Source organism: Scardinius erythrophthalmus (genome assembly GCF_964197995.2).
Source record: "Scardinius erythrophthalmus genome assembly, chromosome: 10".
In the NCBI taxonomy this organism is placed as follows: domain Eukaryota; kingdom Metazoa; phylum Chordata; class Actinopteri; order Cypriniformes; family Leuciscidae; genus Scardinius; species Scardinius erythrophthalmus.
The window spans coordinates 13,993,367-14,137,545 of record NC_138230.1 but is presented as its reverse complement, the minus strand read 5'-3'; the positions used below and the strand labels follow the sequence as shown (position 1 = coordinate 14,137,545).

Here is a 144,179-nt window from a genome sequence, read left to right as displayed (position 1 = left end):
ACTAAATGAAAATCTGAAATATTGCCTTGACAACTAACGCAAATAAGATAAGTTGAAGTACTAAAATAACAAAAAATTAAACAAAATATAAATAAATAAATAATAAAACGAATAAAAATGACATCCAATTAAAATATATTAAAAATAAAACAATACAAAAAAAAAAAATTAAACTGAGAATATATAAAGTTAAAATGTATTCATTTTGTTTTGCGTGTATATGTTTTTTTGACTCTCAAAGGGATGGTAGCCATTGACTTTATGGCATTATATGAATCACCAAGGACCAAGGGCTTCAGCTAAAAATCGTCTTTACTGTTCTACCGAAGAAAAAAGTCACATCTCGGATGGCCTGAGGGCGAGTAAATTAACAATACATTTTCATTTTTAGGTGAACTCTCCCTTTAAATGTTTTAAACAACATTTATTGCATAAAAATCATGACAAGACTTGTCATGGTATATTGTTTAGTGCATTCTGGAATTTAAATTCAAAACTCTTTCTTTGCCTGAGGCGGTGATGTTCTGCTTCACTGTGTGGTTAGATGTATAATCTGTGATTGTATGTGTACACTCAGCATGTGTAACAGTTCATTAGTGGAACTGTGCCCATAAAACATCTCTTATGCACTTCCATGGTGACTTCAGCTGTACATTTATACCATATTAAAACAAGTTTTTTTTTTTTGACCAAAATCAAGCAACCATAGAGTATATTCACCTTAATTCTCCCCTCACAAAAGGAAGTGATGCTATTAACATGAGGACAATTATGGATTACTGTGTTTGAATGTCAATTTTCATAACAGCCACTGACAATGCCATAATGTCCTCAGCCAACAGTAACATTAGATTGATCATGGACTAAAGTCATCGATTGGGACTAAAACATATGGGAACAAAAAGACAACCATAAGAATATTTAATTTATCTTTGGATAACATTAAATGTCTTCAATCTAAATCCTTAACTCTGTTTATGCCTATATGTTCAGACCATGGCATTATGATAATCCATAGAAAAGCATTTTGTTACACAATGAAATTGACTAATATCCCTTTGGTCCAGATACCTCAAATGAACTTGGTTTGTAAACATGAATACTTTCAGTCCTTAGGATTTGATGGTAAATATTTCAAGTGTGTATTATTTAAGAGACATTTTCTATATACTTACAACAAACACATTGTACAATTTGGTAAAGAGCAGTTTTTCTCTTGATTTAACCCATAAATGTATTTTTTTGTTGGTGTAAATAAATGCATTTAGTTTGATTCAGCAATACAGTTTTTTTACTTAAATAAAACCAGTTATTTTACTGTAGAAGTTATCATTTTTGGGTTACCATGGGACAGTCAACAGTTTGAAGTATCTAGTTGAACTATCTAGTCCTATCAGTCCTCTCAGTGTTTGCCAGGAATTAAGAGTCTTGTTCTTGTGTTCTTGGTACTTAGATCTCTCAAGACCACATAAATGTGGCTTTGGTCTGGATCCGGGTCTTGGCTAATGGTTTTACACAAGACCACAGTGTATTTCAGGCATTTTGGTGCAGGATCTCATCACAGGAAAAAGAGCCATTTTAAATGTAATTGTCAAAATTATATCTCATTGAAAATTAAGTTCACCAAAATTAAGCACAATTACTGTAGGTACATTAACACTGAGACAGAAATCACACTCTTATGTGTAAATGTGAATAGATTTGCATATAATTGCATATTATAGTTTTTACACAGAATACAATGTTAAGCAATGGCTGTCAAGTTCAGTTGCAATTTTGCTTTGCTTATTAAATAGCTCCTATTTAATGGTAAACAAAAACTACGATTGCACTGTCCTATATTTTTTTAAATATCGGTTAATATGTCCTATTTTAAATACCGGTCATCTTTTGATATAAAAACATACATAAGCCATGATTAATATTATTATAAACATATTGTCTCTGATGTGGCAAGTAATAATTATATAAAATATAACATCCCAATTTAAATAAATGATTAAAGATAGCAAACACTGCAGATTTGCGTTAACACATGCAAACAGACAGAAATGTGCCTAAAATCCCAGAGCACAGATTAAGTCTGGTTGAGACTAGGGATTTTAATCCAGACTAAAGATGATTACAATTATTGAACATAGTCAAAAACCGCATGACTGATCTGAACTGTGGCAAAACACAAAGGATGAACAACTTTATAAAGATCTGTAGAGCATGTAATGTTGTCTGCAACATAAAATGTAAATAAATGATGTACATAAATACTTAGACTACTTATATTTACACACATGATACCAAAACTCATCACACTTAACCTAAAAAAACAATAAAAAAAACGAAAACATATTTGTGAAATGTTGATACATGATCTGCACAGTTTGTTTGCTTTTCAATCTGAATGGAATTTACGGCAGATCATTTTCCACACTTTTGACGTAAATTACTTTAATTTGACTTGCCCTAGAGGGGCTAATTTTACAAATCACTGACATTTTCCCTTTTTTAGACCTGTACACTCTTAAAAACAAAGGTTCCAAAAGAGGGCTTTTGTAGCAATGTCATAGAAAAACCTTCCAGTGAATATTTCTTAGAAGAACCATCCATTTCTTAGCTTGAATGACTTATTTAATAATCTAAAACCCTTTTCCATGGACCTTTTGTGGAATGGAAAGGTTTCATAGATGTTAAAGGTTCTTCATGAAACCATAGATGCCAATAATAAACCTTTATTTTTAAGAGTGTGCCATACACAGTCTGTTACATAAGCGGCTTTCACACAGGAGGAATGTTTGGTAACACTTTATTTTGATGGTCCCATTTGAACATTCTGTTGATTATAAGTAACTTTGCAACTACATGTCAACTAACTCTCATTACTCTCTGCTATCTTTATTGTGATGGTCCAACAGACATTCTACTGACCAGAAGTAACTTTGCAAGTATGTCAACTTATTCTATCCCTAACCCTACTAATCTATTACTACTCTACTAACACTCTAATGAGAGTTAGTAGACATGTGGGTGTAACGTTACTTATAGTCAACAGAATGTGTTAAAGGGACCACCATATAAAGTGAACCCGAATGAATGTTTTCATAGTTCCAATAATATTGGTGGAAGTATCTGCTTTTTGGCGTGCTCGTACAGCAGGAACTGGGAACGAATTTAGTTCTTGGAACGCCTTTTGGGAGAACTAAATTATCTCCTACTTCAGAGAAGGGTGTAACCTAGCACGACGTAAGTGTTTCTTGATTGGGCGAACATATGAGAAAAACACTGGCACACGCCATTTTTTAAAAAGCCGTGTAAACATACAGTTTATAGCCTATATCAACTCTACAAATTAACTTCACGAACATGGAAAACAGTGATAGATTGACTGACATCGAAGACCAGACACTTCTCAACCTTTGCGCTAAGCAGGAAATCCAACATGACTTTCGAGGGACCAAGCTGATTATCTTTTCAGCTTGCGCCATTGGGCATCAACCACATGGCAAACGCTATAATACTTTTTCTTATACCGTTTACTTTCTTTGTTTGACAGTTCTATCTACAGTAATAGCGTATTAGATAGGACCATCAAACATATCGTAAAACTAATGAAGACGGAGAATGGGAGCACAGTGTGCAAAATAAAAGTCCCGCACAACAACAACAAAAAAGAGGCAGGATGGTTTCTTCTAACATCACTACAGAGTTCCTACAGGTGATGTGAATGGAACCAGGAAAATGGCCCTAGGGGAACATAGTTCTCAGGGGACTATTTTTACAAGCAAAATCTTTAAAATTATTTATTAATTAACTATAAAATAAACTGAAGTAACCACCAGACAAAGAGATGCAACTTCTTGTTAAAGATGTTTACATTAAGAGAATATAAACTAACTCAATCAGTCCCAAGCATTCCTCTTTAATAGTCCTGTGCTGTAATTTCCCCTTTTTCTGTCTGTCATTCTGGATTATGTGTGAAATTATCCATTTGTCCTTAAAACCATTACCCTGATGAGGAATACCGCATCGGATTGTCTTTATTGACAGAATGAATGACCTTAATGTACTGGCTTTCCTTTATATTCCATATTCAATACACATATATCTCTGTTTCATAGCCAAGGGCATATATAACTCTACTTTCCATATTTGATGGCACTTATTATAATGTGCTTCAAAACCATTACGTGTCCTGCTGGGTTGATCCGTAAACGAGAGTTCATGGATTAATATGAGGCCTTTAGCGAATATTAAACCTTTACAATATGCATATTTATAAAGTGGATTAGCTATGGAGAGATTATGACATAGAGCATGTTGTGAAGTTCATAACTGCTCTTCAGATGGGTCAATGTTAGTGGCCACAGTACAGTTCATATAAGGCCATATATGGTTTATCCCCATCTGGCCTTTTACAATAATTTGTCAAAATAATAATGATACTGACTTGTTTGTGAAACATTTAGCTTAACATTTATATCCTGACAGAATTAGTTTTTATATCTGTGTTTTTAGACTAGTGAGACACATTGAGAACAATGTTGTGGTTCAGTTTTTGAGTTTTTGAGCCTGCTCTGTGCAGACGCCAGTTTATCTGTGTTAGCTTAGTCAATAATCCTGAAAGCTTTTTACCAATACATTTTTAGTATTCCTCCTGGCATAACCTCTAGATTACCCTTAAATTTGAATTGGATGTTCACCATATTATTGAGGATTTTACAGGTCACTCAAATCAACTCAGGGTCAGTTGAGTTCTTGTCCGGAAAGACAGGGCATTTGATTGTTGTTATGATAAGTAGAAAAATACATTACACAAGATGTGCCATTTGAACAAGTTTGTTGAGTCAATGACAGATTGTTTTCACTTTTACACTTTAAACATGGTCCAAAATGTCTGAGACCACTGAAAACCTGGAAATAAAAAAGTTTTATGGATAATAATAAAAAAAATAATGCCTTAATAATGCCTTTAATGCCTTAAAGATAAAATGAAGAATACTTGATTTTTGTGAAAAGTGTTATTTAAACTATATGTGGTTTGAGTAGGGTAAACTAAAATTAAACAAATTAGTTAAATCATATTAACTTTTATGAGTATTTAGAACTTTTTTCTTTTGAGTTCACAAAAATAAGAGATTTTAAGTAATTGGAATTGTTTTGAGTGTTATGAATTTGTTTCATTTAATTTTAAACATAAAGGTACAATATGTTAGAGTTTTGTATCAAAATTTCCAAAAACCACTTGTAGTGTTATATATGTCCTTCAGTTGTGTACTGTACTTATACGTTAAATGTTTCCAAGAATTTTTTAATTCAGAAAAATTCACAATTTTTAATAGTGCCCGTCCCTTGTCACCTGTCAATAGCTGCGTTTCCATTACCCTTCAAATTGCGCAAATTGAAATTGCGAATTGAAAATACGCTTAATGGAAACACGTCAATTTCGCAAAAACTCCCATTTATCGCAAAAAAGTTTTTACGCTCTCATGAGGTGGTTTTTCAGGCAATTCGAAAAAGGAATATTTCGCAAAACTGCAATGGAAACAGTTTTTGCGCATTTACAGTCAACTGACTTAGAAGACGCGGTGTGTCTGAAGTCCATGTATAGCTACTTGTTATGTTAAAATATGTTATTTTATTATAACATTTAATAGGCTATATTTAGAAGACGCTTTTATGCAAAAAAGGAACAAAGCTGAGCGTGGAGCGCGCACTGCATGACACGGAGGCGCGGCCGCGAACACTTACATTTTCCTATCAACAGTGGAAACAACTTAAAATACTCTATCATTTCTGGTCATACAGAAAATAATAATACATTATTCTCAACTACTTTTATTTGTGTAAACTCACAATAACAAGAAAACGCTGTGCTTTTGTAAAATAAAAGAAAACAATCAGACGCACTTTCATGATCTCCGTAAACTTGAGCGCGAGAACTGAAACAAAATATAGCCTATGTAGGCTAAAGCTTGAAATGTCCACTTTAAAACGAACAAATTCGAATCGAAAGCTAATACCTTCTGATTATGTAATTCGTATGAAAGGTGCATTTCTCTCTAAAAGCGCATCTGCTTAACAGCGGAGATGGAGATGTGATTTTAGCCGACACTTAGAAAACAATAGTTTATTAATAATATTAATGGCTCTTCTCATTCAGCACTGCGGGAAAGACATCAATTCCAGTTTCTAATTTGGCCTTAGAAAACCAGTAAAATCGACATGTTTTCCATATTAATTTGTGAATATTTTAAATGTTTAATAAAGGGGAAAAAAGTCATAAACAAAAATCAGAAAATTCGTCGATATTTACTTTTTTCGCAGCAGTTTGAGTAGCCAGTTCAAATAAAAATTTTGGTGTTCAACTTTGCGTTTTAAAAAGACAACAACCGTTCATTTTTCGTTTTTCAATTAGGGGTTAAAAAAGGAAAAACGAATGGACACAAAAGTAGCAGACATGGATCGTTTGGACAGAATACAAGACAGAATTCTTTATTAAATTCATAAAAGAAACAAGAATTAGCCTATAGGAATACTGGATTCTAAATCTCAAAGAAATGCCACAATCAAATCCTCGGAGCAGAAATGAGGGTGAAACACCCAGAAACTCCTTATATGTGTCGTTCGGGGGTCTTTCCCTGCCATTAATGCTTGGATAACACACCACGTCTCCTTCCATTAATAATAATAATAATGTCTAAAGCGGTGGCTGTGATATTATAACCAACGTCCGTTGCCGGGATTTTTGGAATGACTTATCGCGAGAGAAAAAAGGACGTTTTAGTCGCATAACATCGGTTAATGGAAACGCCGTCATTTCGCAATAGTTTTTTATCGATATTTAGATAATAGCGCAAAACGTTTGCGCAAATCTGTAATGGAAACGCGGCTAATGACGCAATATTCGCATTATCCCTGGTTTCCACTCGTACTGCCATAGTAACCATGGCGACAGATCTGGACAACTGCGTAATGTTTAGCGGCAAGCTGTTGTTGTTTCGTTCAAACATTATGGATCATGGCAAGCAGACTTTGGGACAAATAAACTGACCTGTGTGAGTAGTAATTCATCACTTGCAGGTAGTTCGTTAGAATGAAATGTCCTCCTTCCTTTATATCCGCGGGACTCGCTTGTGGCGCTGGAATCGTTCTATCATTAGCAATGTTTTTCACTCATCCATAAACATTATTAGAATCATCAGCATGACAGCAAGCTCCATGATTCCGCTTATCACTGCGTCATCAATCTATGCCTTTGCTATTGTAAGAGGTTAGGGACCCCTAGCGGCGAAAAAAATTACATATTGCAGCTTTAAATTTTACTGAAACTGGGCTTTGCCATGACACTCGAAAGGGAGAGTAAACCCTAAAATAAGTGTTATGCAATGATTTTCTGCAAGATTAATGCTAGGCTAAATTCTATGCTAGGTTCCGTTATGTGGTGTTTTCGGGGGATTTATCATCATGGTGACAGGTGGAGCACGAGCTTAGTTTGAGAACAGATATATGTTAAATATTCCATATTATCAACATATTCCATGTTAGCATTTAATGAATCAGCTAGTTAAAGCTAGACAAGTTTCCACTACTAAAAACATTTAAGTTGATTCCATTATAATTTTAAGTTAAATGTATGAATAAGCTTACTCAAATATTTCAAGTTAAGAGCAATTAAAATGTCTAAGTACGAACTAAAAATCTGCCAGTTCTGCTTAGGGACTGTTCGTTTTTTATTTAAGGGGCTACCAGAGGAGTTTCGAGATCTATAATCAAAATAGACTTGACCCTTTCTTCACCAGCAATACATTTTTCTATGACCCTCCAAATGATTGTGAAAAAAGGCATGACCCTCCCCGATAATTTATTGATTACTTCTGTACTGGTTTGCGCTTGGCAAAGATATTCATATAGCCATTGTTTTTTTACAACCATGACAAACGACTTAATCTCTGCTTTCTCATCTTACACACCACACATAGTACGCGTGCGATACAGTTTTGTAAACTCCGTTACTTGTGTTTGTTTTCAGACATTATAACAGTCGTTTTATACTTATGCCATATCACGATTTTTGATCGCGGATGATTGAATGTCTCCACGATCTGCTTTTGAAGAAACATGGTAGTATCGCGCTACAGCGCACATTCTATCAGCTGCAGTTCTGGCGCCTCAGTCCAAATATTGTAAAACTTGACGTACATTCACATCACATGTTAATGCAGTGGTAGCGTTACACTCACAGGACACTGCACTTATTCGCAATCACAAAAGTTCATTATTTGCTTGTGCTTTAAAGCTTTGCCGGGGAAACATTTCATTGGCGTTCTGTTCTGACATGATGCACTTTTTCTGAGCGCGTACGCCCGAAATGCGCGCGCAATGTCAAACAGCGCCAAACTGGACAGACCCATCTGCTAGCGATGGGGGGCCGAGACTGAGAAAGCTACATAGAGCTACATGGAAAAATATGCACCAAACAATCCACTTTGAAATTTTGCTGTTTTCATGAAAAGTTGGGTGACTCTCCCCCTAAAAAAAAGTTGGATGACCCTCCCCTCAACAAAGAATAAAAAGACATGACCCTCCCCTATTTTCCTCCGGTGGTCCATTCCATAAATACCGAACGGTCCCTTACTGAAACTTTGGATTTCTTAACTTACATTTTTTTTATGTAACTACTTCATTTTTTTTGAGTTTTGCCAACTTATTTGAGTTTACAGTGTATATATATAAAACAAAAACAAAAGAGTTTAAATGACAAAACTTACACATAAAATAACAATGTACGCAAAAACCTACATCATTTTTAGTTTTTCATTTATACTTATAAATTGCAAATCAAAATTAAAGAAATTTTATATTTATGCATAATTATATAACACATATACAATAAAAAGAGTTGAGATCTTTGTAAGTTTTTTTTATTTATTTTGATTATAGCCAAACTACTTTTTCGTCAAATACACATTGTTTGAAAACAAGTTATCAGTACACATGCTACTGTCACCTGTGGCAACGCTAAACAAACATAACAAGCATGATGATTTGAATCATGTCAACCATAACGGCAGGTGAGCATAAAAGGAGCGCTAATGTTCCAGGAGGGAATGTACTGCCACACAACCAGCACGGTCTACTCAAGCACCGCTCACCCAACCCCCTGAGCACCGCCTACCCCGCATCTCAGCTTGCCCCACATGCGGACAACACTATTTGTTCCCCATATTCCCAATGGTGCTCAAGAAATGTCCCTCAGGACTAATTTCATAGGCAGATTTTTCTGTACGTGGCTCACCACCACACCTATCAAAGGTTTATCTTTGTGCAGCAAAAAGTCAACAGAAACACACACACACACACACACACACACACACACACACAAAAACTGGTTTTGTTTGCCTCTTCAAAGTTACAGCCATTTCCCCTCCCTTCATTTGGAGCAGTAATGAGAGTGCTAAATCGGGATAAATCTGTTTGAGTTTCATCCACAGAATAGGCTGTGATGTTGTTGTCCAGCGCACACACGGCAGGGCGTCTCTCCGGGATGCAAAGTAATGACTGTCTTATTGCAATCAATTAAACCACTGCTTTACCTAAAAGCTCCAGGGGTGCCAGCTTGATTGTAGTTAGCTAGAAAATCTGCTGAACAACTGCAGCTCTCAAGGATAAGGATTACGCTGCCTGTGGCCCTTTGTGCGTGAGTGTGCAAAAATGAGTGTTGGGAAATAGCTAACCAAGGTTACTATCTTAAAGGGATATTCCACCCAAAAATCGTGTCGTTCCAAACTTGTATGAGTTTATTTCTTGTGTTGAACGTAAAAGATGATATTTTAAAGAAAATTGGTAAGCAAATATTTTTGGTTCCCATTGACTGCCATTGTATTGTGACCTGAAAATTCTTCAAAAAATCTTTTGTGTTCCACAGAAGAAAGAAATGCATATAGGTTTGGAACGACGAACTTCTTTCATCAGTAGCATATGTACAGTTTAACAAAATTTCTGTAAAAACTGTCTATTGTGAATAGCATTGCTCACACTGAAATACATTTCAAACTAAGCAGCTTTCTGTTGGTTAGTGTGGCGAATCCATGCGACCATCTTGAACCCATTGAAAAAATCTGCAAGGGGAAATGTTTCGCCCTCACGCATAATTCCAGAATTTTCCCTGTGAATAATCTCCAAACAGATTTGAATATGAATGCACATTTACAGCTTAAAATAGTGCAGCTTTTCCAACAAAAAAACATTCGTTTTTTTGGAATGACCTAATTTTTATTAGCTTATATTCTAAATATAGTTTAACTATACTTTTTTTTTTACGTAGCTCCCCAACATTGGTTAGCATGTGTGCTTAGAGAGCAAAATGTGGAAACAACATGTTTGCAGGGGTATGTGTGTTTCCAGAGGCTTTTGCGTGTGTGTTTACTGGGGTGTGTTTGTGTGTTTATAGTGGTGTGTGTCAGCGTGTGGGTGTGGATCTTTTTTGTAAATTCAGCCCCAGCTGTTGAGCGCACTACAGATGCGGAAACAGAAATAGAGGATTACGCCTAAATATAGGGCAAAAGATGGAGAGAGAAGGAACACAGAGTGAAAGCGAGAGGAAAGAAGAGATGACTAAAAAAGAACAAGACATTGAAGGATGGTAGCATTAGGAAAACCAAAGGGATGAAAAGGATTAGCAGCAAACGAGAGAAAGGGAGAAGACAGATTAGAAGACGTTTGAGGGATAAAGAATGAAGAAGAATGACAGGATGAAATGAGACAGAAAGGGTAAAAGGAATTCTTAAGCACTAAACAAACAAAATGGATATTAACAGTACTTAGAAGGACCGTCAGATTAAGAGAAAGATGACAAGCATTAAAAAAAGATCAAAGTTTGCAAGAGGCGGTGCAGTGCAAAAACGTCCTTTTGATGGATTATTTTCTGTGGTTATGCAAGAAATGTTAGTCTACATTTTTTTTTTATTTTTTTTTAATGAAACAAAGCTTTTGCAAAGGCCAGATATAATGTTTTAGCATCTTATTCGTCACAAATATACGCTTTTTGTAGAGGAAATGGAGGCGTTTAGCAGACTGGCGGAGAGCTCCTCTCTAATTTCTAGCCAAATGAAAATGTATAGCGCAAAGATATATGGCTCTATAATGAACATATAGCTTAGGAACCACTGCCTTTTATTGAAAACATTTAGTTTACTTGTGTATTTTTAGCTGGGGGAAACCAAATCCAATTTAAAGCTTTTATAAATAACACGAGGCACAACTGCAAGAAGTAATTTTTTTACTTTTTCTGAAGAACATCTAAGTGCTGCTCATAAAACAGTTGCCTCCACAATGTTATGGCGTTTCTAATATTACGACACGAGTGAAACACAAAGCTTCGTTTACAAAAGAAATATTAGGTTAGCAATTAAATGTTACATCACAATCATGACCAAATGAGAGAGGCGCATAAATTGAAGCCATTTGTCAGCTGTCTGGTCACCTGACTTTCCACGAATTTAACACTCTTTCATATTTTCTCGTTTCTTTTTCCAAATCTTCCCTCATTTCTCATCCATTTTCGCAGGGGTTGGGGATTATAAACGTTTCTTCCTTTCGTTCACTGTGGTAAAGCAAAAACGCTGTAGGACAGATAACTTTTTACTTGCACGTCAAATTCTATATAACAGTTTGTACTTGTTAGACTTGATAAGGCATGTTGTTTATTTGTATAGCATGACGTAATTTATTTCCGCTTTCTCTGGCAGCGCAACATCAATTATAGGCTAAATGTCTTGCACCTGCAGAAGGTAAAATCTGCTCTTCAGACCTTCTCTCAGTTGCTTTGGAACACCCGGAGAAGACATGAAGATATGCTAACCGCGGTGGTAAAAAACATTGCCCACAAGCCCTAAAATCTATAGGGTCTTTTCCACATTTTTATAGTCCATCAGCTGCAAATCGTGTAGAAAAGTAATCCACCTCTACTCGGCAAAGCCACATGATTTGAGATAGTTTATTACTTTGTTGTAGTTATGAAAGAAAGGTAGACGTTTCCTGTCTGGACTCTTTGCCTTTTTTCTTGCAGTAAATTTAGCTCAGTCCCTCAACATAAAAGTTCATGTCTTTCGTTTCTCATGGTTGTCAGCCTGCTGGGTCATGCGATTCACAGAGGCCTGGCTGGGCCCCAAATTAACGCTTGCTGAAAAACCCTTGAGGAACCAGGAGCTTCACGCCTCTCCCGCTCATGCACGCTGACACTTTCCCCACCTCCAGCCGTGCCGCTTTTCAAAAACAAAGACTCTAATTGCGGGATGTGTTTCAACCCGTCTGCGCGCCCAACCTCAAACTGGCCAGCAGCAATTTTGGACTTTGCGACTTGAATTGATGCAGTTTGCGGTGTGGCCAAGAAACTGAGAAGTAAATTAGTCGGAACCGAGCTAGTTCCGCCTCAGATAAAGCTTGGATCACCCCTGTTTAGTTTATGAGGACGATATGTGCACCAACAGTCCAAGAAATAAATATATGCACAACATCCAAAAAGTTTGAGACCACCAGTGAAAATGCGTCTTTGCAAAACTCGATGATCAAGTTCTCCAGCATGATTTGAGCGTGATCCAAAGAGCATCTTGGCTTCAATGGAAGGAAAAACATCCGTGCATCTATACAAAGTGCACAAAATAGTGCGGAATTTTACACATTTATATTTTCACAAAAATGTAATGGCCCCCAGAATATTTTGTTAGCAGAGAGCCTCTGCTTTAAAAATCAATTAAATTTCATTCAAGCTTCATGTATTCTTTTTTATTAACACTAGAAAAAAAATCACATTTTTGTCAAAGACTACAACGTGCATAAGCAATGCTTCTATCGCTTGTTTCTGCTGCTTCTTCCCCATAGCCGGAGCCAGGACACATAAATCGGGGGGCCATTTACATGTCCAATGGGGAGTTATTTAGTTTTTCGTTTTCACTTTCGAATTTGCTCATGTATTGATATTAAGTGCACAAACATTATTCCCCAGAGAAAGTTCCAAAGAAATGATCCTCAATGTTATCAGTCCTTTTAGACGTTGTCTTTATTATCCAACACCCTGTCTGACTGATCTTGCAACACAAGCCCAAACCTGCTGGCCTGAAATGATTCTTTGTGTGTATGCGTGTGTGTTCATTTCAGTTTTGACTGCACTGTGAAACTTTCATGATAAGCTTTTGTGTTTCCAACCTGCCAGTTGGCTGTGGTTTGGCATTTCTTTTCTTTTGTTTACTTACTTTATAAGAATTTCCAAGTAGTTCATCGTACTGAATGGGAGATTTTTTACTTTCCACTATAGAAAACATCTTAATCCCTTTCTCAGTTTCACTCAATCACATAATCATGACTGAAAGAAAGCTTCCCATGAACCATTTGATATCTGACAACCCAACAAACAAAGAATAAAGTTCTTCTTTGCTTAAAATATTCATGGATCTCTCACCTCTGAGCTGTGGAGGAAAGTGAAACTGCAAAAACAGATGAATATAATCGCAGATATTTCATCTCTACAACAAATGTTCAATCCGTATCAAGAAACTGTTTGAGATATACAATGTTCACAATTTGTTTTCAAACAAAACCTATTAAAAAAGGCATATTACAAATGTTGCTTACAAAGCGACACATTTAAACATTAAATTGGGAGCAAAATATCTGAGACCAATAGCAAGTGTTTCTATTTTGCATTTTTTTATGCATGTATACATATATATATATATATATATATATATATATATACATATACATTACATATACATACATACATACAAATTATACTAATATAATACTTTGCATTAAAAGTTGAATTAATATGAATTTCAGAATTTTTTTAAGTATATTAGTAGTTGTCCAACTTTTGCTTTAATGACAGCAGCACAGAAGCAGTTACATTTTTTCAAAACCCAAAAACTTTTTATATTTTCAGGATTAAGTCAGATTTTGACTTTTTTTGGATGTCACTATATCTGACAATACAAATGTCAATACAAGTGCTTACCAAGTATGAGATATGTAATAACCAACTTACATACAGTACATGTAAAGAAGATTTTTGTGGTGGGTCATGCGGTCATCCGCTATCTACATCAAATAAATACATGGAAATTGTATCACAAGCAACCGATGTGAGTTGAGTTGGTGTGTACTCTTAAGCCTATTGCATAAAACACATTGTTGATAAGCATTTGGACAGCGGTTTATATAACAGCCGCTGCCGAGGGCCTTTGAGTGGGAGACGGTGTATGATACAGCGGCCCCTGTAGGCAAAGAACTGAACTGTAATTTAATCACTAAGCACACACAGTAAACACTGGGGCCTGGTTTCAAAGACAGGGCTTAGATTAAGCCAGGATTAGGCCTTGGTTTAATTAGGACATTAAAGTAGCTTTTATGAAAACATTACTGGTGTGCATCTTGAGACAAAACAATGGCATTGACATATTTTAAGATATGTCAGCGCAAGTTGATTTCAGTTACAATTTCAGTCTGGGACTAGCTTAACACAGCCTTAAGGCGTCTGTGAAACCGGGGGTGGATGTGTTAAAGGGTTACTGAAAAATGCCTAACGCTGTAATGTACCATCTCTGCCTCCCTCAATATTACATGTGTAAAAACATTTAACTTTTTTGTTTAATAGATTAGACTATAGTACAGAAACTCTAACCTACGATAAAGTTTCACGTCAGCTCTGCAAGCCAGAAACTTCAATATCCTGTGAGAAATAGCTTTTTTTTTTCTTCAATAAGATAAGCCTAATAAATATTCCACTGCATGAATTATTCCACAGGAAAATATGGGTGGAATTTCATGACTGACTCGCTCAAAAGCAGCTTTAAATATCAGGGTTTGTGCTGTATAATACAGATCTATTCTACCACACAAGTTACTGTAGCCTATCTGATGGGTTTAAATGGTAGATTTTCCATATTAAATAAGTTTTACCCTGAAAGAATCCTCAAAATCCAGTCATATTAGTAGCCTTATAACAGTAGTTTTTTTATGTGGATCAGGGGTACTTGAGATCACATGATGAGCTAAATACTACTCTCTTTAGCTCTTTAACATCCTTATTATTGAACACTTTCGCTCTAGGAATAAATTAATCATGAATGATTGCAAGTGGACTTTTAATTACATTTTAACAAATAGCAAGACTACTGCATAATCAATTTCTGTGTTCCAATCACTTCCCTGGCCACAGTTGTATAAAATCAAGCACCTAGGCATGCAGACGCTTCTACAAACATATGTGAAAGAATTGGTCACTCTCAGGAGCTCAGTGAATTCCAGCGTGGTACCGTGATATGTTGCCATCTGTGCAATAAGTCCATTCGTGAAATTTCCTCACTACTAAATATTCCACAGTCAACTGTTAGTGGGATTATAACAAAGTGGAAACAATTGGGAACAACAGCGGCAGGCCACGTAAAATCACAGAGAGGGGTCAGCGCATGCTGAGGCACACAGTGCGCCAACTTTCTGCAGAGTCAATAGCTACAGACCTCCAAACTTCGTGTGGCCTTCAGATCAGCTCAAGAGCAGTGCGTAGAGAGCTTCATGGAATGGGTTTCCATGGCCGAGCCGCTGCATCCAAGCCTTAAATCACCAAGTGCAATGCAAAGTGTCGGATGCAGTGCTGTAAAGCATACCGCCACTGGAGTCTAGAGCAGTGGAGACGTGTTCTCTGGAGTGACGAATCACGCTTCTCTGTCTGGCAATCCGATGGACGAGTCTGGGTTCGGCGGTTTCCAGGAGAACGTTACTTGCCTGACTGCATTGTGCCAAGTGTAAAGTTTGGTGGAGGGGGGATTATGGTGTGGGGTTGTTTTTCAGGGGTTGGGCTTAGCCTTTAGTTCCAGTGAAAGGAACTCTTAATGCTTTAGCACACCAAGAAATTTTGGACAATTTCATGCTCCCAACTTTGTCGGAACAGTTTGCGCACTAGTGCACAAAGCAAGGTCCATAAAGTCATGGATGAGCGAGTTTGGTGTGGAAGAACTTGACTGACCTGCACAGAGTCCTTACCTCAACCCGATAGAACACCTTTGGGATGAATTAGAGCGGACACTGCGAGCCAGGCCTTCTCATCCAACATCAGTGCCTGACCTCACAAATGCGCTTCTAGAAGAATGGTAAAACATTCCCATTAACACACTCCTAAACCTTGTGGAAAGCCTTCCCAGAAGAGTTGAAGCTGTTATGGCTGCAAAGGGTGGGCGAACTTCACATTAAACCCTACGGATTAAGAATGGGATGTCATTAAAGTTCATGTGCATGTAAAAGCAGACGTCCCAAAGCTTTTGGCAATATAGTGTAGTACTCTTAAAGGGGGGGGGGGGGGGAGCTGGTGAAACACTCAGTATCAGGCAATCTCATGTTGATCTTGAGTACCTATAGAGTAGTACTGCATCCTTCAAATCTCCAAAAAGTCTTTAGTTTTATTATATTTATAAAAGAAAGATAGGCAGTTCCGAGACTTTCCGGAAAAAAACGAGCGGCAGGAGGCGTGCCATGTGGGCTGTGCTTACGCGCCGATAGCTAACAACACACAGACATTTGAAGCAGTTTTACTCACCGCCTGCGGTTCCAACGCACGACCGTGAACCTTTATCGTTGGGACTGCTCCATCCTTAAGCATTAGACGATCTGCAAATCCGGCGTCGAACTGGGCCTTGTTTATAAAACGATCATCGTCAAAATGCTCTCTTGCTCTGGTCTACGGGTGCGTGCGCGCCCTTCCGGGAGAAGTGCCCTTAGGACCCATATAAGGAAATTCCGCCCCATCTGACGTCACACAGACCCATACTCGAAAAATACTTTCCGAAACTTGTGACAAACCGGAAGGAGTATTTTTGCCACATAAATACTCCATCAAACGTACAACTTTATTTTTGAAACTTTGTCCATGTTTAGCATGGGAATCCAACTCTTTAACAGTGTAAAAAACTCAGTATGCATGAAATAGCATTTCACTCCCCCTTTAAAGTTGGCATTATATGAAAATTCACTCTAATTTAAACAGTCTTATTGTGAATAATTCATCCATGTCTGTTTATTTTTTTTTAAATAATAAAAAAAACTCTGTTTCATCAAAATACCATATCTTGATTTTTTGGTGAAAATGACAGACTCTACTTCAGTTTTATCGTGACAAACTCAGTGGTACTCAAACTTTTTTGGTCACGCCCCCCTTTAAATTGAGAGTTAGTTCACCCAAACATGAAAATTTCGTCATCATTTACTTGTTCCAATACTGTATGAATTTCTTTCTTCTGCTGAACACAAAAAATATATTTCGAAGAATATGGGCAGCCAAACAGTTTGTGGAACCCATTGACTTCCATAGTATGGGGAAAAAAATGTCTATGGAATCAGTGGGGTCCATCAACTGCTTGGTTCCCCGTATTCTTCAGAATGTCTTCTTTTGTGTTCAGCAGAAGAAAGAAATTTATACAGGTTTGGAACAACTTGAGGGTGAGTAAATGAAGACAGAATTTACTTTTTTTTGGTGAACTATTCCTTTAAACCTTTAAAAAATCTGCCAAAATTCTTATCATTTATACCACATTACATACTGTATAGTCATATACAGCCATATCACCCAACCCTAACACTGCTCTGCATTAAAACATTAAAGCACTCAAAGAAATAACATGACTTTCTGTAAAGTTGCTTTGAAACGATGTGTATTGTGAACAGTGCTACAAATAAATTTGACTTGACTTAGTTGATTTCCAGATTTAGGGCCTGGCAGCTCATGAAGAGCACAATAATGATGCTTTGACTCAATTCACATTCTAATCCCCATCATAGACATTTTCTTCTAAAGCCAAAAACAGCTTACAAGATTCGTTCTACATAATTGTTTCAACTGAAGCTTATTCCACAAATCGCCCATCACCACACTTCCAGTAAAAAAAAAACAAAAAACGGATTGTTTTTACAAGGCAACATCTGAGTGTAATTTGATGACCTGAATACATTTCTGTGAAGTTCTGAGGAAACAAGAGAGAGAGAATGAAAGTAACAGCAGGAGAATGATAAAAAAGATTTAGAGTTGATGAGAAAAAGAAGACAAACAGATCAGGATGCAATAGAGGGAGGGAAAGAGATAGAGAGATCTGGCAAGCATTTGGGCTGCATCTGTATCTGTGACGAGTCCAGACGGTGTAGCTAGACAGGGGAATCACCCGACCACACACACACACACACACATGCACGCACACACGCACACACACACAGATGGTTTATCTCTGCACTAATGATGCTGAAAATGTCGAATGAACTCAAAGTGACTGCTAAACAAAATGTCCCACTTCCAATTTATGATTTCTTTCAATCAACCTAACAGTTCAGCAATGATACGAGACTCCTAAACTATCATTCAGTAGTACATAAATGTACTTTTAGCATCACACACTTAAGTAAAGGTGCTTTTCTGCACTTTAAGTTCAGCAGCCTTCTTCGTATCTAGAATGTGTAACAATTTACAGTAAGGTAACATTAGTTATTACAAAAGACATCATGAAGTAACAATGAATATTTTTTAAAGCATTTAATAATTCATAAATATACTATTGTTTATTCATGTTTGTCCATTATATATGAACTACCTTTAAATATATATATAAAAAATATTTATATCAACAAAATAAAAACACATTTTTAAGATTAAATATCTGACTGAATATCTGTTATCATCATCCCATATGATAAATGATCACATATACTGTACAATCCTGGGCAAAAAAAGAAAAAAAAAGGCCAAGCCAAAAATAACAAAACATTTAGTGGTCTTTTAATGGTCTTAACCATTTTGATCCCAAATCACTGGTTAGGAAATTAACAAGATTTGCACAAATACTGTAGATAAAGTAACTTAGCAACTTATAAGTAACGGTATAAGTACCCGTTTGTTTTCTTTAAACGTTTAAGCCATGGTTAAACTTGCAGACAGCTTTTTACAGGTAGAAGAGTCAGTGTCGTTCCACTTAAAGCCGAACTCGGCAACTCTAGCGAACTCTAGTCACTTCTTTGCTGATTTTCCCTTTTGCTGTCGCATGTTTACCCCACGAGCTCCCCCTACAGCTGTGGTGGGGCGTATATTTCACAACACAGTCGTAAAAAACTCACTTGCGGCGGCCTCCTCCCCCTCTCTACCGCTGCTCATGTGCGTTTGTTTTGATCGGAGCAAGCCAACTGTATCGCGTGGAGCTATGTCTACCGAGGTGGGTAATCTGGTAATACATCATACATGCGTGTGTGTTTATGTCGAATTGCCGTAAAGCAATTTGTGTTTCGCGTTCGTTCTCGTTCTCGCTTTCGCTTCTCACGAGACTTCCAATTTCTATCTTGCCGGGACGGTAGTGAACAAGTTGCAAGGTTGGTTTTCCGCCTGGGAACGCTGGGGGGAGCGGGGAAAGTCACCAATATCACCAGAACAGGTTGTTTAACCATCCAAATGATTTCTAGACAGTTTTATTAAGTTAAAAAAGCTACCAAGTTCTCCTTTAACATTGATGGCTTCAAACACAGTTCATGAGTCTCCCAGTTAGTTTGAGTTTAATGTGAGACCAAATATTCACTATAGGGTTCATCAAATCTCTGACCAGGCCAAAAAATCAGCCTGATTTGCTCTCAAGCCACTTCTTGGTTGTCCTTGCAATTTGGGCAGGAGCATTGTCATGTTGAAAAATAACATCTGACCTTTCCTCTTTAGATAACAACCTTTCAATTGCGGGAAGCAAGCCGTTCTGCAATATTCTCCTGTACTCCAAATCATTAAATGACTTTTCACAGTGCAGTACCTCACAAATACAGTACCACTAGCTAATAATCCCCTGACACCTCTTCCTCCATGCTTCACTGTGGTAGATGCATTTATTATTATATTTCTCAAAAAATTTTCGAAGACACCGCTCTGAAGCGTCACCATGCAACTCAATGTGTTTTTAATATCCCAATTTGCCAAAAACTTAATTCTGTCTTTGATGTTTTTCTGAGATAGCAATGGCCTTTAAAGTAGTGCATTTGCTTAAATCTGAGAAATAATTTGTGGTTAAAACAATTAAAGCTTAGTGTTAAGAAAATGTTGGGCTTGGTCCATTTTTGTTTGCCCAGGAGTGTAGTTCTTGCTATTAAAAGTCCTGTCAAGTGTAAACAAATACAAAAAACCCCACCACTAATGTAATCCATATGACTCAAACACTATATTTCAAGAGTTCTGAAGTTATTTGTATGAAGAAAAAACTGAAAAGTCACTGACAATCTTTCCCTTTGCTGAAATGTTACATTTTTTTGGGTGAACTGTTCCTTTAAGGATGACTTGATTTACAAGACTATCAAAACATCTCCCAGACCACAAATCAGACAACATACCGTAACGCTAGAAATGGTCCACATTGTGTTCCTCAAGTGGCGCTCTGAGGCATTGATCTGGGAGGAGTGTCATCTTTAAGCTTAAATGACAGAGGCAGGGAGGAGCGCAGGAGCACCTGATCCTGATCTTCAGTTTGGAGCCAAGTGTCAGCCAGAGGGAATTTAATACTGACACTCTCAGACAGAGTGATCTAGGGGAGACAGAATGGGGTTTATCTTCACCTCAGGAACATGCCAGCAGCTACATTCAAACAGATTTACACCTTACAGCTTTAATAAGTGATTTATATTCTTACAGAAAACCACTTAAGACCAAATAATCTTGTATTTTCAGAAAATGTGTTCAGTTTAAATCTGTTCTTTAGGTTGTTTGATGAAGTCAAATTCCACAGGACATCTTCATGAATAGCCTAGTCATTTAGCATTCATTATGGAGTCATTTAACACTTTTAACACGTTCCCACTGTCAGTGCAAATATTCAGATTGGAATCTGATGTAAATTATTGACTGTCCACACTGTGCATCGCAACAGTTTTCTGGAATATCTGTGCTGTTTTGCGTTGGTAGGACTATGGCGAAAACAGCATGGAGGGGTTTGTGATGCTGTCTTAAGGCCCGCGCACACCGGGATGATTTTCGCGCGCGCTTATCGCCGACGTTTAAAGCCCCGTTCACAACGCCAGTGACACGCAGATGAGAAGCGATTTAGCGAGCGACAACCAATTGGAAAGAAGACTTTCAGTGGAGCTCAGCTCACGTCACTGTCTCGAGTGCAGGCAAGACAGAAGAGTTCTAGGGCGATTTCACTGTTTTAAATGATTTAACTGTAACGACACACATGGATATAATAAAACAATGCATGGAAAAGAAACTGTTGACAGTCTCAGTGAGTTTAATTCACACATTTAGTTTGAGTGTTGTAATTTTATGATGCAAGTTTAGCACTGCTGCCGTTCATTTTACAGTTTCCCCTGCATTATGTTGACTATTAGGGACAAGAAAATTGGTTATTTGTCAAATTGCACGTTCACTCTGCGCATCACCAGTGAAAATCGCTTGGGCATGAACACAAAGACGCATCAAAAAATGTCACGAAAAACGCTGGCGATAAGCGCGCGCGATAATCATCCCGGTGTATACGAGGCTTTAGAATATGATAATGTGTAACTGCAACGCTGGACTGCATCTTATGAGCAGCTTTATAGCGTCTCGACTGCACATTGAAGGAAGTCAAGACATCTCATCACTGGACCGCATCATGTTTCCATTATATTATAATTTTATGCGTGACCTGCACATTTACAACACAACGCAACCTTGTTTTCGACAATGACGTTGGACATGTATACGTTTTACGTGGCATGAGAAAGTGACATATAGGCAGAAAAGCTATGCAAAATCAGATCAAAGCGGTCAGACGGATTTCCAGAAATTGGATTTTAATAGGATTTCAAACAACGCATGAATGTTGCTTGAAATGGATTTGTATATGCTAATATGACAGGATTAAAATTGGATATGCGCAAAAATCTGATTTGAACTTACAGTCTGAACAAGACTATTGAGACTAATGCAACCCCTTACTACCAAAAATCAGGCCACACACATGATTGGCTAAAACTTTGAGTCAGGCTTTGCTCTTTCTGGTTACAACAATTGGACAATAATGGAGGGAATTAACAAGTTAGCATTAAGCTGTGCAAAAACAACTTGCAGGTTGTCTTTAAAAACAACTCATGTAGAGATAATCAAACAACAAAAAACGCTTTTCCACTGTCGGGCCGGTGCGAGCGGAATTCGTACAAGGTGGCTAATTCGTACGAATTTGTACGATTTGTCTAAACCCCAGTGATAGGTAGGTTTAGGGGTGGGCTCGGGGGTAGGTCATTCATACGAATTCATACAAATTGGACAACTAGTAAAATATGTACGATTTAGCAAATATCATACGAGTTGTTACGACTGAGGTTGTATGAATTCGTACAAATTAGCCACCTCATAAAATACTTATGAATTGCCGTGAGATTGGGTTGGTTATACAAGTTAACTGGAGTGCATGTTTATGACATGCAGAAATCAGGTATCAACAAAGGCACAGGGAGGGAGAGACAGATAAAACACAAAAACAAATAAATACACGATTATAATTATATATGATTTGTCTACACTCTTCAAGCAGTCTTTGGTATATCCATAAACATAGGTGTAGTTATTATTGCAATGGTTAGCGCAAGTAGATTTTAGCTTCGCATATAGATATATTTCTGCCTCATACGGTGATCAGAATCCCCATCGGATCGCAAGGAAGTTATTTCAAACACTCGCTGGTGTCTGAAAGTGAGTTTTGAGCTGAAAATCGTTTAAAATATCTTACATGTTGAAGTTATCTGGTAGCCTCATATAATAACATGGGAAATCATCAGCAGTGTTGACTGTCTCCTGACTCAGGTAAACTCTACTTTTGTTCATGACCACTCGACAAGACCCAGTTGGCCCGCTTTGGACCAAGGTATTCGGCGGGCCAAAACCCCCTAGCCGTTGGCCCAGAGGAAGCCCCGCACTAGCACGTTTGCTTTTGGCCTGACAGTGGAAACGCTGCTATTGTGTAGCTTTGTTGCCTGATCCTCAATGTCTGACTGAAAACGGTTAGCATAACTAGAATTATGGTTTTCTCTTAGTCCACTACACAATAGTTCATTACCATTGTGGTACCATGTCATTAGCATTTAACATGAACTGACAAACAAAGCTTAGCCAAAATCCATATGGGCAAAATCTGGCAGCCATCTTGGTGTAATTAGGGCTGCTGCTCCAAACTGGACTTTATTCCAATGTCTAAATGAACAACAGGACTCCTGTTAGGGGCCACTGGTAGTTACACCATCTGTCCGAGTGATACAGCCTGCACCAAGAGATACAATAGTGACACCGTGTCAGACATAATTAGTATTATTGTTGTTAATGGTACATGATAATTGGGAGTGGGAGCCCACAGATGAACCTGACACCCTCTGGTGGTGCACCACAGGCTAATGGACCTCTCTGTACCCGGGAAAGAAGCCAGGCCAAAGACTGAGATCATCCGCTCATTCACGGACGCTGATTACACAACCAGACTTTTAGTTTCAGGAGGGAAGTTTTGAAGGGTACTGAAATGCATTATTGAAAGTTAATGGAAAACCAAACTGAATGAGTCAACAAAATGAAAATTCTTTCAATATTGACTCACCATCATGTTGTTCCAAACCCATATGCTGTTATTTTAGTAGAGAACAAACAATGGAAATTTAGTAGAATCTTGACAGTTCTTTTCCAATCACGTCGACCAAGTTCCAAAAAATGGACTACAAAAATGTGTGCCAACAAATTTGCCAAATGCTTTCTCTCATATCTTCATGTGCATCTACTGGCAGCAATATTTGATTTGATGGCTACAGCAGAAGCAATTGTTTTTCATGGATGTTGACAAAATTTTAATCTGTTCCTCACATATACATATCATATGACTTTAGAAAACTTTGAATTCATAATTATATAATGGTCCACACTTCCAAATCTTATTCACTTTCATTATATGGAAAAATCTGGCCAGGGTTTGCGGCAAAAATTAATTTTGTGTTCCATAAAAGTCAGTAAATAATTTCACTATCCCTTTAACACATTACGGCAGAATTGATGGATGGTGTAAAAGATATTGCATTAAACTGATTAATCAGTAATCAGATTAAGATTGTATTATCGTCAATATTTTTATACTTCCATTGCGCATTTTATTAAATTACATAAAAACCTATCTTTTCGTATAGTTTGAAATATACATATTCCACAAATGTATATGTAAAGTGACAAAAGTGTCATTTTAATTATTAAATTGAGTGTGTGTATACTGTATATTTCATTTAATCAACAAAAAATCATTTTTTTTGAATCCTCAATTTTGTAGCTAAAGTGTTCTGAAGTCATGAGAACACACTGAAATTTAAGTGACTATCACTGAAGATCTTTCCCTCTGCAATTAATCCTTTAATATATTTTGACATCCTATTCTTATCCCTCTATTTAATAGATGCCTGTTCTATTAAATAAAAAATGAAAGTTCTCACAATGACAGAGACGCCACCACTATCTGCAGCATATGTGTCGCCTGAAGGAAGTCAGCTGTGAGCTTCTTTACACAAGTTGCTTAAAGGCAGATCCAATGCTGATTGCGAAAACTCTACCTTCAACACCCCCCCCCCCCAACCTTCCTAGTGTGCAAGTTTTTCAGTTAAGTGTTACTTTCACCTATAAACAATACTGCCATATTCTTCACTTCGTTTAACACATTTTTACCATGATTTCCCCTCAACATCAGCACAGAATAATGCTATTACACAGATTCAGTCTGGTCCTGTTTACTGGCATTAGAATAGGCTCCTCATCACCATTAGAACTATGTCTGTGATGGACAAATTGGATCATTCACACAAACTTTCACATGTTTGTTTTTTTAGATGTGGAACCATGATATTAGTTAGAAAGGCTAATTGCACATTAGTATGCAGTTGAGTTGGATCAAAACTGTTTGATGTGACATTTAAAGGCATAGTTGAAAAAGGAAATTTCTGTTATTACTTACTCACCCTCATGTCATTCCAAACCCGTAAGACCTTGGTTCATCTTCGGAACACAAATGAAGTTATTTTTGATGAAATCCGAGAGGTTTCTGAACCAGCCAAAGGCAGTAAAGTCATTGCAACTTTCAAGGTTCAGAAAGGTATGTGAATACATCTTAAAATAGTCCATGTGACTATAGTTCAACCTTAAAGGAGAACTCCGGTCAATTTTAACATTGAGCTCATTTTTTTGTACATTTGGAGTGCTGTCAATACAGAGAACAACGACAAAAATCGGTGTTGCCTACACCAAGTTATTCTATTTTTAAAATTTGCACCCTATTGACTTCAATGGGGCAAGTAGTAAGCCTGCTTTTAGCCTCTTAACATCCTTGATGTGTCATTACAAGTGCACAGAAAATGTGAGTGATTCCTTCCGAGTGAACACGGGTGAATCTGACTGCAGTAGATGTTAGAGATATTAATAAAAATGAAGTTAATTCAGCCAGCGCTCATACATTTGTTTACATCCTGTTTTCGGTGGAAGGCCATAGTAATCGATTGTCGAGTTCACGCGCGTGATCATAGGCACTAAACCTATGCGCGTGAACTCGACAATCGATTACTATGGCCTTCCACCGAAAACAGGATGTAAACAGAGGTATGAGCGCTGGCTGAATAAACTTCATTTTTATTGAACGCTGGTCATGTGAGCACCACGACACATGCGTGTGAAGCTGACGCAGGAGCTGGCCAATGGTGAGCCAGCGTTCTGACGTAGAACCTGGACTACACTGTGTTTACAATGTGATTAGCGTAAGAGAATGACATGGATGAGAGGAAATTGTTGAATAAAGTCGTCGTTTTTTTTTTTTTTTGGCTCACAAAAAAAAGTTGCAATGACTTTGCTGCCTATGGCTGGTTCAGAAACCTCTCGGATTTCATCAAAAATATCTTCATTTGTGTTCTGAAGATGAACGAATGTCTTACGGGTTTGGAACGACAAGAAGGTGGGTAATTAATGATAGAAATGCCATTTTTTCTTGCTTACCCTTGAATCACGAATGTCTTTATCTTCACTTGAACATGGAGTGTCCTTGAAATTGAAAAACACTTAGGAGCAGAGACGGAAAAAAGAGAATGAAAGACAGACAGATGTGCACAAACATGTTTTGCTTCAAGGCATTTTCTCCTTAGATGGAAGGGACGAAACTGAGAAGAACAACTGCATATTCCCAGGACTGTCAGTGCGGGTGTTTTATGTTGTGTGTGTGTTCTCTAATGATGGGCACCTAGAAAGTTTTGATTTGTGTGTTGTAAGAGAAGAAGCGTTTGTAGGCGCAGTTTCTGAGGTCGGATTCTCATCACTGCAGGAACCTTTTACCTGAGGAGACAGACGTGTTTTTGGTCTAGCTGAATGAGAATGAGTATGTCTGGGTGTGAAACAGAGCAGATAAAATAACAGACAGGGACAAAGTGCAGAAGACAGATGGAGAGATGAAAAAAAGAGACAGATGCATCTTCAAGACTCAGTTCTAAAGACTAAATTCTAATTAAAGTAAAAGCTTTTATAAGAAACAAGTTACATAATTGCCATTCTATTAATGGGTTACATTTTCTCTTTTATAAGAGCTTTTTAAACCCTGGAAATATGCATGCAATAATTCTGACGTGCAAAGGCAGAACAAATACTACAAATTGTCAAAATTGAGTTCTGACTAAAATGATTTATTTTTATTGATTTGGTAATTTATGTGAAATCGTTAAAAATGCATTCAAAAACCGTTATAGTCATTTTTATCTGTTTCAGTATTGGCGTAGTTACTATGTGTTGCCTTTGCAAGAAAGAAACCATTGTACTGCACGTTCTAACAAGTCAAAAGTTTGAAAACATATATTTAAAAAAATTTTTTTTGAAAGAAGTCTCTTATGCAAACCAAGGCTGCATTTACTTAATCAAAAATACAGTAAAACAGTTATATTGAATTGATATTACAATTTAAAATAATTGGTTTTGCTGTGCTCCTTGGGAAAAAAGTCATTTACTCATTTACACAAACATTCTGACATCCTGAGAATCACGTCATGCCGATTACGATGCTCTAAAGGCAACCTGCAGACGATAAAAATAACAGCGAGAGTGTTAAAATAAGAATGTTTTATTAAGTTTCATTCTGGCAATTGTCATTCATGATTCGTTTACATGTTTGTAATCATTCTAAGGTAAACACGATTGGTACTGTTGTTGCCAACAATGATAAATGCTTTCGTTCTCAACTGTCTCATTCTCACCAGCCAAAACTCTCACACAAGCTTGAGTATTTAAAACCTACAAATGTGTATCTAAATGCATATGAAAATGCCAAAATGCGCACACTTTCACAACCCCCTGTAAAGTGCACACTCATAAGACACATACGCAGACACATTTACATAGACATTCACTCTTGACATTGTCTGCAGGGTTCTGAGGAATGATTTATTCCATTACTGCACTGAAGCCACGCCCTCTCAAGAAGCCCCTCCCTAAATGCCCTCCCAGCCCCGCCCACCAATATAGACTACAACAATCTCACACTGTCCTATAATAATGACTCTCCTTATAAAGATAATGTACCTATTTCAACCAAGCGCAATGGATGCGATGCATTAGATATGTCTTTCTGTAACTAAGACTCAGTTTGCTGACACATGAACAGAAATAAAGTCCATGAAACGAACATAAATAAACGAAATAATTTGGCATTAGCAAAGATGAGGAAGGATCCCTCAAGAAAGCAGACAAAACTCACAAAGTTCCCAAAAAAGGATCAAATGATCAATAAATAACTCAATAAATTAAGTAAATAAAGTAACATACTCAAAGAGCAGTTAAATATGTATCATACGGTAAAAACTAAATCCGCATCGCAATTCTTCGATATAAAACAGCGAATTGCAGTTTACGACTCGACCGCTCTTACAAAAATGGCCACTACGCTAATCAGTGGCACTGGCCAGTCCAGTGCCTTTCCATGATGACACGTACATACTATAGGAAATAAACCCTCTATTATTATCTATCCATCTACCGTTAGTTCGTTCCATCTCGATTCTCTTTCAATATGTGCGCTGCTATGATGTCCAAACTATTTCGGTCACACAATGTACAAAAGTGATGGTCTCTGACCGATCTCTAGTTTCCAAGTTCAGCAATGGAACTGGGAAACTAGAAGGAAAGCGTTCCCATTCCAGCTCACAGACAAGTCTCCAGCCTGGGAACTAGCAGAAACAGTAGCCATGCCTTTCTGTGATCGATTCATAAGCCTAACACCTGAACTTAGTGACGGGCAAATGAGTTTTATTGATCTCTGCTGCAGAACTATCAATGACAGTCCGACAGGTAAGGGTTGTGACAGAATGTTAAAACAGGATCAAAGGTCTCCAGCACTCCTCGAGTCTCTCTGCTGAGATCCACTGACCACTATGACGCTTGTCATATCCATTTGAGCTCGTGTCAATCTTAAAATGTCCATCTCAAGATTTGCCCCAGTCTGGGTAGGTTCATTAGAGACGAGAACGGACGTAGCTAGAGGTAGAGAGACCTCACTGTCTAACCAGATTTGTTTTCCTCCGCGAGTACGTTTGAGGAGAGTGGACGTTCCGTCGCAAAGGCAAATTCTGAAATTGATGCACGTCGTTCCTTATTCCAAAATTGTGGAGACGAAGGCCACTATTTGGGTGCGGTAGATCTACTATTAGCTCCAGTGTTTAGGGCTCGACTATTGGTTAATGTGTTCTGATTGGATATTCTCCCGCACAGGTTGAACGAAAGGCGAGCGCTCGGAGCTGCTGGCTCAGAAATGTCAGAGAGAGAGAGAGAGACGGTTGCTAAGACACGAGGAGAGCGGCGAGGAGAAGCGTCGCCACAGTGATTAACAGTCGGTCTCCAGACGGGCTGCTGCCGCTGACGCTCTTCTCCAGTTTGGGGATCTCAGGGTTAAACTCATCTGAGAGAGAGAAGAAAGAAGGAAGGGAAGAAAGAAAGTTAGTGAGCACGTAATGATTTTGTATACTGATAAAAAGCCTAAAAAACTATGTACACCGCCTCAGAGTAAAGCATTTAAAATGGTAAAAAAATGTATGATTTCATTCAGATTAAGAAAAAAACTGTTAACTGTCAATCTCTCACTGAATAATAGCTAACTTTAGCTCTTTATGTCCAGCTGCTCTTATCAGCAGGGTATTCAAGAGAGAAATGATTGGAAACAGAGAGAGGGAATGAGATCGGAACATCACTGTCGGCTGGAATCAATCCTGCATCCATTACATGAGCACCATGGCTCAATGTCAGGAATGCAACACTAACCATTCAGCCACCGCAACCAAAAGCTAGACGTCAAAGTTAGACAGTGACGGTAAATTATCACCTACTAAACATCATAGAATGATAAAGGGTGCAGGGGAAATCATGATTCCTCTTTGAGTAATGTAATCAACTGCAGCAACTGTGATGGTTTCCCCTCAGCCTTCTCTAAATATAAGGAAGATAAAACTCATCCATTCATTTTCTGTATTACTACTGGCCCTAAAGCTCAATATAACATTCTACAAGGGTTATTGATGATGAAAATAATCACTTAGAAATAGAGAAAGGCAGAGAAAAGGAGAAATAAAGGCAGGAGAGATAGCGAGAGAGAAATCTTATCTATTAAAACAGCAGATATGATTGTAGAGAAAAGACTTGGAAGGATATCAGACAGAAAAAAAAACAAAGAATATGTGACATTTCTTATCAGCAGCCGCCACGTTGTATGTTGATAAAGGACGCTCGGGCAGTTAGAGGTTAAACACACTGCTGTGATAGCAGACGTGAGTGAACACTGACACACAGCTCAATGGACATATCAGCGGAGCCGTGTCAACACATCATGGAAATGTCTGGAATTTATTATTGTTGACGCACATAGGCGAAATTCCAACTGGACTGGTTTTGCTGTGCTCTTCTTTGTGCGACAAAAGTAGGATGTGCTCCTGGTTCAGCATCTTTAGCAGGGCCTGGAACAACATTCCTGTCAAACAAATGTAGTCTTATACCCTAGTGGTTCTCCACTGGTTTTGCTTAAGGTTCCAGATTTGATGTCGAACATCAACTGATCCAGAAATGTTCTACATCCAAAACAATGCTGTTTATATCCAAGGTGTGATTGCAAAACAGACTGTTCTTTGCTTAGGGGTAAAAAGAAGTTGGAAATACCTCTGCTGAGAGCTGTGTTTAGATGAATATGTAAATATTTGCTGTGCAAAATAATGACAGCGGTGAGAAAACAGCGGTTAAGAAAGCATCTGATCATAGCGATGTGGATATGTTCCCACGCTGCACTCCAGTCAAGTTAAGTCGCGTCACGTTTATTTATAGCACTTTGTACAATATGCTGCATTGCTTTAAAGCAAGCAGCTTTACAGTATTAAACATGAAAATGTGTCAGTATAGCTTTCAATTCAGAATTACAACATCAATTTCCACTATAAAGCAGCTCTCCAGTGTGTTCATGTTTTTATTCGTGACGTCTGACCTCGACGGACTGAACAGAAGAAATGAACTGGAGAAGATTCTCCGTGTCAAAGAAGGTACACACCCACTATTACATCTAGAGATGCACCGATTACAATTTTCTGGGCCGATTCCGATTTCCGATTTTTCATTAAGTTTGACCTGCCGATACCGATTTTAGCCGATTCCGATTTCATTTTTTCTAACCACTTTACAGCACACACAAATATTTATTTTATATCATTTCTATAATAAAACATTTTACAATTTGCATAGTTCACACACATCTAAAGTGCAGTGTTGTGGAAGAACCATTTCCTTTTCACATTCAATATCCAATAATTTTTGTATTTATGTATTTAGCAAACGAAACGTCTGTATGAAAACAGGGAATGGCAATAAAATAATATATAAATAAAAAACAAAATAAATATAGCCTTGCAGTATTAAGATATTTCTCAAAGCACACACACACACACAGGCCTATTGCAATCACTTGTACAAACTGAATAATAAAACAAGTTTAAATGGGTACATTTTCTATAAATATTAGTCTTTGTTTTCTTTTCTGACATAGCCTACTCCAGTTCTTGTTAAAACACGCAAATTCTGTGCATTTTGGGCACTTTTTTTGTGAAACCCTATAAGGCTATTTTCCATCAAAAGTGTGCTTTCCCTTTAATTGAGCGCGAGCAGTGCAGAGCAAATAGACTCGGCGCCGAAACACGTGCTTCACTGCTCGCGACGCTCCTGCTTGACGCTCACGCGCTGCTCCTGCTTCCGTTGTGAATGCACTCAATGATTAACATGCACGGCGAAAAAAAAATACGCGCTTGCGGTCTGAACGGACGTAATTCACGAGGTTTTCTACATGTGCTCCGTGTGCACGTGTGATGCTGATGTTGCGCGATGTTAATCATGCGGCGCCCGAGTGCATTTGACCGGCATAAAATCGGCATTTGTCAGACTGACCGGCCGGTCGCCGGTTACGGCCGATCACGTGAAAATCGGCCAATTCCGGTCACCAGCCGATCAATCGGTGCATCTCTAATTACATCATCACCACGGACCAATGGTAGTTCAAAGGATGATGTCACATCAGTTCAGGTCTTCACTGTGATAACCCTGATCCCGACTTTTTTTTAATTTAAATTTACAGTAAAAAAACGGCAGCTAGAAATGTACCATAAAGAATACGGTAGCAACATTTTAAGTTTTACAAATTGACTTTAAATTTACAGTAGGAAAATGTATATTTCATTAATTGAAATAATTTGAATATACCAAAATTATTGCACTGAATGCAATAAACATTAATTTAACAGCATAAGATGTAACATAATACCCTAATGTACATACGTGATAAGAGAAAAAATAAGAAGAAACATTTATTTTAATAGCCTTTCAGCTTTTAGCTGATTCACCTTTTTCGACTGAAACTAGTGTATAAATTCTTTCAGTGTGACCTGGCAAACTCAAATAAGAAACATCATGTCTCCTGGGTCTTTGGAAGTCTCTTCAGAATAGTGATTATGCAGTGCTTTTTTGACATCTGTAACCCTATCTTTTCATATCGGTTTTATCGAGTATAATCCCTGACTGGAACACACTATGTCTATATGATGTGTGTTATGCACACTTAAGCAGAATTTTTATTTGAATGCAGCATCAGCACAAATGATGGTATTATGGAGCTGTTGACAGGAAACAAAGTAAAACTTAGTCCTCAAGACTGCAACACAAGTTTTTTCCCCCTTAAAATAGGGTGGTTGACCTGTCAGCAATGTGTTTTTTATTAGATATGGTTTGGGAAAGCTAACAAGATGTTGACAGTTTTAGAAATAGGAGGATCTGTGTACAGAGGGTCAATTGGTTCATATGGTGTGTGTGTCATAATCAGTTTCCATTTTAATGCTGTGTGCATTAACACACATGTACCCACACACACAGAGAGAGAGAGAGAGAGAGAGAGAGAGAGAGAGAGAGAGAGAGAGAGAGAGAGAGAGAGAGAGAGAGATGTCCTACTGCTAGAGTGCTTTTGAATGCCTACGGTGGTGTAAAGTGCCAGCTATTTGTTTAGTTATGTGCTTTAGCAAGGGCATGTGGGCGTTGAGCCAAGCTGTGCATCCTGCAGTGTGTCCCGATGATCCTTCCTGTGATCCTGATGTGAACTTGGGTTTCTGAGTATTCGCTGGACATACATTTCAGATGTGCAGTCATAATGCGTCTCACTGCACATTTACAGCTCGATTTCTCAGAATAAAAACAGTAGTTAAGTGAGGGCAAGAGAGCAAAAATAGAGAGACTGAATAAATGCATGAATTTGTTTATTATTGGCCATCCCCTGGTCACTGGACATTATGATCATCCAGGCTTTTAAGAGGAATTTCAGATGCTCATAAGCCAGATTAAATGCGTAAAAGCCATATATGTGAGAACAGATGGAAATTTGTGCTCCACACTTTTATAAAGCCAATGTGTGTACAAGACTTCATGTTTGTGTGTGTTCACTCACCGATGTCATGCAGTTTGGGTCTGACAGTGTAGTCAGGGGGACTCTGGTTCGAGTCATCATCTGCATTAGAGACTGTAGCAAAGAAAAACATTATCTCAGTGCATACAGTGATCCTAAACACTATCTGATCACTTAAAGGGGTCATGACATGGATTTTTTAAAATGTTCCTTGAGGTTCACTTATATTGCTAATAAAGTTTTTTGCAAAACAAATGTATATATGCAACGAAAAAAAAAAAAAAAAAAATTATCTGCTAGTCGGTAAAAATGAACCATCCACTAGAGGGCTGCATTGGCATTGAGTCCAACGCAAATCTCGCGGGAGCGGGCGGTTTGAACTTTGCTGCGGGCGGGAATGGGCGGCAAAAAAAAAACACTGCGGGATCGGGAGGTAGCCTAGCGACATGATGGAGATGTCAATAATTGCACTTTTCCACCACACAGTACCAGCTCGCCTTGGCTCGGCTTGGATCGACTCGCCTTTGTTTGGTTTCCACTGTGTAAAAGTTGTAACTGTATCTGCTTCCAGGTACTTTTTTTCGCACCTCCGGCGAGGTTCTGAGCGAGCTGAGGCGATACTAAAATGTGACGTGAAAACACGGCAGACTGCTGATCAGAGAGAATCATCACTATTCACTGAGTCATCATTGCATGCGCCAGACGGAGTATCCTGAATAAAAAAACAGCAAAAACAAAAACAAAACCATCCAAAAACAGCATACACTCGATTTCCTCCATTGTCCTGTGTGTATGTGTCCAGAATACATGCTGGCCAGGGAAACGAAACAAACAACCCCATGAATCTCTTTAATTATAGCAATACAAATACATGTTTTTTCCTGCGGGACGGGAGAAGACACAAAATCAATGCATCTCTATTATTGTGCGGGAATAAATTCTCAGAGTTTTGCGGGTGCGGGCGGGAGTGGACATACATATTGCGGGAGCAGGCGGGAGTGTAACACATACGTTGCGGGAGGTAATGGTCAGAAATTCGGCGGGCGCGGGCGGGATGAAGAAAACAGTCCCGCGCAGGGCTCTACCATCCACTGTACGCGTCAAAGCGAATGTTCTTCATTCTTCCATTTGTCCTGTTGTCGACAGACTCAAGTCCATGGAATATGTCATAAACTGAACGCGCATCTTTTATACTGTATTCAGTGTAGACAGCATCCGTGACTATAATGGATCTCTATTTGACGCGACACTCACATCCAGTGTAGACAAATGTCAGCCATTAAACATCTGGATGCTAGCGGGCGGGGCCTATGGTGAGATGATGTAAAACTATTCGTTGATGTCTTGCTCTAGAGGCAGTCATATGCAAATGAATTTGCCAATATGACATCACAGATCCCACAACATCAAAACGAGACTTTCTGGAACCTGATTATATAAATGCTGTGTTTATAATGAGGAGGACGTTTTAAGCTATGAAACTTGCAGGATGTTTTAATGGTACAAATACCTCTTATATGTCAAAACATCAAGACAAATTTGATTTCTCATATCATGACCCCTTTAAGGCATACTGTATTTTTCCACTTTCATTTTCGGCAATTTGTCAATATAGTCTTTTTATAAAAATAAATAAATAAAAAATAAAATAAAAACTGCTGCTAGGCCATAGCATACTTTTTTTCTGCAAAAAGCATTTATTTTTTACCTTAATATAGTGTTTACATATTAAAATGTAATTCCTATTGTCGCTTCCTATACACATCACTTGCTCAAACTTTTCTTTTGGATACATTTTAGGTACATTATATGCAAACACAAAGCCATTTCAACAAATACACACACATATAACTGAAAAATATTATTGATTAATGCAGCGCGGGGTTAAACTTGTGTTCAAGAGCTGCATGAGTTATGCTATCAAAGAAAGACGGAGCAAAAGTGTGAGAAGACAAACTGAAAGACAGAGCAGGGGGTGAGAGGACATCTCCACACATGCTCTGATCAAAGAGGCCACAGAACATGTTCGAGCATTAAGTTCTGAAAATAGTTTGCTCACACACAAAACACACATTAAAAACCAGCATCATGACCTCTCCTTGCGGTTTACGTGCTTTTTTGTTTCTATGTGTGTGTGATGATGCTCACCTGTAGAACAGCAGACAAACACCCGCAGTCTTAAACAGTTGTGTCCGTGGTGATGGATTGGTGTAGCTGCAACAACACATGACAGCACAAACATTAACCTACTGCCACCTACTGGACAATGACATGCACTGACATCACTTCTAGGTTCAGAATGTAATACTACTGTAGCTTACTAAATTAACACTATTCAGTATACCCAGTATTCTGTATACCTTTCAATTATAAGTGAAACAGTAAATAGTAAAATAGCAAGTATTATTATGCAATAATAAACATTTCTACATTGCAGTCACATGATCTCTTCATGTAATATGTGATTAGCGTCTGTCATCATTTTAAAAATAAATGCAGTTTTTGCCTTTTTATTTAATTATTTTGTAAACTTCATCAGTCCAATCAAATTTTTAATCAAAATATTAATGTTTAAAAATATCAGTTTTTTTCTGGTTCATTAGTCACATTAGGCACACTGCATTGTGGGATTCCATAATGTTTTATGCACAGTTATAGTACATAGTATAATATAGGAAGTAACTAATGTAGCACCAGGACAAACTAGTATTCTATGCATACTAAAAATCAGCATACTGTGCACAGTATCTATACAAAATACAGATATAGTGAAATGTAATGAGGTCATGTGACATGTTAAGATTTCGTCCAAAGCGTCATGCGTCACGTCACTGCTAAATGAATAAATGTAAATATTTAAATGTACCAAGAAAGTAGAACACAACAGATTTAAACCTAATTAAAAGCTAAAACATTATGTTACTACTACATTCCTCACATATCTATACTGGTTTTAAACTGTTACCTCTTCAAAGTCCACTTGTAATGTTAGTCAATTTCTTGCACCAAAAACTGCTTTAAATTAGTTTCTCATGTCCATTTTCTGCCCTTACTCTGAACATTAAGTTCAACAGGCTGTTTTTGCTACTGTACCTTTAAGTCTTCCATATGTAAATGATCACAGAATACTTTACATGAAGAACTGAAATGAGCAGCAACCTGGTGAGAGCGCTTTAGAGTGTGTCTACTACGGAGCACATTACACTCTTTATTTCAAAAGAATAATTCACAGCAAATGTTATGGCCGTTTTAAGGTATCTAAGCCAAAGCTCCTTCTGCTGAGATAAAACAAACACTAAATAAATAACACTGATCAAAACAGATACGGTGTACGTTTATTAAATTATCCATTTCCACAAGCTGCAGATACCATCTTTGATTGATGAATTGGCCCTAAACGAACTCCCCTGGGCTAAGACAAAGATAACGTTTCTTGTTTTCAGGTTGATAAACATATGGGCCACATTATCATAGGAATGTTTGAGTGTGCTATCATTTTTCAATACCAATGGTTGTCATGCAATAGCTAATAACCTGCCTACAGCCCTCACTAATGAAGACGACTATTAGCATTAGGTGAGACATGCATCAGAAAATCACCATTAGCAATGCTCTATTAACACTCGGTTTATAGCCTGCATTAGAAAGCTTTCGATCAAAAAACGGGTGCGCTCTAATTGGTAGTGACTGACCCAAATGCCAGAAAGACCGATGATCGCCGGCCTTCCGTAACGTCCGTTTCCCGATAACAAGCTCCTTTGCATGGCGGAGCTGTCACCATTTCACAAACAAGGCAGTTTTGAGAGCAAATGGACTGCTGGGAGAGATGCATTTGAGCTTGTCCTTAGGAGCTTTCTTTTATTCTCAGTTGTGATTTGGAAGAAATGAATGAAACATTGTTGCGTTTGAAATAACTTGCTGCCTTTCTTCAAACTACTGCTTCGTAACAACAAAGCCCTTTAAAGACGATCACTGGGGTCGCAAATTGTTTTCTTAATGAGTTTCTCTTGCGTTAACTGCATCTGTATGACTTATCTGTAACCCGGCACATAATGGTGCTCACGCAGAAAGTTCTCACTTCTTTTATTCCCAACTCAAAAAACTCCAGGACAGGAAGGGCTATGATTGGCTCAGCGGAACAATCGCCACATCATGAAAGGGAGGATCCTGCCAAGGCAATGTCCCCTTGAACAAAGCACTAAACCTCCATCTGCTCCCCAGTATGCCTTTCCCTGTGTAATAACCTTTTCTGTCAGTGGAGTTTAGATGAAGTATGCCTACTGCAAACTGGAACTTGCTAGCAAAAGCAGAAACACTTGAATGGATTATTATGTTAAATACAAGTTTTATCAAGTTCTATGGACAGCATCTGTGGCATGCTGTCAATTACCACATGACATAATTTTGACTTGCACCTGAGTTTGTTGACAGAAATCCACTTGTAATTGTGCAACGTTTTTCCCCAGATACTTCCATTGTAAGCTTGTTTTCACAAACATTTTCTGTGGCAACGTGCCATTAGCTTTCCATCTACATATTCCTATGCAAATATTGGGATATGTAAAAACGTAAACTTTTATTTAGTAGGAGTCGGACGACAATGCAAAACTACGACGCATTTACAGAATAAATTCCTGGATTGACATCCAAACAAAAATTGGACTTTGATTCGAATCATGTGATAAATAATTGAATTATTCACTCAGATTGGCAAGTATCACATTTCAGAATTGTCTGGCACACTGTTGTTCAATACATAAAGCAGGGGTATTCAATTAAAGTTCTAAGAGGTCCGATCTATATACAGTATTTCCTTCCCATCAGAGGTTCGGACGATACTTTTTTGGAACAGTTATACTTTTTTCATCGGGGCAGTCGTAGTACTTCGTGTAAGAAAAAAAGCCTAAACACTCAAAATAGTCATCAAAGATGAGAATCTAGGGTCCAGAGAGCCAAAGCAGTGACGCCTAAGAATTTTTACCAATGTTAACCAAAAACAGTAAATATTTCTCCCAACTGGATATGAATATTAAAAAGTACAGTAAAATCGGATATTCTTAGGCTAGTCAGTAAACGACCACTTTTATTGTTCTGCGATTCAGAAGACCTTAAATGAACCATCCACTGGACGCGTCAAATCGAATGTTCTTCATTCTTCCATTTGTCCTGTTGTCGACAGACTCAAGTCCACGGAATATGTCAGAAACTGAACGCGCATCTTTTATACTGTATTAAGTGTAGACAGCATCAGTGATTATAATGGATCTCTATTTGACGTGACACTCACATCCAGTGTAGACAAACCTAAACACTCAAAATAGTCATCAAAGATGAGAATCTAGGGTCCAGAGAGCCAAAGCAGTGACGAATTTTTACCAATGTTTACCAAAAAAAGTAAATATTTCTCCCAACTGGATATGAATATAAAAAAGTACAGTAAGATCAGAATCAGAAAAATCAGTAAGATTTTTTTTTTTTACATTTAGACACCTTCGTGTATGGCACATAGAATGCCTTAGGACTGAGAAAACATTGTTTATTATTAAATGCTCTTATATGCTGATTAATAATGTTAAATGTATGAAAAAGGCGCCATGCATTAACTTGTCACAAACCTGGTTTAGTTAAACGGTTGTAGTCGTCTGTATGACAGATAAAAATAATTGTATTTTCTGCATTCTCGTTTTCTGCAGCGTTTTAGCAAAAGTATCTATTTTGCTGCTCAGTGTGTTCTGCTGCTGTTGTTAAAATAACCGCGTCATCTGCATCTCTTAATGTGGCGCTTCACGTCTCTAGTGAGGAGAAAGAAGCAATGCGCACGGAGAGGAAAGGGCTTGAATGAAGCGCGTTTGGCTCTAGATAAAAATATTAGAGGATCATTAGCGTAAACGAACCTGAGCACTTGTGCTGTGAACCGCTCCGCTGTTTTGACACGCTGCTCATTTAAAACTGTGGAAACGTTAAAATGGCGCAATTATGTCCCACGGTCCAGATGGAACCAAGCCGGGGTCCAGAACCAGACCGCCGTCCGCCATCTGACATAAAGCATCTGCAGCAGATTGCTAGCAAAAATGTAATGCTTCAAAGCCTGCTTTATTGTATTTACTAAAAGTGGCTTCCCCACTGGCTCCAACTTCCATTTAGACTTCTACTTTGGGCCAATTTCCAAAAAAGTAACACTTTTGTTTTTGTGTTTAATGGAATGGAAATGCTGCAAATTGTTTAGTTGCATATATTTAGTTAAATATTTTACTCATTTGCATAAATTACATTTGTACCGGTTTTATCCATTGAGCTTAATTTGTTTTTAAAGGTTCACTCAGGCATTTTTTTTTAAAGATCAAGATAAAGCAATTAGCATTTGGTTGGTCTTGTGATCTGATTATGTGAACATACCAGCCCCAATGTTCCATGTAAAATATAACAGCTTTTATTAGGCAATTGGTACGACTGATGTCAGTATATAAAAATGTCATTAAGAAAACCTCATGATGGTGATTTTTATCAAATACTCACATATATAGTAGTACTCATGACCAACATTGAATTCATAGCCTAGTGAGAAGGCGCTGTAACGCTGGAATTTCTCCGAGAACTTAATTGGCGCGTGGGGGGCGTGCGGCCGGTTGCACTCCCAGCGTTTGAAGCCCATCTGTGGGTCGCAGGTGCGGTAGCCTCGGTAACTGACCATGTAGAGAACGTACTGCTCGGCCACCCCGCGCTCTAGCGCCCCCCGCTGGCTCTGGTTGTAGTGTGGACAGTAGATGTCCAGGTAGTCGTTCACGGTGACCTGTACGGTGTAGCCCTCACTTCGCAAGCTAAAAGAAACAGAGAGGAAGGACAAAAAAAAAAGAGAAAGACAAAACATTATTATAAGATTACAGTGTTTTTGCTATTCGAATGGCATCAGTCATATATACCTTGTATTTTAGATAGAAAAAGGAAGAGAAGGGGAAGATTTATCTCATTGACCTTTCTAAAACGTGTAAGTCCTGCTTGAATGAAAAAGCAGTTATATTTCAATGCTTTGCCACAGCACATTAAACCGGATCATTTTTCATGCTTAATGTGCGCGATACCCTGATCAAACAACAGGGGGCAGTGTTTCATTTCACAGCCGCCCCCTTCTCGTTTGACTCTCTTTGTCCCGCACAAGCTCACACAGAAAAAAAAAAAAAAAAACATGCTAATACACACACTTGCGCGCTTCTAGGTCAGGTCCCGCAGGAGATTATTATTCAATTACAAAACGAGGATCAGAAATGTCACCCACTCCTTCTCCGTTCCTTTTCCGCTATTCCGCTAACCCCTTTCTCCTCGGTTTCCGTGTCTTTCTTTACAAATCCTTTTTCTTTTTTACACACTTTCAGTACTACAACATGCAGTGCTGTTTTTTTCTGCTTTCTAAAATGCGCATTATTTACGTGTCCTCTTTGTAGTTCTGCTCCTCCTCCTTTACTCACCGTTTTTGCAGTTTTCTTTCTTTTTTCCTACTGCTTTCCCCCCTCTTTTTTAATCAGTGTCTTTCTTAGTCTTTTATCAATACACAACAGATGGCAATCACATCCTTGATTAGGACTTTCTCTCTCTTTTTCTCTCTCCTGCTCACACACACACAGACGCAGACTGAATGAAAGATTTTTGTCATGCAGTGTGTTTTGGGGAGGGATGCTTCAAAGCTGCTAAATTTAGGGAGAGGGTGCAGGCAAGGAGAGGAAGAGAGAAAGATAAAGGGAGAAGATAAAAGAGTAAGGAAAGATGAAATGAGTGCAGAAAAACAAAGGATGAGACGGGTACAGAGAGGCACAGAATTGGGACGGCGATGTACCTGACACTCCTGAAGATGATGATGTTGTGGTGTGTGTGTGTGTGTGTGTGTGTGTGTGTGTGTGTGTGTGTGTGTGTGTGTGTGTGTGTGTGTGGGGGGGGGGGTTCAGGTTTTACCTACACTGCTGGGACCAAATGTCCCCAAAAGAAGAGTAAAATCTAAAATGTCACATTGTGAGCACCAGCCAACAGCTCCCATGAGGAATATGTCTTTATAAACATACTAAAATCCTAGTATGCATCTTATAAAATTGGTTGACTGAATGTTCAGAGCTGAAATTTAGGGTGTGTTGTAGATCCGTTCGCTTGGTCCGGAGCAAAACAAATAACTTAGTCCTGGTCCGCTTAGCATTCACATGGGCATTTTAACACAAAACCTAAAAATACCGAACCTAAAGGCATAGGGATATGTTCACAACCTGATTGGTCGGCTTCTATTATGTGAATTTCGTGAGGGAACTTACCGAACATCCAAAACAATGCTGTGTGCTGGGCTAAATGGGCTCGTTGTATGTTTGTTGCCTACATTTAATGTTATTTTGACCAGCTGAGAACTCGTGAAGAGCTTATAAAATGTGTAAAGAAGTCAAAACAGCGGCAGGAATCCATCCGTCACACACACAAACAAAAATCTGCGGCGAGGAGACACGGCTCTGATGCCTGTACCGAACTGTGATGGGCAACATCACGCCTATGATGAGAAAAAAACAGGTATGCTTAAACATTCTGTCCTTTTTAGGGTCACATCTTATGACCAATCGCACCAGGGTTCGTTTTATTTGAACCAAACATGCCAAGTGTTATTGCCAGCTTTGATTTGCTGAACATTTTTGATCACTCAATAATTTCCTTACTTTATTTATTTCATAGTATCGATTACTTAATTTTCATTCTAAAATGTGGAAAATTGTCATAATAAAGAATAAAAGTAGGTGTGCTCACACTTTTGACTGATAGTATAGATATTTGCCTTGAGGATAAAAAAGAATGTGTTTCTGGTTGAGTTGTTTTGTGATTGGCTACAAATGTTGGGCATTTCCCTCAACTCTACCATTTGCAGAGTCTAGAACTCTTACAGAAACGAGTGTATGTATATATATATATATATATATACACATATATACAAAATATATACAAAATATGTGTATAACATTTCCCCCTTTAGATTGAAATAAAGAAAAAAGTACACAAGTAATTACTAAATTTACCTCCACATCACTTTTCAATCCCATGACATTCAAAACCTGTATAGTGGTAATTTTTCTCGACACAATTTGTCCTTAGGGGGACTGAATCTTTCAAAAAGGCACCCTAAAACAATCCTAAAAATGGTCCATACGACTCAACCAGTGAGATGTTAACGGCTGTGAGCGGATGAGTAAGTACTGAGTGAGAATTCACAATCCAGATCAACCAATTCATTGAAAATAATGAATTAGAGTCACTACTTCTCTCAAAAACACTTACATGAGTGCTAAGAAAGATTTCAAGAGAATAACTTAAATTTCAATCTGTTCCTCACACAAAGCTATCGTTATATTACTTTTGCATCCATTTTAAAGCTTGGAAGCTTCAGTTCCCTTTATTACATGAAGAGCGACCAGCACAATTCTTCAAAATGTATTTTGTTGCATGGAAGAAAAAGAAGTCTTCTAAATAGGGTTGGAATGATGAGGGTAAGCAGATGACAGAATTTAATTTTTTGGGTGAACTATCCCTTGAAATGTGTGTGAGATTCTGCATTCCCCAAAACTAAAATCCGAATGTGTACGTGTCTTCCTGAACAAGAACAATAAGTTACAGTATCATTGTGTCCCACATCAGTGTGCGTTTATGCTCTTCAGTGTACATGCTCTGTAGGTGAAGTGTTATGCAACTATATGTCTGCCTCATGACACCCACAGACAAGAGAAAGAAAGAGAGAGAGAGAGATGGAGCGCTCTCCAGGGAGGTGCACATGTATTGAAGTGTGAAAACGGAGTAATGGTTTTCCCTCTTCCTCTCTTTTCTCACTTTCCCATTCTGCTGTCTCATCATCACTCTCTTTTCAGTGGGCAGGAAAACCTTGTTAGTTAGAAGGCAAAGCGGAAGGGAGGGAGCGAGAGAGATAAAGTTGGTAGATGAGGAATAAAAGTGATAGATAGAAGCAACGTATCCAGCTAATAATCGGTCTGAGGATACAATAAACAGCCGTCAGCATAAAATGCTTCAGGGCCAAAGTCTCCACACTAACTGCTAAAGAACAACTTCAATTTACACCGTTTATCCAACGAGACACATTCCAGATATATTCCAGTGGTATGACATTCTTTTTTCACTTTATTGATGGCATTTACTTTTCATCCATTTTTTAAAATTATTTTACTTTTTTTTTTATTGAGCTATTCCTTCACCATCTGGTTTGTCATTGTTTTCCTACATACAGTATATTCATTTTTCAAAACTAAAAAAAATTAATAAAATGACTGGTCTTTGGCAGACTTTTGTCTTTTTTTATTGAAAATATAGTAGAATGACAAAACAATTACTTGGAAGAATTTAAAGAAATATAGCTGGCTGAATTCAAAACTGTGTAACCTGCATTAGCATCATGGTTTAACGAATGTTTGTGCTAACAGCTCCAACCTGGTTTGTAATTGTTGCTATTTATTAAGCTGCTGTCTATGTCAGCTACTTGCCTGACAAACAAGTAACACACACTATTATATGCTATACAACTAGCAATTACATACATACTTCATACAGATGAATGATTAAGACCTTGCCATCCCTTAAAACGCATTCATCACCACTAACGATCTTTCAGCTCTATAAAAGTCGATAACATGCATCCCAAATATTTAGTTTAGTCCATGCCAGGCTTAACACATCATTATATGTTTTTATCAGACAACTGCAGCTCTGTGCACAGTTTGCTTCTGAGCTTTAAACATTGCAAAAATGGTATCTGACGCAGTCTTGGCTGGCTATTACTGTGATGGATTCCCTGTAAAAGGTTAAAGCTATAACACAGAAAATTCACTCCCGGGGGCAATCTGTGAATGATTCACACGGGTGGATAGAGAGACAGCGTGAGAGAGACAGTGAGATTCTCAAAAATCTACTGTACATATTCTAAAGAATCCAAAAAAGACACTTACATCTTTAGAGGTAATAGTTGAAACTCGAGAACTGCCTCTTTCTGCTAAAGCACTTTGGGTATAAAGCCACACATAATGTCCAAATTGGACTTTAACTGCACCTAAATGGGTTTCTAAGCATCAGCATTCACACAGCGATTTACAGCAACAAACTGTCCGTAAGTCATTTATTGTCAATGAGAGCTGGTAATTTGCGTGACAGAAGATGTTGCCAATTCAATGTGGTTGAGCAGTGTTTAACTATATGCAAATAAGCAGTGTTGGGGAAAGTTACTTTTACATGTAATGTGTTACAATATTGTGTTACTCCCTAAAAAGGAACTAATTGCATTACTTAGTTACTTTTTATGGAAAGTAATGTTACATTACTTTTGCGTTACTTTTCTCACCTGGGCTAGGCTTACTTGTTTTTCTAACTTAAATTTTTGCTAATGTAAAGGGCGGCCCTTTCACACCGAAAGTAAAATGAATAGGCTAAGCAAAGTACAAGTTACAAACTGAAAAAAAAGTAACTCAGATATTTTGTTGTAAATTTAAAAGTAATGTGTTACTTTACTAGTTACTTAGTAATACAAAGTAATCAGAACACGACTGTTGACAAAATGTAGAAATTAATATTAATTCTGAGCAAATATACACTGATTATTGTTTTAACTGATATTTTTTCACCAATATTTACCTTTTTCTACTAAATCACATCTTTAAGTCATCAAGTGTTGGTAAGTCTACCAAAAAATGGCTCCATCTGGTCGGTCTCTAAAGAACAGCACTGAACAATGCCCTAACAACCATATGTTCAACAGGAAATAATGAAGTTTACAGGTAGTTTTATTTCATGTATTGTTTGCACAGTCACTCCAATTTTTGTAACCACTCACTCTCAAATGAGAATTGTACAGCATTTCAAGCTTAACAGTTAAGTTTTGCCCCTCTGAAATTAAGAAAACCGATTGTTGCCCATATGGAAATCAATAATCAAAATCAATAATGGATCAATCAATAAATAAATACATTTATGGCAATACATCCTATTTGTGAGGACAACCAACAATACAGCGACCTTAAATAAAGTCACTCTCAGTGCGTATGACCCTTTATATCAACAATAGAATTCAAATAATCACAACCAACCTACAATACAGCGACCTCAAACGATCAGTCACTGTTACAGTCAGTGCGAATGACGCCCTAAAAAATACAATTCAAAAGATCACTTTTCTCAGAATATTGTCAGGTTAATGCAATATAAGGATAGACTGGGTAAACCCAGCCCGATCTGCCGGCGATTTGATTTCGCCCTGCAGCTCAGGCTGGAAACCTGTCCATTCTTCTATCCTGCTTCCGTTACACATCTGCGGGAACCAATCACAAACTGGCTTATCCACCTGGCGCGCTTTTGGCGGGTTTAACACGATGACGTCTCTCGCACGACCGTCAATCCAATTTCTTTTAACCTCTCGACGATGCTCAATGGCTACTTTAGTTTAGCAAACAAATCGCTCGAGTGGGTGTAAATACCACTCACTTTCATGTTTTTTTGCACAACCTGCAAAAATCGCTCGATGCCATTGCTGCTTCTGCAAACCGCTGATCAATGCTACAAACCAACACGTTTGTTGACACGTTTCCTGCCTGGAGTTTTCGCGTCGCTCTGCCAAGTACGTCACCCGGATCATTGGTCTGATTGGTTGAATTAATTACGGCCGTTTCACACCGCAAGCGTGAGTGGCGCGTGAGCAGGGCATATTTTTTTTCGGCGAGCATGTTAATCAATGAGTGCATTCACATTTTTATTATTCAGTTTCCCAATCGTTTCCTTGCTCCACTTGCCCGAGCTTACCTCTCTGCACCATGTACAAGCGTTGACAGTGAGCGCTTGTTTAGCCTGGCTGGACATGTGGCAGATGAGAGAAGAAACAGACTATCTGGTGACAAAGCAGAAAAGTTTAGTTTGCTATATATATACATTTTCATATTTTTTTTTGTTGGATATTGGATGTGAAAAGAAGGAAATGGTTCTTCCATAACACTGCACTTTAGATGTGTGTGAATTTCCCACACCAGGAGTAATTTATATACAGTAGTTCTATTTTTTAGCGATTACATGTATCTGTTCAAAAAAAATTCTATGCAAAATGTCAAATGTTCTATTAAAGAAAAGATAGATAATACATATTTGTGTGTGTTCTGTGCTGTAAAGTGGTTAGAAAAAATGAAATCGGAATCAGCTAAAATCGGTATCGGCAGGTCAAACTCAATGAAAAATCAGAAATCGGAATCGTCCTAGAAAATTGTAATCGGTGCATCTTTAACTGAAATAGAGGCTCATGCTAGAGCTTATATTGGCCACTTCACTCATAAGTGAATAAGTATAGTTTCCCGCTATTACCACCACCCACTCAACAGACTGAAAGTGTATGAGAGTACGTGACCTTTTATGTTTGTTTGTGTGGATGACAGCTCAGGCTTCTGATCTCGACATGGTTCGTTCCAAAGAAATAGAGCTTTTCATAGAGGCCATGGATGGATGGAAATACACAGCTTCACTTTTTTCCTCTTAGTGAGATTGAAAAGATCAGTGTTCTCTAACACAGCTTTTTAATTAGATGTATTTCACTTTATATCCAGCTGATTTTGTATCCTGTGTTCATTTTGAAATGGTGCTAAACTGTGGATTTCTATGATCAGTGGGGGAAAAAATGAAAAAGGAACAAGCAAACCATCTGCAAGCGCCTAATGCACACAACAATCAATATAATAACAATTCTTGTAGACTAGAGATGTCATTATGAGAACAATTACATGCTAATCAATTGTATCAAACATTTATAAGTTTGTAAATTATTGATGCTTGAGAGATGTCTCATCCCCAGTTGAGCTATTACTGTAGCGCATTCAGACACGCACATACACTCGTCGCTCTCCAAGAGCTTTATTTGGCAGACAAATTACAGTAGACCCACTTGTGTCTGTTCAAAGAGCATAGAGTGAGCAGCGCTGTCTTTGAAGTGAACAATGCGATGGGGAGCCGCCACTCTCTTCAGGAAGTCTGATACATGGAGGTGTTCGCTCTCACTCTCCTCTCCTCCTTTAGAATGAGACAAAGAGAAAGAGAGACTACCTGATTCAGATGTTAAGATCGAATAAAATATGATGATGCTGACCTCTGAACCCTGTGATTGCTAGGGATGCTCTAATATTAACTCTTTCTCTGCCAATGATGGAATTTTCCATTATTTATGACACAACGCTTTCCCGCCATTGACAGAATTTTCCGCCAATCCATGTTATCACTGTTAAACAGTAGGGGGTGCTATAATGCATATTCTGAAATAGTACAGAATCTCCAGATCAAAACACAGACGAAGAAGCAGCATAAACAAGTGATAAAAATATTGCTTACAGGGTTAGTTCATCCAAAAATTCAAATCATCCCATAATTGATTCCCCCTCAAGCCATCCTAGCTAGGTGTACATGACTTTCTTTTTACAGCCTAAACACAATCGGAGAAAAATATCCTGGGTCTTCTGAGCTTTATAATGGGAGTCAATAGTAACCGATATTTTGAAGCCCAAAAAAGTGCATCCATCCATCATAAAAGTGCTCCACACGGCTCCAGGTGGTTAATAACAGCCTTCTGAAGCGAAGCGATCCAAAAAAAAAAAAAAAAAAAAAAAATCCATTATTATAATTTTAAATTAACCTTTTAAGCTAATGCAATCATCAGACATTAAACCGCATATAAATTAAAACGGGCAAACGTTACAGAAAGACATGTCCAGAAGAGGTATAGGATTGTGTAAGCTTTTGGGGTGTTGATGGACTATCTACTCCTTCTATGTTTTGATCATCGTTCTAAATCCGATCCGTACATAGTCTTTGACAAAAACGTGATATTCTCAGCTTTTTGTTCAAAAAATTGCTTTTTTTTTTTTTAAATGAAACTTACCCACATTCAAGTGTTTATAAAAAGCAAATGCATACAACTAGAATAAAATGACCAATATTAAAATTCTATACTATTTTGCTAAAAAAAAACCTACATTTTATTTATAAGATTAAAAATAAGATTACATTTACATTACATTGTGAGCATTTTTAAAAATGTTTAGATTTACAGTTTTAAAGACTTTAAAATGAGCATTAGATGACAGCAAAAAAAAAAGGTAAAAACAGGGAAAATTAGCATGTATAATTAAATGAAATATCCAATGTTAGCTGATATCCAATAAAGACATACATTAAAAATGAAACCTCTAATAGTAACCGATAATCATTATCATACCAATATATTATGTATATCAAAGTAATTGGCAGAATCGCACTAGAGGTCATTAGTCAATTTTTACCAAAAAGAAAAAGAATGAGAATTCCCATTTAAAAAAATAACCAAACAAACAAACAATGAGAGGAAATGTGCTTGATTATTATTGAAATAAAATCAAAATCAACAATATAATCTCTTTTTTTATTACTTTGATAATGAAATGTCACCTGAATGTATTTTTGTGAGATCCCCAGTGAATAAATTGTTGCATTTCATTACATGACCCAGTGGTCGATGACACAAGTTTTAGGTCTTTGTGGTCACATGAGAGATTCAGATTCAAACGTGACCTGAATTGTGATCTTTAACGGTCAGTAAGTGGGAAAAAGCCCAAACACATGTTTGAAAATTCAGCTTAATGGCGCGAGCGGTACAAAAACCACACACACACACTTGACCTTTAAGAGAGTGTTCTAAAAGTACAGATTAACATGATTTAAACTAATGCACAGTAATTCACACATATCTAATGTGCTTATTCTTCATTAATGTCTTTGTTCATGCGCGCGCACACACACAAAACCCCGCTCTTCCACGAATGGGTGCATCATTGGAAGGCCTCTATCCACCATGAATATTTGATTGTATCATAAAAATAACCAACCTTTTAAAAAAACTGTTCAAACACCCCTGAGCTAGAGCAGCCAACCAGAAAGCTTGAGTAATTATTTACACTTTGTACACAATAACACAGACGCATGCGTACACGTGCGCACACACTAGGTCTGATGATGCTCCAGAGCGAGTTGGACGGAGACGGAGTGTGAGTGTATGAGGGCAGGACACAGCGGCTGCCGCTGCACCAAATAAATTAAAAATTTACAACCATCTCCGACTCTCTCTCTCTCTCTCTCTCTCTCTCTCAGTCCCTCGTCACCTCCCTCTCTCTCAGCTCTGGAGAGAATGTACATCTAACTTGTATAACTCCTATTACATCAAACTATCTCCCAAAGGCATTCTGGGAATAGAGGTGGGATCTGTCTGCTGGAAAGATGGTGCTATCAGGATCACATCAAATAAGCTCCCCATCAGAAGGTCAGTGTCCTTCATCAAGTGAGCGAAGAGGGCGAGAGGCTATTTGTCTTAATGGTCCTTCAGAGGTAGGAAATGTCAGAGGGTGCAACTGTTCCTCTTAGTTTCCCACTAAACTGGTAATGGTGCTGTAATTTAGCCAAGGTTTGAAAGCTAGACACCCACAACTTGGAAATTACGCGGTGTGTTAGGCTAGCTTGCAGCTAGGATGGCTCAAGATGCAAGACTTCTGAAGACCCTGTGAAATCAAATGTGAGTTTTGTAGCTTGATTTCAATGTGCAGTTAAATGTAAATCCTGCCCTACTATCACCGATTTCTTTGGAAGTATTGGGAAGCCATCCAGGGATACTTAGTTTTACATATCCCTGAGGATTCATTTGCTCTTTCTGCATGCTATAACAAAGCCCTGGCCTTACTAGGTGTCATGCCAAAAGTTAACTGTGTGTTAGAAAACACGATGGAGAGAAAAATATGGTTAGTATATGTGTGCTTTAGATTAAGTCTGAGGATCATTCAGAACATGCAGGTTTGAATCCAGCCCGATAGCATTTGTGTTTCCTATGGGAGTTACAAACAGAAAATTTAATTCTGACTTTATTTCTTGTAATTAAAATTTCTCACAGTTGCAATTTTATATATCATAATTCCCATATTTTCAACTTTATATCTTACAATGTGACTATATAGAATTATATATGCACTACTTTTCAAAAGATTTGTGTTTTTTTTTGTAAAGAAATTGTAAAGAAGTTTCTTATGCTCACCAATGCCACATTTATTTAATCAAAATACTTTAAAAACATTTTATTATTACAATACTATTAAATATAATTGTACTACAATACAATAATATTATTACAATTCAAAATAAAACATGTTTTATATATTAATATATTAATTTATTTTATTTTTATTTATTTATTCCTGTGTAAATATATTTAGTAAATTTAAATATATTTATTCCAATGATGTCAAAGCTGAATTTTTAGCATCATTACTCGAGTCTTCAGTGTCACATGATCCTTCAGAAATCATTCTAATATGATTTGCTGCTCAAGAAACATTTCTAATTATCAATGTTGAATGTTGTACAGCTTAATATTGTTGTGGAAACAATGATAATTTTTGTTTTGTTTTGTTCAAGATGTGTGAAATATAAGAACAAAATATAAATATTGAATTGGAGGTGGGGGTTTGTAGTTTGTAATTTTGTATAAACTGTAGTTGTGTTGCGTGCTCCTTTATTTTCGGTGGGTGGTCCTAAAATTTTGCTGGTGCACCTAACTTTTTGAAGCTGAGCACAAGTGCTATCAAGTAAAAAAGTTGATTTCGAGCCCAGAGTGTATAGACATAATATATATATATATATATATATATATATATATATATATATATATATATATATATATATATATATATATTCCTCACAATTGAGGCATTCTTTTTTTAACTGCAATTTAATTGTAATTGTGATTTTCACACAATTGCAGCTCTAAATTTCGACTTTATATCTAAACATTATGACCGTATATCGCAAAATTTAAATTTAAAAACTTAGATTCAGTTGCTTCCTTAAATTTCAATCAAACTGTCTATTCAAGTCATTTCAACTTAAATTATACTAAACTGACTTACATTTTAGTTGAATCTCTTAACTTTTCTTACAGTGCAATAACTTTTCTCTAAATTGTGATGACATTCCACACAGTAGCCGCATTTCCAGCGAAATTACCCGGAACAATTTGTCCCAGGAACTTTTTTCCCTCAGACCTATTGCTGTCTGCGTATCGTGAATATTAGGCAAATTAGTCCGGTGACGTATGACGGGGCACTACTTTCAAGTTCCCGTTGGATTTCATACTCTTAATTTAAGCTTAATAAAGCCTGAACCTCGTCGTCAGCCCATTGGTCTTATTTTTTTAAACTCAATTGTTGATTCGAATAGCAAACAACTCTTACTGCACGCACCGCAACAGACTTTTAAAAATGGTGGTTGAAATAAAATGCTGCGTGGAGTCAACCAATCAAAATGCTGCGTGAACTCAACCAATCAGCATGTTCAGCGCCAAAGTCCCACCCCCGAAAGTTCCTGAACTTTGAAAAAGTACTACCTCGCCAGACTTTCTGAGGGGGGATTTTTTACCCGGAACTTCATTTAGACCCACTCCAAAGTTCCTGCGGTGGAAACGTGGCTATAGTGACTTTCATATTATAAACTCTCTCTATTTACTCTGGAGGTGGAAACGGCCTTTCATAGTTTCCTTTCGACTCTTTTCTTTCTTTGGTCAATACAAAGTGTCAAGAATTTGGAATAAAACACTGATGCAAGATATTGCATGGGACATGCAAGTATCATTTCTGCAAGACCAGAACAGAAGAAACAAAAGCGAACAGAAAACTAGCGGCATCCCTTGGAATCACATTTGCGATGATTAATGTTACATACAGTACCGCTTTCCTGTGTCAATGTGTGTGTGAGTGGGAGTCGACAGTGAATCCTTGTCTGGCGTGCTGTCATCCGCCCACACCCTAAGGGGAATCTCAGAGGCCAGAGCGTTACTTGCCAGGAGCATTAACACTAGGATTTCGCAATGAATCAAGCTACTAAACCATAAATGGACCATAAATTCAGTGACTACCGAAAGTAAACTGTGGCGCTCGCATGGGTCGTTATATACGAGCTGCTGCTGCAATGCGCAATATGTTTGTTTGCTCTCGGCAAATGACTGCCGCCCCCTGAGCGTATACGTTCATATCAAACAGCAACCTCGACGCACGCTGGCCGTTTGGGCTATATTTTGATGACAATTACAGTTTGAAAAAGCATGCGTGCACCTGTGTGTAAAGACATTTATATATACACACACACCCTAGAACCCTGCAAATGGGTTATTAGCTCAGGAGCCAATAGAAACCCCACAGCAATTCGAGTTCAGTTTCTGCTCAAGGGCTAATCAGAGAGTAACTCCAGTAGCAAAAGCCTTGTTAGAGACCCTCGAGAAGCACATGAGCGGTTCCTGCCTGTTTGAGTGAAAACCCGTGAGCAATAGCGTTATAATAACAACCCTGAACGGGTGGCACTCCACACAGAAACACATGTAATCTGTTTGCTTTGTGTTTGTGTAGCTTCTTTTAAAGCACTGTATCGGACAGGAAGACATAAATCAAGATGCTCGTGGGTTGTTCTGTTAGTGTTGGGCTTGGTGCACTCATAAAAAACAAAAACAAAAAACCTTCATCTGTCTGCTCAGCTTCACTCTCAAGAAGTTAGATTTACACAAATGCACAAAGCAACATCACCTTCTGCTAAATTTAATGGGATATTTCATCCAAAAACAAACATTCTGTCATCATTTGTTCATCATTTACCCTTATGACATTCAAAACCTGCATGACTTTAGTGGAAAATCAAAGGCAGCAGATAGGGCAAAACATAAAAAATATAAAATGTTGTGTTCTAGGAAATAAGGTTTGGAACGACATGAGGGTGAGTAAATGATGACATAATATTCATTTTTGGATGAGCTATTCCTTTAAGAAATGCAGGTACATTAGGAGTGTTAAATACTTAATGCTACAGCATAAACTATAAATGCACAAAGAAATTAATGGAACAACGTTACAGATATTCAGATACGTTTCACAAAATGAACACACAAACAAAATTCTTTGTTTTCTCTGCCACAGCTGTTTCTTACTCCCTTTTCACTTTCACATGAAATAACAACCGATAATCCTCACATGTGCCACACACACACACACACACACACACACACCCACACACACACACACACAATGTGTGAAAGCATCGTTAGCTCATCTAATCAGTGTTAATTACTCTACAGTACTGACAGTCCCACCTGTCATACAATAGTCTCGTTCTAAACAGCATCTAGACCTAGACAGCATCATACTTCTCCTGACATAAAGGCTGTTCCAAACGATGTTCCATAAATACTGTTCCTAATTATATGGGACTAAGACAGTGGTACAGTGTTTTTGACATTAAGTGTTGACCTAAACAGTGCCAAAATTCTCATACATAAAGAAAAATGTCCTTAGAACCAAACATTTAATCTATATTAACTGCATACGCGAGATTAACATCAAGACATAGGCTAAATAGTTTTTATTAATTACCCTCATTTTCTGTTGGTACTCTATTCTACTGTCATATAAAACACATATATAGAATGCACTGCAATGAGTTTAATGGGAAAAAAAATCAAGCAGGCAATGTCACTAAATAAAATTACATTTTAATAAATATCAAAACAGCTCAATTTTATCAAAAATGGACAGTATGATTCCATATTTCTGTGTACCATGTATTTTTTATGCCAATTAGGGAATCATGTTGTTAGCCACAGCTACTGTATAGCAGCATTTAACTAACATCAGACAAACAGGATACGATGAAGCTTCAAATAAGATGTGCTATTTGGTGTGCTGACTTGCTGCCTATGTAGAGCGCTCCAATTCAGTCACTTATAAGCAGGCCCTTATGGAATCTAAGCACAGAACTCAGCAGAAATGGAACAGCCAGCGTTTACAGAATGGAATATTTTGTATAATTATGTTACACTTTCATCTACCAATAAGAGTGAAGTACAATTGGCTCCATTTAAATCATTTTACAATGTTTTGGAACAGAGCTAATGACACCAAGCTAAAGAAAGAATCCGTCTGTGAGTGATGTTGTGTTTGCTTCAGGCTACACTGATATATACATAGGTGTTTGTGGCAGCCAATGGACGTTTTTTTCCTAGAGCGTTTGTATATTTCTGTGAGTTGGCATACAGGTTAACCTTTCCCGTTCTCTCACTTTATGTGTGTGTGCCTGCAGTCGACGCTCAATCTGTGGGACCTGCAGAATGGGAAATAGTCATCTAAAAATATCCAGACTGCCCAGTGTGCACTGAGGCCACTATGGTTTGATGTGCCTAATCTCCCTTTCCTAACTCTGCTATACTGTTTCTCAAAGAGAGAGAGACAGAGAGAGAGGCTCTGACCCGGCCATACACAGCCATCTCATTACACCGGGGAATACGGGACACAGCGGAGGAACAGGGTGAGAGAGAGTGACAAACGAGAGAGATACAGGAAAACAGCAACTGGGAAAAGACAGAAATGGGAGGATAAAGGGATTCAGGGATAAGGCCAGGGATGGATGGAAATGAGGGAGTCAGAAGTAAAAAAAAAAAAGAGCAGCGTGTGTCCAGATATGGACAAGACGAAAGGAAAGGTGAAGAAAACTGGATAAGAGAAAAAGAAGGAAAGTGAAAGATAATGGTCCTATTTAGACATGAATACTGTTTAAACACAGCAGAGGTGCAGGAACAGGAAAGGGAATTTCAGAAAAGGTTTGTCCAAAAGGCATATCCACCCCCCCCCCCTTTATATACATATACACTGAACTAAATTATAAACGCAACACTTTTGTGTTTGCCCCTTTTTCATGAGCTCAAAGATCTAAGACTTTTTCTATGTACACAAAAGGCCTATTTCTCTCAAATATTGTTCACAAATCTGTCTAAATCTGTGTTAGTGAGCACTTCTCCTTTGCCGAGATAATCCATCCACCTCACAGGTGTGGCATATCAAGATGCTGATTAGACAGTATGATAATAATAATAAAAAAAAAGGTTGTTGATTGTGGCCTGTGGAATGTTGGTCCACTGCTCTTCAATGGCTGTGCGAAGTTGCTGGATATTGGAAGGACCTGGAACACGCTGTCGTATCCGCCGATCCAGAGCATCCCAAACACATTCATTCATGCTGACTGCAGGAATGTCCACCAGAGCTGTTGCCCATGAATTGAATGTTAATTTCTCTACCATAAGCCACCTCCAAAGGCATTTCAGAGAATTTGGCAGTACATCCAACCGGCCTCACAACCGCAGACCACGTGTAACTACACCAGCCCAGGACCTCCACATCCAGCATCTTCACCTCCAAGATCGTCTGAGACCAGCCACCCGGACACCTGCTGCAACAGTCGGTTTGCATAACCAAATAATTTCTGCACAAACTGTCATAAACCGTCTCAGGGAAGCTCATCTGCATGCTCGTCGTCCTCATCGGGGTCTCGACCTGACTGCAGTTCGTCGTCGTAACCGACTTGAGTGGGCAAATGCTCACATTCGATGGTGTCTGGAGAGGTGTTCTCTTCACGGATGAATCCTGGTTTTCACTGTACAGGGCAGATGGCAGACAGCGTATATGGCATCGTGTGGGTAAGCGGTTTGCTGATGTCAACGTTGTGGATTGAGTGGCCCATGGTGGCGGTGGGGTTATGGTATGGGCAGGCGTATGTTATGGACAACGAACACAGGTGCATTTTATTGATGGCATTTTGAATGCACAGAGATACCGTGACGAGATTCTAAGGCCCACTGCCATGTCATTCATCCACGACCATCACCTCATGTTGCAGCATGATAATGCATGGCCCCATGTTGCAAGGATCTGTACACAATTCCTGGAAGCTGAAAACATCCCAGTTCTTGCATGGCCAGCATACTCACCAGACATGTCACCCATTGAGCATGTTTGGGATGCTCTGGATCGGCGTATACGACAGCGTGTTCCAGGTCCTGCCAATATCCAGCAACTTCGCACAGCCATTGAAGAGGAGTGGACCAACATTCCACAGGCCACAATCAACTACCTCTTTTTTTTTTCCTCTGGGGGGGCGGACCCCCCCAATACAGCAAAACTGCACATTTTAGAGTGGCCTTTTATTATGGCCAGCCTAAGGCACACCTGTGCAATAATCATGCCGTCTAATCAGCATCTTGATATGCCACACCCGTGAGGTGGACGGATTAACTCGGCAAAGGAGAAGTGCTCACTAACCCAGATTAAGACAGATTTGTGAACAATTTTTGAAAGAAAAAAGCCTTTTGTGTACATAGAAAAAGTCTTAGATCTTTGAGTTCAGCTCATGAAAAATGGGGGCAAAAACAAAAGTGTTGCGTTTATAATTTTGTTCAGTTTAAATTCAATAATGACAAATAACAAATGTAAAAATAAAATTGAATTAATTAATGAATTAATTTATAAAGAAAACAACGGCAGAGCAAGTAAAAACCTGAACTAGAGTCCCAGTAGAACGCTGTATTTTACCATTCAAAAATGCAGTAAAAACAATATTGTGAATATTAATGTAAAATAATGGTTTTCAATGTTAATATATTTTTTATTTATTCATGTGATGCAAAGCTGAATTTTCAGCAACATTCTTCAGTGTCACATGATCCTTCAGAAATCGTTATAATATGCTGATTTGCTGCTCAAGAAACATTTCTTGTTTATACAAGATTTTTTTTTTTTTAAATAAAAGAACCTGTCCTAATTCTTTAATAAATAAAAAGTATAAAAGAACGGCATTTATTTTAAATAAAAGGCTTTTATAATAATGTAAGTCTTTTCAGTTTAATGCATCTTTGCAGAATGCTGCTGTCAACGGGCCAATTCTCAACAATGTTCGACAATTCTCAAAGACTGTGCAGAAGAGTGAGACAAGAAACAGAAAACATTCAAAAAGACAAAGTCTTAGATCGAGGAGAATGTTTATAATGAATGTGTGTGCCATATAATAGCAATGACCTTCACCAAGATGAGAGTCTGAGAGATCCTACCAGCATTGTGAGATCTTCACCGCTGGTGTATTGAGTGATTAGTATTACAGAGAAAGAAAAGAGATGGAAAGAGCGAGAGGCAAAGAAACCAGTTCTACTCCTGTATGCAGGAGGGTGAATGAAGTCTAAAGGAGACTGTCTGGGCACTGATGCATGCAGAGTCACCCACTGTTTGAGGTTACGTGTCTTACGTTAGATAACACCCATCCATTTTAATGCATGTATGTGAGGGAGGGGAAGCTCTGAGCCTGTAAATTGAAACATTAAAGCTGAAACGCAGTGAAATGTAACACTAAATGTTGCGTGCTTGACAGCATGTAATTTCTCTCTCCTTTCCTGCTTACAGACTTAATTGGTCAAGATCAGCCTTATGACACTTCATGTTTCAAACTGACAAAAGTCACACTCGATGAGACCCAAATATGAATGGAAATTGACTTTGGTGAAAAAAGTAATTTCTAGCCAGTTGGAGTCACAAAATAATGGTGTTTAATCTGACATCATCAATTTGGGTAAATCACATAATAATATACACACGGTCAAATAAAGAAACCCTGAGGTGACTGACGTGTCTGAATACATTTTATCTCAAAAAGTTTTGGGGGCATTGTGACAAAAGGTCAACATATGTTTAAAGGAAGGGTAGACAATGTTTTTCATGAATGGTTGAACCACTCTTCACATCCTGATAGCAATCAATAATAGAAGTGGTTTAAATATTAAAAAATGTAGATATATCTTCTGTGGATATCCTATTTACAACTGGTATTAAGATGCGTTTTGGTCATATTCGTTTACACCTGTTGTTTTAATCCGCTTTCTTTGTCCACTTTCAACCACTTCTGTCCTGGGGTGCGTTTCCCGAAAGCATCGTTGGCCAACTATGGTCGCAAGTTCATCGCAATGTCCATTGAACTCTATTGGTAACGACGGAACTTGCGACCATAGTTGGCCAACGATGCTTTCGGGAAACGCACCCCTGATTTCTTCAAGGGGAGGGTTTATGGGTGGATAAATGTATGTTTTTTTTTTCCAGGACAAAATGGACAAAAAAAAATTGGCAATTTACATATGAACATGACCGGAGACTACGGAAAAACATACAGAGAGCATCAGCTTTAGTTTCTGCTCTAACAGCCGCAAAACCATGCATCTTTGAGTACCCAAAAAAGCATTATATAAATGCAACGAATTATGTTAGGAATCAGAAATGGTGAGAGAATTTTGTGCTTGGTACGTTTTTTGTCTTCAAACCAAACTTGGGTCTACAGCCAACAAAGTTTAAATCCCGTCTGGCTAGCACGCTTCCCATAATGTTTACTTAATCAGGTCAGTAGACGGAAAGTAGGTGGTCTTTTGTGGCTGTTCGAACACATTCGACCACATGAGCGTCTACATATGAAAGCAATCCGGTCTAATGCGTTTTCAACTACCTCTGGAAGTGCTCGAAAGTGGACAAGCTCAAAACGTTTTAGACCCCGTTTACCACTTGTGGTCCGATCGACCAAAACGCATCTTAATACCAGGTGTAAACAGGGCCATAGTCACAGAGCAACACCGTTTACAGTCCCTCATGCACCAAAACAATGAGCTTATGCTGCGTTCACTTGGATTTATGCATTTCTATGGCAACACTATCAACGCCGAAATGAATCTGCAGCAGTCAGATACAAGTCAGAGCTATTTGAGTTGTTTACGTTAATTATTGCAATGTTATGTGCTTTGAGGCTATTTAATAACATCTCTCATGACACTTTGCAGACTCTGCTCTGGCTGTGTGCGTTCATGTGTTTTGAAGGAGGCGTGGCTTTGGAGATGCTCTGAAGGGAGGGTGGGATCTTATGCTTTGAAATCTAGCTTGCTATTTCTAGCCTCTCTGAAATTGTCTACCCTACCTTGAATGAACTGAATATTTTTAATGATTAGGGCTGGAACGACGCATACTAATGGCTATGACAGCGCCACTTAATAATAGTTGTCTGCCACATCATATAATGTGAGAGCTACATTGAACTGTATAATCATGATGGGTTCAGTTTACTCACGGAGATATAGAATTGATTTGCGTTCATCCGCAGATCCACTGGAGCTGCTGTGTGTGTGAGCTGCAAGGCATACATACAAACATACTCTCTGCACTCAGTTACTAAGCATTTAATGTCCTTGTTGGTTGTTTAAAAATATCTGATGGATGAACTCACGCCTCGATTGGACTTGTTTTTTTTTTAAACACACTGTCAGTTGTGATAAAACTTCCCGATGCTTTGGACCACCATTTTTGATACTGACGCTGAATGCGGTTATGAGTTCTGGAAATTTGCAGGCTTGTGTTAAGCACCGCTGCCATATTAGCCATTAGCATCTGCTCTAAAGTTTTGTTTTGTGTGAAACATGACAGCCCGATCTGACGCTCTTGACATTTTGTCTACATCGAACGCACATGGCACCCTTTAGCGTCAATATGAGACGCAGATAGATATGGGCCACACTGTAAAAAGTGAATAGTTGGATAAACTAAAAAAAATTACTTCAATTGGTAACACCTAAATAAATTAAGTTCTCAACTTAAATTATCACGTTTTTCACGATAATTTAAGTTGAGAAAACTTAATTTATTTAGGTGTTACCAATTGAAGTAAATTTTTTAAGTTGATCCAACTATTCACTTTTTTACAGTGCAGAAGGCACCTCCTAGCGATCTAACCCTAACCCTACACCAGACCTAAACCTACCCATAACTGAACAAAGCTCTGTGCGTGTCATATTGACGCTAAAGGGTGCCATGTGCGTTCGATGTAGACGAAATGTCAAAAGCGTCATTATATGACGCCCTAGGATGAGAATGCGTTGAACATGACGGGAAACATGACAGCCCTAATGATGATGGTTATAATTGAAACTGTAATTATTGTAACTTATTTGTATGTAAAATGCATATTTGAAAATTGCAATTTTATATTTCGCAATGTGACTTATTTCAAATGACCTTTTTTCTGCTTTGAGATAAAAACAGGCTTCCATAGTTCAATATCTTAAACAGGGTTCTCAAGTTTTATCAAAAGCTTGGAGTGAGATCACATGCGGTTAGGGGAGGAGCCCTAATGGAGCCCCGCCCCCACCTGACCCCGCCCCCCAATTTTACCCATTGTTCATAATTAACCAGGACAAATTGAAAATATAACAATTGGTAAATCTGATAAATGACAGAGAAATTCATCACATCAAATATAGCCTACTCTTTAATGTTATATTTATAATATCAAAATTACAAATAAGTTACGCAAATTACAAAAATATAACAAATTGCTGCATATAGTTTGAACAGTGTCTAGTTAAAATGGTATAATGATTTGTGTGGTGGGACATTGAGAACAAATAACATATTAGAGTATTATGTTGTGTGTGTGTGTGTGTGTGTGTGTGTGTGTGTGTACACTGGAGTACACACTCCAGCTTATGAAATGTGTTTTGTGTTGTAAGTGTTGGAAAAATACAAATGGCAATTAATATGTTTTGACAGGATATAAAATATTAGAGCACTCTGCTTTAATACATAGCCTTAATGTAACTAGAAAGACTATTAATACAGTATAATATATAATTTAAAATAAAATAAATAATTTAAATTTATTTAAAATAAAATAAAGAAATACATTTTCATTCCTTCCCATACCCACTAACATTTCCCTTAGTTTCAGATAACGTAAGCTAGCCAAACTGAGCCAAAGCTTCTGGCCTGGTTGCAGAGTAGTTGTAGAGTTTTTGACTGCATCACTAATAATGTATACGATGGGCTATATATTAAATGTTCTAGCCTAAAAATGTTAGACGAGCTTTCTTCCAACTTACTTTCTCCATCATTCACGACGTGTGTTCGCCGTGTTCGCGCGATGTTGTTGGTTATCTAGTAACGAACGTACGGTGGCCGAGAATGTTCCGTCAACTTCCGTGTGTTCGCGCGCCTATTATTGAACGCAATCTGGCCGAGATACGTGCTGGCGGCAGGAAACTTCACTTTGTGTGCCCGCGCCTCATATACAACGTTATATAAAAAGCTTGCAGGACAACTTGGTTGGCATTGCCTTTTCAGCGTGAGAAATACACGGTGTGGCGTGTGAGCGTGTGAACTGGTTGAATTGCGTGTGTCTCACGGCCAATGCGTGAGACTTGAGAACCCTGATCTTAAAACTTTAAGCAATGTGACTTTAAAAAATAAATCTGCCCTGTGTGTGACAACTTACCCCAGTCTCCTGTATAAAGGACAATTTGAGGTTAAATGGGTTCAAAAACACTTTTATATAATCAGAAAAGGCGTGATTTGGATGGATATGGTGGCGATCTGGAGTCCATGCTGAGATACACAGATTCTTGGCCGACCTTGTTAAAACCTAGTTTTCACTTCCAAGACAGTCAGAGGAATGAGAGGATTAAAAAAAAAAGGACTCAAACCATGAAGGGAATGATGGCGATTTCCATTTTCCAGGTGTGTGGAGTCGATTGGAAATGATTGTTTGCTAATTTAGATGAGGAAAGCGATGGTTTAATGTCTGGGGCTGTTTGTGATGGGCTGAGCGAATGGGAGCAGCTGCCCGGGCGAGCGGACGACATCTGTGCCAGAGGACATGCTAACGCCAGGTTTTTATAGAGCTTTATGGGTGTGTGTTTGTGAGGACAGAACACTGAAAGCTGCTAAAAAATTTTTTTCTGGGGTGGCTTTTTCAAGTGCTTATATCCGTTTATGTCCCAAACTGGCGTTCTAAGCGATTGATATAAATAGTCGCAAAAACGTTTGTCGATTGGCTTGAATAGGCCTTATCTGTACCTCTTCTTCCAAACTTTCATTATATTTACTCATGAAGCAGTGGAATAGCGCACTAACACTGAAATATGCATTCCATTTCCTAATGTAGCATCACAGAGGGTGTATATTTGTTATTATTTTTTATTAACTGTGAATGGCTTTTTAATACAGCAGGTTTTTTTTGCACACTCCAAGCCTTATGACTGAGTATTACCTCAACAGAAAAACAGGCATCACATCATTTATTAAGGTGAGTGCCCCTCTTTTCTGAAACAAATTGAGAGTAATGTAAACCAGCACTTTATTTAATTGCTTTGTGCTGGGCGGCGTATCTGTATTTGAGCTCCATCGACTGCAGGAAAATTACTAGAACGTTTCTATATTGTTTTATTTAAAGCAATAGTTCATTTTGAAATGAAAATTCTGCCATTATTTAGTCACCCTCATGTTGTTCCAAACCTGTATGAAGAACAAAAATTAGATCATTTGAAAAATCTTCACGCTGGTCTTTTCAGAGTAAGAACAATTCACAGTAACCACGGCTGTTGAATAATAATAATGATAAAAAAGTTCATAAGTTAACATTAGTTAACTACATTAGTTAGCATGAGCTAATAATGAACTGCACTTATACAGCATTTATTAATCGTTGTTAAATGTTAATTTCAACATTTATGCTAATGCTTTATTAAAATCTTGTTAACATTAGTTAATGTACTGTGAACTAACGTGAACAATGAACAGCTTTATTTTTATAAACTAACATTAACAAAAAATAACAAATACAGTAACAAATGTATTGCTCATGGTTAGTTCATGCTAGTTAGTACATTAACTAATGTTAACTAATGAATCTTATTGTAAAGTGTTACCGATAAAAAATAAAACAATACATAAAACACATAAGAACTAGAAAAGTATCACAGAAAAGTACAAAAGTGCCACAAAAGAACCATAAAAGTATGACAATACTATATTAATTTAAGCCTTTTGAAGTCATTTAATTGAACTAATTATTCCAGTGAGTTGAAGTCAGTTGATTCATGAATGAATACTTTGGTTAATTAATGGGTTTAGCAAAAAGTTCACTCACTGATCCACTGCTTGAGTTCAACTCACTGACTCAATGATAGTGGTATTTATGTTTGGACTGCTCCTCACACAAAGCTATCACAAAGACTTATTTAGGGCTGTCAAACGATTAATCGCGATTAATCGCATCCAAAATAAAAGTTTGTGTTTACATAATTTATGTCTGTGTACGGAGTATAATTATTTTCTATATATAAATACATACACATGCATATATATATTTAAGAAAATGTGTTATTTATATATAATATAAATATATATACACAGGATATACATGCAAATATTTCTTAAATATATGCATGCATGTGTGTGTATTTATATATACAAAATAAGTATACACCGTACACACACATGTATTATGTAAAAACAAACTTTTATTTTGGATGCGATTAATCGCGATTAATCGTTTGACAGCCCTATAAGTCATATACTGTTGTGGTGGTTATTTAGTGTATTCATTTTACACTAAACACAATTAGATTCTTAAATAATGCTCCTATTTGTTTCACAACAACGTACAGGTTTGGAATGACATGCGAGTATATAGTACTAATCACTGAATTTTCATTTTGGGGTGAATTATTCCTTTACACACACTCTCTCTTTCCACCTAATTCACGGGTCATTGCCGGCTCAGTGTTTGACAGCTGTCACCCTTCCCTTCAGCTGCATCATAACGCACCAGAGGACGAGAGAGAGAGAGAAAGAATGACAGGGATATGGGAAAAAGATGGATGCAGAGAGGTGTCCATCGGCAGCTGGAGGGATGAAGATAGAGGAGGAAGAGGTGGGGAGAGAGGAGAGATCGCAGGCCTCTCTGTCACTCTGTGTGGTCGTCTTTCCGCCCTCTTGTTTTCTTCATCCTTCTATCCTGTGCCAGTAACCTTCACCGAGAGGCCACAGCAGAGATGATGAATGGAATCAGAGACTGGAGAGAGGACAAAGATTAGGGTGAGAGAGACAGATGAAAAATGACAATGACTCAAGGGAGGAAAACAGCAAAAGAAAGAGCGGGAAAAGAGCAGGATAAAGTTAAACAGGGTTCAAAACGAACACTTTTGTGCAAACAAAATTAATATTATTATAAAAATAGGAATATATATATAAAAAATCATCTATACAACAACTTTTATCATAACATTTATGTGCCATTCTAGGCCACGTTACATCTATAAATACATTTCACTCCCTATTTATTTACTAACTGTTCACTAGGCTTATATGTATTGATTGTAACATTTCATGTATTCAGTTACTTTGCTATAAATTGATTTGTTTTATATTGCTTTATTTTATTTTGGACCCTGTCTGAACAATGAGAGAGCAGGCAAAGTTGAGAGAGCATCAGAAATAGAAAGAGAGAGAGACAAGAGAAAGACAGGAAAAGAGTGCAAGGTGTAATGAGATGGGAAGACCGGGTGAGAGGGCAGAGGGTGAAAGAGAAGATATATAGGAGAGTGTGAAGGTGACTGAGACAGTGAAGGGTGATTCTCCATGAGTCTGGTGGACGGTGAGGATGACCAACACGAGATAATAACACTCACACACACACAGTATGCCCTCTGTGCTGCTTTCTCACACAGAGAGAACAATTTTGGTTTTAAAGGAATAGTTCACCTCAAAATGAAACCTCGATCCAAACCCGCATGACTTTCTTTCTTCTGTGGAACACAAAGGGAGATGCTAGGGAGAATATTCATGCAGATTTATTTTTGTACAATGAAAGTGAGCAGAAACAGGCACTGCCGAACACCCAAAGTGACAAAAAAGCACTATGAAAGTATCATAAAAAGAGTCTATTTTACTTGTCCACTATAGTCCAAGTCTTTTTTTAAATGTGAAGAATTTGCATTTTTGGCCCAGTTTTATTATGCCAAACATCAGTTTTACCTCTCAGGATATCATTGATGTTAAAGTCCCCGTGAAACAGAAGTTGCAGCTGACTTTACTTCAGTGTTGTGATATATTTCCAATATTCAACCCAAGCCGACAAAACTGACGTCATCAGAGAAGGAACTTTTCCAGAGCAGAAGAAAATTCTCAGATTTTGATTAAATATTACCATGACAAACACATTTTTTCCTATGTATTAACTTGCACAGATTCAGTGTTCACTACAAGACAAGTAACGTGTGCCAACAAAGCAAATAGGGTCAATTTTGATTTCATGATGACTTTAATGTCATGGTATGTTTAAGGTGTATATATATATATAAAAAATCATATTTAGGTGAGCTATATTCTATACCTTACCCTTTTGTTGCACTTAATTCTGCCCTCAAGTTGACTTGTAAAGTTCGACAATGTTTCTTGAGCTAAAATTAGTTAACTCTTTCACAGACAGCATTTTTTAAAATCATTTTTACAAAATTTGAAACAGAACAGAACACCCTCTGCTTACAAAAAACACCCCATTTTATTCTAGCTTCATGCTTTCTTTTTGTAACAACACTTGAATGTGGGTAAGTTTCATAAAAAAAATGAACATTTTGAGGAAAAAGCTGAGAAAAACAAGTTTTTATAAAATTACATCCAGATCGGAAAACATAGATGGAGTAGATTGAGCCCATCAACACCCCCAAGCGTCACAGTCCTATACCTCTTCCTGGGTCGACATTTCATTCGGTAACATTAGGCAGTTTTGATTTATATGCTGTTTAATGTAGGTGATCGTGTTATTTTACATATGTATACTGCTTACATACGCTATCGCTTGTTTCTGCTTCTTCTTCACATGCGTTTTGATCAAGAGATTATGTACTCTTTCAGAACATGGGTAATAGCGCCCCCTAGCATCTAACAGTGAAAACACGGAAAGCCGGCGGGGAAGCGTTGTCTCACACATGACAGAAATTCATGTTTTTTCATGACCACTTTCCACATTCCATTCTATTTAATCATAAACCTCTCTCTCTGTAACACTCTCTTTACTTCTATATGTAAATGAGCCCTGTTATGATTGGATAAACTCCATGTACTGGCATAGTTTCCATTGTTGTTCATCAGGGTCGGCCAAGTGGTTGAATACTGAATAAGTGTTGATGTGTAAATGTGGGCAGTATGTTAATGCGTTTACAGTTCTGATGCCAGTACCTTGACAATTTCTGAATGAGCTGTTTCTTTAATCATTCATTTAGCTCATGTACGAACCCTATACACGAAGGGCACATATTAAAGTGTTGTTGTTTTGCCAGCTTTAGTTCATTATAAAGACCTTTATGCATGAGTTCTTCACAGCGCTGTCAACTTTAATCTCACAATTCACACATTTAACTTTTGTATATTGTTATTTCGCATAGTTTTAAAGTAGAACTCTTGCAATTAGACAGAGACTGCATGCCAAAATAGTAAAATGCATATTCCTAACAGAAATGGGAACAAAAGCACAACGGCGGTTGCCAAATTCAATCCAGCATTTCAGAAAACCGCAAGTCGAAAAAATTCTGAAACCAAAGACCCGTGCCTTCAGTTGTCCGTCCCCCTCCCTCGCTCAGCACAGACGAGTGGAATGACAGACAGAGAAAGGCAGCAGGTCTTCTCCCCAGAGAGAGAGAACGCATTCATCCGTACTGATCTTAAAACAACAGCCTCCTCCTCTTTTCCCTCTCCTTTTCACCCCTTGCTCTCTTCCTCCTTCCCTTGACAACACACCCTCACCCTCTCTCTCACATGATTGGCTCGCCCTCCATGCATTCCCTTTTTCTCCCCATCAGCCTGTGTATCGCCATGTCTTTCACCTCATGTTCCACTCCTCGTTTCATTCTTTCTCTTCATCCATGCTGACTTGTATTCCATGCCATTTCCTCCCTCCACCAATCCTTTCCAGCTGCTTCTCTGGATTTCTGCTAAGCTCTTCCTGCTGTCCTCTCACCTGTTACCTTGGATCAATTGTTTGTCTCCAACATGTGTAGAAATCATGTTGTTGAATTTCATGAACTGTATTAAATCGTATTGGAAATCCCAAACGGGCAGCACATAACTTTGCATAATACATTTTACACACAATATGGGGTCAAAACAAGCGTCTTGTCATAGAGTACCTTCCAAAATGGACAATACTTTCTGGCTATAAATATTTCATATTGTCCATAAAACTGTATTTGCAAGCAGCACCATTTCTTTTAAACGTTTTGTCTCATTGGCAATACAATACGAAACCTGTCAAGAATTTGTCAGGGTCAGATATCACAAAAAAATCCTGTTTTTAGGGGAATTCAGGGTAGATTTTTTAAGAAAATAAATAAATAAATAAATAATAACTCATTACTGCAATTCAGTAAAAAAAAAAAAAAAAAAAAAAAGACCTGATGAAAAACTTCAATAAGTTTTATTTAAATATTAGGGAAAAAATGTTAATAAAAAAAAGTATATATATATATATATATAAAAAAAAGACCTGCTGAAAAACTTAAGTTTTATCTAAATATTGGGAAAAATATGTTAATAAAAGTATACAGTTCTATATGATACTTTTTTAAAAATATGATTCATTAAAGAATATTTTGGTAATTTTATTGCTCCACAGTCTAATTAAAATCACTATTAAGATTCTAATATAATGCCATCAAATAATTGTTTTATAGTGGATATGAAAATCTAACAATGCAAAACAAAAATCGCAATAGAATGAAGACTTTAAAATGACCATTTATGCTAAACATAATTTCTTACTTTTTGACCATGGCATGTTCTTGACAGGTTTCGTGAGATTCACTCTGCAAACAGCGCATGTCATTGTCATTCAAGGCAGCATGCACTAGCCAGTCTCTCAGTGAAGCACTACCTGTAATAAAACATTGAAAATCATTGTTATTTTGTCCCTCATATGTTCATTATGTTAGAAATGTCTCACCAAATGGAGTTCTTGAGTTATGACATTTAAAAATGCATTCTAGCTACATTTGTTGGAATATAAAACCTATATTATGCTGGAACCGTGTATTACTGCCAGTCAACTGGCCAGTAGCTCCATTTAATTCATTTTATAAGCAAAAAATAGTTTATTACCATTCCCCAAGTAAAAATTGGTTTTAGTAAGAGTTAATTTTGGACCCTGTTTGTATATTCCACATTTTGAGTAAAATGTGAATGAACAGCAGGAAGCAAGAGTTTCATGATTTTTTTTGTTTTTTGGCCAACATGAAACACAGTGTGGATTCTTATTTGATATGGTATATTCATGTATGGCAAGAGAGAAGACTTAAAGGGGCTATATGCTTTTTTTCTGAAATTTAAACTCGCGACTGACACCTGTGGCCAAAAAACGGAACTGCTCTTCCTTTCTGCTCGCTCTCGTACGTGCACACTTCACAAGTCATCCGCTGCAAAGAAGTCAACATTATGTTTACAGAGGTAAGAACAGTCAAATACATATATTGTTTGAGAAACTAAGTTTGTTTGCTGACTAGCGGTGGTGGCAGAGTGATCTGAAACGTTTAACATGAACGCGCTTGACGTCACATCCGCAGACAGCGCGGGAAAAATCAGACCCGACAGAAAATAGGAAAAATAGGATACAGGCTTATAGGTGCACCCACTGTGAGCGGACAAGCTGTCAGTATGCTCATCAGGAGATGTTTGAGTCATACATGGTCAAATAAAAAGGCTATTGTTACGTTTATTTTGGGGAAAAAGTTGCATATAGCCCCTTAAGTCTACCAAATTTTATTAAAAGTTTATAATAATCTTATAGTTTCTACCATGTCCCCTTTGTGGATTGTTTTTAAAGCTATCTCCCCTTATCTGTCTTTATAATTCATTGGGAATTAAAAAATAAAATAAAATCAAGCCTATTTTTAGCTTACCAAAAAAAAAACCCACCCCCCTTTTGGTAGTCCACTTTAGTTTGCTAGCTTATTAATCACAATTTCACTCTCTAAAATGTGCTGATGAAGATGGTGGACAGTGACATCCATGCTGAAAGCTCCAAAAATGAGTCCAGATAAACTCTCAGATGCCTACAAAAAGCAATCAGAAGATAAAGAGATTGAGCCGGAGGTGGTGATGGAGGAAGCGCGCATCTGCATGCTTCGGGTCTGCCGAAAATGAACAAAAGATTAGCTAATTTACATGAGCAACCCCGTGGCTTTTTGAAACCATGGCGTTTGAGGTTTTCAGAACAAGAGCGCAAATTGAGCAGCTGTGAGGTTTTGCAGCCACTGTCTACGTGAGAATCTGGAGGTGACACAGGCAAGACATGATTGATGTGAAATCAGGCCGGGTTTGCCGCGTTGCTCTTTCTGAATATTTAATTAAAACCCCACATACAAAAGCAGAGATGATGTCAAAGGTGTGCTTCTGTGTTCTGCTTCCTTTGAACCCCGCTTGGTTTGGCAGTTCTCTTTTTCCCTCCTTCACTTCACTCCATAGCCCTCCCTTCCTCCTTTTGCTTTTTTTTCTCCGCTTTCACCGCTTTCTCTCCGATCAAACTCAATCAGCGGCCTGCATGCTCCGCGCCGGCTGTTATTGTAGCTCACAGGGTGCGATGGAACCCCTGCTCAGCGGGCCTGACCTCTTCTACGTTCTCCTTCACTCTTTTAGAGCCAAATAAAGACATTTTCATTCCTTCTCTCCTCATCTGCTCTCATGCTTTCACTCCCTCTTTGGTCCTTCCAACACCAGACAACCACGTCACGTCGCTAGCAAGCTGCGGACAAGACCTAGAAATGATTTTGTGCCGCATTGTAAGTGAGCCATAAATAAGCGGAAAATAAAATACCACAAACTTGTGTAATGAATAGAAGCTTCCAGCTTGGGTAAAAACAGAAATGTGAAAACCAAAAAGAATACAGCATGCAATTGTAGCTTTTATTCAACACAGTAAATATAAACATGCAGTGGGAAGACCAATAATAATAATAATAATAATAACAAAATACTGTACTGTATTCTCCTATTACAATTTGCTGCTAATTTAACCTCAATATTTTGGGGAAAACACAACCTAAATGTTGGGAAAACTGTAGCATGATGTAAATGCACATTATTCCTATTCAACTAAAATCAAAAACTCACCAAAAAGTCCAACTGAATTCAACAAATGAGGGAAATATTGCAATATTTATTAAGAATTGCACTAACAACTTATCTTTAAACATAAAGAACCAAAGTAATGTATCATAACCCGCATTTTCATATAATGTCTGATCACAAAGTCACAAAGTCAGTTTTTTTGTTTTCCATATTATTGCAGAGACTTCATGTTTTTGACTGCATGTTTATTATTGTGATATATAACTGGCACATAAAAACAAAACCATCTATAGTTGGCCGAATTACATGTCTGTCCCAGTCTAAATGCCTGCAATTAAGCCTCAAAGAAGATCAGATTTACTGAGAGCGGTCAATTGCCTGATCAAGTGTCCCATCCAGTGCGTTCACTTCAAATGTTTGCTCCAAATCCATTTCCAACCTTTTCCATTCATAATGCTCCATGATTTGTAAAATCACTGCCTTATTCCTTCCAGTTTTTCTACTAACAAATTCGATGCCCCATCGGCATAATTCTTTGGTGTAATACTAATATTCACACCCTTCCCTGAAGACACCTCTTCTCCAGATGCACATTGACCCTGCTGCTCTGGGGCTGGTAGGAGGCCTTGTTCCTCAGAGTCGCTCCACTGAACATGACTGACATAAACCACAAAGACTGTGGGAAGGAGACAAGCGGGAGAGAAAGAGAGAGACAGAACAAGTGAGACCTGAGATATTAAACACTAGTTGTGAGTGAGAGCTCGAGCAGAGCGGGTGCAATTTATGATCAATAGCTTTCCTCAGATTCCATTCTAATTAGAGTTCCATTTATAGTGCTGGTGATTCTTACAGCTGTATGAGTGAAATATGCCATAAACAACACTCAGGACATTAGAACTACACACAAACAGACACACACACACACAGACAAAGAGACACTAGATACCCATACAAACACTACAGACACTGAGCAAGATATATATATAGAGAGAGGAAGAGAGAGATAGAATGATTGAATTGACCAACAGACAGATACGACCAAACAAACAGCTAGATAGAACGCTAGATATATAGAATGCGTGAACAATAGAAAAAAAGAATAGAAAGAACAATGGATAGATAAAAAAGGACCAATAGACTGATATTTCAATCAATACAATAGAACGATGTGTGTGTGTGTGTGTGTGTGTGTGTGTGTGTGTGTGTGTGTGTGTGTGTGTGTGTGTGTGTGTGTGTGAGAGAGAGAGAGAGCTGGCGAAATCCAACTTGTCAATGCAGCATTGTAAGTTTATTACAGTAAGATTAACGGCGGTTCAGGAGGCTAATGCTTGCTAATACATCAGCGCTGTTTTAGCACAACACTCTTCCAGTCAATACAGAGCCTGAGAAATAGAGGGCAGCCAACCACAACCACAGACACAGGCAAAGGAGAAAGAAAGGTGTGAGAGTGTTTGGAAAAAACAGGTATCGTACAGCGTAGTATGGCACCATACAGCATAGCATATATGCTGATTGTCAAGCTCCAAAAAAGCACAAACAAATAAAAAAAGGATTATGTGTTTTATACTACTTCTACAGTCATATGATAGCTTTTTTCATGGAGCAGACGATAGTTTACCACAATACATCTTCCGCTCTGCCAATCAAATCTAGTGCATTAATTATACATGCCAGAACATCTTTGTTTACATAAGCGAAGCACATTGATCGTGCTAGACACAAATCAGGAGAAGAACAAAGTACTTAAAGGTTTGAATGTTAAGAAATGTAATATTTAAGAATTAGGATAATCTCACACATATCTCAATTTGATATGTACTACAGATCTGCACGGTTAATCATTAAAGGAACACGCCGACCTTTTGGGACTTTAGCTTTTTCACCGTGTCCCCCAGAGTTAGCTAAGTCCAGACATACCCTTCTCATCTCCGTGCGTGCCGTAACTCTGTCTAACGCACCCACCGCTAGCCTAGCTTAGCACTAACACTGGAGGTAAACGGCTCCAGCTAGCATACTGCTCCCAATAAGTGACAAAATAATGCCAACATTTTCCTTTTTACATGTTGTGATTTGTATTGTTACAGCGTGTACAAATAACAAGGTCACATTAGACACAGCCATCTTCTAACCTTATACATACTGGGAAATATATTCTCAGAAGGCGAAGCACTGCTACTTCGAATCTATCATTTACAACAATAAACACAAATTTCATAATTAGATTATGCGACCTTAGCTGGGGTTTTACAGGTGGGGTCACATTTATGTGTTTAAAACATTTAAACTTTAACTTCATTAATTTATTTCTTCAAAATGTCTGTCAAAAAACAAATTGTGCTCATAAAATTACTACAAAATTAAACTTTCAAGGTAAAGTTTTAAAGACAGCCGTGAATCGAGTACACATTGTTGCATACTAATAAGACATTAATGGAGTTTGTCCATTTCCACAGTGCAAAGCCCGTAGAGCCCGAGCAGTGAATTGAATCCGGATAGGAAATGGGAGCCAGTTCCAGCTGGCTGGACACAGTTGAGTTCTGTATCGATTTTCAGGGGGAGTTTGAAGCCCTCAGACATCCTGCACAGTAATCCTGGCTCAGGAAAGCATCTACCATCAGTGGGCCACTGAAGTGTGTGTGTGCGCATGCACAGGGCCCATGGGATCTCTGACCACAAACATGGAGAACTCACTCACCATCTGCATGAGCTGCTGGGAAGATTTCTCTGCTTTCTGTCAAAAATGTTCCACACAAATTAAATTGTCCAGTTACATCTTTTCCCGCACAGCTCCCTGCTACTGGAAAGCAAGCACCAAAATTCATTCAGCCAAAAACTTTATTGGGATGGGATTAGTTTTCCGGAAACATGTCTGTGAAGTATTTGTAACTGTGGACATCTAAAAAGTTTCATGTAAATTTCAAACAGGATCTGTAGAAATCTCTGAGATAAGTGAAACTACTGCGTACGTCACAAAACGCACAGTATTTAGCCATGCCAATTAGTTTTCCAGGAAATATCAAATAGGAGTAGGTTATATTTCTAGGGAAACTAGAATAAATTGATTAGAATTTCAAGCAAAAAGTAACAGAACTATTGACATTAATAATAATATATGTCACTTTAAAAGATGGACAATCAGTTTACTTTTTGCAAGTTTTCCCTGTATGTAATTACAGCTGTTCTGGATCAACACTGAAAAAAACCGGGCCCCATCAAAAATCATCGTGTGGACAAAAAAAGAGAGAGAAATAGGGCTGTCGCGGAGAAGGAATTTCCTTTTGCGGTCATTTTAAGTGGCTCAATAGATTTATTTATATTTATTTGTTGCTATGTAAATAAGTGTTACGATGTGGTCACCATGCACAAAAACAAGGACATTTTCAGTAACCAATGTAACCGAAACTAAACAGCGTCTCTGCGCTTTGAAAGGCTGTCACTCAGCGCGCAGTTACATTGTTATGGCAACGGATTGTCTTTGAGTGAGTCATTAAACCGTTCATTCAACAAACACGTTCAAAAACGCTGATTCATTAAAAGATAGATGTAATGAAACAAGGTGTTAATTATTTTTAACTTTGAGCTCCACTTTTCAAGGCTCAGCTGATCAGCAATGCGTCGCATGGGTAACGCTGAAGCTGATGCTTCACTTAATAGAGACCAATGGCATTGATTAAATGCGTGACTCGCTGATTTTTCTTTCCCGCGGCTTCCTCGCGCTGTGAAATGCTGACGCCGTTCATGGTAAATACCAAGGACGATTCAACAAATATTTTGCTTTCCTTGGACACGGCAACCTTTTCACGGATATACAGACCCCTTCCAAAAAATTTGAATATCATGTAAAAGTTTATTTATTTCCATAATTCCATTCAAAACGTTAAACTTCCATAGATTATAGATTCAGGGCCCACAACTTAAACGATTTCAAGTATTTAGTTGTTTATTTTGTACATAATTTGGGCTTCCAGCTCATAAAACCCACGAAAACAGGATTTCAGAAAATAAGAATATTTCATGAAATCACACAGTAATTAGGCTACACAGTGATACCATGGTCATTGAACCAGGTTTTGGTTCTTTTGGCAGTGTGGGCAGGTGCAAATCCTGCTGGAAAATGAAGTCAGCATGAAATGCTCTGAAAATGTCCTGGTAGACGGCTGCGTTGACTCTGGATTTAATAAAGCACAGTGGACCAAAGTCCTCTTTTCTGATGAGAGCAAATTTTGCATCTCATTTGGAAACCAAGGTCCCAGAGTCTGGAGGAAGAATGGAGAGGCACACAATCCAAGATGCTTGAAGTCCAGTGTGAAGTTTCCACAGTCTGTTGGTTTGGGGAGCCATGTCATCGGCTGGTGTTGGTCCACTGTGCTGTCCACTCAACGCAGCCGTCTAACAGTACATTTTCAGAGCACTTCATGCTTCCTTCAGCAGACAAGCGTTATGGAGATGCTGACTTCATTTTCCAGCATGATTTGCACCTGCCCACACTGCCAAAAGAACCAAAACCTGGGTCAATGACCATGATATCACTGTGTAATTACTGTGTGATTTCATGTAATATTCTAATTTTTTGAAATCCTGTTTTCGTGGGTTTTATGAGCTGGAAGCCCAAATTATGTACAAATAAACAACTAAATACTTGAAATCGTTTAAGTTGTGGGCCCTGAATCTATAATCTATGGAAGTTTAACGTTTTGAATGGAATTATGGAAATAAATCAACTTTTCCATGATATTCTAATTTTTTGGAAAGGGTCTGTAAATGACTTGACCTCAAAGACAGACGCAGGTAATCAAACGCGGTCAGTCGATCCCTCTCATTCACTGTCTGTTTAGGTTTGAATCCACGAAGCCTCTGTACAAATCACCATGATAAACAGCCTTGTTATCATTAACTTTAACATTCAATACACATGCATGAAGTTCAAAACATCTTTTGATTATAAGTTTTCTTTAGAAAACTTGAATCCGTGTAAGATCCAATGTCATTAGACACAATCCATGTCATTAGAATAAATGAATCCATGTAATTAGACACAACGTGCACATATGTGCAGGCCTATTTTTTTTTTTTTCCTGTGATGATGGTGACGAGCTCAGACCCGTGGTAGGCATCACGTGACCGCGGAATTGCGGTATTGCTGCATTGCTGTAATGCGGTAACCGTCCCAGCGCTAACTACAATATTGCGGTTATCTCAACAGCCCTAGGGAGAAAAAAAATATTTTTCACTTCTGGGTTCTGAAGAAATGTTTGGAATGATGTGAGGAAAATAAAATGTTTGGGTACACTATCCTTTTAAGTCCATATGAAAAAGCAAATGTTATCTTTTCATTTTCTGGTGTCAATTCACACAAGGCTACAATTACCTTTGCAGAGCATTTTACAGAAGGCCAAAAAGTCTTACAAATCACTGACATGGTCGATTTGGACATAAAAGCTCAGATAATAATTACATTACCCCGCGTTCCCATTTAAACTAATCTGGTCCGAAAAGGGCAGACGATTTTTTTTTCTGCTTAAAGCTTAAGCTTTAAAGTGATCACAAACTGCCTGAGATGACTACAGACATGACCTGTTAAAGGACTGAGAAAAAATAAAAGACCAAACCGTTGACTTTTCTTAGCCACGATCATTCACTGCATCACTGAGTTAGCAAACAGACAGAAATGGGTCATTGTAAATGTACTTTATCAAGAGACTCTGCCGCTCTAGGCGTCTCACTTCTTTCCATCTCTATTTTCTGCAGCTGATTTTAGTCCATCCGTTTTGTATTTGAAAGGACAACCACTTAATAGACAATGATAATTAAGCTAAAGCAAAGAACACAGCTTCGAGTGTTGCTAATATGGAGCAACGTGAAAAAAAAAAGGCCCTTTCCTCAGACATAGCACAGCCTGATACAATCTTGGTTTTATCTTGATGTAAAGATACACTGTAGACCCAAAGAGCACCAAATATAATCCTTCCAAGAGGAGCCCTGCGGGGATACTTTCTCAGCATATAGTTCCAACCCATGCTTCTGCTGAGTTTTTTTTTTTTTTTTTTTCTCTATCCTCTCAGCGTCATAACTACACTGCACTATTCCTGCACCATTCCTGCACTAGTTTGGCTTTACTTCCCACACATAACATGTCCTCACACTTAATTTGTTTCAGGGATCTGAGAAAAGCGTTTGCAAAAACATTGGCTTAAATGTGAATGCGCCAAACAAACTTGGTGCTGGTCCTATTTAATACCTAGGTAAACTGCCATCAAAACGAAACATAAAAAAGTGACATTAAAATCAATGCAATTGCTGTCTAAAGGCATGGTAGCACTGATAAACACAAAATTGTGATTGATTTGATTAACTTGACCTTGCAAGATCTAGCACAGGGTCGCTCAGAAAAATATAATTCATGTTCAATCGGTGGGAGCCTTGCCTTAAAACTACTGCAAACCATCACTGCTTTAAAAAATATTTTTAATAATAATAAAAAATCATCATGATCATTATATTATCATAGAGCTAACAACATCCTGTGAAACACATATGCATCAATTATTATAAACATCTCATTTACAAGTCTTACTGACTGAATAAAGAAAAAAAATATTGTCAATATCTTCACTACTGCAAAAAAACAAAAAAACAAAAAAAAAAACACCACAAGTATTATTTTATTATTTTCCCTATGAAGACTCTTTTTGAATCATTTAAAATAATACATATAGACTAAGGCTATCTCTTAGATTAACAGCATTTAGGTGTTTGTAATTCCTTTGTACTCTGTCTTCATTCACCTGTTGTTTCAATTTTCCGCCTCTTTAGTTTAAGATCACCCCCTACACTCTAAATTAAATCTATTTCATTTGAATCCAAATTGTTTCATTTGGCATGACAATGAATTCCTTTCTTTTCGCCGGCAAGCCGTGAATGCAAACAAACAAATTGAGCAAGGAAACAACGAGTGAGAACAATAAGTAGTAATTATGAGGAATAATTACGCAGCTAATCCGATGAATAAGTGTATGACAATTAGCGTGGGGAGATGAATGGCTGTGTTGAGTTAGCGTGTGCGCGGCCCCGCTGCGAGGCAGGTCATGACAGGTGGCTTCTGAAACAGGCCCGTCATTACAGCACACCTCCATACCTCTCTCGGGAGGGGGCAGATTACTGGTAAAATCGCACGACATTTGTTCGCAGTGTTAAAACAGCTACAAGTAAACAGGTTAGCTGAGCTTTGGTCTGGGAATGAGTCTGCGCTTGAAGAAAAACAGGTTTTCTTGCATGTTAATGACAAGGATATCCACTTCCAGCCAAGAGAGCTCCACATCAATATGGATGATCCATATGGTTCCAACTATATCAACATCAACATGACATAACTTAATTTCTGAAAATAACTACTGACAACAAGGCTTATTTCATTAAAATATCAGTGTCATTGCCTGTTTACTTTACAACCAAGCGCCACAAAAACAAACAATTGAGATGTGATATTCAGGAAAATATCAACATAACTACGGCACAAAAGACATACAATCTCACCGAACGCCCACTGTGTCCTGTAAACAAATGAGTGATTTTATTGCATACTCTGCCAAAGTCAAATTAAACGAAAACAAAGCTTGCCATGGGAAAATACAGTCAACCTTAACGGACTGCTAAAATAAGCAAAACATCACAAAACAAAGGAGGCGAGCAGATGGGCAGTTTGAGCGCTACGTAATACATCAAGCTAGTTCACAGAGCAGCACTAAAAGACACAATAAAACCACTCTTACAATGTTCTTACCATCGACAAGCCAGTGAACTTTAACCATCTTACAAGTCTCAAGGGCCTCCTATGCAGATTAACCACTGTTAACCAAGCTAGCGCAAACAAGACTCTCAAATTAATCTTAGAAATTAATTGTTGTTGTAAATATTAAGTATGTATGGTTCCTCTTGTGTCTTGTAGTAGATGTAGGCCAACTGCAACCAAGAAGTTAAAATGTTAAGGGCTTCCCTGCCATCTCGAGTACAAATGGCTCTATGCTTCCTTTGGCGACTCTAAAAGACAAGAGGCTACACTCCAGTAGGTTGGCAGACCTCTGTGTTGTGTCAGCCAATGAGGGTGAGATACAAAATGCTATAGGTGACAAGATTTTTGCCAAAGCTAGAGGTTGCCAATTGCATGCAGACAATGATGGTGCCAACAGGGAAAACCCTGTACCCCCTGTTGTCAAATCAATGTCGAAATTGCAGAGGAAAGGATATCCAGCTGGCATTAGATTAATGTTGCCTCCTTGGAAGTTCAGAAGTCGTTTACAATGTCCAAAAGACCAATAACTACTGACAAATATGGCTTATTTCATTAAACAACAGTATCACTGTCTTTACACTTCTTTATCAGCTACAAAAGTAGGCATACTTTGTACAGTATATTTTATTTTCAGTTTCTAACATTAACTTAAAATCATTAAGCTTTGGCCATGATTCTTTAAATGAAACAGTTCAAACACAATGTAAATATTTCCACTGGCATTCACACAGTTCTGACATGACCTAAAGAAATCTGAAAAATCCCTTTCATCCAACCAAGTACAATGTACGCTGCATTCTAGAAATATTCATTTCATCCTTGCCAGAGCATGTACAGTACACTAATGAGTGCAAGTATCAGTTGCAGTTAGTTTCAGTTTCCCAGATCACCTCTAGATGGGATTTTTAACGGATAATTATAAAACCTGTTTGAATTTCTTTCCACAGTGGAAAACAAATGATATTTGAAAGAAATGTGTCAACCATTTTGCACATTTTATACCAGTCTTTGCACACAAACGCTTAAATTTAAGTCCATGTACATGGATTATGTTGATTATGTTGCAGAAGAATGTCAATCAGACGGGTTTGCAACATCATGAGGGTAAACAGAAAGTAAGCAATGAGATACTTCTTAAAAATATTTAAAAAACAAAAAAACAAAACTATACTGTATAATAAATTATTTTAATGACAGACAGACTTCAGACTTCATCTGTCAGTCAAAATTCTGCTTGGCTGTTGGTTGATGGCTTGACTCATCCTGAGTCACCTTTGTTTAGTGTCTATTGTCACAATTAACTAATTGCTTATTAGCATGCATATTACAAGGATATTGGATGTTTATTAGTAACTTATAAAGTACTAATAACTACTAAAGTACTAAAAACCTTATAAAAGGTATGACGTCAGAATCCGGAAGACTAATTCACCGCTGGTTCCTTTGAGATTTTCCTATGGGGTATATTGAGTTTTGTGTAAAATAATGTGGTAAATATAACTATGACTTTACTTTGACGTTTTGCTATAAAAAGTAAATAACACACACTTATAGTGAAACCTCGAATTTTGAAGCAGTTATGCTCATTTTTGAAAATGTACATTTTTAATAACTAGGCTAACTAGATAAGAAAGCTTGGGGTTTGAGTGTGTGCAGGGAAAAAAAAATCAAAGTATCGTCATTATGTTTAGCACAGGCATTATTTTACTCATAAATGGAAAAACCCCATTATAAAACCCCATGTGAAAATCTCAGGCGAATTAGACTTCTGGGTTCTGATGTCATACCTGCACTATTCTATTCTGCATCCCTTAATCTTACCCAATACCTAAACTTAACAACTACCTTACTAACTACTAATTAGTAGTAATTAGGAGTTTTTAGTGGGGCAAAAGTCGTAGTTAATAGTGAGAATTGGACCCGATTCTAAAGTGTGACCATTGATCCTACTGCATCCTACAAGCTTTGGTCACACAGTGCCAAAATACAATGACGGGTAGACCCATCACTTTAACACAGACTAGCTACTTTAATGGTTGTCAATTAGATACTGTTAAAGATGCAGAGATTGTGTGGACTATTACCAGCCCATGCTTCTCAAATGTGCTATGCTATGCTCTACCAGAGTGTGTAATTAGAGGAAGCGCTTCGGTCCACAGATTTTTCTTTCCTAGATGCACAGCGAGTCGCTCAGCATGTTGCCGGTTTATTCATACAGGAATTAAGCAAGGCTGTCTTTTATACTACCCCTTGCTTTGCCTTGTTCTCTGCATGGACATGCATTACAATTCTTGCTTCTTACCTCCTCCTTCCACTGCCGCTATGGCAGCGTTTCTTTGATCATCGAATAGCACCATGATGGGTACATTTCACAGCTGGCCTGATTCTTAATTCTGACATAGTTCTGTCAGTAATGTTGTTGTTTTGGTTGAACAACTGTCTATGGAGGTGCTCTAATAAGCAGTCAATAGTCTGTCTTGAAATAAGATTATCTCAAACTAGCATGAAAAAGAAACTGTTTGGTATGCTTAATTCAAGTACCATCACGGCATAATGGGACACATTAGGCCTCATTCACTGACTGAGTGCACATACTTTGGTGCAAAACCTGCGTGCAAACGTTTTTATGCAAGTCATGATTCATCAGTTGTGCTTAAAATATGTAGTTAAAAATTTAGGATACAGTTAAGAGCCAACTCAAACCACATGAATGCTAAAATAAGAGACATCTGGTGGCATACACATACATTCAATAATATACTGTATATCCATTTTTATTTATATATATTTTTAGACAACACAGTGCTGTCAAAAATACCAGTACTTCTGGTCAATACATAAATTTAAATTCTGCTTTTGAACTATTGAGTATCAGATTTAGTACCTACTGTTAGGTGGCTCATATAAACGTGTACAATTTCACGATTATTGGTGACTACTTGTTCTATTCATGTTGTGACAACCCTAGTTACAATTAAGTTAATTTGGCAGCAGCTTTTACACAAACTCCCCGTGCTGTTGGGAGATCAATTTTGAACGTGAATTGAACCCATGACCTTGACATTCTATGCATTTATTCCTGAGGAGCCAACTTCTATACACTTCAACATGAACTTGTGACAAAGTTACGATGGTGAATATGGATGATGCTATACTCTCAAATACTTTGGATCCCCTCGACGCACATTTCCTTTCTCTTTGAGTGCAGTCTTGGCATTTTGCGTGAGCTGGAGTTTGGAAAATGAATGTAATTACAGTTAAACTGCGGCGCCCCACTATTCCAAAAGCGCCGCAAGCAGCTAAAAATTATTCTAGGCGGCCTGAAGCAGTGCGGACGCTGCAGCGTGAGTTATTGTTGAAGTGTCACTCAAACCCGCGGAACGCCGATGGGAACGCAGGGGTGAGCGCTGTTATTCAAGCGAGCTCCGTCTGCTTTCTGCTCATGTCCGCCTTTGAGTCATGAAGAAAGCTCCCCCGCCCCCACCTGACGTCCTCCCATCAGCAATTCCGGCCACTTTTCCTCACACGGTAAGAGCATGGGCTTTATTAGCATGGTGATGGTGCCCCTGGGCCCTGGCGCTTTTAGAGAAACGGTGGGCAGCGCTAATTCAATTCAGCTCCATTCAGCACTAATAGCTGCCACCGTTTGGAAGGGGTTTAAGAGAAAGAGGGATATGAGGGAGGGAGAATAAAATTGAGAGCATGGCAGATAATGCGCCTTGTACTTTCACGGCCACAATCTCACCTTTTTGTTCTCCCTGCTTGACTGTAGGCGCATTTCCATTAAAGATTTGCGCAAAACTTTTGCGATTTTTTTTCAAATATCGATAAAAAACTATTGGGAAATGGCGGCGTTTCCATTAACCGATGTTATGCGACTAAAACGTCCTTTTTTCCTCTCGCGATAAGTCATTCCAAAAATCATGGCAACGGACGTTGGTAAGTTTATATATATCACAGCCACGTACCACACTAGACATTATTATTATTAATGGAAGGAAACGTAGGCGTGTTTTCCAAGCATTAATGGCAAGGAAAGACCCTTATACTGTGAGCGGCACATATGAGGTGTTTCTGGGTTTTTCTCACTCATTTCTGCTCCGAGGTCTTGATTGTGACATTTCTTTGAGGTTTAGAATCCAGTATTTCTGTCATTCTTTTGTCTTTTATGAATTTAATAAAGAACTCTGTCTCGTATTCTGTCCAAACACACCGCGCCTTCTAAGTCAGGTGACTGTAAATGCGCAAAAACTGTTTCCATTGCAGTTTTGCGAAATACCCCTTTTTCGAATTGCCTGAAAAACCACCTCATGCAAGCGTAAAAACTTTTTAAGCGAAATTGACGTGTTTCCATTGGGCGTATTTTCAATTCGCAATTTCAATTTGCGCAATTTGAAGGCTTGTATCACTATTGGAAACATTCAGCCTTCACTCGCAAAACTCTAACTTCTGGCTATATACAGTACAACTAAGTGCAAAGGAGGAAAAAAAAAGATATGGAAAAAAGTCTGAACACCAATAAAACGGACTAACAAATCAGGCTGTGAATGAACTAGTTATACAAGCAAACCAAGAAAATGGCCTTCGAGACTTATTTTTGCATCTCACCTATAGCAAGTATATTGCTTTTCGATACTTTTCAAGTGAGCTGCTTGCTCTAGAGATAATGATACATTTTAATAATACAAGTCATTATCTAGTTTTAAGTGCAGAGTCCCATCTACAAAGTATTTTCTGGAGGTGGATTTAGCTTTAATGTGCAAAGGCGGTGAGGCATATTACAGTGCATAATATAGTGCATTTGTTATGCTAGATGCAATGTTCTTCCCTTTGTTACGAGAGAGCTCTCAAATGGCTTTCTTGTGGGCAGGGAGGCTTTTAAAACATTAATCAAAAAGCATCAAGCATAAGGTTAGGGTAAAGTCACAGTGGAAGGCAGAGCAGAGCATTTCAAGTGTTACGATTAGCTTTGCAAATGTCTCGTCTGTTCCATTGAGTCCTTTAGCTCTCCTTCCCTTCCACAATCATATACGAGTCAGGAATGGTCAATCACCAAAATGTTCCCACTCTCAATGACTAACCCTTAGCCCCTCTTTCCTGAATTTTACCCTTTCCCATCCTTCATTGTCTGAACATTTAGACAACTCAATTTTATTCAGAGGCCCAAACTAAGCAATATGCAATTTGGTGCAGTTACTGATTTTTACATGGCTAAAAAGAAAGATACAGTATAATACCTGTAGCTTATGTAAATCAGTGAAATCTTTACAACAGTATAAGAGACTACTTACATAAGATGCATGTTAACATATATTATCAGTCTATATCTGCCATGTCTTAGTAAGATGCTATTTAAATGCTTAGTTTTATAATAAAAGCTCTGTGGTCTTAATTGTGGGAGGCAAAACATATAATGCAATGCAATTCAATGATGACTGAGAGATGTATAAATAAACATTCCTCAAAAGCCTGATGTATCTCATTTTTAGAATTATACTAAAAGCCCTTTTACTTACTGAAATATTATAGACCATTTTAAAGGCTATTTGCCAGTTTAAGGAGGTGACGTCTTAGTTCCTTGGACATTTCCGGTTAGTTGTCGAGCCCATTCAAAACATCTTGTCAAAGTTAAAATAAGGTCCATGTTGCTTGGTGGTTGGATGCTCCTACAGGCCTGGGACTACCCTACTTTCGAAAATGTAAGCCTAAGAGTTTAGATTTCCAAAAACCAAGTGATGACTGGATTGCAGTATGTTCTATTGAGAACTGCTCCTTGTCTGACTGGCTTGGAAAAGTCACTATCTGCCACTGGTTTTGGATCAATCTAAAACAAAGTGGTGTTGTACAATTAATAATCTTTAAGTTTAAAGTAATACAGGTTTATGGATTAGAAAATATGCTGTAGCCAGCTTTGAATTGCTTATTTGTGACCACATGTAGGGATCAGATGGAGCATTTAAACCCTCTCTTACAAATTATTCTACAGCAACAAAGATTCAAGCTACATGTCTACAAACATCACCTAACCTAAGCACACACATTTTGAAATGTATGAAATAAATTATATTGGCTCATAGCAATTAGTTTACTAGTTAGCAATGTAAATTATTATTTGCATAGATATACACCCAGCCATGCAAGTGCAATGTCCACTAATAATCTCCACGGGCATCTTAGCGACATTTGACACTGTTTGACTTGTTTCACCAAACACAAGACAAATGTCAACCACATTGTACAAACAAATATTCCCAGCCTTTCAGCTAAGAAAGTAATTGTAAGCACCAAGACTGCAATATGCTTTTACCGCATCTCTCATGTTGACGCACACAGTGTCAACCAGATAGTGAAAGACGTCTGGGTAAGATACTTCAGGTAAATCTTTAATGTCTTGTGTGAAAGTTTGCACCTTAAAGTCTTAAGGGTCCGGTAATTCCACATCATTTTTGTAAAAAATCTTAACTGTTCCGTTTTATGATCGACTTTAAAAAGGACGCACTTGTTTTGACAGATCTGAGATTTAAAAATGGCACCACCAGATATGCATCAGGACCAGACTGTTATCAGCAGAAGACAACACAGGCGTATGTGAAACACAACAGTCGGAATGCAGGAATGGTTACAGGCAGCAGACGAGGACAGCAGGTGAGAGATGAAGCAGTCTGATAGTTTGAATAGACTTAGCTGTGCGGTAACTGTACTGACTTGTGTTTGAAGGATATAACGATCAGGAGAATTGCTGGATGAGGGAGACAGATGACTGAAGACGATTGAGTAGTAGTCTCAGGTAAGTAGCCAGGTAAGTTGAAGTGTGTATAGACCAGACAAATGTGATGTGGAGGTTGACTGCTTATGTTAGTATTCCGGTGCTTAGGGTGGATGATTGTAGCTGGATGATCTGGTGTTGAGGGTGTGACGGATGGTGTGGTAGATCCTGTGACACAGACATGCGCAGTAGCATTCCAACACGTTTGTTATTGTTTACGTCCTTGAAATGGTCTCTAAATGATCAATCAGACGACAGAAGGTATGTGGTAGATTGTGTTTCAGCAATGTTGATAATCAAGCTGATAATTTAGAGGCCTTCGAAATGTGCAGATCAAATTTGATACCGTAGGCCATAGTTAATTTAACTACAATAGTTAAAAACATATGGATTGTTTCTAAACAGTACATTCAATTAGGGTTGTCACGATATCAGATTTTTCACTACCTGGTTACGTGGCCAAAATAATTCACAATATATATTGTGATATCTATTGAAATCTTGAAAAGAAATGATAATGCTATCAATAAAATAGAAATTAAAAAAAAATATTTTATTTTATAGTATTATATACAGTGATAAAACCTATGTCGATTGACATTGCATTATAGATATACATTATCCTTATACAAATACCCAAGATGGCTTGAAGAACACAGAACGCTGGATATCTTTGTCCATATTAGGAATTTCCTGGCACTTATTTTTCATGAGTCTCACTTGTGTACTTTCAAGTATGAATGAAACAAATTACATGTGTGAGTTTAGTGCTCCATAATGCTCACATTGCCTTATTATGGGTAAAAAAAAAAAAAAAAAAAAAAAAGTGCAATACCGACACTTACTGGACGTTGGGATGTCAACCAGATAATGGCGCTGGATAATTTACATGCCACTTTTTCATACGTGTACTATTGGAAATATTATATTATTACTTATATTATTATTATATTACTATTAAAATATTATGGTTATCGCCATTTTCATTTTTCAAATGTCACAGTTATCGTCAATACCGGCATATCGCGACACTACTAGATTCAATATTAGCCAAAAGACTGGATGAACATGGCTGTTTAAAACAATATATCACATGGAAATGTGACAATCTCAGATTGTTCGAAATCTATATGACTGACTTCTTGAAAGAAAATAAAAATCACCTTTTGTGTTCCCTGGAAATGAAGCTATATGGGTATGGAATGGCATGAGGGTGAATAAATTTCACATATGGAAGAATAATCCCTTAGAAATTCTCAAAGATTTTTCACAATAGAGGGGCTACAAGTCTCTCATTGCGAGGGCTTGTCACATACAGTAATAATGTTTTTCATGACAAGTGTATGAGTTTGGTCATCTTGCTGTCTGTCCTCAGACTTGTGAAAGTGTCATTGGTGACAGCTAGCATGCTGTGTTGTTACTGCCTTCTCTTCCATCACTTCGTCCCCATCAACCCTCATTACCACTCTACCATGATTACTAGGACAGATGCCATGTTTACTGGAGGTTGCCAGGTGTACTTAATGTGTCATCTTTCATCTCCTCTTCAGCTTGGTTTTGCACCGTTTTATGCTTCCTCTTTTTTGACACCTCCCAAGTGCAATGAGTATAGATTATGGCTTGAATCAGTTATTAGCAGTTAATCAGTTAACAAACAGTTTAAGTTTGTTAAAGACTACAAAGGTACTAGCATATTTATGTTTCTGCAGTTAAGAAGCTTTTATTCAAGACAGCTTACGGCCCATTTACAGAGTAAATGAATTATGCAATTAATTACCTCACATTTCCAGCTGAAAAACTCCCAGATAGAAACTGCAACTCCACAGACCAGAGAAGAAAAGTATAAAAATGCTAGTACAGAAGGCTGCTCTTTCTTTACATGACCTGTGCAGAGGTAAACAGCAAATGTCTAATCCAATCAATTAATTAACTAATCCTCTTAATCTTATTATTCTTATTTATGCTCTCACAGCCCATTGCCTTTCCAGCAGATAAATACATGTTGCGCAATTCAACCGGGATTTGATTTACCTATTTTCTTTGTTTATCAGAGTGAAATTCTGCTCAAATTAAAGTACGTCTGCTACATGTCCGATTTGCTGCCACTAAATCTGCAAACAAACCTTTTTAACCATACACAGACATATACACACATCTTTATATGATCTGGACGTATATTCTTGATGTTTTTTTGTGACATTCACCCATATATTCAGGAAATATTCACTGAAATACACTGAATTTATCTGTTTAGAAACAATTTAAATTTTTAATTAATCTGTGTCCCTCTCTTTTTATTGATGTATAAGCAGAACCAGTTTTCCTATGTGCCTGTGCTGGTGCAGGTAAGCGAAAAATAAAGAGCTCATACATTCTGCATGCCCTATACATATATGTAAATTAATCGATGACAACACACCCTCTCCAAAGATATTGAGCGATGGCCTTCACCACTCTATGTCTACTTAACAACCTGTCCATCAAATCTCCAGCAAGGTCTCAGCTCACCCATCCTCGAGAATATTAAGGTATATCAATCATACCGGATCACTCTTCTCTCTGGATAGTTTGCATGAAGACCAGACCAGAGCACAACCAATCAATCTGGGGACCATTGGATTGGGCCAAAATGTGACGTCATGTGCAGATGGCACACTAAAGCGTCCCAGCCAGATGTGGCTGATTTGGGATGATGGCCCTCCTTTGCTACTCATCATGCCCATCACACCAAAGATGGCTGCCTGTTTCTGTGCCTGACTGTAATTTGGAATTAATGGGATGGTAAAACTTTTAATTCAAAAGAGCCGCCTTGGGGACAAAAGCATTTGCATACAAATGAACACAATTTCCTGTTTGTTCCATATGCAAATGCGGCAAAGGAGATGCTTAATGAGCATGAGAGTGTGTTTATGTATGTGTGGGGGGGCGGTGCTTGGCAGCTCAAGCTGAGCGGCATGTGAACGCTGCACCAGACGCCCAAATGAGCACTTCAAAAAACAAAAAGAAAGGGAGTCTGAGCTATCAGGCCAGGGCAGGAGGTGAGCCGAGCTCATCCCTGAAGAGACGCGGATCCTAGGGGAGAACTTTATAACGGTGACCTTTCCTTCCGCCACTCACACCTGAAAACAACAGGAGGGAAGGCTGTTTGTGCTTCCATCCCATCTTGAATACAATTATAGACGGCAACTCTGGGGTGGCGCAGTGGAAGTTGATGGTGCCAACCCAAGGGTAAAGGACGCAGTGTCAAATCGTTTTCTAAAAAAAAAAAAATCAAAACATTTAGCAGCATTAGTATTCCTGTATCATTAGCAGTTTGGTGTTGAAGTTTGCCCTTCTTTAAGCATTTGTGGGTCTGTTCTCCTTCCAACAACCTCAGAAGACTGCACTGAAATCAATCATAGCGCTTTCCTCCATAGAAGTGGTGTACAAAACTGTAATTGGTCAATAATGTGGTTATAAATATATGCATATATGCACACACACAAATATATATATATATATATTAGGGGTGACCCCGAATAGTCGAAGATTCGATGCTTCGATAGGAGGAGCCTGATTCGACTACCGATCTCACGGTCGAATCTTCGCAGAGGTGTTATGAAACGAGGATCATGCCACTTTGGCTATATGAGGGCGCTCAATGTCTGATTTCACATAGAACTACCGGTTTTCTGTCAATACGTTAATATTCAGCCTATTATGATAATGCTGTATATAAAAACGTGCAAAGAAAGAAGCTTTTAATAAATATTTTTTAACGTGCGTGAATAAATCCAAACACCCCGTGACAGATTTAAGTTTCACTTTCAATCCGTGACCAACAGAGGAGCGTCTTGCCGGCAAGGATTTAAATCTTTAACAATGTCTGGGATAAGAAAATCTAAAGTGTGGATGCACACCATCAGAAAAGATATTCTCCAAGGCTGGATTTAGCATCAGGAAAACCATGATCGCACTTCTGCCGGCCAACGTTAACAAGTTGGTTTTCCACAGGATATTCTAAAATGCTTAACGTGAAAAAAGCTTTTAAAACGCTTAAAAGGCACTTTAACGTGGCTTAATGTATGTAGCCTACACAGTACACACTTTATTAAGAAACCATACTACGTGCAGATAAGATGAACCCAGAATATGAACGCAATGCGTTCCTCCTATAGTAAAGCGTTTTCATATTTTATTTAACTATTTTAGGAGATTAAGTCGTTAAACGTTTTTCACGTTAAGTGTTTTAGAATGTATTTTATCTGCGCGCACAATTTGAAAAGACTCCAACGGACACAGACAGAGTGAAAGACTGGATTTGTTCTCTCGATCAGGTAGGGTACAAGTGATTTCAAAACTTTTCAGCCGGTTCTAATTTTATTTTTGGATGCTGTGAACATTTTTAGCTAAAAAGACTTAGCATTTATTGTTGTTTCTGCAGTTAAAAAGACAAAGTTGAAAATTCTGGCTACTATCGTTATTTTAATTTTATTTATTGATCTGTCAGGGTTATCTAATCTAACTATTTGTGGCTTGTGTTTTGAATATATATCCCCCTGCACTTTAGGCATTTTGCACACATTTGCTCCTCATCTTGTGACTTGATTCTGATTTATTTCGTTTTGTATTTTTATTTATTAGAAAGGTATATTCTGTTCTAATTTAATTTAGTAAATTAATTGTTTATTTTTTCGGTGCATCGATGTTGTGCTGTACTTAGAGCCTGCTCGCACAGGTAATTTAGCCGATTTAATTTGATTTGCATGTGAAATATAAATCCTGTCTGCAGTGTGGGCTTTCTTGAGTTATTTATGTTATTTTCTTAGTTTTATTGATCCAAAATGTTTTTATACATTTTCTTCTATATCTTTGTGTGATTTTCTGTACATCGCAGCTTTGAAATGTTAAAGCCCCGCCCACATACACATGATTCGACTATTAGTCGACTATAGGCAAGACTTGACGATTCAAATTCGACTATGAAAATCCATAGTCGGGGACACCCCTAATATATATTATATTATTATATATTATATACACACACACACACACACACACACACACACATACATATATATATATATATATATATATATATATATATAAGGGCTGTCAGTTAAACGCGTTATTAATGGCGTTAACGCAAACCCATTTTAACGGCGTAATTTTTTTTATATCGAGCGATTAATGCCTAGCAAACTTTGTAGGTTTTTTTTTCACATGCTTTTGCAACAACTAATAACGTTAGTAAAACTACAACACCACAGGATCTAGCTAGACCGGAAACAAAACAACAGGAACAGGCACGCCACGCACTTGTTTGGGCTTGCGAGCCAGCCAAAGATTGGGCGAGAAGCCACGTCTAGGACAACTTGTATCGCACATCGGGCGCAAACTTTCTCAGTTTATGACCAGCAACAAATACGCAGAATGGCGCCGCCGGTGTGTGTACACTCATAGAGAATAATGTGTTCGAATTTTAAATACGAGGCGCTGCGCTTCGCTTCTCGTCCATTGTGCGACCCCCTTTAACGTTACGTTTTGAGTGGTTGAATGATGAGTGCGAGACGCCGAAATGGATGCCAATAAGATTCTGAATGGAAAGTTTAATTTTAAAAAAAGTGGCCAAATGGTTCAATTGACAAGACCAAAGTGATCTGTGTGTTTTGTCGTTGTGAACTGAGCGATCATCGCAGTACGTCCAGTCTGAAATACCACTTGATGGCCAAGCACACAGCTGATGCAAATTCTCCACCCCCTCGTCAATATCAGGACCTCGTCAGTATTTCTTTGACCCTTTTATTGATGGACAGTATTACATGATGTGAGAGATTATTTGCTCCAAGTGAGAATGTTAGTGTGAAATTGAACACTACAGTATATGCCAATGTTGTTTTCAATAAAAAACATTTGCACAAAGCAAGCCAATCCACTTTTCCATGTTGATAAGAAAAAAATCATGTGACAAAAAGAAATCAAGAGACATTTAGAATAGATAAAAATGTGCGATTAATTGTGATTAATCGCAAGTTAACTATGACATTAATGCGATTAATCGCGATTAAATATTTTAATCGTTTGACAGCACTAATATATTTAAGCAATTTTGAGCGTGGCATGGTTGTTGGTGCCAGACGGGCCGGTCTGAGTATTTCACAATCTGCTCAGTTACTGGGATTTTCACGTACAACCATTTCTAGGGTTTACAAAGAATGGTGTGAAAAGGGAAAAACATCCAGTATGCAGCAGTCCTGTGGGCGAAAATGCCTTGTTGATGCTAGAGGTCAGAGGAGAATGGGCCGACTGATTCAAGCTGATAGAAGAGCAACTTTGACTGAAATAACCACTCGTTACAACCGAGGTATGCAGCAAAGCATTTGTGAAGCCACAACACGCACAACCTTGAGGCGGATGGGCTACAACAGCAGAAGACCCCACCGGGTACCACTTATCTACAATACAAATAGGAAAAAGAGGCTACAATTTGCACGAGCTCACCAAAATTGGACAGTTGAAGACTGGAAAAATGTTTCCTGGTCTGATGAGTCTCGATTTCTGTTGAGACATTCAGATGGTAGAGTCAGAATTTAGCGTAAACAGAATGAGAACATGGATCCATCATGCCTTGTTACCACTGTGCAGGCTGGTGGTGGTGGTGTAATGGTGTGGGGGATGTTTTCTTGGCACACTTTAGGCCCCTTAGTGCCAATTGGGCATCGTTTAAATGCCACGGCCTACCTGAGCATTGTTTCTGACCATTTCCATTCCTTTATGACCACCATGTACCCATCCTCTGATGGCTACTTCCAGCAGGATAATACACCATGTCACAAAGCTCGAATCATTTCAAACTGGTTTCTTGAACATGACAATGAGTTCACTGTACTAAAATGGCCCCCACAGTCACCAGATCTCAACCCAATAGAGCATCTTTGGGATGTGGTGGAACGGGAGCTTCGTGCCCTGGATGTGCATCCCACAAATCTCCATCAACTGCAAGATGCTATCCTATCAATATGGGCCAACATTTCTAAAGAATGCTTTCAGCACCTTGTTGAATCAATGCCACGTAGAATTAAGGCAGTTCTGAAGGCGAAAGGGGGTCAAACACAGTATTAGTATGGTGTTCCTAACAATCCTTTAGGTGAGTGTGTATATATATATATATAGGGTAAACGTACCTATTAAGCTCACCAAAATCTACATTGAGACATTTTTAGTGCACAAGATATTGGTTTTAGTACAAGAAGTTATTTTAAAATAAAATATTAATCTCTCACACTATAATATTTCATTTTATTTTAAATGACAAAAGTATTTCAATTAAGATGTACATCATTAAATATGAAAAGTCTGGCTGTGCTTAATGGGTACATTTTGTACCCTTTAAGCACACCCCTGTTCCCAATAAGCTCACAACAAGTTTTATTAAAAAATCTTGTTTATTTTAAACAACCTTTTTAAGGAATAATTGAAAAAAGTTTTATTTGAAGGTACAGAGTCAATCACAAAAAAACAGAACACTAAAATCAAGCAACAAGGCATTCAATTTGATCAGGTAGCCTATCCTATTCATAGTGACGTGTCATTCAAACTCATTGCAACATCTAGACTAGTCCACGTTCAGCTATGTAACCCATATTGAAAAATCAAATAACAAAACAAACCAATGTGCTCCTTAAAGGGATACTCCACTTTTTTTGGAAATTGGCTCATTTTACAACTCCCCCAGAGTTAAACAGTTGAGTTTTACCGTTTTCGAATCCATTGAGCCGATCTCTGGGTCTGGCGGTACCACTTTTAGCATAGCTTAGCATAATGAATTGAACCGGACAAGACCATTAGCATCTCTCTCAAAAAAATGACCAAAGAGTTTCGATATTTTTCCTATTTAAAACTCGACTCTTCTGTAGTTACATCGTGTAATAAGACCGACAGAAAATGTAAAGTTTAAATTTTCTAGGCTGATATGGCTAGGAACTATACTCTCAAAATCGCACCTTTTCATTTTCCGTCCGTCTTAGTACACGATGTAACTACAGAAGAGTCAAGTTTTAAATAGGAAAAATATCGAAACTCTTTGGTAATTTTTTTGAGAGAGATGCTAATGGTCTTGTCCGGTTCAATTCATTTGCTAAGCTATGCTAAAAGTGGTACCGCCAGACCCGGAGATCGGCTGAATGGATTCGAAAACGGTAAAACTCAACTGTTTAACTCTGGGGGAGTTGTAAAATGAGCTTATTTCCAAAAAAAGTGGAGTATCCCTTTAACTCTCTGGGTCAGAGCTTTCCTGTCTACTCCAAACTTCTTGGACAGATACGACAGGTTTCTGATGGCTCCTTCTTTGTATGACATGCCTCTTTCATCTTTGGGCATACACTATAGTTTCGTCTAGCTTTTGTCATCTTAAGACTGTGAAAATAAGTTTATTAATCATTTTTTTGAAGATTAACATAGTGACAACCATCAGTTAATATTTAAATTCTGATTATTAAGTATTTACATAGACGTTTAATGTGGGTGAGCTTAAAGGGAGCACACACTGTGCTTAATTGGAGCAAAAACATTTTTTAATTAATAAATATTAAATTAAAATTTAAAGGAAAATATTTAGCTAAATTAATAATCTAGGTAATGTATTAAGTTTATACCAATTTTAATATGAACAACTATTATAGACAATATCTATGAAATTATGCTTTTTCTAATTGATGTCACACTGAAGCTGTGTGATTGTCATAGTAGTGCACCCTTTAAGCTCACCTAACAATAATATGAATTCTTTAAAAATTACAGCAGTTTAAAACCACAGACTATCAATAAAATGTAAAATTATAATATTATGGATTTAAAAGTACAAGCCATTAATTCCTGTGAAGTAATATATTAATGTAGCACACAATCTTATACAGCTAGTAAGCTAGCTATGTTCGTAGCATCTGGGCTATGTTGCTAAAACTATCTTTTAGATCTAACTGTAATTATTTCCCACATCCAGGTTCCAGGTTATAATATTCAAAAGTCTAAACATTAATCTCTTAATTTTGCAATAAGAAGATGTACTTCTTCAAAATAAAGGCTTAAACATATAAAAAATGCACATCTGAGGGGCTCCTCTTCTGGTGAAAGTTTTCAGACAGCTTTGAAAATAGCCGCCAGACAGTGTGAACACATGGACACACATATCTCAGTGTGCAATGGTCTGATTGGTTTAAAATTACAGGAGGTATATAGTAACAAACACATCAATTGGTTAATACATCAAATAGGATAATACATTGCTGTTTCTTTTTATAATCTGAGCTCCAAGATGGTAGTGTGCTTAATGGGTACTTGAGCTTAATAGGTACGTTTACCCTATATATATATATACATACACACACACACACATATAATATAATATAATATAACATAATATAATAACATGATATAATATAACATAACATAACATAATATAATATAATACAATACAATACATCAAAATAGCTGGCAACAAAAGTGAGTACACCCTAAGTGAACATGTCACAACTGTGTCCAAGGAGTCAATATTTTGTGTGAGGACCATTGTTATCTAGCACTGCCTTAATCCTCCTACACTCTAAAAACTATTACTGGGATAAACTTAATTTTATTGGTGAAACATTTTTACACTTAAAAATATTGAGTAAATTTTAAAGCTGTGAAATCAATGAAATATACTGTATGAATTGAGTAAATTCAAGTAAAAAAATTAAGTAAATCTGAGTAACTTCATCTGGCACATTAACAAATAAAAATGAGTAGAAATAAGTTAACATTTAAAAAACAATATTTATGAGTAATATTAACTGTTTTTATTTTTGAGTAATACTAACTTTTTTTTATTTTCTCTAAACCTTTGTAAAATAGTAGCCTATTCCATACAACAACCAGTAGCCTACGTTACATGACTTGGCCTTTATTGTTGATGAGTACAGCAATACAGCACATTTTACACTGTTTTTAACACATACAATATTGCCTTCATTTAAAAAAACATTTTAGAAGTAAAAATTAAACATTTAAACATTCAGGTAGCCTAATTCAAGTGTAATCAATCTGTCTGTTATCCAATTTCCACCGGATCAGCGCTGGTTCTCGAGCCGGAGATGGACTCGCGCTCTGCGGGTGAACTTTGAACTTCATACCGCCTTCCTGCGTTTCACTCACAGCCGAAAGTTAGCCTACTGCGAGCGACTGACTCCATAACCTGCCAATAAACAAACAGTTCTGAGGACATTTTATCATCCAAATTAATTATATTCATTATCATTAGGAATAAAGTCGTGAGTTTATGCAAGGCGTTTCAATCACGCGAAAATACAGGCGCGACTCTCGTTTAGGTGTCTAATTACGCCTCTGTATGTTGTTTTGCGTGAAATAAAATGATTTAAAGCAGTTATGATTTTATAGATAAAAATAAAACATACACAAACCTGAATTTCAGAGGAAATGCACCAAATCTGCGACGCTGAGAAGAGGACTGTTGTTCTGGAATGGAGAGTTCAAACAGCCCGCGCTCACTCAACCAACCGTCGAGTTGTCGTCACGTCAGCGGGTGGGGGAGGGGTGCATTGTTTTAATTGAGTAAACTTACTCAATTTCTTAAGAGTGTTAAATATATTAATAACATTGATTTGAATTTAGTATTTTTGTTTCTTGAAATATATCAGTTTAATTCAACCTTCTCAAATATTTTTATAACATTTTTTACAAATATATTAAGTATATTATAAAGAAATAATTGGTTTGTAAAATATTAAATAATTTTATTGAATAAAACTTAAATATATCTGTAAATTTTAGATAAAATTAACTGTTGGATTTTTACTCAATTATTTTGGTATGTTTAACTCAAACAATCAAGTAAACAATATTCAGAGATTTTATTAAGTTAATAAAGTTAAACATTTCTGTAATATTTACTAAGCCACAGAATTATTTTTTACAGTGTAGGCATGGAATTCACCAGAGCTGCACAGGTTGTTTCTGGGATCCTCTTCCACTCCATCCACTTGAGGATGCCCCACAGGTGCTCAATAGGGTTCAGGTCTGGAGACATACATGGCCACTCCATCACCTTCAGCTTCCTCAGCAAGGCAGTTGTCATCTTGGCGGTGTGTTTGAGTTTCTGAAGGGAGGTCATCATGTTCTGCTTCAGAATGTCGCAGTACATGTTGGAATCCATGTTTCCCTCAATGAAGTGCAGCTCCCCAGTACCAGCAGCACTCATGCAGCCCAAAACCATGATGCTACCACCACCATGCTCGACTGTAGGCAAGACACAATTTTCTCGTTGCTCCTTACCAGGGCGTCGCAACACATGCTGGACACCATCTGAGCCAAACAAGTTTATCTTAATCTCATTAGACCACAAGACATGGTTCCAGTATTTCATGCTCTTGGACAGGTTGCTTTCAGCAAACTGTTTGCAGGCTTTCTTGTGAGCCAGCTTCAGAAGAGGCTTCCTTCTGGGACGACGGTCGGCCATGCAAATTGACTTCTTGGTGTATGGTCTGAGCACTGACAAGCTGACCTTCTGCTTCTGCAATCTCTAAAATAATGCTGGCAGCACTCATGCGTCTGTTTTTTGAAGCCAGCTTCTGCACCTGACGCACAGCACAAGGACTCAACTTCTTTGATTGACCCTTGCAAGGCCTGTTACTAGTGGAACCCATCTTGGAAAACCTCTGTATGACCCTGGCCTGTACTGTAACTCAGTTTCAGGGTGTTACCCATCTTCTTATAGCCTAGGCCATCTTTGTGGAGAGCAAAAATTCTAATTCTCAAATTCTTAGAGAGTTCTTTGCCATGAGGTTCCATGTTGAACATCCACTGGTCAGTATGAGAGAATTGTACCCAAAGCACAAATTTTAACTGCTCTAAAACAAGATACACAAATGTGTATGGTCCTGTCAAGCAGACAAAAACATGAACATGATGAATAGGACATGTGGCTTTGTCTGGTTAAACAACGTAAAGCTATTATCACTATGGTGTACTCACTTTTGTTGCCAGCTATTTTGACAATAATGGCTGTATGTTGAGTTATTTTCAGTGGACAGTAAATATATACTGCTATACTAGGTGCACATTGACTACTCTAAATTATATCCAAGTTTCATTGCTATAGTATTGTCCCTTGAGAAGATATACTAAAATGTTTGCTGCAATGTGAGGGGTGTACTCACTTTTGTGACATAAAAACCTAATACTGAGAAATGTGCCTATCTATCACTACGTTTAATATGGTACAACTCTACATGTTTAATATGGGTCGATGAACAGTTTCAAAACATTCATTAAAGTCTTTCTCTCTGGAAGCTATTGGATACTGTTCACTGGCTCACTGAGAGTTCAATGACATTTAATAAAATTTATCCGATAATTGTTTCACTTGAGGTAAAAAATTAAGCACTCTGTGTGTCATTTTCTTCAAGACAGAGGACCTGAGGGACCCCAATAACAGAACGCTTTTAAAAGATTGAGCTCTTAACTTAAAAATACACTGAAGGAAACTGACAGAATGGCACAGAGCCACTTTAGTACATAAGAGTACTAAACGCACAATGAACAAGAGTTGAAAGGTTTTCCATATTGCCATTTTAAAAAAGAGTTATCTCAAATTCCATACAGTTGCAAGATCATTATATATCGCTCCACAAATCATGTCATCTTTCCATTGTTATCAGGTCTGGTTTAATCACCACAAGACTACATAAAGTCCATACTACATCTATAAATACAGATGGCACTAAAATAAGAACTCTAAACTGCTTACACCCATATCTCAGATACTCTAAGTCCAGTGTGGTTACATTGGCCTGTCATGATTGATGATCTCATAGAATTGAGGACGAGTCGAAATATGATCTCAACATTTGGCCATTTAAAGGAACAGTTCACCCAGAAATCATTTACTCACCCTCATGTCGCATCAAACCCACATGACTTACTTTCTTTGGCGGAAAACATATGTAAAAGTTCAGCATGTTGACGCTGCACAATAAAAGTACATGGTCACTGAAACTTTCAAGCTTCAGTCAAAATGTATCTTACATTATTTTTCCAAATTAATTATTTCAGTAAAAATTATTTTAACTTGATGAAAAAAGCAGTTAATAAAACCGATTTATACTTTGGCAAAAAAATGTCAAATATCGTCCAATATAGATGTTGACCACTATTCACTGCTTAATAGGATGTTAATTTCCACCCCCAAATTAACTAGTTGGTGGGTTGCCTGTTCTGAATGTCTAGTCAACAAATCAGTCTTAATGGAGCGCTCTATAATTAGGCTGGTTTCAGGGCATTACTTAGGAGGCGTTTACATTTTAATTTAAACAATACTTAAACAGAGGTCCACTGAACGGAACAGAATTCAAAGGGCTTGAGATGAATTTTTAAAAGTTAGATAATCTTTAATTTGACACAACCTCAATAAAACATAATGCTTAGGATGGGACACTCAAAATATACTGTGTGACAAAAAACATGCGTGAATGACTGTTGTGGCTTTGCATTTAAGGGGACTGAACTTTTTAAAAAAAGGCTAAATGCAAACAACTTTTAATTTAGGGTGAAATATCCCTTTAAATCACTCAACCTTCATTGATGAGACATGCCATCCAGAAAACATGAAGGTGACGGTGCACTTTTAGTAGAGACAGAAAGCAAGGGAAAGATGTGTCACCAGGGAGCCATATTTCAAACAGCGATGCAGTTTCTCCTTTGAGAAGCTCACAGACCCTTCGTAACTTGCCACAACCGTTAGCAATACCTCACACACAAACGTCTCCTCTTTCTGTCCTCAATTACAAAGGCTTGTATTCACCACCTGTAATGAAAGATGAGCTGCTCCTTTGTCTTCTCACTGCAAGTTTGGCTGATAATTCAATCGTTTCATTATTTAAATAATCGAGTGTTTGTGTCAACAAAGAATTCGTGCTCATCTCTCTCTTTTTGCATAATCACACTGTGTTTAGATTTGCTAACTCAGGCGAAGAGAGTCAGGCGATAACACACTTTATCATTCCCATGCTCCTCCTCTCTACAAAATTAAAGGGTTAGCACAGATTGTTTTCCTTTCTTTTTCTTTGCTGGAATAACGAAAGAGGGAGATTGAATATTGTTTGCTACGTGAATTAGGCTAAAAAGAAAGGAAATTGCAGAGGGTCATTTCCTGTCTACTCCTGTCATTCACATTTCAAAAGACTTCTCCATTCTCCCCTCAGGCTCAGCTCTGAAACTACCTTGTTCGTTACATCAAAAAAAAAAAAAAAAAAAAAGACGACTTAAGCCTCAGAGTATCCCATCTAAATTATTGGTGGGTTTGTTTTTTTGATTTCTTCTTCAACAACGAAGAGACAGAAAATATAAAAAAACAAACAAAAACAATCTAACATAAAACAATATTAATTACAAAACTGACACGAAGAAAACGTCTCTGGTTACTATCGTAACCTCGGTTCCCTGAGAGACAGGAACGAGACATTGCGTATCAACGCTGCGGGAACTCCTCCCTTCTCCACTTTTGTTGAAATCTTATGGGCTAACGCCAGCTTGGAACAGCTGGCCAGTTGTCAAGAAGTTTGCAAATACTGACAGGCTAGCGGGCAGTATAAAATGCACGGATGCGACAATTGCGTCAGAATCAGCTAACGCAATGTCTCGTTCCCGCCTCTCAGGGAACCGAGGTTATGATAGTAACCAGAGACATTCCCTTTCGAGAGCGGTAACTCTACATTGTAGCAACGCTGCGGGAACTGTATTAAATCCCGCCGTATAAGTAGTGAAGATAAGCCCTGAGAACCGGGTCAAACTACACCAGCCACGGAAGAGACAGACAGTCAGCCAATAGCCGCGCTGCTTGGAGTGCTCGCATCTGATAGGCGGAACTAGACCAATGAGACATTAGCTCTGACCCTATCAAAATTTGCATTTCCAAACGGAATGAAAGTGAAGGCTGCTCTGATCCAGGGCAGACACAACACAATAAGCACTCAAGCATGAGGGTTAAACAGTGTCGATGGTGGTAGCGGTGACAGCTGTATTAACACTAGTAGCCATATACACAAATTTCACAATACATGAGTAAGAAACTTAACTCACCGAAGGCACTTGCGACGCCATAGACGGTACATCCAGCTTGTAAAATCTGGCAAAGGTGTTCTGAGAAGACCAGCTAGCAGCAAGACATAAATCCTGCATAGACATCCCTCTAGACCAGGCCCACGAAGAGGCAACCGTCCTCGTCGAATGAGCTCTGATGATCTTTCCCCTGGCATTCGTACACCAATGCGATAGCGTCAACAATCCAGTGAGAAAGTCTCTGTTTTGAAACAGCACGTCTTGTATGTGCTGTTGATTGAGCTAAAATCAGCCAATCGACCAGACCCCGGGGCGGATCTGCACCAGGATCTGTATCAGTGTTGTCATCCTGAACGCGCGCTTGTGCAGTGCTCGGTTGATGGGTCTCAGGTCCAGAATTGGAAGGAGTCCTCCATCCTTCTTTGGCACCACGAAATAGCTCGCTCCCCTGCTTGCTCGTAGGGACACACTCTATCGCTTCTTTCTCGAGCAGGCTGAGAACTTCCTGTCTCAGAACAGGGTGTTTTAGGGCAATGTCAGTAATGGGAACACGCCATTGAAGCGGGGTGGTCTGCGTCTGAATTGAAGAGAATACCCTTGTTTAATTATTCCCAGTAGCCATGGTGAAACATCTGAAATAGCCCTCCATGTGTCTAGGAAATGACACAGCGGTTGCGTTAGTTCTACGACGTGTTTAGATTGGAGCCCCATATTGGTACTCTCGCGCCCTCAAGAAGCCATTATAGTTATGGGCTGCGACTCCGTGCTGCTCTGGGGCAGGGCGAGTGACACACTGTTGGATGTAAGAGGAGGTAAAGCTCTTTTTGTGAAGGGATGTGTGTTTTTATTGTGGAACTCACACAAACAGACACAGCATTTACACAAACATTGCATTTGTCGCCTGCCGGAACACAGGGGACACGATGCAGAACACAGCGCTTGGGGGCGGGGCCTCCGTCAGACTCTCTCCTCCTCTTGACTGGTCCGTCTGGATGAAGGCTTGGTCGCCGAGGATGGTGCGCTGGCTCTCTCGCGGGCCGCGGCAGGCTGTCTAGCTGGTCCATGAGCGAGGCGCAGAGGAAGAGCGACGCGGGCTGGAGTGAGCGACGGGGCATCATGTGGCTCATAGCTTTCACACGCTTCTGCATCTCAGAGAAGCACTCCGTGACTGACTCCACGGCGTCACCAAAGAGGCCGGAGGGGTGACTGGAGCGTTGAGGAGCGTCTTGCGGTTCGCATCCTTCAGGTCAGCTAGGGTTAACCATAGGTGCCTGTTAAGGACAACCATAAACCCCATGGAGTGGCCCTCTTGGTCGGGCGGTCTGGTTCGGACGCTGCCCAGTCCTTCTCCGCTGCCGACAGCTTGCGTCCAAGAAGAGGATAGGTGAGCGCAGTGACAAAGGATGACGGCGGCTCCAAGCCTCAACGTCGTCTTCACCTCCAGGCGGGGGAGGGCCCACCAGTGGCTTGCTGGCGGCAGTGGGCCTCGTCCCCATTATGGCGTGAACCATATCCTTCCTGCCTCTTAGGGCGCGCACCGGCAGCTCGGCGGAGTGGGCGCAGGTGGAATCCGTCAACACCGCCTCGGCGTGGGCGAGGCCCAGGCAGGCGACGCAGACCTGATGTTCGTCGGGCGGGTCAATGGGGCCCGCACAAATCTTGCAAGTAGACTCCATCGGATGTGTAGAGAAAAAGATTCTAGTTCTCCTGATGTAGCTTCCACGATGGCAGCGTGAAGAAAGAGAAAGTATTGTCGCGTCCGTGCATTTATACTGCCCGCGAGCCTGTCAGTATTTGCATACTTCGCGACAATTGGCCAGCTGTTCAAAGCTGGTGTTAGCCCATAAGATTTCAACAAAAGTGGAGAAGGGAGGAGTTCCCGCAGCGTTGCTATGCAATGTAGAGTTACCGCTCTCGAAAGGAAACCGCAAGGTACTAACAATGTGCTAACACTATTTTTAGAAGAAAAAAATGGAAAGATTTGATTCAATAATACTATGTTAGGGACTGACCCAATTAAAACATGCTTTATTACTTTATTACTAATTGTAATATATTTTTTTTGTTTAATAGACTAATAGACTTTTTTGCAGATGTCCAATATGATGGAAGTTTTCGACTTATTTTGTCCGATAACCGATGCCGATATATACATCAACTTTTTTCTCTGTTTGGAAACATTACCAAGTCTCTCCTGTACAAGGATCATAAAATAAATGTTTTTTTAATTTGGTTAATTTTGAGCAGGGCTGCACTATACTGAAGAAAAATGTGATTTGTGATAACTCGTTAAATGATGTGATATTCAATATGCGATACGGTAATGCATTTAAATTGGTGCTGGGCAATGATTAATTGCATCCAAGATAAAAGTTTGTTTACATGTGTGTGTACTGTGCATAATTATTTTATAAATACACACACATGCATGTATATATTTAAGAGAATGTGTTATTTATATATAACACTTATATTCATATATAATTAATATATATATTAAGGGTGTCACGATTCTCCAAATCCTCGATTCGATTACATTTTCGATTCCAAAGTCACGGTTCGATTCGATTCTCAGAAAAAAAATTTGAAAGCACAAGCTATTCCATTTTTAGACTTTTATGCAATATAATAATATATGACCTTTGTTCGCAATGTACCACACACTATATTGTCAAGTTTAAAACGTTTATTAACAACATAATGTAACAATAACTTATATCTACAGTCAATTGGAAACTTAAACAATATAACCTATTACCTATTATAGTCCCGGGGCTCCCTCAGAGCAGTCACAGGCGAATAGCACGGCGTTTTAAATTGGGTTCCCACAGCGTTTGCAACGCAGTACGAGAGAATGTTCTCGTAAGGAAACGTACTTGGTTACTTGCGTAACCTCGGTTCCCTTAGAGATAAGGGAACGAGTACTGCGTTGCCTTGCCGTGCTATTTTGCTCATATCTGGTAATTCGTTTCAGTCGATTTAAACCTAAAGTCCTTTGGCGAGTTTTCTCTGAATTTATACACTTCAGCCACGTCCAAATTGGCGCGCTCGAGGTTAGCAGGGCGCCAAATGCTCTCATTGAACCGCACGCCACTGCTAACTCGCCATAGGTTAGTGCAGTTGCCGCAGCACAGACAATCAACTCGCTCAGACGAGCTATGATGCTCTGGCTGTGCAGCTGCAATGCGTTTTAAAATAAAAGCTTCAATATTCTCGAGAAAAGGACTTTTACCTATTACAGGCAAGCCGAGGTGACGTGACATATGGGGCGTGGCAGCATCGACGATTCTATTTTTTGATTCGATAATCGAGATTGAGCATTAATTTCGACACCCTTAATATATGTATATATACACAGTATATACATGCAAATATTTCTCAAATATATACATGCATATGTGTGTATTTATATATACAAAATAATTATACACAGTACACGCACAAATATTATGTAAACACAAACTTTTATTTTGGATGTGATTAATCGTGATTAATCATTGCCCAGCACTAATTTAAATATATTTAAAAACTGAAAATGATATAGGCCTAACCAATATACGTTTCACATTCTTTCTGGGCAAAGAAACCACCACTACAACTTGTGAAAGTGAACAGCAGTGTTTTAGCATTACATTAATCTGACAATGTCATTTTACCATCACTGTAAACAAATAAAAAACAAGTATTTGAATACCAACAATGATCGGCAAGGCATATCAGCACAATTTTACATTTTAAACCTTTATAGGGCGATTCTAATGACTTGTCGATACTATTGTGCATGTTATATATACAATTTTTGTAGTGAATAAAAAAAAAATTATAAAAAGGACATTCACCAAAAGATAAAACTTATGACTAAAGCTGTAAAAACAAACACTGATTGAATCACACACCAACCAGTAATCTCAGCCAGAAGGAAACTGGGAAAGTGGGCCGGAAAGCCCAGGCCGAGGTGTGTGGTTACCGTACGGATCACATTGCACATTCACCTCCTGAAACACAAGGCCTGATTAAATCTATACTTAATTGTATCAAATCTAGTCGTGATGGAGCATTCCCCCTTGCGTTTAACCTGCGGTCCTCTGTCAAGTGGGGAGTGGGAGGTTGAGTAAGACTGGGGAATTAAGAGCTGGAAATGAATACCAATGATAGCTAATGCTAATCACCCCACTTCGTAGGTCAGGGCCACACGTGCTAGATCAAGGTAAAGAAGAGGTGCAAGGAGAAAGAACTGCAGAGGTCCTTCTGGATTTACACCCACTTATGCATTACAATATTGTGAGGTACATGAACCCTTTACAATCTGCTTGCAATATGCTATCTGCTGGGGGAAACGAATGAGCTTGCAGGTTGATGAAATACTCGAGCTATGGGTTGTAATTCTTCACCCCTGTGTTCCGCTCCAGGTGCAATAGGCTTATGTAAAAGTGGGTCTAGACTTTTAGAGCCGTGGCCTAGAGGTTAGCACACATGTTCACATACATTGGCAGCAAAGATTTTTAGTCTGGCTTGGAGGAAAGGACAAGAAAACATAATAGGAAGTTAATCATCAATAAGATGGCAAAAAAGCTAAAAAGTGGTTCTAGACTTTACATCAAAATCAGACTGCCTGCTATCATAAAAGGTTAGAAATTCATTCAAACTGGTTTTGCGACATTGGTCGAACAAATACATAATCTCGATTGGTTGCCATAGATTGATTAAGCCAGTTCTAGTCTGAATGTGGAAACAAACAGAGAAATATTTTGAAAATGGTAGTTTATATTTTAAGTAATCAACATACAAATTCTTACTTATAATTTGTCTCTGCATATTACATTGGGTCAGGGAAAGTATTTTAACTTTCACACACAAAACCCCAAAATTAAAAGTCCGTCATTTACTCCCTCTCATGTCATTCCAATAAAATTCAACATTTACATTTACAGTTAAAGGGACACTAGGCAAGTCTGAGTGTTTTTTCTCTACGAAGCTCCCCCTAGTGTCTGGTAGTAAATGCTTTCAAACACTCGTAAAAACGAACTGTTGTCCCTCGCCACGAGCAACCCAGCTAATCAGCTGTCAACCCAGCTGAGCAGAGGAACCGGCTATTTCAAAACCAGTTATGTCTACCAAGGCAAGTAAAGCAATACTTTCTTTCCAACTGATGGCGATTTTTATTTTATTGTGTTGTCATGCATACTAGTATTTTTACCGGGAACGAACAATATGAACGAGGCGAACTACTGCTTTCGTGTTTGTTTGTTTTTGGGAGAATGGGCATGAGCATAATATATATATATATATATATATATATATATATATATATATATATATATATATATATATATATATATATATATATATATATATATATATATATATATATATATATATCGGAGGCTAATATTTGTCTAAAGTTATATTAGCAAGGTCTATAAGTTAATCTGGTAGAATGATGGTTTACCTTTGCTTGTCTAAGAAAACATCAGAACGTTTTTTCTAGCTCGATCATGATATGTGCAACATTTTGTTGACTTAGTGACATAAAATAAAAGTGTAAGTTACACAAATAAAACCGACAGAGGAACGGCCAAACAACTACAGAAATCAAACGTGTTTGCTAATGACAATGCTAACATCAAATTTATAGCCTAGTATCTAGCGTACTAGTAAGCCCGTAACAGACAGCGATCATAATAAAAACCTTTACAGACAATAGCAAACATCCTGAGGTCGCAATTACTTGAAATTTAAATATTAAACAGTTTATTCCAAAGATACTTACAAGTGCAACAGCAAGAAGGTCAGCATCCGTTTTGCAGGCTTCTGTTTCTCTCAGTTCTCACCATTCTGAAAAAGCCGGTCCGATATATTTACTCGAGTCTGACTTGCTCGGTCAGTCTCCCGTTTCCTCTTTCATTGGTCCTCCGACAAAGATTTCCTAGCTTTCTGCTTCTTTTTTTACAGGCTCAGCCATAACTCAATCTATCGTTGCCCTTTGCGTATAGCTAGCCGGTGCTTGAATGGGGGCGTGTACGTGTGCAGTGCCGTCAAGCAATTCGTTACATCGCGAGACCTGATATCACGCGACACTTCCTGACGGTGAGGCCGCCGACCCGCCGGCCCAAAGTTGCAAGTGAGTTTTTTCCGCTCTCGCGAAACCACCACCATTCAACCCGAAATAAGTAATATAACCATTCCACTGACTCCGAAGCTGTTCAGTTAAGGTTAAAAAGTTACCTAGTGTCCCTTTAAAGCTCCTGACCTTTACAGTGGAACTAAAATGTTTACATGGCATTTTAAAAAGATATATTATTTCTGAAATGAACGTCTGAAAGAACAAACAATTTAATTTGGTGTTTTTTGGAACAACATGAGGGTTGGTAAAAGATGACAGAATTATAATTTTTTTATTGGATTACAACTTTAAACGGATTTGGGTACTTTCTTATCTGTAAAACCATTTCGACACAGTTAACCCAACTGTCACAGAAAACCATCGTTGGTAGCGGCACTGTGTGGTTGAGCGGAGGATTGTGGTTTGTTGCTATCAAGTCTCCTTTTCCCGACACTGATCCACTCAGCCAATCACTATCCAGACACTCTCAACAGGAGTGCAATGATTAAAGGCGTGATTGTTAACAGGGTTACACTGTGGGTCAGTGGAAAGCTGGATAAATCATTTAGTAACCTGACGGCTTACCAAATCCCGCTAAGGGTTGTTTAGAAACAGGCATCTGCGAGTCATCGGGTACCTGAGACGCAACCTCAATGGTATCTGTTGGGATTGACCATATTCTAAATGGCACTGTTGCTCTGGGCTGTAAAATCAGAGCAGACAATGAGCTAATGCTAACTTACCCTGTGTGGCGCGAGAGCTAAAGAGCAAACCTGCGCTGCCTGCGAAATTAACCAAAACGCCGCACTCATAAATTATCCATGAGACAACTGACTGCTGATGAGATGTCTAATGAGGGGAGAGGGTGGGGCTGCTGACAACAGTTCATTTCGTGTTGGGTTTAAAAAGTGAGACTACGCAGGCAATCTGTGCAATGGGAATGCTAATATCTCTCCATCGCTCATACTGCACTGTCATTATCCACATGCTAAGTATCAGTGGAAAATAATGCAATTCTGACACTCTAAACTGGGATTTCTGCAAACTCCAGTCATTCAGAAGTGATTTGGAATTTACCTACACAAATTACAGCCAAACGGGAGCCAATTAGTTAATAAAACCAGCCAATTAAAGCATAATGCCTCAGGTTATTAAATTTTAAATGGAAAATGGCTCTACCTTTGGGTAGCTAAGCGCTTTGGGCAGTAATGTGGAGAACTGCAAAAAAAAAAAAAAAAAGCATGTAGAGTTGACAAAAAGAAAGTTTGGATTGGCTGCAGGGAATGGCCAGAATTCTGTGGAACTGATTTAAATATGGTAAAATGTGTTCAACAGAACTGAGAGTAGGTGGCAGATGCCAGTAGACGTGCCGATATACGGTAATAAGATATATCACGATATTGAACATGCATGGTATTGTAATTGTGGGGACATGGAAACTTTAAAATACAGTGAATAATTATTTATTATTAATTATTCAAATATTTATAATGCATTATAAAGGGGTCATATAATGCCATTTTTGTACAAGCTAATATGATTCTTTAGGGTCTAAATTAAAAGTTTGTAATATACTTTAATTAAAAATTCTCATTAGTATTGTAAGAAAACACTCATTTTACCTGGTCAAAAACAGCTCTGTTTTCAGCACTCCGTTCAAGTGCATGTCTTTAAATGATAATGAGCTTTGCTCACCACCTCTGTTCTGTGCGTACAACGTTTGTAACACAATAACACAATAACCATAACGCGTTGTTCATTATAAACGTGGGATTATGAATTATATTGAGAACGTCGTACAAAGAAAACATGCCGTAATGTACCCTGAGTGTAAACAGCGATTTGCAAAGATTAATATAAAGCTTAATAAAACGTTACACTCACTTCAGTTCTTCTGGAGGTTCAGCAGGAACACGAAGTTGGTACCGATCCTTTTTTCAGGAACAGCTTTTAGCAAAACCAGCTTTATACTGACCTCGTTTGTAAAGCAGTCTGGTGTGTGAAATGATTCGCTCAAACATGAAAGCATTGACGTTGATCGTGGGGAATATTCCCTTCGAAAACAAACTCAGCCACTGATTTAGGAACAGATTTAGGAACATCAATATGACTGCTGTGTTCGTTATTACTACATTATTTACTACGTTATTACATTATATAAAATCAAAACCTGAGCTAACATGAACTAACAATGATCAGTTCTATTTTTTAACTAATGTTATCAAAGAATAACAACTTCTGTAACATATGTAGCTATTGCTCATTGTACGTTACTTAATGCATTAACTAACGTTAACAAATGAGACCTTATTGTAAAGTGTTACCTTCTGTTTTTTTGTGTTTTTTTTTACAAATCTTTTGCACTTTAATCTGTTTGAAAAAAGATTTTAATCTGTTTTACTTTATAATTTGTGTATTGTTTTACTGTATTTAAATGTTCATTTCTTTTTGTTCTAAGAAAAAAAAAACATTAAACTTGTTATAGTATGACAACACTTTTTGCAATTTCAATCGTGATAATACGGTACACCATGGTAAAACCTTCAGCAATTATCGCAACATGAAAATTCACATGCCTAGAGGGCAGCACTAAATGTCTCCATTATCAAACAAGATGCTGTGATGGTGCATTCTCTGTAAATTCCCATTGTTCTTCTGCCTGAGAGCGGGGGGAAAACAGAAAAGCAATTACATCACTTTGTGAGAAATGTTCATCAAAAAAATATGTTGTGGATGTTCAGTGTTTTTCTTTAGCTGTCTTAAGTTTTGATGCCTTTGAATTCAATCTTGTAGCTCTTTTATCGCTATGGTGTTGCCTAAAATTGGCATGAATGAGAAACTAACATTGCAGCAAGCAGCAAATATATAAGACTTCATAATGTTTATCAGAGGCAATTTATTAGTTATAGTTATAAATAATTACTGAATTGAGCTTTTTGTGAAGGTATAATTATGTCCCAACATATATTATAATTGATGAGATGGCACAATGCAATTTAGTAACACTTAAACACAACTTTCTCCTGAATTTTACAGGAATACATACAAGCTGTGCAGGCCTACAGATTCATAGTTTGTGGTAATATTGATGTTTTATTGTTCAGTATCCTTTCCAACTGTTTTTTTTTGTTTGTTTTTGTTTGTTTGTAGTTTTGTATTTCCCATGATGTGATATCCACATCACGCACATGTTCCATTATTCTATATTTGCTTTATTCCTTCTGTCCTGTATGGATATAACCTTAGCTGTCATTGTCCATTCACAGTTACATATGAACAACAGGACATATTCTCTCTCTTTTTTTTTTACAATCATGAAGATCTAAAAATCTCTTTTTTCTTACCCTCCTCTTTCTCTCTCCCTTGCCTCCTTTTTCTCCTGCTTGTCTTCTTTATTCTGTCTGTAAGCTGAATGTGCCCTGTGACAGGTCTTGTCAGAGATTTCACAATCCTGACATAGCGTTAACTTGGAAAGCACTTGTAAGAATGGATGTGTGCGTATGTCATAACAGAATTGTATTTGAGCAGGTTTGGTTGATGGGAGTGTAACAGGCTATAGACAACCATCAAGGCTTGATTACAATGATTCACAATCAGTGAAGGGCAGTTTTAGATGCTGATGAATTCAGATTGAAGACTGTGGTAGTGATGCAACTAAAATATTCCATAATTGTGCATTAGGCTGAGTATGCTGTATTGTTAAGTGTGTGTGTGTGTGTGTGTGTGTGTGTGTGCTTGATTTATTCTAAAATGTGAATCTGGCAGGTCTGTCTCTGAATGCATGAGGATAGGTGGCCCTTGTTGTCTGAGCACCTCTCAGTGTGTGTATGTGTGTGTGTGTGTGTGTGTTGTGGATGTCTTGAGGAAGAAATGCTCGTGGTCTATAAAGAATCTCAACTGTCTGACACAACATTAATATTCTCACTGCCTGCGTTGTCTCTTTCCCTCCCCGCTCTTTCTGTCTCTCCATCAATCTTTGTATCTCCTCTCTTATCGGAAATTCAACCACCTCCTGCCTCTCATTATTTTAAAAAATGTGTTTATAGCTCCCTTTTGTATTCTATCTCTCATTTTCGGTCTCTTCTCCTTTCATTTATTTGTTATTCTGTCTCTCTCACTCACCCTCTCTCAGGAAGTTGGTTTGAATATCTAAGTTGCTGTAAAAGCAAATCTATGCATCTTAACCTTGCACCCCTGCATTTTTAAAATACATTTAAACGCACTGGGTTTGGAATGGCATGATGCCTACTATTTTTGAAAGCAGGTTCTATGCAATATGCATACAGTGCATGGTATGCAGATTATCTGTATGTAGGCTATAGAATACCCAGATGAATTAATAAATTCTCCAAAATGTTCCGTATGCAACCTGAGCACACTGCATTGCATACTAGGGTGTAGAAGGAGGTCTATAATACCTGGAGAGGTCCAGCTGTTAGCATTCCCATTCATCTAAAATTTAAATTCACAATATTGATTGAAAAATTCTGAAAAAAGCAGCTGCTTTTGAATGGCCATCACTAAAAATGATATTTGCTTACAGAAAGATGTACAGCAGTCAGCAGTGACAAACAGAAGTGGAATATTCAAAACATTTATAATGATAAAACTTTTTTTTCTTAGTTTATGTATGTTCTAACGGGCGATAGATTGTGTTTGTGACTTTGATGACGTGCGTCTTCGGCAGTTTGCAGTGCAGGCTGCAATATTAATATTATTATGTGTTCCGTCTCTTAGAAATGAACATTTGACAGTAGCTTGAGTTGGGTAGAATATGTAAATGTTTGTTCATTAACAAAAACAGGTACATCTGTAATTTATCTGTAATAAATTAGCCTTATAGGGTAAAATTTTACTATTCTGACTGTTAAACCACACATGCATATAGCACAGACGTCAGCAACCTAAGGCACGCGTGCCAACACTGACACGCGGAGGGTTAACCGCTGGCACGCAAGCAAATGCGAGAGAAGTGTTTCATTCAGATAAAGTATTCTACCTGCACACAGATCTACATTTTGATGTAATAATTCCTCATAGTAAAAAAAGTTTATTTTATTAAGTTAGAGATTCACCGATTGATCCGCTGGTGGCCGAAATCAGCCGATTTTCACGTGATCGGCCATAACCGGCGACCGGCCGGTCAGTCTGACATACTGTATGCCGATTTTATGCCGGACAAATTGCACTCGGTCTCGGGCTCCCCATGATTAACATCGCGCAACACCAGCATCACATGTGCACACGGAACGCACATGTAGGAAACCTCGTGAATTACGGCCGTTTCAAGCATATTTTTGTCGGCGTGCATGTTAATCAATGAGCGCATTCACACCGGGAGCAGGAGCAGCGCGTGAGCGCCCAACAGGAGCGTCGCGTGAGCAGCGGTGAAGCGAGGGTTTCGCCGCCGAGTCTATTTTGTCTGCGCTGCACACGCTCAAAGTGAAAGCACACATTTGATTGACAAAATAAATATGATTTCAAACAAAAGTGCCTAAAATGCACAGAATGTGCATGTCTAGTGTGTTTTAACAAGAACTGGATTATGTCAGAAAAGAAAATGAAGACTCAAAAATATTTATATAAAATCTACCCATTTAAACTTGTTTTTATTATTCAGTTTGGGTAAAAGGATATGATATTTTATAATATATATATATATATATATATATATATATATATATATATACATATACATATTTCTGTGTGTTGTAAAGTGGTTAGAAAAAAAGAAATCGGAATCGGCTAAAAATCGGTATCGGCAGGTCAGTCAAACTCAATGAAAAATCGGAATCGGCCTAGAAAATTGTAATCGGTGCATCTAGGAGTTATAAATACTATTAAATTGTCTATCTAAATCTAAAACAAATTTCAAGAGAAATATTTAAATTTCTGTACTATTTCTGTGTAAGCCATTATGAAAATGTAAAATGTTTGTGTATTTATATGAGTGTGTGTGTGTATATATATATATATATATATATATATATATATATATATATATATATATATAGGATATATGTGTGTTGTGGCACAGTGATGAACTCGGAAACTTAAAAATGGCACTTTATGACAAAAAGGTTGCCGACCCCATAGCACCTCACTACCAAAGTAAAAATGTAGCTATATGGTTTCTATGGTATTTGTTATTAAAGGGTCATGAAACCCCCCTCTTTCAGCTCAAGTCTAGCTCACAATCTTTTTGAAAAATGCAACTTAAATGGGCGTGGATGGCTGTGACAAGAAGGGAGGGAAGTGGGTGTGGTATAGCACGGCAGGGGAGAGGGGAGGGGGGGGAACTGTCATCGCCAGTGGCCCATGCATATCGACTGTCACTAAAAATCAGTGGTAAAACGTGAGGAAATGCTAGATTTTTTTTATAGCTGGCAAAGTTAGTCTAATGAAATACACTGACACCTTATTTTTGTCCTTTCAAAAGGAACTGAATGTCCTGCTACATATATTAGCCTACAGTAATCATAATTGTATTTAAAACATATAAATGTACATGTATATGCATAATTATGTCATTATAAAATATATATTTGTTTACATACACACTATAAATGCATATATTTGAAAATACATTTTCCGCAAAAAAAAAAAAAAAAAAAAAAAAAAAGGACATAGCCTTGATCTACGCGCCCCCTAAACCCACATAATAAAGATGGACAGTGACATATAAATTTGCACAAATTAAGCATATGTTCCATACAATTGAGGTATTATCGAAATATCTAAATTTTAATAACGAGTGATTTGAGTGGCAAGTAAAATGGTCAGGGTTACATTTTAGACACACATACCTCTGAAGCGATAGAAAAGTCCTCGGGACCGCATCACTCGCAAGACGCAACCTGCATTGGTGTACAAGGCCGAAGTCCACCATTCTCCAGTTGAATGGTTGCTACACACACAGTTTAAAATTGATGTGTCCGTGGTTGATGGCCAACCAACCGCCCGCAGCCAGAATCTAGCCCTGGCAGCATTGCGGGGAAAGATGCACTGAAACTTTTGCACCACGGAAACAAACGTCTTCTCATTGGATAAGAAAACTCAGTCACATGAATAATTATGAGACACCGATGAGTCAAAGTACTATAGTGCTCAGCCACGTCACAGCCTGTGACATGGACGCAATGAAGTTTTTAAACCCGGAAGATGAAAATATCGGAAAAACTCAAATTTAACCATTTTCCCCCAACTATTAAATCTAACAGAAGCTAACATTGTCTTCAATGGTGTTCAACACACATACCTCTGTTAAAATCTCAGAAAATTTGGTTTAGGGTTTCATGACCCTTTAAAAGTAGCCTAAATACATTTTTAATACAAATGCACAAATACAATAGCTTAATAACAAATTACTCCTTTAATACATCTCTACATTAATAATATAATAAAATTTGATATGAATATACCACATCTCTGCCATAATACCATGGTGCAGTTCAGTTTAATAGATTTATATAGGTCTATGTTTTGGATGAATATTTTGGTGGGACACCTCCCCACCTGCCCTTACAGAAGAGCCATGGCTGTTTTTGCCAAAACTCACAGTGTACAACCTGAGGAAGCAGTCTGGGATCCCAGAATGCAATGTACTTAACTTGCCCCTCCATTTCCAGTCTGACAAATAAACTGGTAGCAGTAACCGCAAATTCGACAAGCAAAGTTAAAAAGCAAAATATTTGTATTAATCAACTAAATTAATTAGCTAAATTAATCATGCAATGTGGTTGCAATATTTCATTCAGAGCATAGCTTTTATAATGGTCATAAAAGCCAATTCTTCAACACACAAACAATCATTAAACACACACCTCCCACATCAATGCCCTTTCCTCTGGGATTTTCCATTGACGCAGAGCTTGAGCAAGACTATTCTATTCTTCCTGTCTCTCATACCCACACAGATTTGCTCATTAGGTATCCAGTATCAAGTGTGTATTTTAACTGGAAACACTCACACATATTTATCTGTGGGCCGTGGACGACTACAAAGACCAAGAGCTAAATGACTCCCTGACACTGCGTACAAACTAACTCGCCCACACAGGCTACTGTACACACTCGACTCGGTGATGCATCCACCTACTCGCACACCAACACACATCCTGCCTGAGGTACCTACATGGTCTGCGTCTCTATGTGCTTCCAAAATACACAATAAGCAATAAAATAAACAATAAAACCCATGTATGCTTAATAAACAATGAAACTGCATATGCCACCTATGTGTGAGAATACACAAACACCAATGGACAAGCACACGTTCCCTCTCGCCTGCTTTAAGGGGCGGACGAGAAGAGAGCACAGCAGGACATTGATATTCAAAACACCCACACACAGTGTGGTTAGGATCTGAGATCTGGACTCTCAGAGAGTTTCCTAGTTAACACACACACACACACACGCCGCAGTCTTCCGCAGTATCATCATTAGGCAGACTCACTCGCAATGTTCACAAATTTACTCAAGCGCACAGTATTATTCCCAACCAAATTGCTCTGCACATTGTAAACACAAACAGGTTTTGCTCCCCCCCAGGAAAAAAAATTGGGATGAACCCATGGACGATGCTCTATTATGCACAAATGACCTTTTTTTTTTTAAACATCCACAATTGAGATGCATTGCATGCGCGGCATATAAGTTAAATGATTGGTCACACACGTATGGAGAGACAAGTCGAAGGCCCATCAATGGAAAGAGCAGAGATTAAACCTTGTGGATGTTTGTAAAGAGTAGACAGATGATGCCTAAGCTCATGTATTAACCATAAAGAAATTTACACATCAAGGCAGCCAAATGGATTTGTGATGCAGGCCTACACGAGACAAGAGTAAATGATGAGGCTGAAATGTGGAGGGAGCCTCAGCCGCAACCATGCTGTGCTGCCCTTGTCGATGTAGGGGATGGCGGGGGGGTTTTGGGGGGAGTTGGATTTGTATCGATCTCCGCTTGTGCTTTCTAGTCCAAGTTTAGCTGTGAAATGGGGCGACACTGAGAGACTCAAGGCAGCCTGGGCTTAATCAATGGAGATGAAGGTTTCGTTTCCCATTTCGCTCGCTCAAGGATGACACATTGAGGATAATTGCAGTCTTGTTTTTCAATCACCGAACAAATGTAGGTTGATCAGAGCGATGGAGTGAGCTCTGATGAAGGCTCCTTAAACCTAGAAATGAAGTAGACATTAGTTCCACCAACTTGTCTTTGAGACTTCCTACTCTGTTGCCCTTCAGTAGTAACATTGTATGTAATTTCCTATGCAATGACATCCCGTCCACACCATTTAATCTAAGCGCCTGGCGTCGAACTACATCGTGCCTCGTGCTGTAATGAAATGGATTCGCTTCGCTTGGAAGTTTCCACTGATTTGAACTTTCCTGGACGTTTGAAGTAGTCGCATTTAACTTCTGGTCGCCCCCGACTGCCACTGAAGGGAGGTCGAATTACATTTTTGCATGAGTAAATGTGCAAAACACTGGAGAGAGATTTCAATTTCCCTCTGATGTTCTCATTACTGTGCTGATGGCAGCCAAAGGGTCTGAGATCTTATAATTACTGCATCAATAGGCAAATTCTCAATTATAACAGAATAACTAATTATTACGTCAAGATTCAAAATAGCCTTTTCTTGATGAATTGTCTGAAGTGCCTTATTTTAACTCAGCTCAAAGGAGAGTCAGAGGTGGTTGTCTCTTTATTAAACTCAAACGTTTTAGACTTCAGGAGAAAGAAAATCTCAGACATGACACCCAGCGGTACAGTCGTTAAAGTCATGCTCTGACAATGCAAAAAGAGATTAGAGCAAATGAAAATCCTAAATTACAGATATGCCCTAAAAGTTGACACCTCACATAGTCCTGATTAATATATTTGAAATGATTTTGCTGTTGATGTAAAAAATCTAGTATATTATTATAATATACGAGTATATTATTCTAAATTTGCCTGTCAAATTTCCTAAAGACTTCAATTTTCACTATTCCACACTGTGCTCTCTTAAAGTCTTCCTGTAGTCAATAACTGTATCCCTTATAACTCATCTTTGATCACCAAAATGACATATTTAAAAGTTTTTTCCTTGAAAAAAAACGTCTTGTCTTAAAATAGCTTGAATGTAACTCTACACCCTTGCTTCATTTAGTATACGCGGTTCTTTGAATATGCAAATTATCCCCGCCTCCTAAATCATATCAAAAACAAATATTCTCTGTTTAAGTAATCCTTATGAAAACAACGACATGTAGTTTCTCAAACGCGTCCTCATTAGCTCTAATGTGACCAAACCCATGCACGCACAAGCGATTGACATGCAAATGGTCCATGTGGAGGAACGTAGGCCTGTAAACACCCCATCACCTCAAAACAAAGAATCAGAGACTCCAGTATTCCTCTGCTTTTCATCGAGTTTGGAAGACTGTGTTTTTTTGCTGCCATTTACCTTGGATTTACCTCAGAAGAATTAGAAGAACACGATTTGATTATGAGAAAGATTTTTAAGGTAAGACACTCATAATAGTAAGCATGTTATTGTTGCATAAACTTTACATTGTAGCTACTAGTTAAACTGGTGCCAGACTAAAATATATAGACAGAAACAGTCTGAGTCACTCGCACTGTACGTTTAAAAAGCAAAATGCGCCAAACATTAGCGTCATACCGAATGGAAACTATAGGCTATACTAATATAGGCTATTGTAAGTAAGTAATTTGCAAATAACAGTTTTAACCAGAAACATCTAAAATGTATTCCCAAAATTGTGCAGCCCTATAGTTTCTCTTGATATCAGCATGTTCACAGTTGTTTTGTAATTATTATTATAATTTTTTTATACAGATACCACTGAAGAGTCCTGCTGACTTCAACATTCACATGAGTCTCTGTACATGACCATGGTAAAATGCAAAAATCAAACACCTTGGAAATGACGGGTATTTACTATGTTTCAGGAATGGCACAAAGTTATGTGACTGTTCAAGTCTCTTTCTTTAGATCAGTGTGTTAAATAATGTGCTTTTTTGTCCTTTGTTGTGTATCTTTGGATTATGTTGTGTTGTAGATAAATCCAAACAATCAAAAAGCCATTCTTTTTAAAATCTCTACTCATTCTTTGTTTATAGTTCTCTCACAGCCCCACCTGACAGGGCCATTATGGAGTAATCCATTATGGAGGGCCATCATACAGTCTTTGTCTTTCTCAAGTGTGAAACACATCAATATTCATGATGATTCACGCCTCCATACAGCTTTCTTACACAAAAAATGTCTTACAAATTTTAAATCAAAATATTGTTTTATTTGAATGAGTACACAGGATGATTTTCACATAGTTTTGAAGCAAATATTCTAGACTACGTGATACAATTTTCAAAAGTCTAGTGAAGAAATAATCAGTATGGGTTTCATGACCTTATCTTAATGACACTTTAGTTTTTGTTTTGTTTTTTTACAAACCACGCATAAACGTCATTATCTCAAAACTACAAACTTTAACATACATGCTGCTTACATATTTTTGTAGCAGAGTTTGTGCTGAATACAGAGTAATCAGAGAATAAATATTAGGGATACACAAAATATTAAAATTCTGACTAATACCAATATGCCAATAATTATTTTCATATAAGGGCCAGTATTTATATACTTTTGCCTAAATAAATTAAACATAAAACTAAAAAATAAAATAAAATAATTTTTAATTGCTACAAGTGAATTTAGGCATCAAAATTATAATAATGTACAGTTTGAATATGAAACCTAGACATTCATCTTCTGATTAAAGATTATAGTAATTATTTAATAATAGTTAAATATTTAAAGATTAACATTGTACAATTAAATATCCAATGCATTAAACAAAAATGAATCAGAAATCTGAGATGCGTTTACTGATATATTGTGCATCCCTAACAAAAAGACATATACATACTGTACATTGTGAAAACAGAGATTCTGCTACTTCTATGATTACACTAACACAGAATAAAATAATTAATATGCACAATATAATAAATATTTTAATATATATTCTCTGTGTTTTCCTTAAGTAAACCTAACCGATTAGACTCCATGGATTGGTGACTACCTTCACATTGCAATGTGTGAACATTTGCATCTTGAGAACAAAAGCAATTTATCTAGCCAGTGAAAATAATAGGTACCTCTTCAGTGTCAGAGACATACTGTACAATAATACAATGGGACTTGAAGTTGTGGTGGCTCTCCACTACAGAATTTGCATTCAAATCATTGAGTCTGGAATTGGCTTTACCTGTCAGAAGTGGGAAACCCAACTCTACAGGATTTGGAGCTTCGGTTAAGTGAACACTCCATAACCTTGGAGCTGATGGAATACTAATAGCTTGTGATGGCGATTGATGTCAAATGTGCACTCACGTGCACTCTCGCTCGTCTTGTTCTAGAGAGACATTTCGTAGATATTCTTCCACCATTAATGTCCTATGGCACATTCTTGTCAGACTTTTTCAAGCATTCCACTGCACTGTGTTGTAAGTATAGTGGAATGCAGTGCCTTTACAGTTGTCAGATGACTAAGGAATAGGGATGCAACAATACAGTTAGCCTACGGTCCAATACGTACCTCAATTTTTGAACCACTGTTTTCAGTTTGGTTTGGTTCTGATGGCTTGGCACATCGGAGTGTTTTTTTGTTATTATATGCTTAGGCGACAGGAACAGTAAGAGGTTAAAAGGTTAGTTCACCCAAAAATGAAAATTTTGTCATTAATTACTCGCCTTCATGTTGTTCCAAACCCATAAGTCTTTCATTCATCTTCGGAACACAAATGAAGATACATTCCAAATCTGAGAGCTTTCTGTCCCACCATAGACAGCCTATAAACACTTCAAAAAGTTCATAAAGAGAACAGTGGCGTAGCACACAAGAATGAACCTCATTGGTTATACAGCACGTTTCAAAGTTTCACTTGTATAGGCTATCTATGGAGGAACAGAAAGTTCTCAGATATCTAACTCAACTTTCCCTTTAAGGAGAAAAAAAATACTATCTTTTTGCAATACTCTTTCTTTATTTTACTTATAAGCAAACAAATCCACTTGTACACATCCCTAGTGTATTGTATAATATCACAGCTGTTAATAGCTCATATACAAAATGGGGAACACATCTCTTAATTTCCCAATCGACATTTAGTGAACAGTCACAGTGAGGCAACTCGCTGCTGCCCACGATGACCAACTATCTATAGTGAGAGCAAGGCTCTGTGGTTTAGCAAATTCATCTACGATACTATTGTGTTTCATTTCATAGAGGCCATGAATTACCTCAGCGCTGTAAAAATTTACAAGACGGTAGATCTTTAAAATGCAGATCGAGCGCTTTTATAAGGTGACGAAAGCCCACATCTCCAATCACCAAAAACGGCTGCAAATCTTTGGCAATGAACACCCCCACTGCCTTTGTTATTTCTTATGTCTCTCAGAACCAGTTGGGTATGTATGCTGGAAGTAATCAGCGAGGGACTGTTGCTTTTTGGATGAGTGTAATACCTGCTCTGCTATCCTGCTTTCAGACAGTGATATCACTGCGTGATGGCGCCGCAGATGTGCGGTCATGTTGAAAGCGTTTCCATTTGAGTAGACGACACATGTAAAACAATGCTTACACACAATCATTTTTTGTTCGTTTTTTCTTCCTCTGCATTATACTCAACGGCAAAACCAAAATGTCCCCACACATTTGAAAGAAGGTGGTGCTTCCTCGTACTGCAGCCTCCCTTCACCGCTTGCCATTAGGCCTGTCACTTTTGTGAAAAAATCCTGTTAGATTTTTGAGACATAAGTGTTGATTGAATTGATTGTAAAATCGATTTTCCATGTCTAAAGACGTTTCCATTTTAAATGTCAAATATAGGCAAATCCACGGACAACTAACAGGCATTAGGACGAATGTAAAGAGGGCGCCTGAGACGCACAAGTCAGCAATATTTCTGATGATTTAGTGGCGTGAAGTTTCGTGCACAATGACAAACAGGAGTGCAACATTCTCGAAAAACAATAAGCAGAGTGGACTGCCATTACATCAATGAAAAACATTACTGCAGGCTTCAACATGGCTGTGTTTACGATTAGAAATGTCAAACAAATTTTGTAGCCCGATTGTAGCCCACATTTTTGTAGTAAAAAGAGACACATTATGCAGAAGTATAATTTGCTGTTACAGTATGTGTGTTTGTCAGAGCCTGCAGTTGCTGTGTGATGCGCGTTCGCTGCGAGCGTATCGTGACGAGCTGGACGCGCTCCGAGAAGGCCGTTACAATCGATTCCCTATTTTCGTATTCGACACTTGTGTTGGTTGGTCCGATCGATTCAATCGTTTTTCGAACTTAAAGTGACAGCCCTACTTGCCATGTTAAAGTGAGAAACCAGCATTGCAAGCATGGTTAAGCACCCCCTAACTTTAGTGCATAGTGATTGGATATTTATTTGCGGGGAGGCGTTTTGCAAGCGCATATTGAACTGTTGATGTCGTACCGAATGGTTCAATATTATATTGAGAATTGTGGCATCCCTACTAAAAAAAATACAAGATACTTATGGCTCTTTTGTTATTTTGTGGTCATCATGGCAAGTGCATACAGAATACCTGACTTTGTGACAAGTGTGATGATTAGGTAACAGTGCTGACAGTGACTCTCCAGGGAGGCAATCAGAGGGACTCAAGGGAGTGATGTCACACACGTACCTTTCATACAACAAACACTGGAACATGTTTTTCTCTTTCACATGACACACCTGGAGTGAAGCAAAGACATGGCTCAAAACAACCCTGAAAAACAGTGCAAGTTTCATTTGGATGCAAACGAAAACAAGACTTTGAGTGAACAACATGTCTATTCCAAGACTGGAAATTTGAAAGAGAGAGAAAAAAAAGTGTTTGGCTTTTAGTTCATGTCTGTTAGCTTTGAGTAAGCTTTTGCTCTCTAGAATGAGAGTGTCCCTTTACCCAATACCAGCAATTTTGACTAGTATATTATGCAATTATGTAGTGTATTATGTAGTGTAATGTAGACTGAGACACTATATCACAATGCACTGACTTTGTTCTAATTGTACATTGAATGTAACTCTACACCCTTGCATAATTTAGTACAAGGATTCATGATTATGCAAATTAGCCACGCCTCCACTCACTCACACCAGCTCAGAGATGTACTCAGTCAACTTTTACTCAAGTTACTGTAGTAAATGCTGCACAAAGATATCACTCTTTCCAACGTTGGACAGATAACGGTAATTAGGCCTAATATTATCAGCCTTTAGCTTGACTACGTAATCAAACAGATAATAATGTGTTGCTAATGTTACACAAACCATGTTTGCATTCGCCTTCTAAAAACCAGTATCCTTAGAAACGCTTTGAACAACTTGAAAAAAGGCATAGCCTATAGTTCATCATAACATCATAATATACATAATTCACCCGCTATATTGTTAAATCTACCTGTCTAATTTTTCATATCAAATATCAAATATAGCGGGATATTCTGGCTTCTCTCCCTGCATTACAGCATAGTAATGATGATATGCTAAAGCCCGCCCGCATGTTGCATTGGATACAAGGTAGTTTGTGATGTAAGAAACACCAACGATTTCAAACAGTGTTTTTGAGACTGTCTTTGGTTAACAGCAGTTTTAAGGAGAAAATACTCAGCAAATGTGTTGACTTATGAATTTGCGCATGGTTTGTCTTATTAAGCAGATTAAAAACACCACAGACATGTAAACAACATTAAAAACTTGAAAGAACGAAAGAAAATTTCAATGGTTTGAAGCCTGAAACATCAACATAATGCACTTCTATCCCTCACAGCCTAGGTTTTGGTCACATAAAATGAAGTACTTCTAATCCACCTAAGGACCATAATACAACGATAAGAAGGTATAGGCCTACAGCTATTGGGGCCATGAGCCTAAGCATAAAAACAGCAATTGCAGACTACAAAATGCTCGATATAAGCTTATATATACTATCCTGAACAGACTTCCCAAGGCTTTCTTTGTGTTAGCAACATGAAGTGGATAGCTACAATCATTATATCAAATGGAGCTTTACAACTACCTGACAGAAGCACTAGAAGTGCTCTGAGGCCAATGCAAGTAGTCCATTTAAGTGTTACTATCTTAAGATCTACAAAATTACAGTTTTAAAATGATCACTAAAGTTTTTTTTTTCTTTTTTCAACACTTATGGTGCACAAGTTCAGTCAAACTTCAACCTCTACTCCCAAAAAACAAAACAAAAAAAAAAACGTAATGGCAACTGGAAAAAGATGCTAATGAAAAGGAAAACTAAACTAGTTTTAATATTGAAGAAAATACAAGTGTGCTGCTCTGGCTGGTTGTGAGATATTGCTATAGTCTACGTTTGGCAAGTTTTCAACACACAAAAATTGCCAGATCACTTAAGAAAAGCATGATTTCAGGTATCGTCTGTGTTCATAGCACAATTGCAGGATAAGTTATACACTTTTTTTACTGTAATACTTAAGGTTAAGGTTAATAAATCCCTGGAAAATGGAAATAAGGCCCTTATAAAACCTTATACTTCCAACTGACCCATGATGACCAAATGTTCCACCCCATCAATGACTTCCATTTGACTATCTTTTTTTTTTTTTGCTTTCCATCTCTCATGCATTCTCACTTTTTGTTCCTTAGGAGTCAGAAGGGGATGATCTCAGGGTAGAGTGTTTGAGAGAGGCAAGCTTTACACTCTCTCCTCTCAAATCAATTCCTCCTCTCTTCCCACTCCTGCTCTCAATTCTAATTGGTATTTCTCACACACTGTCACATTCAAGCAAAAAAATGAATTTGCGCATTGATTAGCACAAGGCCCGAAATCGACCGCTCTTCAGGCATCCAATGGCTCGTATTTAATGGTCATATATTTATTTGGAGGCTAGAGGTCCTTTCTGCATTCAGCTGGGATCGACCACCTTCCCTTTCCTCAATCTGACTTTCCCAAGGGAACACAGAGAAATTATGCAGCAAGCCATTGGTTTTACTCGGCAAAGGCTGTAGGCATGAGTCACACCGTGGCAGGGAATTCACAGAGGTCCTTACGGACTGTCATCCTCCATGCCGAAAATAAAGAGAAGGTACAGGTCGGACACATACATCCACCTAACCGCTCTGCGTACGCTTCTTCAGACAGCAGACAGAGGCAGTCTTTCTCTTTATGCATGCAGTAGGCACAGGACCAGGGGGATGTTAGGCACAGATGTGTCATTTCTAAAGGAATGATCCAGCCTTGTTGGGAGCAACGGGAAAACAGGTTAATCGTGCTTCCAGCAATAAAGATCAATTAGAGTTGCGATTGATTGGAATTTGTAGGAATCAAGAGAAACAAAGAGAAAACGTGACTGGTACACATACAAATTTCAAAAATAGGCATTTCCTACTTCCTCTGTGTCCGTAGTAATTCATTGGCAGTGAATGACTGAACACTGAATGCTGGAATAAGGTACATTTGATATGCAGAATCAGAGATTCTCTGTCATCATGCCAAGCCAGATGGACAGACTTGCATGAAATCAGCTGGCAAATCCACTTGTCTTTTTCTTTTCTTGAGAGCGCAGCCACCGCATAACGGCGACAGACTAGCACAACACATGCTCGCTTGCCTAAATGCATCAATCCACATAACTAAAACCATGTGGTTCAATAATCATCCTCAAGTTAACCTTTTCCAGGAGAAAAATAGGCCTACCTCTTAACTTCACATTCTATAGCCCACATTTCCAATTAATTTTCTAATCTTCACTGTTGCTCCTAATTTCTCGGTGTTAATTAATTTGCCAGTCTCAGTTTCTTTTAACATCTTTTGAATAATTCCTTACTCCAGTAATATTGTTTTATTCCGTGTTCCATTCCATCGATAACTGACTTTCCTCTTGTTCTTGGGCAAAAAAAAAAAAATGCTCAAAGACTGAAATAGATTTTTATCTACCTGCACAAATTAAGTCCCTTGGCATGAGGACTGACTTGAGGAGCTAGGTTTTGAATTCATTACATTTTTTATTTTATTTTTTACATCCAAGACATTCGAGGGCATAATACACATGCATCCTTTCTTGACATTACATTATGTTAAATCAAAGTTACATCATTCAAATCATAAATCACAGTATTCAACAACAAAAGAAATCCTTACACATAAACATTATGGATAAGCACATATTTGGAAGTGACATCAATATTAAACGAAGAAAGTAATAATTGCGCAAATTTATAAGATTTTATTATTATTTCTGTTTGCTCGAACTGATTTGCTGAAACCAAAACAGGGACGGTACTAGATGAGCGCCAGCCAATGAGATTGCCGTTTGCACGTTATGCCCACTACCGGAGAAACGACACGCCGTTCCAGCCCTATAATAAAATTATAATGTGTTATGATTAAATATTCCCATGTCCCATGAGCTAATTTGCTACAAATGATAAAACTTTAGTGGCGATGCAGCACTGGCTCGATCGGGCTAGTGACAGTTCTGTCAACTGTCCTGAGCATCGTTCACGCTGGCCACTGGGCAGTCCTTATTGTAAGGCCCTAGATTAATTATGGTGGCATTTTGTGGCACCCTGCGGTTTGTACATCAACACTCTACATGGTGGCTTTCAGTCTGAGACGGTCATAGCACTAAAGACTAAATTTGGAGAGAGATGTGAAAACAGCTAAATAGTTAATGAAGCACAACTGATGAAATGGATGGCATGCAGGGCATGAGACATGCTTTTAAAAAATTGAACTATTTTAACTCAACAGTGTCTTCAATATGCAACAGCTCTGGTAAAAGAAACTAAGCGTGCATCTGATGAAAAATGACTAACAAATAAAATAGCACAGAGAGAACTTGTTCAATCGCCCAACATCCCACTGCAGCGGATTTATCTGTCCGGAACTCAAGCAGTCAGTTACAAAAATGAACATCACTAAAAACTAGGCGTGTGCACCAATAGTCTAAATATTCAATCTGTAATAATTATTAAAAAAATAAAATTACTATTCGAATTTTGCTACAAGTTCCTTTGCTGACTGTAAATGCAGTGAATCCATGATAAATCCTAAGTTTAGTGAAAACTTCACGATTAAAAAATAACGATTGCAATTCATTTAAATAAATGGATTTTCGAATATTCGTTTTTTAAGAGCCCAAATATTCAAATACAATATTTTTGAAAAACGCCCATCCCTACTAAAAACTTTTAGGAACTTTTGTACTCTTTCCTGAACTATACTGAACCCGTTCTTGACCTGTATCTGAGGGTATTGTAAAGAAGGAAAACATTAAACCAAATTGGCATCTTAAATTATTCAAGAAACCTGAAAGGCATAGTTAGAATAACACAAGCTTATTCTACATGCTTACCAGAACAGACATTTTTTGTTGTTGTCAGCAACTGTTCTTTGTATGTGACCTTGTTTTACTGTGTGAGTTTTGTCTGGGTTTTTTTTTCTGTTTTTTTTTTTTTTTTTCATTAATGGGGTATATGTGACTGTAATGAGCTGCAGGAGGAAGCCTCCTGCTCGGCTGGTCATTGATCACTCCACCCAATGCCTCCATTTCCCAGGGAAACCATTTGTCAAGATGATAATTTGCTCTGTAGCACAGAAGATTGTGCACTAAATAAAAAAACTTTCCTAGGCTTTCCTACTGGTTTTTCCCACCCACTAGTCCTGTTTCATCTAGTTGAAAAGAAGAAAACATTTAGTCTGGTCTAATACAAAAGAAACAATCCATAAGGGTAGCATCATCACATTGTCACCTCTAAAATTTGATTTTAAGCTTTAAAAAAATACTGCTCAAATACTGTACATCCACTGCCTATAATGCCTGTTAATGGCAGTATTTTAACACTTCCAAGTTAACTACCTCAGTATGTTCTTGTGGTCCACCAATCAATTACTTTCAAGTGAATAATAAAAAATAATAATAATGGAATTAGCACAATGGTGTTCAATAGATCTGGGGACCCACAGCACTGCATATTTTGTATTTCTCCCTCATTTACGCACCTTATTAAAATCATCAGGTTATTTGCAATGAGCTGCATGAACAGAACTAACTGAACTATAAAATGTGCAGTGCTGTGGGTCCATAGGACTGAAAATCAGAACCACTGATATAGCAAATGCTTTTTTTTCAAATGTAAAAACCTTAAAACTTAAAACATATGAGGAAGCAAGTGCTGTGATTCACATGCACATACAGTCGGGACATTTACAGAATTCAAGACAAGTGGTCACAGAAAGAGTCTTTAGATTGTTTTCACCCAACTTGGGCTCTGATTTACAAAGACTCCACATATAGGATACTAATTCACTTGTGCAGTGTAACAGATTGCATGTAGTGACTGTATTGCAAGTTATTTTCTTGAGAATAATATTTAAATATGTTAGGCAGATAGGCACACCCATATTTAAAGGTGCATTGCGCAAGTCTCTGAGTTTTTGCAGAACTATGCCCCCTCTGGCGACAAGCGAAACTGCAACACTGCAACTGAACGCGCATGACGTCACGCCCAGTCTCAAATTCCGACCCGAATCCCTCTTATTTATTTTACTGTACAGGATTATAGAGGCAATCGCAGTGATCAGAGAAGGGCTCATTCAGCCCATCAGGCAATTGTTTAAGCATGTATGGGTTAGAAAAACGGGTATTTTTAACATGAAATGTTGCGCAATGCACCTTTAAAGATGTTTGTGTTTGGCATTATACAGACACTGTATTATTTCATTTATACCCAAAATAAATCTGCAAGACAACACTTGCACACGCTGGGGGAGAGATGTGCACTAGACATGAAACCTGACAAATAGAACTGTAAGATTAAAATGGATTAAAATTACCTGTTTAAAAAAAAAATAAAAGTTATAGTATGAATTTTATGGCATTTTATAGTACGCCATTACTAGGGATGAATGACCATAAACAACGCAACTAATCGACGCATTCCAAGCAAATCAACTAATTTACGTAATTCTACAAGTCAAAATCTACAAATGCATTCAAAATGTGCAATATGTTCTCTAGCCACTTTAAAGCAACTGATGACAAGATGGTTTTTTGTAAAGTATATAAATGTAATGTAAAGTATCTCTTCAAACAGGTGTTTTAGCACAGTAACCACAGGTGTCATTCATCACATTAATTATAAACGTTTCATTAATCTAATGACAACCGTAAAGGATCCAAAATATTTTAGTCTTCATTTTGTTTTAATATTTTAAAACAAACTTGTAAACTATTTTGCTTTAAAAAAAGAAAGTAAGTGTGCTATCAAATGGCACTTGATTTGACATGTCACTGACTGTATATTGATATTTATTCATTTTGATTAATATTTGTGTCCAAATGCTTTTCGGGGCCACTGGATTAATTTCATATTTAATGTTCAAAAACATATTTTCACTTTAGCTTTTGTAAACTCAAACTTTGTAAATCAGAGCCTTAGCTGGTTTTAGCAGGAACAATCAAGTCATCAAGTCTCACAGCTACTTCAGGGGTAAACAATTACAGAAAAGAAAAAAAATATTATTTAGCAACACACCACAAGCAAGAATAAATCACTACAAGCTAGTTTTCAAATGAATTTGACCCAGCTATTAAAGGTTGTAGTGCTGCAGCCTGTATGTTCGTTCTTTCACAGCACATATTACATTTCATTTTGTCTTTCTTCTAAGGTAAATCTCCCCTTACATAAGCCCTTCACCGTTGCCTAGCCCAGAGCTCTGAGAGCGGTCTGAGAGCAGGGCTCTCATTTGTTATCATCATGTTGACAGAGGCTGACCAATTAATGGGCCCTGCTCTGATACCGGGCCGTGACACCAACCTGGTGCTGGGTGCAAGAGGCCACGGCGCCACAGGAAATGTACCCAACGGTTACTTGCTCAGCTACACATGTTCCACATCAAATGTTGCTAATTAGCAGAGAACCTGGGAGCAGCAATGATTTAAAGGGATAGTTAAGCCAAAAATGAAAATTAGCCCATGATTTACTCACCCTCAAGTCATCCTGGGTGTATCTGACATTCTTCTTTCAGACGAATACAATCAGAGTTGTATTAAAAAATGTCCTGGCTCTTCTAAGCTTTATAATGGCAGTGAATGTTTTTTGTTTTAAGTCCATACAAGTGCAACTATCCATCATAAAAGTGCTCCACACAGCGCCGGGGGTTAATAAAGGCCTTCTGAAGCGAAGCAATGCGTTTGTGTTAGAAAAATACTCATATTTAACGTTACAAAGTAAAACTCTAGCTTCCGGCCAAGCGGCCATACGTAGTCGACTTGCGCCTGAGGCGCAACTTGTAGCGTAAATATCAGCAGTACATCGCATTACTCAGAGGAGAACTGGCCCCCGACTGAACCTGGGTTCTCCCAAGTTTTTTTTTTCTTTTCTCCATTAGGTCACCAGATGGAGTTTTTCGGTTCCTTGCCACTGTTGCCTTTCTCAGTTGGGGACATTTGGGGATATTTAATTTAATTAATCAAATCAACAATACTATTGATCAGCATTACCAAACGTGGACGTTTTCCACTAGAAACAAACATTGATGTATTATTTTAATTTAATACTGTGAAGCTGCTTTGATACAATCTGTATTGTGAAAAGCGCTATATAAATAAACTTGACTTGACTCACATAAGTTGCGCTTTAGGCTTAAGTCGAATCCATATGTTCATTTGGCCGGAAACTAGTTATTTTACTTTATAAAGCTTTAAATATGGATATTTTTCTTACACAAACACATCGCTTCGCTTCAGAAGGCCTTTATTAACCCCCCGGAGCCATGCGGAGCCATGTGGACTTCAAAACAGAAACAACCATTCACAGCAATAATAAAGCCGATATAGGCCTAATATAACTCCATTTGTATTCGTCTGAAAGAACAATGTCATATACACCTAGGATGATTTGAGGGTGAGTAAATCATGGGCTAATTTTAATTTTGGGGTGAATTATCCCTTCAGTGAGTGTGTGTGTGTGTATTAGGTTGTATTTTTCCTGTCACTCGTGTGCATGAACGTACTTCTCGTTCGGCTTACAAGTCAGTTTGATCCGCATAAAGTACATTAGTATGCGTACTGGTTTGCAAGGGACTTTGCGTGTGTGTTGGACAGAATGCAACTAAATGACTTTGTGTGTGAGTGTGTGTTCCATTAGCTGGGACAGCTGTAATGAGCTTGGGTTGCAGTGCCAGTGCCAGCAGAAGCTGAGAGCGTTGCCTCCTAATGGGGCCGTGCAGATGCAATCAAAAGCCCAGCCGTGTGCTACTGACTCATCCTCACCATCCGAATCAACACCCTATCCATGTTCCGTTCAGTTGTTTACACATATCTGAAGCCCTCCGTGCAAATTTCTCTCATATTACACCAGGCAGTCACGTTCTTTCTGACTTCTTCCAGATTTGGCATTTTCCCCAGACACATCATCTCACATGATTGATGAACCTCTATTCACTTGACTTTACAGTGAAATTTCAAACAGACTCCGTGAGCAAGGTTTTCTCGCCGCGTCTATGAAAGCGCTTTTATCAGTCTGCTCTTTTATCTGTCTCGGCGATTTGAGTGCCAGGATGCGGAGTGAGAGTGATCCCGGATACTAAAGCCCACATAAAGTGCTCTACCGACTCCTCCGCTAACTTGTCTACCTCAGCTGGACCGAGCGTTAGGCGCAAAAGGCGGTTCTCACCTAGAACTGTGACAACCCACTGGGCCATAAGCACTCTCTCATGCCCTTGAGGGGCTCATGGGAGCCGGTTGGTTGGGAGATTGTTGCTCCAGTTTGTACCATGCCTGCATGCGCTTCTGAGCAGTGTGTGGCCCGAAGCTTTAAGCCTCTCAGGACTGATCTGGGATCAGTATTCATGCCGTAAGGCCTCAGAGAGTTCCTCGGATACCTGCAATCTGGGTCAGTTTACGCATTATTTTACAGATCTTCTCCCAGTGTGGGAGTAGAAATAGACTCTGTACTAACAGAGACATGTAGGTACAAACTCCCTGACACATGCACAACTCTTAGGCTACGTCTACATTAATCCGGATACATTTGAAAACAGCGTTTTCGTTTAAAAACGCTCTCCGTCCACACTAGCGTTGTCAGGCGTTTTCCAAAAGTTTCTCATCCACACCGAAACGCTGGTTACTGCGCATGCGTAAAACCTCACTGAGATGATACAGACAGAAAAATAAATAAAGTTATCGCACAATTCTTCTGACGGAATAATTTTGTTTAGCAAAACATCTCACCATTGTTTGGTCACCATTTGTTTGGTCTAAAATGCAACCGCTCTCATGTTTTGCTGCAAGACAGCAATTGTGAGAACATTTTCGGTCATCTTTGCAGGACTGTGATAAGAAGAGTGCGCAAAGTAACATTTTAGCAACAGTGTGAAAGTGAATAGCACATAACAGGCACAATACCGGTATAAACATGAATATCTATTGGTACAATGTGCGTCACATGACTAAACTTGCGTCATCGTTTTTAAATACCTCTGTTTTGACAGTCCACACTACAACGCCAGTTTCAAATTTGTCCACTTTGGAAAAAAGTTTTTCATTAATAAAAACGCCATCTCAGTGTGGACGGAAGGCCAAAACGGAGAGCAAAAGATGCGTTTTCAAACGAAAATGTATTAGTGTGGACATGGTCTTAGAAACATTAATACACAACAATAACCGCTGAAACATTAGCCTAAAAGTTCTCATTAATAGCTATTTTTCAGAAAGGCTTGCACCTAGACTCAAAGAAACAAACATCTCAAAGTATATTTAGCTATTTTTCTTCATTAACTGGCATACATACACAAACCTTTCACTATTCTCTACAGCATAGGCCTATATCATAATTGAAACAATTAATACTACTGATGCAACAAAATGAATGAAATTATTCTATACAGCCAACTTTTATCTAGCTGTATGAATAAAGATAAACAAACATCTGTAGACATCTAACCAAAACTTGCGTTCAAACACAAAGGATAATTAAAGGTAATAGATAACAGTATCAACAGAATGTGACACACAGGGAAACGTGTGACTGCTGTGCACTTTGAAGATGCTGATAATGAGGACCTGGGTAGTAATGAGGCTCTTCTCATATTTTTCTACACACACACAAACTCTCTTACACACTTAATTGCTGCTGCAGCTGGTGCTTGTTGGGCCCATAGTTTGCTCTAGAGGTTTTTGAGTAATGCTAAAACCATGTTTGGAGTGCAATGCTCGCTGACATTCATGCCACATATTCTGACCCTCAGTTTGAATATGAGAAATATTTCCATACTATTTCCATCACATATAGTGATGCATATCAATAGTAAGATGAAAGATGAAAATACAGCAAGAAAGAAACCACTGGAAGTGATACAGAGGACGAGAAGAAGGCGGGTAAGCAGAATAAAGCCAGGAGATAAGTGGATGAGATGAATACAAATAGACAAGAGGTGGGGGGGAGGGAGGAGCTGCTCGCCCTCCCTTTTATCAGAGGAGAGATAAATGTGATCAATCTTAAGATAATAACACTAAAGGCACAAGACTTCTCATTCATCACCACTACAGTTCTTGTAATTACAGGCAAAAGAAATTAAACTGAAGAAAGGCTACGGTATAGAAGCTCTCCTAGACAAGGGAACAGGGCAGCAGGGGAGAAGAAAAATATCTGTGGCCAGATTAAAAATAAATAAATAAATAAATAAAGTGAAGAAACGCACCATAATGATTTTCCTCTCAGATTATTCAGCTATCCAGTCTAGGCTGTCAGGTAATGTGAATTACCACCTATCAGCACACAATCAAGTCCTGTGATACTAAAAGAAATAAATCAGTCTGGAGGCTGAAGCAAGCATGTCTCAATCAGGAGACACTTCATCAACTTCCTGAGCGCACGAATCGAAATGTACAGCACGTGACCAGAGTGTTGTCCACTAAATCAAAACTCTCAGATACATCTCACGAAACCAGTCAAGAACATGTGCGGGTTATGCATCACCCTAAAATTATTATATAAATCTGGGATGAAAATGTGGTTAATTGCCATAAATAAATCACAGTGACATTACACAAAATCTCAATTGTGCTTAACGTAAACACCTAAGCTGTGAGGAGGGGAAAAATCTAGTTGTGATTGTCTGGTGTAAATATGTCCCGGACATGTATTCGTGAGATTCGTTTCTTTTCTCCCTCGATCTCTACGTGTCAACTGTCTTACGGGACCTAAAATATCCCCACATCCGACGTAAAAAAACTTATGAACCCACTTACTGGAGGTTTGAGCTGTTCCAGTACACGGCGTGACGGTTGTTCCCGTGGACCGGGCGCAAGTTCGCCCAGGCAAGCGCGAGGAGGTAGAGAGAAACCGCCGCGAGAGCCATTATAATATTCCTGCGTTCACGTGCACCTGCTGTGGTCTCTTCGCCTTCTTCGACTCTCAGTCCCCCAGTCCCAAGCAAAACTACCGCTTTTTACAACATTTCTGCGACTCAGCAAGTGGACAGACAGTCACAAAGCGTTTATTTGGCGATAGTGCCGCAGTACGGCTAGTTTGTTCAGTCACAGAGCTTCGCGCTTTCCCGAATGCAACTCCATGGCAGAGAGACACTCATCCAAGGCATCCTGAGCAGGTCTGTTGGAATTTACTGAAACAAGTTACTGAATAATTCCTTTTTGAAACAAAATCCTCCACAAGAGAAGAACAATGGTACGATAAACTGTCGATGGACGGTTGAGACAAAAAGGAGAGTAACTTAGCCTACACGTCTTCAGCGGCAGGTGTCTCTTTGGTTAGGTGACTGACTGGCGTCGAATGAAGAACATAAATAATAACACACTCAATAAGTGTAAAAAACGATTTTGTCAACTCGCAAAGTCATATTTTACGGTCACTGGACTTCGGTGAGCTTCCCTCTATGCGTTCACTGTGGGTTTTGTCCAAACACTCACATGATGCCAGTAATAGGAAAAGTAAGGCAATCATAAGCCTAGGCGTCCTCACTGACACTCGGTTTTTACTCCCGCCACATTATATGATTGACAGGTTGCGGTTGCCCGAGTGGCCACGCCCCTGCCGCCCACTCATTTAATAAGACCTGTATATGTTTAATGATTTGCAAAAGGTAAATAATTATGATTTGGTTTGGTTTGTAGAGATGTTTTTTTACTGATTTGGTCATTTGTTGTCCTTTTTTCTTAGTCAGAGTTTGGATTTGATATGTGGGTCAATGTTAAATAATGATAGGCCTATCTGAGATGATAAAAGAGTAAATCTTTGAAAATTCTTGTCTTGGTTTCTTAAAAATGCAGAAAAAACCAACAACATTATTTTTTAAATATTACCAATATTTCAAAACAACATTGGTTTACTGCTTATCTTGTTAAAGAATCACTATTGCCAAACGACTATTGCCAAAGCACTATTGCCAAAACTGGCATTACTAATTTCAATAATATCAGCTTTTAATTAAAGCTTTTATATATATATATATATATATATATATATATATATATATATATATATATATATATATATATATAATTTCTGGACAGTTACACCACCTAAATTTGGTTTTCATTATTATTTTAAATCCCTCAAAAATATCAAAATGACATTTCATTGAGAACATGTTCATTGTAGATGACATGTAATCAAGTCATAATTTGTATGAATAGTTTTTACAAAGGTAGGAAAGTGAAGGTGGGTTCAGATCCATTGTTTGCTTAAATTTCTTCTAAAGCCGGGTGCACAATGTATGATTTTGTATGAATATTGCGAATCCTAAAGGATTCATCTGATCCTTGACCAAAATCTGTAGTAATCCATCGCTAGTTTGACATGTTCGCAGACAGCTGATGAATGACTTTTGCGGTCATGTTTCACTTCCGATGAAATTCTGCCCGTGTCAGAAGTTTTGAGGCACAGTCTTGCAGTGTGGACTCTCCTACACTGTAAAAACTAAAGGAGCCTCAAGTATCCTGTTGGATACTCAAGGAACTTCAAAATGTAATTTTGGTGCCTCAAAGCTCTTTTTCCTATAGAAGGGTTACTGGAAGAGCATTGACAATCTTTGAGGTTCTTGCTGGAACTTATGGGATCCTTTAAGCACTTTGTATTTACTTCAGAGGTTCTGGAGTCACCTTTTCATTACTATGAGACCTCGAAGTGCTTTGGGGGAAAATAGAGGAACTTGAATGCGATAGAAGGGTTATTGGAAGATCTTTTAACATTTAAGTGGTTCCTGGAAGATCTCTTAAGTTAAAGCCAGCATCTGGAGGAACCCAATGGTTCAGTGAGGCCAGAATTATATTATTCTATTATTATTATTATTATTATTATTATTATAGGCTACTTAAGTTTGATTCAGTATACATACCCAGGTGAAAAAGACGTACTATTAAATGTATTAAAAATTTACTTGAGTGTGTTTTTAGTAGACCTACAATACAAATATACTTTAATGCATTTTAATACATTTAACAGTAACCTAGTCTTTTTCACTTGGGTAGATTACATATATTTAGTATAGGCCTATTTTATTAAGTCATTTAAACCTTAAACAACAACACTAAATAATAATAATATTATATGAAGAAGAAGAAGCAGGAGGAGAGAAGTTTTATTCAGTCATGAAACTGCTGCTATTCCTCTGCTGTCGTCGCTTCAGTGATCCTCGCGCTGCTCGCGCGCAACAAAGCTCAGCTGATCGACGTCATCGGTTTGAAAGTAACGGCTCTCCTCATCAAAGCTTCCGCCGTTTGTTCGGCTCTCCATTACAAGGTTTGTAAACTCGCCAAATAAATATAAATACAGAGTCTACTCACTATATATTTAAACACACACATATATAAACTAAATTTATTATACATTACTACGTTTTTACAGTGTTTACCACTCGTTTATTGCACAGTATCTGTTTTTAGCCGCGATGCTAACTACGTTGATCTAATGAACAAATGGAAATGATTGACTTATTGTCTTAGATTGATTTAGTCATTCAATTCAACATATTTTGTACAACTGTGTCTTCAAATTGCCTAACTAATTTAGAAAATTCTCTGATTGTTATGAATAACAAAAACAGGTTATAGTTTGCTCTGTTTTTGTTTAGCCTAACGTTAACTTTACTTACTAACGTTACAGGTGCCCTCATTCTCTCAAATACCATTTTAAAGCCATTTACTGGTCAATAAATATTATGTTGTGAATAATCAGCTTTGTTCTTTTGTTTCCCCAGAACAACCATTACATTTCTAAAATAATCTGAACATTTCAGTGGCAACATTGAATTACAGTAAGTTACCTGCACCACATGCTGTACTTTATTACTATGAACTTTCTCTGTGTGCAATTGTATTGTTTGACTGTGTACTTGTGTTTTTTAAATCAGTTATTCTCTGAAAATCTTTTCTCATGATCTCAAATCTCATTCATGTTACTCAGAAAAATAATATCACAGGTTTGATTCACAAAAAATGCTATAGACATTTTAACTCTGAATTATAACTTCAAGTTTAGTCTTTTTCGACAAAAAAAAAAAAAAAAGGAAAAAGCTATTAGGCTTCAGAAGACTTGCAACACAACCCATAACACATGAGTTGTGAACTCATTGATTATTTTTAGGATCTTTTCTGGGACATTTTTGGATCTTAACCATTTTTACATAAAGTGTTGTATTGAATTGAACTAGACAAGTGTACATAAGAATGGTTTCATGAATGATTTACACATTTTTTTTCTGCTTGTGTTTCATGCAGTGAAATTGAACGGTGACTGGGGTTGCATTATGCCTGAGATCTGCTTTTGGGTTCCACAGACAGAAAGTCAAACAGGTTTGGAACGTCACAAGGCTGAGGAAATTATTTAAATTTCACAACTATCACTTTAATAACATTACTAACAGTAAATTTTGTACTTTGCAGGGATCTCGGTAAGCTGAAATACAAGTTTGATCAAGAATAAAAATCCTCCTGTAGACCTGAAAATCATTGAAGTGTCTGGACCATCCACCAGAACAGAGGAAAAACAAACGGAAAACGATGCTGTACCTTTTCACTTTTCTAACTCGTTAAGTACCTCACACCAACTTGGTCCCACAGTGACATTTTTGACCACAAACGAAATTGCTGATCGTGTGGATTCTTAGTAAAATGACTGGAATTCCCCAGTGAACATTCACAGAACAACAGATAATTTTACTGCACCTTAATACTGTTTCCGGGTCGAAGCCTCTACTTCCTCTATCTTGTTTCATGAGAATACTCAACAACCATTTATGAACACTGTTGATTCAAGTCACACATTTAAGATTTTCAAAAGCCATAGTGTACATTACAGTCTCCAGTCTAACGGCATCCCAGACTTAAACATTTTATGATTCAAAATAGCTGAATAACTAACAATCTGAGATTTCAGTATAGAGATAAAGGTTACAGCACAATTAGTGTATATTAGCACTGTTGTTTGTTTTTGGCATCTGATAGAGCTTTTGGACTTGGAAACAGTGATGTTAGACTTACCATCGGACTGAAACACAAATGTGTTAAAGTTAAGTATGATGGACATTTTTAATTAGTTCAAATGTAATTTTATTTACATTGATTTATTTCGTGGAACATGTGTTTCCATGCATTTTGTTGAGATGTCTTTTCTTGTTTATCTATTGTATATACATGGTTGATTATTCATGTTGCTTATGTATTATACAATTTTTTTGTGTATTCATTGATATTAATCTGTAGTTAGCTTTTTTCCCCATGTGCATGGAAGTGTATGTATAAAAATGGATATCAATAAACAATTCTTATTTTGTATTTGGTTCAATTTGTTTATTATAATAGATGTCAAAGGTAACCATAGTAACAATATGAAATTAAATATTTAAAAAAAATGAAATTTGGTTCCTGGAGGCACCCAAAGTGGTTCCACACAGTGCCTAATATCAGAGTTCCTCAGGAAACCTGTGTGGTTCCTCAGAGAACCGGCCCTTTTTAAAGGGTGCCTAGAGGATCTACAGACGGTTCCGCCGGTGTGGCGAAGTGAAGAACCCCAAAAGGTTCCTCCAGGCACCTTTTATTTTTACAGTGTACGACAACCGCCAAATAAAAAAAAAAAACACCACTTTTTTGAAATTTAACTCTATAGATAGTTTTTGTTTGCTAGCCACCATTTTATATCTCGCATGTAAATGCATGCAGCTCACCGTCAATGAACAAGACATGGATTGATGATGTAAAACTCTGGATAACTCTTCTTGTGTGTGTCCATTTTTGACGAATCTTGACTGACGTACAGACTCTGACATTAAAGGGACCTGAGATTTCACAGTGTGACATGGCTAACAGCGGGGATCACATTCGTACAGTCTGACAAGCAAAACTTCTAAAGGATTATTATAAATTGATATCCAATTGTTGGTTAGAAGAATAAAACTGTTCTGTTAGGAAGATACAAGAAGAAAATTGTCATACATTTCATTTTTTAACTAATAATTCAGTTTCTACTGAGAAATAGTATTGTACTCATTCAATATTTGCTTAGTTCTTATTAAATCTCATTTGAATTTGCTGTTGGATCATTAGACTTGATGTTATGGTATAATGCCTTGGAAGCTTGTCTAGAGCTGTTCACGCTGCATGGGTTATTATCATAAACGCTGTTCTGTTGCCATGAAATGGATCTATTTTTTAAACGCATTTTATTATGGTCCTTGGGAATGATTTATCCAGTTATATGTTCCCTTTTTTGTTTTTTGACTTTCTGCTCTCTGGTGATACTTGCATTTCATCTGCATAAACTCCACCCATTCTTACAAATGACTGCAAGCTATGTACAGTATGGCACCCACAATTTAAACTGCTTATGCCTCATTTCACATGCTTTGTACTTTGTACATACAGCCCCTCCACCTCTATGGGGTTAGATTTCAGTCACAATTCTGCGCGCGCACGATCACATTTTGAGCGTGCAAAATGGCATTTCGCACGCGCGTGAACTGAGTTTTGCGGAGAAATGTTCGTCTCGCAGATAAGAAAATATTGCGAGCGAACGAAAATCAATTTTGCATTTAAAATAAGTATTTGGATGTGCGCGGACGTTCTCTTTCGCGTGTGCAAAGTTTCACTTTCTTGCTCCTTTCATACCAGCCGTGAGCGCTCTCTAAGCGCAGACAGCTCGCTTGCTCAACACAACCCAGCGTTACAATATGCCATAATTCCAGCCAATCAGAGATAAGACTGCTAAATTCTGATTGGCTGGCTTGAAAACCAATCACAAGACTCCCTGCATTACCGACTGCGGAAGAGAACTAGTGCAGTTGAGTTTATTATTTATGAAAAATATTCAAAAACTTCACTGTAATTCACTGTATTGTTGGCAATTTCAGTTCACACATCACCGCTGTCCTGATGGTTATACTACAAGACTTATTTTGTATAAATATTGTTTTGCGTATTTTTTATGATTATTATTTATGAAAAATATTTAAAAAAACGTCAATGTAATTCGCTGTATTGTTGGCAAATTCAGTTGACACATCACTGATGTCCTGATGGTTATACTACAACACTTATTTTGGGAAAAATATATATTTTAAATTATATATACAATTGTAAATGTATAATTATTATGATTTTTATGAAAAATATTCAATAACATAACTGTAATTCACTGTATTGTTGCCAAATTCAGTTCACACATCACTGCTGTCCTGATAGTTATACTACAAGACTTATTTTGGGGAAAATATATTTTAAGTTGTATACAATTGTACATTTATGATTTTTTATGATTTTTATGAAAAATATTCTAATTTACTGTATTGTTGGCAAATTCAGTTCACATATCACTGCTGTCCTGATGGTTATACTACAACACTTATAGGCAAAATATATATTCTAAATTGTATATACAATTGTAAATGTAGAATTATTATGATTTTTATGAAACATATTCAATAACTTCACTGTAATTCGCTGTATTGTTGCCAAATTCAGTTCACACATCGCTGCTGTCCTGATGGTTATACAACACTTATTTTAGGGAAAAATATATATTTTAATTTGTATATACAATTGTAAATGTATAATTATGATTTTTATGAAAAATATTCAATAACATAACTGTAATTCACTGTATTGTTGCCAAATTAAGTTCACACATCACTGATGTCCAAAGTTATTGAATATTTTCATAAAAATCATTAAAAAAAATCATAAATTTACAATTGTATTTACAACTTAATTTTTTTTTTTTTTTTTTTTCAAAATAAGTGTTGTAGTATAACCATCAGGACATCAGTGATGTGTGAACTGAATTTGGCAACAATACAGTGAATTACAGTAAAGTTATTGAATATTTTTCATAAAAATCATAAAAATTATACATTTAGAGTACAATTATATACAATTTAAAATATATATTTTATCAAAATAAGTGTTGTTGTATAACCTTCAGGACAGCAGTGATGTGTGAACTGAATTTGCCAGTGAATTACAGTGAAGTTTTTGAATATTTTTCATAAATAATAATCGTAAAAAATACGCAAAACGATATTTATACAAAATAAGTCTTGTAGTATAACCATCAGGACAGCAGTGATGTGTGAACTGAATTTGCCAACAATACATTGAATTACACTGAAGTTTTTGAATATTTTTCATAAATAATAAACTCAACTGCACTAGTTCTCTTCCGCAGTCGGTGATGCAGGGAGTCTTGTGATTGGTTTTCAAGCCAGCCAATCAGAATTTAGCAGTCTTATCTCTGATTGGCTGGAATTATGGCATATTGTAACGCTGGGTTGTGTTGAGCAAGCGAGCTGTCTGCGCTTAGAGAGCGCTCACGGCTGGTATGAAAGGAGCAAGAAAGTGAAACTTTGCACACGCGAAAGAGAACGTCCGCGCACATCCAAATACTTATTTTAAATGCAAAATTGATTTTCGTTCGCTCGCAATATTTTCTTATCTGCGAGACGAACATTTCTCCGCAAAACTCAGTTCACGCGCGTGCGAAATGCCCTTTTGCGCGCTCAAAATGTGATCTTGCGCGCGCAGAATTGTGACCGAAATCTCACCCCATACACCTCCGCCACGTAATTAAAGTTGCGACTGTTAATTTGATATCACGTGCAGTCTGAATAGGTACTACACTTAAATTTGAACTTGCTTCGTGACTGTTAAAAAAGATAAGTTCTATAGTATGAATGTGTGGAGTATGAATGTAATCCGGATGTACTACATCCGCCATGTTGTCATTATCACGTGACCTACCAGCGTCAGCTGTGTCACTTTACCTCCATTCATAAATCCCCTCTCGTGGCCTCATGGGATAGTAAAGTGTCCATCGTATGCACACTACAGAATCTCGGCGGAAGTAGATCATCCGTGGACTTTTCACCTATTGTTTTTCATTTAAATTTAATGTGCAGTTAGTTGCGGGTTTAGTGCACATGAAGGGGGGGGGGGGGCTATATTAGTACAATTATATCAGTTTATATTAGTGTCTAATATAAATATATTAGAATTATATTCTGAATTTTGATATGGCTGACACATGACAAAAGAGAGGGCGTTCTGATGAACAAATTGCTAAGAAGAGGGAAAAAGGAGAAGGAACGCGCAAAGTCACAAATTTACATCGGAAAAGCACGGAAGGGAGGGGGAGGGGACGGGATGAGGAGGGGGAGGGTCGAGCTAGCCTCCATTTTGTTTGACAATACTTCAAACGTCAACAAGAAGTGACGTCACCCAACATCGCTTAGAGCACCTTTAAAAAAAATGACTACATCTTGGGTTTTCTCAACAACCCAGCCTGCTGGGATAAAATGTCACTATTAATTTAACCCAGCATGTGTTCTGTCCAATATTTACCCAGCGCTGGGTTGCCAATTGGGTTGTTTTTAACCCAGCCATTTTTAGAGTGAAACTACATCATCTGGGTATTTGAAGTTGCACATCTTGTTGGAATTTTCAGTGTATACTCTAATTGGGACGCACCCAATTTCGCTGCATCATCGAATACTTCCCAACTACATAGCATGCGAAAAACAATACGCCAACAGAGTAGTACATAGTATTTGAGATTTTGTAGTGTGCATACAATGCTTTACTATCCCATGAGGCCACGGGAGAGGATTTATGAATGGAGGTAAAGCAACGCAACTGACGCTGGTAGGTCACATGATAATGACAACATGGCGGATGTATACATTCGGATTACATTCATACTACACACATTCATGCTATACTACATACTAAACAGTCGCGAAGTTCAATTGCAAATGTAGGACCTACTCAAACAGTACGCAATTTCAGACCCAACGTTTGACTGACTTTGAAGCATAGGCCTACCACACATTTAGATTGAAAAGCTATAGCCATCATATGTAAATTAAATGTAAAAAAATAAATTAATTAATTAAATGTTAAAAAACTTCACGTGGTGTCTTTACAGCTCTAGGTTAATACATTTGAAAATGGACCAATGAGGTGTGACTAATTGGTCTCTCCTCTTTCCCATATCTTGTATGATGGCCTATTGTAATTCCCTGCATCACTCTTTCCCTCTCTGCCTGTCTTTCTTTCCTGTGTTCTCCCTCTTTCAATCCCTGCTCCCCTTCTCTGTTGTTTTTGTCAGGGATGTTGCCTCTCTTGTGTCCCCTCCAGGCATGTTGCTGTGGTGACGGCAGTAAAGGGGATGAGAGAGAAGGAGAACTATCACTTCTCGCTGCATCTACCGTCCTTGCACTTGTCTGTGCATAGTATGCCATGTCAATTGCTTCTATTGTCAATCACATTAGTTTTTTTTCTCCCTCCAGAGTCCATTTCTCATCCAGTATTAAACTGTTTCACTTGCCGTAGCTCATCTATTTGTATCTCAAGACGCTCACATTATCTTCTTGTACCAAAATCAAAGTTTCTCTGAAACTCCGTCAAAGACACGTGTGTTTGGGGAACATCTGCTCTGACCCTTCAAACGGTTTTGCATCTGTTGATAATAAGTAAGCTGTCCTTTATTTATATAGCATTATGTTTGCATTGTTCATGTTCACATGTCTTTTATGCATCTTCTATATTCAGATACGTTTGGCTCTGGTTTTGAGTGATGGCGATGTGCAGATTGTGGCTCAGGCGTTGCTAGGCAGCGGGAGACATTAGTAAAACTAGGCTGTTTCTATTTGCTTTCGCATGTTGGTTGTGATTAATTCATGAGTAGCCCTGCTATGGGCACATTGATTATCCAGATAATCCATTATCATCAATGTGACTTGCTGCAGTCATGTATCCTTGTTTAGTGTTTAATTGCTTTTCCCAAGGTTTTTATTCACGGGGCATGCGAGATCACACGGAGATGGGTGCGTTCTGTTCTCTGTTCTCCTCCCCCTCCGTTACCCATCCCTCATCCATCTCGTTTTCCACGTCAACTAATTCATTCATCCTTTCGTATTCTCTCCGTCTGCTGTCACACCATTTATCTGAATGTTTCAATCTCAGTCACATATTTTATTTGCATCTTCTTATTATTGCAGTGATTTATTAATCGTTACAATCTCAAGTTTGTATATGCAACAGACTCAAAAGACAAAAAAGCAATATTACTTTCAGTCAGTGCAAGAGATATTGCCTAAAATAGCACTTTATTATTCTGTGTTTACTACTAAGAGCTTATTTTCTTGTAAAACTTTGACAACAGATTAAATATGAAAATAACTTTGAACTTGTTTTGTGTTGATGTTTCATTAGATGATAATGATGCTCACAGATGTTTTTTTTAACACATTTTAAAAAAGAAAATTCCAAAGTGTGGAATATTAATTTCTCGTTATGGCAGAAAAGTTTGGATTCGAAATTTTTTTTTTTGTGTACAGCACTTCAATATTAGTTACTTAAATGTATTAATGCCAAATGATTAAGGAGGATTTATGTTACATAGCAAAAGTATGCCATAATTACAGGATTCATTCTGTTAGTCTTCTCTGAGCTGGTTTAGAGAGCTGTCCATGGTCCTGAAGTTTCCTTTATTTTCTCATGGTGCTAAACTTTGCGTTGGCTTTTGAAAGATGCTTTTTAATTTGCAGAAAGAGTAAGATAGCTATTCAATACAGCTAAAATGCTATAGAGAAAAGGCTGTTTGCTCTCCTTCTCTCGTTCATGTTCAGGGTTACATAAGTAAATTAAACTGAACTGACAATGCTACTTCACTTTCCCTCTCTTTCTACTGTGGCCATTTTTTAACCACTTTCTCACCCAACCCGGTCTGATATGAATTAGAAAATGTCTGCTAATGACTGTGCATATCTAAGCGTGTAAATTCGCACATTAAGTACAAGTCTGTGAGTATGTGTACTTTTGAGTAAGTAAGGCAGGCCTGAACTCCAGGTGGGCCTCTACTGTTTGTACCCTTGAGCAGCTACTTAACCTGATTCGCTCCAGTGCCTTCCCAGCTGTACTAATGGCTAATGTGATTGTAGAAACAGAGGCATTGGATAAAGGCATCTGCCAGGCAAATCGCTGGCAATATTGTGCAGTATCATGACTTAAAGGCTGATTTAGAGCGTAGAATGAAGGATGAAGAAAGGAGACAGAGAAAAAGAAAGATGTAGCGAGACATTAAAAATTGAATTACAAAGATGGATGACAAAGGAGAGTCAAAGGAGAGGTGAAGGAATATACATCTGTAAAAGCAAATAAGATAAAGAAGAATAAGAAAAGCAACCAAAATGAAAGTCAGTCTTTGGCAGGCTGCTAAGATTATTCAGTATGAGATGACTGAGGCAGGTTTGCAAAAAGCTCACTCAAAGTGGATGATGATGCAGTGCAATGGGATATAATTTTTCAACGGTCAGAAGGTTCCAATGCATAAGATGACAAGGCCAAGAATAAATGCACTTTCAAAGACTTGATATTGAAGAATGTGGTGAGAGCAAAGAGACATAAAGGCATGGCCAGTGTACAGTAGCTAAGGCTGTGAAGAGGTGTGGAGTGTTTTTATAGCTTTCCAGAGAGACTGAAGGACACAGCCTCATTAATTGAAGGGTTTTTAAATGCTTTTAAAGAGCATGTATGGAGGCCGTATAATATTGCTTCCTCTACCACAGTCAAATTTGCATGCCATATTTTCCAGAAAAAAATTCGACCTGTTGAAATAGCTTTGTAACTCTTTCAAATTTATATTGACTGTAATTCAGTTGAGTATGCTCATGAGTAGGCTATGATATCAAAACTGTCTAGAAAGCAATGTTAGAAATTTGTTTGTGCGTTTTGGAATCGGTCAACATTAAAGTATTTTTTTTAAATGTTTGAATATTACTGTATTTATTATAAATGTCATCCTTTTTCTTATGTGTCCTCATAATCTTTACTCAAAAACATTGACTTCCTCCCCAAAATAATCCCTCCCCTCCCCGCAACCTGTCACTCACATGAAATCGCAGCAATGATCAAATGACAACGATCTAGTAAATTCTCGATGGATAAAATCAAGTCCAACCCTACATATTTTTCCATTTGAGAAGCTGTTTTGCATCTCACCGGCCACTTTATTCAGTACGCCTGTTCA

At 37.9% G+C, this 144,179-nt stretch overlaps 1 protein-coding gene across 1 annotated transcript; it reads right to left on the bottom strand.

Moving 5' to 3' along the window:
* Positions 1–28,851: 28,851 nt before the first annotated feature.
* Positions 28,852–132,003, bottom strand: efna3a (ephrin-A3a; the record flags this gene model as incomplete). Its single annotated transcript, XM_081376190.1, has 5 exons — positions 28,852–28,970; positions 33,030–33,101; positions 35,136–35,201; positions 39,504–39,805; positions 131,894–132,003. The coding sequence occupies 5 exons, from the start codon at positions 132,001–132,003 to the stop codon at positions 28,852–28,854; spliced, it is 669 nt and encodes a 222-aa protein (XP_081232316.1).
* Between the last annotated feature and the right edge of the window lie 12,176 nt (positions 132,004–144,179).